Genomic DNA, 144,179 nt, shown 5'->3' with positions numbered 1-144,179 from the left:
GTTACACTCCTCTCCCTTTCCTTACCAAGGAAAATCACTTGGCCACCTTGTCACTCCGACAAGTGCCACGGTGCTCGCCTAACGCTACACCACTCCTTCATAGCGTAACCGCTATTTATCCAACACACATACTCTGACTCTAATCATAGGGAGTCTCAAGCCCATGCACTATCTCAACTAATCAAGATCGCTACCCGGGGCCAGACCTTCTAATGCTATCACACTACCACATACACAATCCATATCCTCGAACTGATCCAACAATACCTGCAGAGTCTTAAGCATGACTGGACCGCCTCACCAGGCCTTCAGCCAATCTGGATCACTCTCAGAACCTTCAGCCAATCTGGACCACTCTCAGCGCCTTCAGGTTAGCTGGACCGTTCTCCGAGCCCTCGGCCTGACTGGTACGCCCACCGGCCTTCAGTCTATCCGGACCGCTCAACTAGCATTCATCATTCCGAACTATCTATCCGGGAAATCCTCCCATGCATACCGTTCTAGCCCTCTAGGGTTAGGTTGAGAGAGTTGGTTCCCGGGATAGTGGGAAGTGTCTGAGATTTTGTAGTGTTTTTCAGTATGGATATTTCGAGGCATGCTGGTAGTGGATCCGATTCAGGACCGGGAGCAGGAGAGGGAGTTCCGGGTGGGTCTGTGCCGCCCGAGGTTATCGGTCAGATGAGCACGTGCGAGTTGGATGTGAGGATTCGTGAGATCCTGCAGGATGAGATTGCTGAGTTGTTTTGGGCCGAGTTGCTGGAACTGTTCGGGTCGATCAAGACCGCCATGGTTGAGTATTTTGATGAGCGCTATGCGGCTCTCAAAGAGACGGCTGCCGCGGCGGCTACAACGGCTGTAGCAGCGGCAGTGGGAGGAGTTAGTCAGGGTTTTCAGTATCGGGACTTCGATAATACGAAGCCTCCCACCTTTGATGGACTTCAGGACCCAATTGTTGCTATGAGATGGTTATCGAACATGGAGGGGTGTTTCTTCACGTGTTCATGCCCTGCTGATCAGAGGGTGAGGTGTGCTCTGAACCTGTTGAGGCTCGGGGCGAAGGATTGTTGGAGATTGACCACGGGGTCATATTCAGATGCACAGAGGGTTGCGGTTTCATGGGATCAGTTCAGAGAGATGTTCGGCACTCGTTATGTTCCGCGAGTTGAGAGGGAGAGATTGGCTCAAGAGTTCCTGGAACTGAAGCAGGGTTCGGAGTCGGTGACTGAGATCACCAGGATGTTTACTGAGAGGGCGATGTTCTGCCTTGAGTTCGCTTCGGAGCAAGCTCAGATGTCTCGATATCTGAGCATGCTCAAGAGGGATATCAGACAGTTTGTGTCTACGCAGAGGTGCGAGACCCTGTTGGAGTTGCAGGAGGCCGCCAGGCGGTGTGAGTTAGAGATTGAGTTGCAGTTGCGTGAGCTGAGGCAGGCTCCGGTGCAGTCGCAGCCGGCGCCGAAACGGTTCAAGACCGTTGATTCTAGGGTGGGAGATCAGATCGGCCACGCTTGTGGGAAGTGTGGGAGGGGTCACACCGGAGTTTGTAGGTCCGGTGGTGCATGCCGCAAGTGCGGAAAGGAAGGGAACAATGCAAGGGATTCTCGGCAGTCAGCGCCGATGTGGGATTTGAGGATTTGTTATCATTGTCATCAGGTTGGACATTTGAGGGTCAACTGTCCACAGCTTGCTGCAGGACCGGTGCAGGCTCATCCGGAAGGATGTTTGAGAGTGTCATCAGTGTATCGGAGTTTTCCTAACCCGAGGACACTAGAACCAGTTTGGTGCGGTTACAAGATTGCAGTCGAGAACTCATGGGAGTTGCTCTAGGGCTGAAGTTATGTCATCCTGTCAGCAAAGAAGATAAAGTTGGATGTCAGGCGGTGCAATGCGGGGAAATTCTGAAGTAGAGTTGCTGCAGGCTTCGAGGACGAAGACTAATTTAAGTGGGGGAGAATTGTAACACCCCGTTCTTTAAGTGTTTAAATATGAGTCCCTGAGATTTAAGAGGAAGGTTAATTCTGGTCCTTTTGCGAGAAATGAGTTTTTATCCGAGAAGGTTTCGGGCTGGTGTATGTGTTAGAAGCACTGGGCTTCTCGTCACCCCGTATGAATGTAAAGTTATTTGGGAGCGGGTTTAGATTAGAGGAGTGCTGGTGTTTTGAAGTTGATCTTTGTTTATAGCTCGTGGTGGTATAAGTGGAAAAGGGTCCCATGCATGCATGCATGCATGCATTTATTGGTGAAGTCTGGCTGGGTACGCCCAGCGTAAGCTGGACGTACGCCCAGCATAAGGGAGCGATAAGTTACGGGTGGCCGGGTGAGTACGCCCAGCGTACCAGGGAGGTACGCCCAACGTACTCTCAGAAACTCCAAACCCTAATTTAGGGTCATCCACTATATAAGGAACATGTTGGTTCACCCCTTAGCCTCGTTATGCTCATCCTTAACCTCAGAAAACCCTAGATCTCGTATTTCCTCCATTATTTGGGTGTGTTTGACCTTGGGAAGCTTATTTTGGCAAAAGAAAGGCTTAAAGGAGAAAAGAGAAGTTGTCAAGGAAGAAGAGGAACGATTGGAGCTTGTAGATCTGAAGAGATACCATCCTCTGGAGCTTGTTTGAGGTATAAAGCTTCTTGCTTGACCTTCATATTGTGTAGATCTATGTATTTTGAAGCTTTTTCCCCATTCTTGTCCCAAAAGTCCTCACCTTGTTGCATATTTCGATTTGGTAAAGATTATCTGTCCTTTCAGACCTTTGGGGAGGTATTGAGTGAGAAATAGGAGGTCCAAAGGGTTACGCCCCGCGTAGCCTTAGAGTACGCCCCGCATAGCGGGCCAAAGCCCCGATCCTCATTCATGTATTCATTTTTGTATGCCCAGCGTACCAAGGAGAGTACGCCCAGCGTACCAAGGAGAGTACGCCCAGCGTACTCCTCCTGTTGGACTTTCATATGTTTGCATCCTGGTAGCTAGGATGGTATATGTTAGAGACTCGATTGAGATCGGTATCCTGAGAGGTAGGGTGATGCTATGCTAGTGACCGGTTAGGTCGCTATCCTGGTTAGGATGTTGATATGCTATGTGATCTGTTTGATCGGCTTGTTGACTGTGAACTGTTATATGATTATATGTTTATGTGCACATGGTTGTTTGGACTGGAGATGGGTTGAGGCGGGTCCTGCTTTGTGTTGTACGCCAAAATACCTAGCGGACCGGTTGTTCCGAAGGCCTAGCGAGCGGTCCGGATAGGTTGCAGGCCCAAGAGGGCGGACCAGACGTGCCGAGGCTCGGAGAGTGCACCAGGCCGACTGAAGACCCGGTGCGGGCGGACCAGTCACACTGTAGACTCAGAGAGTGGACCAGGTGGATTGAAGGCCCGGTGCGGGCGGACCAATCACACTGCAGACTCGCTGTATGTGGCTAGACTCGGAGGGTGGACCAGGTGGACTGTTGGCCGGTGCGGCGAACCAGTCACACAGTAGACCCGAAGTGTATGGCTGTTCTGTGATCGGATATGTTATGGCATGTTATGCGTGTATGTTATATGTGGTTGGTATTTTGGGGATATCTCACTAAGCTTTCGGGCTTACAGTTGTGGTTTTATGTTTTTCAGGTTGTTCAGGAGACCATGGCAAGGCAAAGGCTTGATCGTACCGCTCCTCATGTTTTCGGTCGAGATGTGATTCCGGGAAAACTTTAAATAAATTGTATTGAAAACCTTTTTGTAATAATTTTAATGGAATCGGGTTGTTTTGAAAAATTTAAATTGGTTGAAATTTTTCGGTCGTTACACATGCGATTTTGCAAGGTTAATTCTCAATCTATTTAATGTGAATCTTATGTTATCCATAAAAGTTTCACATTCTCTTTATAACTTGTTGATAGAGCTCGCATGGTTAACCGACACATCAATTTGAGAGTATAGGTAGAGAATGATGTGGAACTCGCGGATCTTAAGCGTAACTTGAGTCGGGGACCGTGCAATTTTGTATGGTTGATTCACTATCTGTTCAAAGATCCGCGGAGACCTCGTCATTGAATTTGAGATGAACATAATCCGAGATTAACATGTCATTGATAGTCAACGAATCTTAATGATCTAGGAATTTCGTGGTGATCGAAATTTGCAAAGGGCTTTGCCTACCTAAATAACTTTATGATGTGTTTACGGCATCCCTTTACACATCATGGAGCCAAATAAGGATCCTAGCCTTCTAAAATAATTCAGGGTGATTAGTTTCTAAGGATAAGTAAAACAAACTATAATGGAATTTTATTGAATGATATCGAAAACCTTATCCACTAAAATCTACTGCTATAAAACCATTGAAAGGATTAGCTATGAGGATAATCAATCTTGTCAGTTTCGTAGTTAGGGAAACGAAAGGAAAGATCACGCCTTTGTTAAAGCTCTTCCTAGATTACTTCAAACATTTCATTCAAAATTGTTAGAAAGAGCAATTATAAAATGTACGTTGACATATTAAAGTAAAATAGAATTTTCTTGAGTTAGGAGTTGACTATGGTTAGTCGACTAGCTAACATGTACATATGATCAGTTCATTCTGATTTTGATGTGAACAATTTGGAATGTCCACTAAGGAGTTGTGTAGCATGTTGAGGTTTCCTTTTGGAACTAACATGGCCAATCATAGAAGACCATATTTCAAAACACTCCCATATTTTACTATCATGAATAGAAGTGTCAAGAAGAAAGCCAATTTCCCAAGGTTTAAAAGGCGATTAGTATACCTAATCTAGGCCCTAATACCTAAGACAAAGTAAGGCTTATTCCAAGACATGTTCTGATAGCAATTCGTTTCCATAAAATGAAAAAGGACTAAGAAAGCAAGCTTGCCCAAATGTATATTTGAGGTGAAAGGACTGGAACATGAAGAAGTTAAATTTGATTGTGGATCACGAGCCCGTGCTACTTTCCATAGGATCAAAAGATAACTAGTTCTCCCATGTTTGGTGTTCAATCAAATATATGGATTTATAATGCCATCAAAACATTACTTCTAAGCCTTGAGTGTTTTGCTAAGGATTAGTACTGACATTTGCAAGAATGTGTAGTTACTAAAATGAAGTAAGAAGACTAAAACATGGAGAAGGTAATTTGATCATGAATGCCAAGCCGTTGCTACATTCATAGGATCAAAAGACAACTCTTGTCAAAATGTTTAGTCTATGGTATTATAATTGAAATTGTTTATACTACGATTCATGAGATAGTTCTGACTTATTTAAATGTGGAGCATTCTAACATATTAAAATACAGTCATGAAATCTATGAAGCTATTATAGTAGCAATCGTTCAAAATTGATTCGAACATTTAAATAAGGTGTATTATTGTGAATATATGCTGATGTTAGTTCAACTAATGGTTCGTTCTGAATGACCACAATATGTACTGATTCAAATACATCCAAAGTTTTGGGTGAAATGTATTTGTGGAATCATAGTCTTGGATACATAAACGAAAAATGCATTACCAAGTATCCACTTGGATCAGATTTTGGATATCATTTGACCTCGAGTCTCATGATAAATGCAAATCTTGTTTATCAAGATAGACGATGAATGTTTCACTTGGTGATGTGAGTATCTGTTGGAATTAGATTACACTAATGAACCGTTCAGATTAACCGCAATACATGGTGAGACCAACTTCGTATGAATGTGAGTCTAGAACCTTTCAGGTGTTCAAAGCTTTATGAATGTGAGTCTAAAACCTTTCAGTTGGTCAGAGCTCTCATAAATTGAAGTTGAGAATCAATTGGGCAATAGGATGAGACACTCATAGTGAGAATCTTAGTCCAAACTTTATCGATCATCTAAGTAATTGTGAAAGAGTTTCATGATCTGTCTCCTCCCAAAACACTGCTACTAGGAAGTGTTAGTTGGATAGAGAAACAAATCGTGAATTGATTTTATCCTAGATGAGTCGCACTGTGTTTGCTAACAATTCGTGGATTGTACCATGAATAGTGTTACTAAAAGTCCTTTGGTCTTGTTCCAACTAAGTAGATTCCTGAAACACTCTATGATATGTGAAGTGGGATTCTATCCTCACTTCCATATATTTAAGTCCACGATTATGAGGCTTACGCTCGTCGTTGAAGCACTCGACAATCTGGGACATTGAATAGAGATATGTTATCTCGTTGGAGAACCCATCAAGCATTTTGGATAATTGTTTAATAATCCTTATGAGAACAAAGTGTAGGTTGCTCGAAGGGCAGTCTTCCGAGAGAGGGAGCTGATTTGCAAAAGGGCTAATGGGAGCCACATTGATCTTGATAAGATTGGAGATCCAACCAACATAGAGCCTAAAGTTATACATAACATTCAATTTGGAATTGAAAAAAGCTATTAAGGAAACTGACATATTTCCATTTTTCCTTATAGATCTGATAGAAGACGTCATGGACCTAGTTATATAAGAGTTTATATTGCTAAGGTATGTGATTCAGTGGTAGATAGCAATCAGAGTGTACCAGCTATCGGAATCTATAAAAGCGAGATTCAATCCATGTATGTTGTTATTTGGTAGATCTAGCACTTGACCTAACCCTTAGGTGAAAGTGGATCTTCAAGTAGAGACAATCATGGATAGTAACAAACACATAATTAAACCAAGATAGTTTTTGAAGGATGCGTAAACTTAACAAGATCATTTATGGACCGAAATAAGCATCTCACAAGATGGATCATTATTTCAATGAGAAATTTCAAAGTGTATGAATTTCGAGAAATAAATATGAGTCTTACATATGTCAAAGCTGGTGGGAGTAATTGGATTCTTTGTTTCAATAAGAATGTTCAAGGAGTTTGAATTTCCAGAAACATAGATCAACCGTATATATGTCAGTGCTAGTGGGAACACTATAGTCATCCTTGTATTGTACATAGATAATGTACGATTCATAGGAAATTATATTCTAACTTAGCAAGTGTAAAAGATTGGCTTGGTATGAGAATTGTTTCGCTATGATATACATGGGAGATACAGAATATGTACATTTATTAAGGTGATTCATTAGAGCCAAAGTACGTGGAATGTTGAGGAAACTCAACATGAAGAACTTGGAAAGGTTCGTGCATAATATGGCATAACATTGACAAATGCTAATGTCCTAAGGTCTGCTAGAGGTTATGAGTCGTGTCCCACATCTTTTACTATGTATTTGATCATATATGCCATGACATGTACCATATCTGATGACTCATATGCCTTGAGCATGACAAGTTGGATTAGATCTGGAAAGAATCAATGAATCAAGATCAAGAACATTCTTAAGTATCCTTTGAGGACATAAGAGATGATCTTGATAGTATGGAAGAGATAATTGTAAGAGTTACATTGATGCTAAGTTCCACACTAATAAAGGCAATTCCGTTTGCAATCGGAATTCGTGCTTTTACTGAATGGTGGTATATTAGCTTGAAAGAGTACCGGGTAATACACCATAGTGGATTTAACATACTTAAAGTATATTACAGTTGGTTAAATTGAAAAGTGGACAATGTGACTGAAAGAGATTCATTAGGGACATCTTTTTGAAATTCAATCATTAATGGTCCTTATGAAGTTTCTTGTGACTTTGGGTGAACTTACCTTGAGTATGGATCCCAAGTCACACGAGCTCACATGAAACATACTCAATAAATACCAACACATTTGATAGCGAGTCAAATATAAAGACATCATAGTCAATGATTCATATCGAAAGATAATCTTGTCAACCCATTCCATAAGCCGATGTCATTGACCATGTCTGACAGTCAGAAAAAGTCGAGAGGCATTAGATCTGCAAATGAATTGGCTTAAACACTCTTAGTTTGGTTTGTTTTAAAACCCGAGAACTTTAAGCAATATAAGTTTTAATTTGATTTGGAGATTATTAAGTGGTGATCTTAATATATGATGGATTTCGGTCATTTCAATTAGCCTATCACTACGTTCTCACTTTTGCATGTTTGGAACCCACTTCCCGAGTATTAATTTACGCAAACATCCACAGTCGGTCATAATCTTGGAAGTAAGTAGTGATTCAAGATTGTCATGAGTATTAGTGGACTGTCCATATTGATTGGAAATAGCATAGAGATTGCGCTAACACTCATGAGTGTTTAATAGAGATTTAAGTATTTGACCAACCCACGCTTAGATATTACTTCATGGTTTCAGTCACGAGTAATTCTAAGTCGATAATATCTTCTATTCTTCAAACCTAGATGCATGTGGGGTTTTACTCTATGATTCTGTTATGCATTGGTCTACTCCAACGCTAACCGTAACAGGTAGTTATAAAGGGTATGTCCATGTGTGACATGATGAAATAGACAAAATCTATGAAGTCAAAGTTTATTCGTTCCTTTTGCCTTAATAGGAGAAGCGATATCTATGGGCCCCTCGATGATTTGGTGCTGACATCTAAAGTGCTTGGCCGAGCCCTGACTGGAACTGATGTGTTCAACTTAGTAGTCAGATGTAGTCATCACAAATCTATATCGGGAAACATAATCTTGAATTCTTGAGATTGACCATTATCCATGTCTCGAATTCATCCAGATATCATAAAATGAAGGGATAGTTGATCACTTATCTAAGGGTTGAATCTTGATTAGATCAAGAGTTCGGTAGTTGCATTGGATGGCTAACTCTCTGTTGATTATTGCATAAATATTAGTCCTCGTATAGTTGATGACTTGTCCAAGTGGGAAACTGTTAGAATAGTGTCCAAGATCATTAACTATTGGTCATATTTCTAATAATAGCAAGGTCCTTTTGGGTTGCCCTCAAGACCTAAATTGAGTAGAATAAATACAGGAGAAATTAGTTTACTAATTATTATGGTTAATAATTAATAAGAAACTAATTGGAAATATATTTTGCAAATATATATTGGGAACTAATTAATAGTTTAATTAATTAAATGGTTGAATGTTCATTAATCGATAGTTGGTTAATCAGGAATGTTCCAGAATCTTATGGAATTAGGGTTGGATGAAAATCACTCCATCCCAAATGGGAAAGGAGTGAAATTTCGTGGTTAGGCCTCCATCCCACATGAGAAGGAGTACTAAACCTATAGAGGCATCCAAGGCTATAAATAGGGCCTTAGGGATTCCATTCCTCCTTGCTCCTTGGCTTGAAGTATTTGCCAACCCTTCTTCCTCCCCCTCTTAGGGACGATTTCTAACCCCTTTGGGTTTGTGAAATTGACCCTTCTCCTAGTTATTTTTATTCCACTCTTTGGTGTCATTGGGTGTGATACCATTAGAGGGATTCTGGTTAGGGTCCTTTCATCCAAGCAACTTCATGGAGGTTCAAGATCTCAACCATGGAGATCAAGGGCTACATAAGAGGTATGTTTTCTTACTTATGTTGTATGTTTTCTAGGGTTGATGTAACTAGCGTGAACCCATAGATTCATAGGATGCATGTACACTTAGGTATATCGTTGTTTCAATTTTTCCGCTACCTAGTTTTAGAGTGTATTTGATGCGTAGAAAACCCAACAGCTATGTGCCAACCATATATTGCCATAATGCCACAAGTCGTATCATGGTCTTTCCTTGCCAGGTCGGGGGCCAAAACCCTGGGTCTTATAGACAAGTGCCAGGATCCACCTCCCAGTCTTCCATGCAAGCATCACAAATATGACCAACATACAATCTACGACTAATTATCTACTTAACTACCAGGTTACGAACCCTAGCCTTGCATACTGATTTACCATAAGCCACCTTCAGGTCTTTCATACAAATGCTAAGGGCCACCCCATGGTATTCCTATATAACATAAGCCAATGGCCCGGTATTGGTCCCTTTGACGCATAGTACAGTAAGGAGACTCACCTCAGACAGCTGAAACCCTCGGATAAAGGTCTGTGTGCAGATCCGCTAAAATCCACATGCAATCAAATACCAAAATAACAACCCATTAATAACTAGATCCTGACTCACCCAAAGAGTCCAAATTAAAGTAAAAGACCTTTTCACCCTTCCTCTAACTTGGCCCAAGGCTGAGGCCAAAACCAAATGTCCAAAAGCCTACAATACAAAATAAGCATCTAAGGCCCAAATATGGCCTAATTTTCCAAATTGGGCCCATCCCTTTCATGGGCCTTTTCCTAAGAAGTCCAATGAAATCTCAACATCAAAAACCATGAATTCTGATGCCCTAAAATGGCCCAAGACAACCAAGCCCACTCAAGCCTAAAACTGAAGCCCAAACAAGAGAAACCTATCCTGTTGAGTATGTGGGGCATACTCAGCCTGTACGCTCAGCGTACTGCATAAACGGCTTGTATGTCCAGTATACAAACATGTACGCCCAGCGTACTCACCAACATGGCCAACTTTTCCATTTTAGCTCTTAACCCATTAAGACTTCGATCCAAACTCATATTTGACTTCCACAAGGTGGTTAATCACCAAGTTTCCAAGTTTATGTTCATGCACGGAAAAATGGGGCTCTAGAGCTCAAAAGAGATTAATAAATGACTTAATACATGCATGATACTCAAACCACCATAAAGTTGCACCCCAAGGAACCCTTAATATGTCTAGATCTATAAGGCTAACCTCCAAAAACGGCCTTAACTCCCAATCACCAACCGAAAAGGACCAAAATGAGTAAAAAGAAGTCCAAGAAGTAGATCTAAGAAATAAAATGGCAAGGTTTGAACTTTATACCTCACAAGCCACCAAAATAAGGTGCTTAAGTTGGATCTCAAAGCCCTCCTCCAAAGAATGAGTCTTCAAGCTTCACCTTCCGCCTCTAGATGCACAAAACCCTCCATAAAAGCTTCACAAGAGCTCAAACTCACCAAACATAGGCTAAGGAACGAATGAGGGTTTTCAAGGGTGAGGAGGCTGATTAAACAAGGCAACAAGAGGCTAACTTATGGCATAAATAGGCTACAACCCTCAAATTTAGGGTTTCTTGCCGAAGGGAGTACGCCCCGCGTACCCCTTTGTATGTTTGGCATACTAAAAAAGGATCCACGATCATTCAACCATCTACGCCCAACGTATTTGGTGAGTACACCTCGCGTACTCGACCAAGCTCCAAATCCCATGATCTTCTACTGGTCGTAACTCTTCCATCTTAAGTTCATTTCCAACGAACTTTAAATCCACGGAAAGGTGACGAGAAGCCCTACACTTCTATCAAATCAACCTTTCCTTAGAACTTCCCGAACAAAACCCAAAATTCATAAAGGACCAAGTTAACAAACTACGGTTATACCTTTGGGCTCCGAAACACAAATGAACAATCGGATTATTTAATCTATAACTCCCCCATCCAAAAAGGGCCATTACCCTCCTTCCCAAAGGTCCTAAGTCATATGATAATCGAGACACGGCCCCGGATAATGAAACGATTTGAAACCAAGTTTTACACTCCGTATTTAAGGCTTCAAATTATAATGATTATTACTTATTATACCATACGTATCTGTCCTGAAGTTGCGGGTGTTACATGTTAATAATCGCAATGGCTTTTAATATGTATATTAATATTACCTCTCCAGTTACGTAGGTACGTCGAGGCATTTAAACAACAATGATAAAGTCCATGACTTATATTCATTCTTGCATTCTCAGTATTTTTTCTATATATATATATATATATATATATATATATATATATATATATATATATATATATATATATATATATATATATATAGGAGTAGGATCAAATGATAACACCTAAAAGGTTGAGAACGCGAGAACGCATTTGGCCCATTTAAATAATTAAATCTAAGGCTATTATCAAACGAGAAATTTATGTAAAATTCTAAAAGTTATAGGTATTAAAGTGTAACTTTAAATGGTGATAAGGGTATTATAGTAATTGGACCTATACCACCGTTAGTTAATTACTATAATTCCTCAATCACTCACCTATTTCTTTCCATTTCCCGTCTCTCTCTCTCTTCATCTCTCTGTAAACCTAGGTACGCCTCCACCGTCTCCATCTGTTCATCATCATCATCTCATCCCTACGCCACCAATTTTGCACAGCCCTACATCATTGATCCACCACCATCGCTAGCATCAGGTTTAACCATCAACCTCCATCATCATCTTCAATTTTGTAACCCAAAATCCAGGTACCCTTTTATTTAGCCCTTCATCTTTAATTGTTGTCATTTTAGGTCCTTTGTGTTGGGCGAGTACATTGGGCGTACAAGGAGTACGTCGTGCGTACTCGCGCGCCTCATTTAAACACGTCATCGTTGGGTACGCTGGGCGTACCCATGGTTACGCCGGGCGTAATCGGTCCAGACCCAAAACCCTAATTTGAGTTGTTGGCTATAAAAGGAATGAGATTGCTTGGCTCCTCAGCCACCATCCCTCAGAAAGAAACCCTAAGAGAGTGTTCCTTCATTCCTAGTCCTTTTGTGAGTGTTCTAAGCTTGGTGGTGCCATTTCAAGGTAGCAAAGAAGAAGAAGAGTCCATTATGAAGGCTAGAAGCTGGTGTTCAAGTATAGATCCGGGCTTAGCAAAGGTTGGAGCTTCTTTCTAAGGTAAAATGTTTGGATCTTGACTTGTAGATCTTGTGGTATGCTTTATGGACCATTTTCTAGGGTTTTGGTCCCAAAGGTGGAGACTTTATGAGCAAGTGGTCTCCATTAGCTTAGATCCATCATATTTCTGGTCCATTTGAGTTGTACATCCATAAAAATGTAATCTTGGACGTGAATGATTAGCCATGCATGAGATCTAGATCCTTGAGTTGATATGGAAAGGTGTTAAGGAGTGTAAGAGCCTTCACAGCCATGCCAAGGCGTAAAGGTTTCGACTTTATGAGTAAGGATGCTTAAATAAGGCTGGATCTAGAAGTTGTAATAGTGGCTTAACCGATTAAGACCAGAAATGAGGTGTGTCTAGATATGACTGTTACGCTGGGCGTAACTCCCAGTACGCGCAGCGTACTGGGTGGAGACCCCGATTATTGAGTTGGCGATGTACGCCCCGCGTACATCAGTCTGTACGCCCCGCGTACTGAACATGTTGACTTTTGTTGACTTTTAGGGTTTGGGTCAACATTTGGACTTTGAGTCAAGGGAGGGTAAAAGGGTCTTTTACCCCTCTGAGGAATGTTATTAAGGGGTAAAGTCTAGTGGTAGAAGTCTATATTAATTAAAATGACATTCGTTATGATTAGGCGGGGTTGAGTTTTCGTTTGGGGATTCGAAGATAGCGAGCACGTGAGATTCTAGACTTTCCACGAGGTGAGTTTTCTCACTATACTGTACCCGGAAGGGTTTTATTGCGTGACTGGAAGGTCGGATATTTTATGAGTTATATGCCTCGTATATGATAAGTTAATCATTTATATGTGCTATGTATGTTATGCTTGTTATGGGCCGGAAGGCATCATGTTATGGGCCGGAAGGCATATAAGTTATGGGCCGGAAGGCATTGTGACGAGAACTATAAGGTAGGACTGGAAGGTTTACCGAGTCAGGAAGGAAGTCCCCTGAGACACACGGACCGGAGGGTCAGGGCCTGGAAAGGCGTATGTGCGTAACTAGTATTTTGGGGAACTCACTGAGCATTTATGGTTACAGATATTGTGTTTTGTGTTTCAAGTACTAGCGAGGACCGTGGGAAGGCACCGACGTGATCTGTACACACTGATGGAGGATTTATGATCTTGGGATTTATATGATTTGTACTATGATATGATACATTGGATCTTTATGACTTCTTTCGGGTGCACCTTCGGGCGTAACTGAACTCAAACCGAGGATTTGAGGAAATTCTTCAAAAAGAAAAGCATAAAAATTTTATAAGGGATTTTGTGATAACCAAGGATGAAGCAGTGTGTACGGTCAGCCAGCGCCTGAACGGTAAAAATCCCCAAAATACCCTTACAATATGTGTTATGAGATATGTTATGGTATGTTATGCATGCTAGAGTAGACTAGGTATTCATATTAGGACTAGAGTGGCCTGATTTGTGATGCCTTAGTCTAGGGGAAATCTGATGCTATGAGATGCTTTGAGAGCGAGTAGGTAATCAGTGCATAGCAAGAATAGAGTACTCGTGATCTGGGGTCCAAGGAGGAGGACTTGGGGTGAACGCTGATGCGGTGTAGTCAGTAGTATAGGGCCCGTACTACTGAAGACACCGGATCAGTGGGCAGTCCAAGTAAGAATCCTTTGGGTATCGGAGGTCGAGTAGGGTTGCGTTATCGAGTGCGAGTATGCTCGATTGGGTCTCTGATATTTTTATGTTGTATTTCAGAGGCATCATGGTTGGGACACGCCACAGACCTGAGACGAGCGGTGTGAGTGACGAGGAGATTCGTCAGATGATCCACGATGAGGTGGCCGCAGCAATCCGGGCCAAGATTCCGGAGATGTTTGGGTCTATCAAGACCACGCTGTTGGAGACTTTTGATGAGCGGTACGCCGCGATGACTAAGGCTGCGGCCGCTGCAGCTATAGCAGCTGTGGCTGCTGCCAGACCTCAGGGAGGTGACTCGTTGTTGTTCCGGGAGTTCAGCAACACGAAGCCACCCAAGTTTGATGGGACGCAGGACCCGATCGCTACGATGCGATGGATTGCTGACATTGAGGGATGCTTCTACACGTGTTCATGTCCGGAGCATCTGAGAGTCCGATTCGCTTTGAACCAGCTCCGCCTCGGAGCAAAGGATTGGTGGAAGTTCGTGACGGCGAACTTCACTCTTGAGGAGATTTCAGCGGTGACTTGGGAGAAATTCACCACCATGTTCCGAGATGAGTATGTTCCCCCGGTGGAGAGGGAACGATTGGTTCAGGAGTTCTTGACCCTCAAGTAGGGCAATGATTCAGTTGCTGTGGTCACCCGGAAGTTTCATGAGAGGGCGATGTTCTGCCCTGAGCAGGTGTCTTCTGAGCAGGCAAGGATGAGCCGATATTTGGGTATACTGAGGAGGGACATTCGGGAGTTCGTATCGAACTCAACATACGGGACATTTTCCGAGCTCCAGGAAAATGCCCGGAAGAGGGAGATCGAGTTGGAGACCCAGGCCAGGGAGGAGGCCGAGTCTCAGCGGGTGGATCGGTGACCGGCTCAGTCCCAGCCGGCAGCCAAGCAGACCAAGTCCACCGATTCGACGACAGGAGGTCAGAAGGGCCGCACTTGCGGGAAGTGCGGCAAGGGTCGTGAGGGGGTCTGTCGATCAGGTGCTTGCTACAAATGTGGCAACGAGGGGCACATCGCTAGGGATTGCCCCAAGGGATTTATGGCTTGCTTCCATTGCAACCAGACCGGCCATCGGAAGGCTGAGTGTCCTCAGCTTCTCCAGGGATCTGCACCTGCTGCTAGGGCTACTGAGACTCGACCAGTAAAGGCCGAGGCACCGAGGGCTCGTGGGAGAGCTTTTTAGTTGACTGCGGAGGAGGTCCGCGCGGCGCCTGATGTCTTGGCTGGTATGTATTCTTTCGTGTATTTACTTTTATGCTGAGATGTTGTGCTTATTTTAAGATATGCGTAGGTACTTTTCTTGTGAATTCTGTACCTGCCTTGGTATTATTTGACTCTGGTGTGAGTCGGTTTTTTGTATCTCTGGCTTTTAGTCAGTACCTCGGTATTGATTGAGAGGTGATGAGTCGACCTCTGAGGGTTTCCATAGCTGATGAGAAAGCGATATATGCCACAGACGTGATTCGAGGATGTGTGCTCGAGATTTTTGGTGTCGATTTCCCTATAGACCTAGTTCCTATCGCTATCGGAGATGTATGTGTCATCGTGGGCATGGACTGATTGAGTAAGTTTGGAGCGGTCATTGACTGTGGGAAACAGCTGGTTACTATGCGAGACCCTAGTAGGGGAGTGCTTACTGTGTATGGCGAGGGGACCCGGTGTGGGTCAGCGTTCTATTCGGTTGCCAGGGCGAGGCAGAGTTTGCAGCAGGGCTGCAGTGGATTCTTAGCCTATGTGATGGACACACGGGTGGCCACTGGGAGGCTATGTTTGGTGGGCGAGGTTCCGGTAGTGTGCAAATTCCCGGATTTTTTTCCCGAGGAACTGCCGGGCGTGCCTCCGGAAAGACAAGTGGAGTTCCGTATCGATTTGATTCTGGGAGCAGCACCTATCGCCAAGGCGCCTTATTGCCTCGCGCCGCTGGAGATGCAGGAGTTATCCTCGCAGCTTCAGGAGCTGTTGGGGAAGAGGTTTATTCGACCGAGTAGCTCGCCTTGGGGAGCACCGATCCTTTTTGTCAAGAAGAAAGATGGTTCACACCGGATGTGTATTGATTACTGGGAGTTGAACAAGTTGACGGTCAAGAACCGGTATCCGTTACCTAGGATCGATGATCTGTTCGATCAGCTGCAGGGGGCTTCTTGGTTCTCCAAGATAGACTTGAGGTCGGGTTATCATCAGATGAGGGTTCGGGATGAGAATATCCAGAAGACTGCATTCAGAACTCGTTATGGACATTACGAGTTTGTGGTGATGCCTTTTGGGCTCACCAATGCCCCAGCTGCGTTCATGGATCTCATGAACAGGGTGTGCAGGCCGATGCTGGATCGGTCGGTGATCGTATTCATTGATGATATTTTGGTATATTCGAGGTCTAGAGAGCAACATGAGGAGCATTTAAGGGAGATCCTTGGAGTTCTGAGATCGGAGAGGCTGTATGCCAAATTCTCCAAGTGTGAGTTCTGGTTATGAGAGGTCCAGTTCCTAGGACACCTTGTTAACCAGGAAGGGATACTGGTCGACCCGGCCAAGATTGAGGCGGTGATGAGATGGGAGGTGTCGAGATCACCCACTGAGATCAGGAGCTTTCTGGGATTGGCCGGCTATTATCGGAGGTTTATTAGGGATTTCTCCAAAATCGATGTGCCACTTACCAAGATGACCCGGAAGGGTGTTGCATTTTCTTGGGGTCCGGAGCAGCAGTCCTCATTTGAGACCCTTCGTCAGAAGTTGTGCGAGGCCCCGGTGCTCGCACTCCCGGAAGGAATGGAGGATTTTATGGTATATTGTGATGCATCCATATCTGGGCTGGGGGCAGTGCTTACGCAGAGGGGGCACGTTATAGCATATGCATCGAGGCAGCTGAAGCCTCATGAGTCGAGATATCCCACCGACGATCTGGAGTTGGGGTGTGGTGTTTGCCCTCAAGATTTGGCGACACTAGGTATATGGGGTTCGGTGTACCATATACACGGACCACAAGAGTCTGAAGTAATTGATGGATCAGCCAAACCAGAATATGCGCCAGAGGAGATGGTTGGATGTGGTGAAGGATTATGATTGTGAGATCCTGTACCATCCGGGCAAGGCTAATGTCGTAGCCGACGCTTTGAGCCGTAGGTCAGAGAGCGCCCCGATTCGAGACATTTGTATGAGGTTGACGGTGATGACTCCGGTATTGGACACCATCTGAGGTACCCAGGCTGAGGCTGCGAGACCAGAGAACCGAAAGCAGGAGCGGGTTGTTGGGCAGGTGTCGGATTTGTTACCAATAGTCGGGGACTTATGACATTTCAGGGTCGGATTTGGGTACCGTTTGTGGGTGGGACGCGTACCATTTTGATGGAGGAGGCACATCGATCGAAGTTCTCGATCCATCCCGGGGCTACTAAGATGTATTTGGACCTAAAGAAGGAGTATTGGTGGCCCTGTATGAAAAGGGATGTTGCTTGGTTCGTCGAGAGGTGCCTAACTTGTCGCCAAGTTAAGGCCGAGCACCAGCGTCCGCATGGTAAGCTGCAACCGCTGGAGATTCCTGAGTGGAAGTGGGAACATATTACCATGGATTTTATCACCAAATTGCCAAGGACTGCGAGAGGAGTCGATGCAATTTGGGTGATTGTGGACAGGTTGACGAAGAGCGCTCATTTTCTTGCTATTAGTGAGAGCTCTTCTGCTGAGAGGTTGGCAGAGTTGTATGTGAGGGAGGTGGTATCACGACATGGGGTTCCGATGTCGATTGTTTCAGATCGAGACGTGCGATTTACTTCCAGATTTTGGAAGAAGTTTCACGAGGAGTTGGTTACGAGACTGCATTTCAGTACCGCATACCGCCCACAGACGGACGGGCAGAGTGAGCGGACGATTCAGACGCTCGAAGATATGCTCCGAGCGTGCGTTTTGGATTTTGGAGGGAGTTGGGACACCTATTTACCCTTGGCAGAGTTTTCGTACAACAACAACCATCATTCGAGCATTGGTATGCCACCCTTTGAGCTGTTGTATGGGAGGAGGTGTTGGACCCCCATATGCTGGGGAGAGGTGGGGCATCGGGTAATGGGTAGTACAGAGATTGTGCTTCAGACGACAGAGCAGATACAGCAGGTCAGGTAAAGATTGTTGACCGCTCAGAGTCGCCAGAAGAGTTATGCGGACAAGAGTCGGTCCGAGCTCGAGTTTCAGTTTGGTGACCTTGTACTCTTAAAGGTCTCTCCTTGGAAGGGAGTGATTCGATTCAGGAAGAGGATCAAATTGGGACCTCGATATATTGGACCTTTCAGGGTAATTGCGAGAGTAGGCAGGGTAGCCTACCGTTTGGATCTACCTGCGGAGCTGGGTCACATTGACGACACCTTTCATGTGTCGCAGTTGAGAAAGTGTATTGCCGACGAGTCGGCTGTGGTTCCATTAGAGGATATTCAGGTGGATGCAGGCCTGAACTATATTGAGAGACCGGTGGCAATTAGGGATCGAAAGGTTAAGGTTCTGAGAATCAAGTAAGTACCCTTGGTGCATGTGTAGTGGCGGCATCCGAAGGGGTCCGAGCTGACATGGGATTCCAAGTCGGAGATGCGGGAGCAGTATCCGGATTTGTTTAAGGTTTAAGACTTCGGGGACGAAGTCTGGTTCTAGTGGGGGAGAATTGTAACAGCCTGAAATCCAGGTACCCTTTCATTTAGCCCGTCATCTTTAATTGTTGTCATTTTAGGGCCTTTGTGTTGGGCGAGTACGCGGTGCGTACTCGCGTGCCTCATTTAAACATGTCATCGTTGGGTACGCTGGGTGTACCCAAGGTTACGTCGGGCGTAATCGGTCTAGACCCAAAACCCTAATTTGAGTTGTTGGCTATAAAAGGAATGAGATGGCTTGGCTCCTCAGCCACCATCCCTCAGAAAGAAACCCTAAGAGGGTGTTCCTTCGTTCCTAGTCCTTTTGTGAGTGTTCTAAGCTTGGTAGTGCCATTTCAAGGTAGCAAAGGAGAAGAAGAGTCCATTGTGAAGGCTAGAAGCTAGTGTTCAAGTATAGATCCAGGCTTAGCAAAGGTTGGAGCTTCCTTCTAAGGTAAAAAGTTCGGATCTTGACTTGTAGATCTTGTGGTGTGCTTTATGGACCATTTTCTAGGGTTTTGGTCCCAAAGGTGGAGACTTTATGAGCAAGTGGTCTCCATTAGCTTAGATCCATCATATTTCTGGTCCATTTGAGTTGTAGATCCATAAAAATGTAATCTTGGACGTGAATGATTAGCCATGTATGACATCTAGATCCTTGAGTTGATATGGAAAGGTGTTAAGGAGTGTAAGAGCATTTACAGCCATGCCAACGCTTAAAGGTTTCGATTTTATGAGTAAGGATGCTTAAATAAGGCTGGATCTAGAAGTTGTAATAGTGGCTTAACCGATTAAGACCAGAAATGAGGTGTGTCTAGATATGACTGTTACGCTGGGCGTAACTCCCGGTACGCGCAGCGTACTGGGTGGAGACCCCGATTATTGAGTTGGCGATGTACGCCTCGCGTACATCAGTCTGTACGCCCCGCGTACTGAACATGTTGACTTTTAGGGTTTTGGTCAACATTTGGACTTTCAGTCAAGGGAGGGTAAAATGGTCTTTTACCCCTCTGAGGAATGTTATTAAGGGGTAAAGTCTAGTGGTGGAAGTCTATATTAATTAAAATGATATTCGTTATGATTAGGCGGGGTTGAGTTTTCGTTTGGGGATTCATAGATAGCGAGCACGTGAGATTCTAGACTTTCCACGAGGTGAGTTTTCTCACTATACTGTACCCGGAAGGGTTTTATTGTGTGATTGGAAGGTCGGATATGTTATGAGTTGTATGCCTCGTATAAGATAAGTTAATCGTTTATATGTGCTACGTATGCTATGCTTGTTATGGGTCGGAAGGCATCATGTTATGGGCCGGAAGCCATATATGTTATGGGCCGGAAGGCATTGTGACGAGAACCGTAAGGTAGGACCGGAAGGTTTACCGAGTCGGGACGGATGTCCCCTGAGACACACAGAGGGTCAGGGCCTGGAAAGGCGTATGTGCGTAACTAGTATTTTGGGGAACTCACTAAGCATTTATGCTTACACATGTTGTGTTATGTGTTTCAGGTACTAGCGAGGACCATGGGAAGGCGCCAGCGTGATCTGTACACACTGATGGAGGATTTATGATCTTGGGATTTATATGATTTGTACTATGATATGATACATTGGATCTTTATGACTTGTTTTAAGATGGAAACATGTTTTTAAGAAATGAAAATTTTGTTTTGAAAATTTACGTTGTTATAGATTCAAGATGAGAAGCCCATCAATGTTCAAGATATCTTCATATCTTAGCCTACCTCCACCGCACCTTTGATTTTCGGAGCCCTAATCGGACCTGGAAGTAGATTTCCAATCGGCCTCCTATAATTCGATCTCAATAGGACCTCCAATCGATTCATGGAAAACCGAGAGGGAGGTGTGTACATGGTTCAGATCGCAATCGGATATTCGTCTTGAATCACACAAGAAGATGAAATCATTCTGCCTTTCTCTTTCGAACTAGCTATTGTTTCCAGATTTGGGACTCAGATTCATCATTTCTAAAGATAGGTGAAATCCTTCCTTCTTTTGTTCGCTTATTTCATTTCAATTGTAGCATCAATTCTTGGTCGTTTGGTTTAGTTTGATGGTTGGAGTGGTTTAACCAATTAAACTTGCCTTTGGATGATTCATGGATGAATTTGGACATCCTGTACTTTTGAAAGACAATTAAATAAAGGTTGTATTAACCTTTTGTTCACTTATTTTATTGTCAAACAATCTAAAGTTCTTAAGTTATAATCTCACACCCACATTATTGTTTCCAGAACTCAGATTCATTATTTCCGAAGATGAAATCATTCCACCTTTCTCTTAAGATTGCAATCGGACATCCATCTTAAACGACACAGGAAAATGAAATTGTTCTTCCTTCAATCTGAATACATTTCAAGCTGCTCTGAGACTGATGCTTCCTTTAATTCAAAAGATGACGAGGTTTATAAGGAAGAAAGAGAGAAATGTTTTTCTGAAGATGTGAAGGGATTGTTTGATGAAAGGTTTCAAATTTAGATTTATGAAGGTTTTTGGATGTTCTGTTAAATAAGGGTATTGTACTTGTTTATGATAGAATGTGTAATTATTTATGAATAGCAATGTATTCATGTGTGAATGGTTGTATGTATTTATGAATTTTAGTGTATTCATGTGAATGACTATATTTATTTATAATTAGACGTATGCATTTTATGATAGAATGTGTATTAATTTATGAATAGCATGATGAGTTTTAGCCATAAGAACATCCTATGTGCTCATGCAAACTCTAATGCTTTGATCTAGGCTTCTCTATTGTACATGCAATTCATCCAAGACTCTAAACCCTAGTTCTATCATACAATCAATCATATTAACATGTGAAAGGGTTTTAGAACTTACCTTGATTGTTATGTAGCAATAACAATCTCAAATCCTCCTTGTAATGACTTTAGAAAGCTTAGAGTCACAAGTGTCACTCCTCTAATGGCTTACAAACACCAAGAGCATGAGGATGAAGAATGAGGAGAGAGGAGGCTGCCCAAAACCATCCAAAACCCTAAGGAGTTCCTTCCACACGTTTTTGGTTCTCTAGGGATCTGCAAATAGTGAGGCTATTAGGGTTATCAAACAAGGAAACCCTAATTTGGATGCTTAGGCCCTAAGAAACCCATGGACTCCATCCTTAAAGGCCTAGGACGATTTCTAATGGGTTTCCCCATAGAATTCTTCCACCCCTTTCATATGGAGTCCATTAGCTCAATATTCAACTATCATACAGTTGACAGTTCTAGTCCCTTAAGTTTAATTAATCTCTTTTTGCCACAAAATTAATTCCTAATTAATTATTGACTAATATTAATTGAACAATATGATTTCTCCTTTAATATATTATTCTCATAATATATTAATAAATCATAATTAATCCTTTCTCTCCATAATTCATCCTATCAAGTTGCTTTGGTGAAGGCAACCGAAAAGGACCATGCACCATCGGGTCAAGTACATATCAAAATAGTTATGGAATGAGACACTAATCCAACAGTCTCCTACTTGGATAAGTCTAATAACTATTCTGCTTATGACTTTAGATCCTGATCTGCAATCGTAGCTTTCTAAAGCCGCAATCAACTCTGATCTTATCAGATACGCGTGTCCTTTAGATAAGGGATCATATATTCCTCCATTCTAAATATCGTATAGATATGAGACATGAACTTAATCATTCCCTCTATACTATTTCCCGACTTCCGATTTATGATGACTGACAACAGACTACAATTAAAGCATCAATTTAGTCTCGCCTCGGCCAAGCGCTTAGGTGCCATCACTAAATCATCGAGGGGCCCAAAGATATCACTTTTATCCTACTTTTGATAAAAGGAACGGATAAAGTTTGACTCAATGCTCGCTTGCACTCACTTACCGAATTACACACAACAATATGCTTTATAACACCGAGTTACTGGTGCGTTTACATATTATCAATGTGCAACTGATTCGCAAGATACAACTCACACATCTCGGTTTCAAGAATATAAGATGTTATCATCTCACCAATCACTCATGATATAATTCATGAAGTGATCCAAGTGAGCGTGGGTTTAATCCAATGCTCAAATCATATTCATAAGCACTCATGAACGTTGCAGCAAACATTTGCTTATGTCTAATACACTTTTAGACAATCCACACACCAATTCACGACAGTCTTCATTCATACCTACTTCCAACATATGAACGACTGTGGCCCGTTCAAATAATTTGACTGTTCTGAACCAATTAAATTATTCAGGAAGTCAAAACATGCAAAGTGAAACACAAGAATAATACTAATCCCATATGGCCTCAAACCTTTGAGTATAAATAAAACACCTTATATTTATCACCATATCGATTACTCATTATTTGTTGTTTCGGGTAATCAACTTCTTACTTGAATTATTACTACACTTATCCCATGCTCTTAGCATGCACACAATGTTTACCTACAGTTCTTACTTTGTGAAATAGATCAAATGAACACATTTCCAATCATACTCATTTCACAACTCCTAATCCTTTTTCACAAGTGAAAGAATATCAAATTCTTACCACTTATAGAATATGCTAGATTCTAACATTTTATTCAATGATCCTTTCATAATGTCATAGTACAAAAGTCACAATGACTATTGCCAATGAAATTACAAAGTCCTCTATCTGAGATTGTTACAATACAATTCCATAGACGTGATGTCTCTCACTCAAGGTACATTCCTTGAACATCTTTTTGCATAAAATTTTCTAATCTAGACACAGACTCTCAATATCCAACCCCTAATATGGAATCATTTCCATATTTTCCATATCACAACTCATTCTTAATAGAATCTTATCTATTCATAATAATGTCGATATGGTCCATCCAATACTATACTTCCAACTACTCACAAGCGACCAATCCTCGGCAAACTTTGGATCGTCCTTTGATAGTTGTTTAATTATCTTAGTCAAAACCGATTCTTGTCCTTTTTCCTTCTAAATGCGCTATACATTTGGAAAATTTTAGAATGGTCAAATATTATAGCATCTGTAATCGATCCTTTACCCGAAGCGTATGTGTCACATTCTCACAATTCGAACTATGACGAGGGATGCCATAATCATAGTCGAAATTTTGAGAACGCACTATGTATCCTTGACTAAATCTATTAACATTCCACAACCTAAGCCTTTAGATTTGAAATGAAGCATAATATTCTCTCCCTTAATTATAGCAAAACAACTATTCAATCCTTACGACTTGGCAAAGTATAATTCTTGTTTCCTATAATTAATATTGCCAACTTGCAATACTTGCCTTAATAATCATACAAGCACAACATTTATGCTCCCACTATCATGATGATTATTATCATATAAGCATAACACTTATGCTCCCACTAGCTTTGACATGTTTTAGAAAACAACTGAACTTCCAGAAAACAATACTTATTGAATTTCTGAAGTTCATATTTCTAATACCTAATGCTTTGATAATCCTTTATCTAAGCTTCATAAACTTATACACCTTTGCCTTAGATAGCTCATATATGTGTCTTAAACAATTTAGACTAATTGCCAAATCTCACAATTCAAATCATGGAAAGGGATACCGTAACCATAATCGAATTCGAGAATCCAATTTTCACAATTACTATCTTCTTAAAATCTCTCTTAGTGAAAGCATTTCCTCACAGTCATTTTCATGAAGGAGGGAATCTTATGACACTTAGATTTTAATGGTGTATGTGTTCCTATCCATGTGAATTTTTCAAAACCAAAGCTTGCAACAAATCCAAACTCATATGGACCGAACTTTCTCAATCTTGATTTCTTGGCTTATGGTAACACGAGTGCCCACCATGTCTTCCAAGTAGTTAAGCAGCTAACCCTTTCTTATCAATGTACTTTTCATTGATCAAGGTCCTTGCCTTTTATGCATTCAAATGAGAACTCATAGAACTCACATGCATAATTAACTCAATTGGAACGACACAGAAACAAGATAGTGTCAACACGATAGGTTGTAAACCTCAAGTCGTGTGCTAGTGATGTTCGATAAGGTTTATTCTTGATTTGTTCTTGAACCCTTTCAAGACCATTAAGACTCCCACTGACTCCTTGACATATAAGATTCTCTTGTCAATAAACATTTCTTGACAAACAAATATTCAAGAGTTAGTGTAGCTTTTATCAAGATAGAACACTTCATAAAATTGGTCCTAGTTGTTCTTTGTCTTATCCAAGACATCACAACCTTCCACATTTGATGATTGTTATAAAACTTCTTAAGACTTGTCACTCAATGTCACAATCTTAACTCTAAGACTTGTTTTGTAACAAAGTATGGTTGACTTCTTGATTTAACCATTTCTTCAATTCTTGATTCCTCTTCTCAGACATACAATTGTACTAACACTCATTTAGAGGATCAATTGAGATTTGGTTCTTAATCATTAAGACCTATCATAAAACATAATAAAAGGTACTCTCCCTTCTTCTTAGAATAGAGAAACTTTTATCTTTCTGCCTACTTGATTCTTCTTATTCGTTCTGCTATTGATTTAAACTTTTTCAATCAATTCATAATTACACTTAGTCTTATAAGTATAATCATATTTACTAAACCTTTAGTAAATCATTACGAATATCTTGTTACTCTTGTGGTGGACTTGATCAACACGCAACTTTGTGTACTCGATTTCCTAGTCCTTCACTTGACACTTTGTCAATGAATTAGTCTAATTTCCAAATATGGAATTTCTCATTCATCGTGCAACCAAGTTGCATGATTCTAAGTTTCTGTCCAATTGAAACTTGGGCGATGAGAAACACTCCCTATTTGGTAAACTCTCGACATTTCCATAATAATAGAAACATTCAAACATCAATTTTTTTTCATACACGCCATTGCAAGGATAAATAAATAATATAAAATCAAAATTTATTTTATTGCGGAAAAATTTGTCCTTACAATGCAATTCATTGAAAAACTATGCTAATCAATCTTATTCTAACTCTAAGTAGTAGCTCAAGAATCTAATCTTCAAGTAATGCGATCAAAATCCATTTGTTCACGGTTAGATTCTGCTCACTTCTTCTCTTAAGCTTCCTTTCTTTTCTTCGATCCTACAAAACATCAATTGTAATCTTATCACATTATGTATTAAGAATCTAGAATAGGAGCTTAAAAGAGTTAGTCAATGGATTTTACTTAAAGCAGAGCCATACGTTTTGACTCTCCCATCTCTTAGATCTCTTAGGTAAATAGGGCAGCTTCGTCTCAAATGCCCCTTCTCTTGGCAATAAAAGGAAATCGACTCTTTTGGAACAGCATATGGAACTACTTCAGATATTGCCTTTCTCTTATGATCAAACTCTTTGATCATGGCAAGTCTTTCGTTGCCATTTCCTATATCCATAGAGGTCTGGAAGGCAGATTCACCAATCAACTTTGCTTTTCTATTGCGCCAAACCATTGCTGATTCAGCAGCAATAAGCATATAGGTGAGATCTATAAGGGTCACGCCGCAGTTCATCATATAGTACTCTCCTACGAACTCACTATATGAGTTAGGAAGTGACTGAAGAACCCAGTCAACAGCCATCTCCTCACAGACAACGGATCCCAACATTCTTAAACCTATCAATGTGTGACTTCATCCCTAGGACGTGTGCACACACCGACTTTCCGTCTTTATGTTTACTTGCCAAAAGGGCTTGAGTGAGCTTGAACTTTTCAAGCCTTCAAACTTGTGGGTTAGGGAGAATAATCGGAGGAGGTGGCGGAAGTGAAGCATGATCTCTTGTTCTTTAATCGAATCGTGGAATATCATCTTCATGTGGAATGCTTGTTCCACGGGATTTGGGAAGACCATAGTTGTTGTACTTTGACATCTACAAAACGGGAGAAAATGAATTCAAGTTAGTTGATTGATTGAGTCCTTAGTATATCACCCAAATAAGATACTAAGGCTAGGACCCAACATAATACGCTACAATCTAGAAAAGGGATGTCGTAATCTAGTTGCAGAATATTTGAAGGTAGGTAAATGACGATTTACCAATTTCCACCACGAAAAATGAAAAAGAAATTTAAGTTTTAAATCTATGAAAACTCCTAGACCCTTTGAGATTCATTGAACATTTCAATGGCATGTTTAAATCTCGATATGCCCCTCTAGTTTGTGACTGGGATGCCGAGGATCACAAAGCAAGTGTGAATAACCATGCAAACTTACATGGTGCCCCCACATGTTACAGTCACCTATTCGATGTGCCGGTAAACCACACACGCTCCACCAAACTATGACAAACATTGAGTCACCCTTTGCTACCTTTTCTTAGAACCATTTAGTGTGCCGGTAAACCACACACGCTCCACTAACGTCTTCGCAAGGGCACAAAGTGTAATTTCATGGAATTGCATCAATTCACTTTTGCCTAAGTAACTAAGATTGGGAATTTTTAAAACATTTAGTTACTTTTGTACTTCATTATACTTATAATGGAAGGTTTTGTCCTATCTTACCCGTTCGGCTAACGACCCTCCACTAGTCAAGAGTGCGGTGGGTAAGAGTGGATACCCATTCAATCGCCATTTTATAGGCAATTTCCTTAAACACCACTTATAGACCAGCTTCGTGAATGAGGCCTACTAACGGTAAGACTGACTTTTACTCATACATATATATAATGTTAGACTTTTAATGTTATATATAGTATAGGGTGTATTTTACACTTTTAAAATACTAGGAGGTCAAATTTAATAATTATACTTTTAATCCAATTAAATCGTAAACCTAAACTTTTATGGATTTATTAAACCTCTTTTAATTATACACCTTAATTAATTAATAAAACTATAAGGGTGTGATTTGAACTTTTCAAAACAATACTAGGATTTTAGAATTTAACATTCCTAATTAAACCTTTTAATCAACTATTAAATTCCAAAACTTGAGGGCAAGTTTTGAAACATTTCAAAACATTTAGGTTTAGAATTTAAATATACATCAAAATTAAACTTTTAATCAAAATTTAAATTCCAAAAGTTGAGGGCAAGTTTTGAAACCCTTTTCAAAACATTAGGGTTTCAACTATTTAAATTTCAAAACTAAACCTTTGAGTTCAAATTTAAACTATAAAACCTAAAGGGGATAATTGAAACTTTTCATAACACAAGGATCAAATAACAAATAATATAAATTAAACAATTAATTTCATTATCATCTATATTTGACCTAATTTCAATTTCTTGCAAAATAAGTTACCCAATTAATACAAATAATCAACTTTAATCATATAAGGAAGTTATTATCTAATCAAGTGGAAATTATCTTTTGTTTAATCAAGGATATACTTAAAAATATGAATAAAATCGGATTTTAATGATCTAAAACGGATAAGGCAAGTATCCATGAGAAAAACAGCAAGAAATCCCGAAATCCCCTCTTTCTGACGCTCGAACTCGCCGAGTACCCATATGGACTCGCCGAGTAGGGGCCTACTCGCCGAGTCCACAATGGGACTCGCCGAGTTCATCAGGTAGTTTCACAAAAATCGAATTTTTCAACTTTTTTGGAAAGGGAACTTCCCTAACGAGGGTTTCCAGGCCAGCTTACGCGCACCGACTAATCCCCCGCTGCAAACATGAGACTTTGCCTCATGCCCTGGAGTCACTGCAGGCGAACCTCCATGGCCACAAGGGCTGAGTACAATACAAGGCATCAATACAATAGAAACTAATCAAGGCTCTGATACCACTGATGGGTTTAGGTCAAAAGAACATCCTATGTGCTCATACAAACCCTAATGCTTGGATCTAGGTTTCTCTATTATACATGCAAGTTATCCAAGACTATAAACCCTAATTCTAGCATACAAGTAATCATATTAACATAAGAATGGGTTTAAGATATTACCTTGATTGTTATGTAGCAATAACAATCACAATTCCTTCTTGTATTGAATTTAGAAAGCTTAGAGTCACAAATGTCACTCCTCTAATGGTTCACAAACACCAAGAGCAAGAGGATGAACAGGAGAAGAGAAGGAGGCTGCCCAAAACGTGTGGAAACCCTAGAATGAAGCTTGTCCACGTTTTTGGGGCATAAGGGCTCTATATATAGTGAGGCTATTAGGGTTATCTAACAAGGAAATCCTAATTTGGATGCTTAAGCCCTAAGCAACCCATGGACTCCTTTCCTTAAAGGCCTTGGACGATTTCCAATGGGTTTCCCCATAGAATTCGTCCAACCTTATAATATAAGGCAATCCATAGCCCAATTGCAATTATCTTATAATTACAATTCCAGTCCCTTAAGTTTAATTAATCTCTTTTAGTTACAAACTTAATTCTTATTAATTCTTGACTAATATTAATTAAACAATATGATTTCTCCTTTAATATATTATTCTCATAATATATTAACAAATCATATTTAATCCTTTCTCTCTATAATTCATCCTATCAAGTTGCTTTGGTGAAGGCAACCCAAAAGGACCATGCACCATCGGGTCAAGTACATACCAAAATAGTTATGGACTTAGACACTAAGCCAACAATATTGTGGGCTAATGCTCCATATACTATCAAGTTGGGATAAAACCCATAGGATGCTCCATTGATGCTCCATGGTGTTTTTGTGTCCATGCATCATGGAAATGAAAGGCCATGACAATTAGGGTTTACATGGTGTAACCCTAATTGTGACACACTATATAAGCATCTTATTCTTCCAAAAAAATTGGGGACTATGATGACAATTAGGGTTTACATGGTCCTAGTTAGTCTTTGTCTTATCTGATACATCAAAACTTTCCATATTTGATGAATGTTATAAACCTTCTTAATACTTATCACTCAATTTCACAATCTTAACTCTAAGACTTGTTTTGGAACGAAGTATGATTGACTTCTTGATTTAACCATTTCTTCAATTCTTGATTCCTCTTCTTAGACATACAATTGTACTAGGACTCACTTAGAGGATCAATTGAGATATGGTTCTTAATCATTAAGACCTATCATAAAGCATAAAAGGTACTCTCCTTTCTTCTTAGAATGGAGAAACTTTTATCTTTCTGCCTACTTGATTCTTCTTATTCGTTCTGCTATTGATTTAAACTTTTTCAATCAATTCAGAATTACACTTAATCTTATAAGTATAATTATATTTACTAAACTTTTAGTAAATCACGACGAATATTTTTTATTACTCTTGTGGTGTACTTGATCAACACACAACTTTGTGTACTCGATCTCTTAGTCCTTCACTTGACACTTTGTCAACGAACTAGTCTAATTTCCAAATATGAAAGTTTTTTCATTCATCATACACGTTGCATGATTCCAAGTTTCTGTCCACTTGAAACTTGGACGATGAGAAACTCTCTATTTGGTAAATTCTCGACATTTCCACAAATAACATAATTAAGAATCAAATCCATTATTGCTAATAATAGAAATCTTCAAACATCAATTCTTTTTCATGTATGCCATTGTAAGGATAAATAAATAATATAAAACAAAATTTTATTTTATTATGGAAAATTTGTCCTTACAATGCAATTCATCGAAAAGCTATGTTAATACGTATTTCTTAGCAATCCTTTCTAACTCTAAGTAGTAGCTCTAGAATCCAATCTTCAAGTAATGCGATCGAAATCCATTTCTTCACGATTAGATTCCGCTCACTTCTTCCCTTAAGCTTCCTCTCCTTTTCTTTGATCCTATAAAACATCAATCGTAATCTTATCACATCATGTATTAAGAATCTAGAATAGGAACTTAAAAGAGTTAGTTAATGGATTTTACCTAAAGCAGAGCCATACGTTTTGACTCTCCCATCTCTTAGATCTCTTAGGTAAATAGGGCAGCTTCATCTCCAATGCCCCTTCTCTTGGCAATAAAAGCAAATTGACTTTTTTTTTGAAACAGCACATGGAACTACTTCAGACTTTGGTTTTCTCTTATGAGCAAACTTTTTGTCACACCCCCGAACCAGACGGCGGAAACGTCTGAGGGCTATTGTGACTTAATTGAATACCATCACAATGATTATACATGAATCATAACATCATTCATCACCATGCATTGAAATATTACCACCGATATTGTTTACATTCAGTACATTGTTTTAAAACATTACATTTCCAAAACATAAACCGTTTGATACTAATTAAACAAAACATCATGACATCTCTGGATACATTTTCTTCGATTTACCTGTTACCTGAGAATACAAGTATTTTGGTAAAACGTCAACATATGAAATGTTGGTGAGTTCATAAGTAATGTTTGAAAAGAAATGATTTGTATAATTTTGAAAACCACCAGAAAATCCGATATTTTCTGAAAAGAGTATTGTATATAAGAACAAGTGTGAAGATCCGTAAGTATGCTTGTTGATTTTTGTAAATGTGAATAATGTACATCACATAGGTGAAAGTGTTGAATTTCCCCAGGAAAACCCGATGTTTTCATAATACATCAAATTACATGTCTTACTTATTGTTATACCGATACGACGTTTGTTTTCGATAATTCGAGGTGACGTTGGATTAATTATGGGTTGTGAGTCGTTATAATCACGCATTAATGAAAATGACTAGTTTACAACTACCAAATACAAACGATCCCTTAGGCCTCGTCCGTACTGCTCACTTAATCCAACCACCCTGACTTCTCATAGCCCCACAACCGAGGAGAAAGGAGAGTACGAACCCCCGTTATTTCCCTAAGTCGTTCAAGGCTATCGTGAACGCGAAAGGCACTTGGCCCGACTCGCATTTGACTTCTCGACTTTGCTAGCAGTACCAATGGTCCCTTGGGGCCCAACAGCACGATAAAGCTATTGAAAGTCCTTTTACACGGAATTAGGTCATAGAAGACCCAATATCATGTAAGCGCGTTCCCTTCGGGCCTAAAGATCATGTCATTGGGCTAGCTAGGCCCAACAAGCACGATTTGAAACTTTCAAGCCCAAAGATTGAATATTGACTTCTCGTAAAATTTTCGCGTGTGTATTGAAGTACTATTGTTTATTGATTTTTTATTCGTTATTGATTCGAGACCGAATCAATTCGTTTGGTAACGATATTGGTGTTGAAAGTGTATTTGCTATTACGTTTTGCCGGTAGCCGTGATACCCGTATTTTATCTTAAGGGATTTATTGTTTTAAACATTAGAGTTTACCTTTTTATGCCCCTTCTTGGGTAAAATTTACACTTTTAACCCTTTATATAAAAGAATTTCCATTTTAGTCCATAAACCATTTTTCTTGACACTTTAGTATCAAAACACGTTGAAAAGACATTTTCAGCCCAAATTTACTTGATAAACAACTTAAGTCCTTCAAAAATGAAGTTTTCTCGGTTGAAGCCCTTATTTTCGCAACTTTACAGTTTTGGCCCAAAATGGAAAATTTTTGCATTTTTCGTCCCTTTTGACTTTGAAAACATTTTTCACCCTTGAATTAGTTTTCTTACACTAGTAATCCCCTATTTTACAGAAATTTGCGGTTTCAGCCCCTCTATTTCAGAATTTTCGCAATTTGGGGCTTATTGGGCCGAAAAGCCCATTTTTAGCCCATTATGTTCAAAATTTACATTTTAAGCCCCTCAAAAGTGTTGATTTTCAGGAAAATTTTATTAGAAACTGTTTGGACTCTTTCCAACCTCCATAAATTATCATTTGTCGATTTGGGCCCTTAACTTTTGTATTTTTAGCAATTTGAGCCCAAAAATGGGTTTTATGTCCAAAAATATTCATCCTAACCAAATAAATAATTTTTATTGACTTGATTCGTGTAAAATGGTATAATCTATGTTTATTTCATTCCTCATGTTGTAGATCTCGGTTTTTAGGTATTTTTAGCTAACATATTCATCACATAACAAATAAAATCATACATACAAGCATAAAATCACACAAGGCATACATGAAATCATAGATCTACACATTTGCTTGTATTCTTCGCCACAAAAACTTATAAAAACAGAAAAATAGGGGGTATGAAGCTCACCTTGGGTGTGGTTTCGGTTTTGGGAAGGAAAAATGAGAAGAAATTCGGCCTTAGCAACCTTCCTTGGAAGATTTCAAACTTGGATGCTTCTTAGGTGCTAGATCATGAGTTTGAATGAATTAAGAGGTGATTTTTGGATGAAAGGAAGTAGCTAGCTTAAGGGTGTAAGAAATTTCTTACCTTAGATGATGATTTTTATGTAAGAATCCCCTTGAACACTTCTTAGATCTCGAAAATATGGAGGAGATATGAGAGAGTTTCTTGAGAGAATGGAGAGTGAAATGTGTGTGTGTGTGCTTGGACTCGGCCTAGAGCAAGAGAGAGATGGAGAAGAAGAGATGGCTTGCATGGAAGTATGTGAATGCATGGATGTATGGGTCCTCTTGCATGGAAATCCATTGAATAACTGTGAGGTGGCACCCAACAAAGTCAACTCTCCCTCTTTATGGGCTTGGGCCGAGAATGGAGAGGGGAAAGAGGAGATTTTTGGGCTTTTTGTTCCTAAGCCCACATTATAGTTAAGTTAGATGATTTTTGGTCCTAAAAAAATATAAATGTGATTTTTATGACCTATTAGGGCTAAATTAGGTTAATTATGGCCCAAAATGGTTCTTATAATTAATTTATTTTATTCTAGGCCCAATAAGGCAAAAATATTGAAATAAATGCAAGTGGGTCTAATTAGAGCCCATTTAAGAGTTCTCTGCCCAAGATGGTCAAATTGGAAGCTTATTGGTCCATTGGGCCCAATAAGGAAGTCGTAGTCCAAAATGGACTTAAACAAGAACTCATAGGGTTTCCAATTACTTGTTGACTATTTGTAGTGCTTGTATGAAGTGTTTGATTAAAATTTTGTTGTCATAGAGTATGCATCATACATGATCTTATGTCTTTGATTCATAATTTGACTTAAGTGTTGTAGTTACAAGGCACAAAAAATTCTAGTTGTGACATCATCCCCCCGTTAGAGGGAATTTCGTCCCAAAATTCTTTTGAAAGCTAGATTTGAGAATGCTAGAATAGGTCAGGGTACTTTTGCTTTATTTGGTCTTCGTGTTCCCACGTGAATTCTGGCCCATGCTTCGCGTTCCACCGTACTTTCACGATCGGGATGCGAATTTGCTTAGTACGCTTGACCTCCCTGTCCATGATTTCAACCGGTTCTTCAATGAACAGGAGATTCTCGTTGATTTCAATCTCGTCAAGGGGAATGACGAGTGTTTCATATGATAGGCACTTCTTAAGATTGGAGACATGGAACACGGGGTGTACACTGTTTAGCTCCGCGGGTAGCTGCAGTTTGTATGCCACTGGACCTATTCGGGAAACGATCTCGAAAGGTCCAATGTATCGTGGGTTCAGTTTTCCCTGTTTTCCAAAACGAATGACCCCTTTCCAAGGTTAAACTTTTAACAGCACTCTATCCCCGACCTGAAACTCTAAGGGCTTTCGTCGTTTATCAGCGTAGCTCTTTTGTCGGTCGCGTGATGCTTGTAATCGAGCTCTAATTTGAACTATCTTTTCCGTGGTTTCACGAATGATCTCCGGTCCCGTTAACGCCTTGTCCGATGCCAGTTTATTTGCTAGCTGGGTGTCGCCCACCTCAACCCAACACAATGGTGATATACACTTATGTCCATATAGAGCTTCGAAAGGAGCGACTTTGATGCTCGAATGGTAACTGTTGTTATACGAGAATTCAACTAAGGGTAAGTGGGTGTCCCAAGACTTCCCAAAATCTATCACACATGCGCGAAGCATGTCTTCGAGCGTCTGAATGGTTCGTTCGCTTTGACCGTCCGTTTGTGGGTGATAAGCGGTGCTCATGTCGAGATGGGTTCCAAGTGCTTTCTGAAGTGATTGCCAAAAATGTGAAGTGAATCTACTGTCTCTATCCGAGATAATAGAGATTGGTACTCCATGAAGTCTCACGATTTCTCGAATGTATAATCGTGTCAGTCTCTCCATCTTGTAGGATTCTTTTATTGGCAGGAAATGAGCGGATTTCGTCAGTCGGTCAACTATTACCCATATGGTGTCTAATCCATCCGACGTCTTGGGTAGCTTGGTCACAAAATCCATAGAAATCCCTTCCCATTTCCACTCAGGGATCACCGGTTGCTATAATAACCCCGAGGGCTTCTGGCACTCTACCTTTACTTTGGCACAAGTAAGGCATTTACTGACATAGGTGGCAATTTCTGCCTTCAAGTTAGGCCACCAATAATGTTGTTTAATATCCAAATACATCTTGTCCGAACCGGGATGGATGGATTATCGCATCTTGTGAGCTTCATTCATGACTACCTCCCTAAATACTCCGAGTTTAGGGACCCAAATACGGTTCATGAAATAGTATACTCCGTCCTCTCTTACCTCTAGATTCTTCTCCATTCTACGTAATGCTTCGCTTGCTCTGTTTTTCGTCTTCATGGAATCTGAATGGGCTACCCCGATCTGAGTGGTTAGGTGAGATTGGATGGTTATTGAGAGAGTTTTTGCACGACGATTATAGTACTCCTTCCGGCTCAATGCATCAGCTACCACATTGGCCTTGCCCGGGAGATACTTGATTTCGCACTCGTAATCATTTAATAATTCAGCCCATCTTCGTTGCCTCATATTCAGCTCCTTCTGATTCAAGATGTGCTGGAGACTCTTGTGGTCTGTAAATATGGTGCACTTCATACCATAAACGTAATGCCTCCAAATCTTCAGAGCAAAGACCACGGCTCCCAATTCTAGGTCATGGGTCATATAATTCACTTCGTGTGTCTTTAGTTGGCAGGATGCGTAAGCTATCACTCTTCCACGTTGCATGAGAACGCAACCTAATCCCTGATTCGACGCGTCACAGTAAACCACAAAATCTTCCATTCCTCTGGTAGAGATATGTAGATGGCTTGCTTCAGGGTTCGGAATGCAACTTCTTGTTTGTCCGTCCGTTTGAATGGTATGCCCTTTTGTGTAAGCGAGGTAAGTGGCTTGGTGATCTTAGAGAAGTTTTGAATGAACCTCCTATAGTAGCCTGCTAGGCCTAAGAATTGACGAATTTATGTGGGTGTTGTCGGGACTGCCCATCCTTCAATGACTTTGACCTTAGAAGGATCCAAATGAATTCCTTCTTGACTAACAACATGACCTAGGAAGTTCACGCTACAGAGCCAGAACTCACACTTGGAGAGTTTTGCATATAGATTTTCCGTTCACAAGGTTTCTAGGATTTGTCGGAGATGTTGGCCATGCTCTTCCTCGCTTCGGGAATAGACGAGAATGTCGTCAATGAAGACGATGTCGAGGAATGGTCGACAGATTCGGTTCATCAGGTCCATAAATGCAGCAGGGGCATTTGTTAGACCGAAGGGCATTACGACAAATTCATAATGTCCGTAACGAGTTCGGAAAGCGGTTTTAGGAATATCCTCTTCCCGGACCTTGAGTTGATGGTACACGGACTGTAGATCTATCTTAGAGAAGTAACTAGCTCCTTGGAGCTGGTCAAATAGATCGTCGATTCGTGGGAGTGGATAGCGATTTTTTACGGTGAGTTTATTTAACTCCTGTAATCGATGCACATTCTAAAAGATCTGTCCTTCTTTTTGACAAAGAGGACTAGAGCTCCCCATGGCGAGTAGCTCGGTCGGATGAATCCCTTGCCCAGGAGTTCGCTGAGTTGGCTGGACAATTCCTGCATTTCAGCAGAAGCTAGCCGGTAGGGCGATTTAGCAAGAGGAGTTTCTCCTGGAACGAGGTCAATTCGGAACTCAACTTGTCTCGCTGGGGGTACTCCAGGAAGATTTTCAGGAAATATGTATGGGAATTCATGTGCTACTGGAATGTCTTGAATGTTAACCTCCTCCTTGGCTTTATCCACTATGTGAGCCAAGAACGTCAAATCTTTCTTTCGTAGGTGCTTCTGTGCCTGGACGCACGAGATGAGACGAAGGTTTGTGCTAGGTTTGTCTCTGTAAATAACTAGGGTTTTGTGATTGGGAAGGTGAAGGTGAACGGCCTTCTCGTGACACATAATTTCAGTATGGTGGGGGTTTAACCAGTCCATGCCAATAATCACATCGAAACTCCTAATGGAAACATGCATTAAGTCTATTCGAAAGACGTATTGATTTAAGGTTAGGGTACATCCGGTGTAGATTTCCCCAGTGGATTCGGTTTTCCCATTGGCGATTTCCACCGTACAGGTTTCATTGAGCTTCTGGGGTTGTTGTTTTAACAAATGTTTAAACTTATTGCTCACAAAACTTCGCTCTGCTCCGGTGTCAAATAGGATGCATGCATAAGTGTGGTTTAAGGGAAACGTACCGGTAACAACAGCGGGATCCTGAATCGCCTCCCCCTGACCCATGGTCAATACCCTTCCTGTTCCTCCATTTCCGGGATTGTTGTTGTTAGGGCAATCTCGACGGAAATGCCCAGTCCTTCCACACCCATAGCAGGTGTGGCTAGGTACTGCATTGTTGCCGCCGGTGTTGATGTTGTTGTTGTTGCGGTTGTTGTTGTTGTTGCTTCCCTGTTGTTGATTCTGGGGAGGGTAAGTCCTGCAATACCTTGTCGTGTGCCCCTTCCGATTGCAACTGGTGCACTGCAGCTCCTTGCATTCTCCATTGTGATGGAAACCACACTTGTTGCACTTGGGAAGATTACCGGAATAAGGTCTAGGAGCATTTGGAGCAGCTGAGGCTGGAGCATGTGGTGTGGCTGGAACTTGTGCGGTGGCAGCATTAACTGTCACAGTCTGCTGCTTCTTGGAAGTCTCAGAGCCTTGACGCCCCTTTCTCTTGTTGTTCTTCCCCTTCTTGCCATCACCTTCCTTCTTGGCTTCAGCCTCCGCTGGCTTCTCATCCTTCTTGTTGTTGTGGTCATAAAACTTCTTGGCCAATCTCTTGGCGCTGTCGAAAGTTTCGGGATTTGCAGCTATCATGTTTCCTTGGATCGGAGAGGTTAGTCCCCAGATGAATTGCTCGATCTTCTTCCCTTCTGAGGTGATCATGCCAGGACATAACAGAGATAGTTCGCTAAACCTTGATATGTAGGCATCTATATCAGCATTCCGGACAGTGAGGTTCCAGAGCTCTTGCTCCATTTTCTGAAATTCACCACGAGGGCAGTATTCGGCCATCGGCATTTCTTTCATTTCTATCCATGGCATGGAATTGGCTACGGGGAGTGTCAAGGCTTCCACGTGTCCGTTCCACCAAGTGAGCGCTTGGTCGACAAAAGTGCATGCAGCAAACTTCACCTTCATCTCTTCAGGGCAATCACATATCTCGAACACCGATTCCACCTTTTTGATCCATCGTTTCAGGGTGATCACTCCTCCAGTTCTGTTAAAGGTTCGTGGTTTGGTGTTTGTGAAGTCCTTGTAGGTACATGTTTTGGTGGGTCCTTGATTCATTCTGTTGTTCGAACTCCCGGCCCCTTGTCCGGTGCCTCCTCCGTTGTTCCCTTGGTGAATTTGTGCCATTGTTGCGGTGACCGCAGCAGATACGGCTGGCTGGAATGCAGTGGAGTCAACTTCGGGTGGGGTTGGTCCAGGGTTTCTGCGAGTAGGTCGGCGAGGCATCTTTCTGTCATGAAACGGAAAGATGTTGAGTGTATGTGGTTTCTGTGAGGTTGTGATCCTACCGACTATGTGCATGGTACGAACTTATGTACTTCTACAAATTAGCATACAATCATGGATTCGCAACACATAGCAGTTTATAATGTCATAATAAAACACATAAAAGTTCACTAATATTATCCACATTTGATACATGAAAATTTTGCTCAAAAAGAGCATACATGAGTGATATTAGTTCGACAGCATAACGGCTCTATGAGTAGTGTAGTCATTTAAACATAGTGTCGGGGTGCATAGCATAGCTCCTAATGACATAGTGCTAAAGACTGATACTGCTATTCCTAATATTCCACGGAGTATCCTAAGGGCGGGCGGGGGGGGGGGGGGGGGGGGGGTGAAATCATATGCCGAAGTGTTGAGCCAACAACTGAGCCATCTCCGCCATGTCTCCAATGACCTCATCCCTCTCATGCTCAGCTCGCACTGCACGTGCTTCCATGGCGAACAACTGTTGCTGCAGGGCGCCAATCTCAGCTTCGAGGGAGCGATTCTCCCTTGCGGGGATCACTGGTGGGGCGTGAAGAGTTTTGAGCATTCTAACACTTCCTAAGTGTACATGCAACCCTAATAACCTTGGATCTATGTTTGTCTAATTATCATGCAAAGTTGAATTCCAAGGTTATATTTCTATCTAGCATACATGGGGAACAATTTCTAACTTGAATGAAAGATAGAATAACTTACCTTGTTGTTTCTTATGTTCCTTGAAACCTTGTGAGCCTAGCACCCCAAGTGTGATGCCTCAAATGCTTCACACAACACCAAATGCTCTTGGAAAGACTTTTGAGAGAACACACACTTCTTGAAATCGGCCTAGCCCTCTAGTTTCTTATGTGTAGCCGATTTTGATGGAGAATGGGACTCTTATATAGTGTTGACACATCTAGGGTTACACCATGTAAACCCTAATGTGTCATGACTCTTCATTTCCATGACCCATGGGTTTGTAACTCCCATGGAGCATCCTATGGGTAGAACCCAACTTGATAATCCATGGAGCCTCTTAGCCCACTATACAAGATATGAATGATTTACATAATCAACCCATATATTTAATTAGTTATCTTTTGATCACTTAATTAATTCCAAATTAATTCTTTGATCAAACTAATCAAATAATATTATTAATATATTAGAACTTATAATATATTAATAATCTCCAAGTGTTATTCCTCTCATTTAGTCTATCCAATTGCATGGTGCCATGCAACCCAAATGGACCCTGCCGGGTCGGGTCAAGTACTAACCCGAAATAGTTATGAACTTAGACACCTTATCCAACAGGGCGGGGTGGTCCTGCTGCGCCTCGCTAACAAATGACGTGACGTGATCTTCGTCCGAGTCTTGTCCTTCCTCTATATCCTCATCATTCTCCTAGAACTCATAGTCGGTGTCCGTGTATTCGTCAGGTCCAATGTCGTGTGATCCCTCTTGATTCCCTTCGGGTTCATCTTCAAGCATCTCATGAGCCACTAGGACTTGATGAAACTGGATACCCTGCTGCTCTCCTTCCATGAAGATTGGGGGAAGGTATGAATTATCGTTACTCCTATGACTCTACAACTATGGTATAGACTAAACAGAGGTTCTCTTTTTGGTGATAAAGGGGTATGTTTTTAGGTTCCCTAGCTATCACGATCTCCTTAGGACGTGTGATAGCGATACCTTGGAGGGAACGTAGTTGATCAGGCTACATCCGCTCCTTGATACAACTAAGAACAGTCCTGGCTTAACCGAGATACTAGCATTATCTTGTTTGGTTCGGTGTTAGGTTCTTGTTCCTAATACAAGCAAGGGTGTTTTATTGTTATGTTTTACTTGTTTTGTTCAGAGTTGTGTTAGTCCCTCTTTTGGTTTATAGTTGCATATCAATGTGTGGTTAGATATGCTAGGTCACTATAAACCAACCGGTCACACCCCCGAACCAGACGGCGGAAACGTCCAAGGGCTATTATGACTTAATTGAATACCATCACAATGATTATACATGAATCATAACATCATTCATCACCATGCATTGAAATATTACAACCGATATTGTTTACAATCAGTACATTGTTTTAAAACATTACATTTCCAAAACATAAACCGTTCGATACTAATTAAACAAAACATCATGACATCACTGGATACATTTTCTTCGATTTACCTGTTACCTGAGAATACAAGTATTTTGGAAAAACGTCAACATATGAAATGTTGGTGAGTTCATAAGTAATGTTTGAAAAGAAATGATTTGTATAATTTTGAAAACCACCAGAAAATCCGATATTTTCTGAAAAGAGTATTGTATATAAGAAAAAGTGTGAAGATCCGTAAGTATGCTTGTTAATTTTTGTAAACATGAATAATTGTTAGACTTCGTGTACATCACATAGGTGAAAGTGTTGAATTTCCCCAGGAAAACCCGATGTTTTCCTAATACATCAAATTACGTGTCTTACTTATTGTTATACCGATACGACGTTTTTTTCCGATAATTCCAGGTGACATTGGATTAATTATGGGTTGTGAGTCGTTATAATCACGCATTAATGAAAATGACTAGTTTACAACTACCAAATACAAACGATCCCTTAGGCCTCGTCCGTACTGCTCACTTAATCCAACCACCCTGACTTCTCATAGCCCCACAACCGAGGAGAAAGGAGAGTACGAACCCCCGTTATTTCCCTAAGTCGTTCAAGGCTATCGTGAACGCGAAAGGCACTTGGCCCGACTCGCATTTGACTTCTCGACTTTGCTAGCAGTACCAATGGTCCCTTGGGGCCCAACAGCACGATAAAGCTATTGAAAGTCCTTTTACACGGAATTAGGTCATAGAAGACCCAATATCATGTAAGCGCGTTCCCTTCGGGCCTAAAGATCATGTCATTGGGCTAGCTAGGCCCAACAAGCACGATTTGAAACTTTCAAGCCCAAAGATTGAATATTGACTTCTCGTAAAATTTTCGCGTGTGTATTGAAGTACTATTGTTTATTGATTTTTTATTCGTTATTGATTCGAGACCGAATCAATTCGTTTGGTAACGATATTGGTGTTGAAAGTGTATTTGCTATTACGTTTTGCCGGTAGCCGTGATACCCGTATTTTATCTTAAGGGATTTATTGTTTTAAACATTAGAGTTTACCTTTTTATGCCCCTTCTTGGGTAAAATTTACACTTTTAACCCTTTATATAAAAGAATTTCCATTTTAGTCCATAAACCATTTTTCTTGACACTTTAGTATCAAAACACGTTGAAAAGACATTTTCAGCCCAAATTTACTTGATAAACAACTTAAGTCCTTCAAAAATGAAGTTTTCTCGGTTGAAGCCCTTATTTTCGCAACTTTACAGTTTTGGCCCAAAATGGAAAATTTTTGCATTTTTCGTCCCTTTTGACTTTGAAAACATTTTTCACCCTTGAATTAGTTTTCTTACACTAGTAATCCCCTATTTTACAGAAATTTGCGGTTTCAGCCCCTCTATTTCAGAATTTTCGCAATTTGGGGCTTATTGGGCCGAAAAGCCCATTTTTAGCCCATTATGTTCAAAATTTACATTTTAAGCCCCTCAAAAGTGTTGATTTTCAGGAAAATTTTATTAGAAACTGTTTGGACTCTTTCCAACCTCCATAAATTATCATTTGTCGATTTGGGCCCTTAACTTTTGTATTTTTAGCAATTTGAGCCCAAAAATGGGTTTTATGTCCAAAAATATTCATCCTAACCAAATAAATAATTTTTATTGACTTGATTCGTGTAAAATGGTATAATCTATGTTTATTTCATTCCTCATGTTGTAGATCTCGGTTTTTAGGTATTTTTAGCTAACATATTCATCACATAACAAATAAAATCATACATACAAGCATAAAATCACACAAGGCATACATGAAATCATAGATCTACACATTTGCTTGTATTCTTCGCCACAAAAACTTATAAAAACAGAAAAATAGGGGGTATGAAGCTCACCTTGGGTGTGGTTTCGGTTTTGGGAAGGAAAAATGAGAAGAAATTCGGCCTTAGCAACCTTCCTTGGAAGATTTCAAACTTGGATGCTTCTTAGGTGCTAGATCATGAGTTTGAATGAATTAAGAGGTGATTTTTGGATGAAAGGAAGTAGCTAGCTTAAGGGTGTAAGAAATTTCTTACCTTAGATGATGATTTTTATGTAAGAATCCCCTTGAACACTTCTTAGATCTCGAAAATATGGAGGAGATATGAGAGAGTTTCTTGAGAGAATGGAGAGTGAAATGTGTGTGTGTGTGCTTGGACTCGGCCTAGAGCAAGAGAGAGATGGAGAAGAAGAGATGGCTTGCATGGAAGTATGTGAATGCATGGATGTATGGGTCCTCTTGCATGGAAATCCATTGAATAACTGTGAGGTGGCACCCAACAAAGTCAACTCTCCCTCTTTATGGGCTTGGGCCGAGAATGGAGAGGGGAAAGAGGAGATTTTTGGGCTTTTTGTTCCTAAGCCCACATTATAGTTAAGTTAGATGATTTTTGGTCCTAAAAAAATATAAATGTGATTTTTATGACCTATTAGGGCTAAATTAGGTTAATTATGGCCCAAAATGGTTCTTATAATTAATTTATTTTATTCTAGGCCCAATAAGGCAAAAATATTGAAATAAATGCAAGTGGGTCTAATTAGAGCCCATTTAAGAGTTCTCTGCCCAAGATGGTCAAATTGGAAGCTTATTGGTCCATTGGGCCCAATAAGGAAGTCGTAGTCCAAAATGGACTTAAACAAGAACTCATAGGGTTTCCAATTACTTGTTGACTATTTGTAGTGCTTGTATGAAGTGTTTGATTAAAATTTTGTTGTCATAGAGTATGCATCATACATGATCTTATGTCTTTGATTCATAATTTGACTTAAGTGTTGTAGTTATAAGGCACAAAAATTTCTAGTTGTGACACTTTTCAATCATGGCATGTCTTCGTTGCCATTGCCTATATCCATAGAGGTCTGAAAGGCAGATTCACCAATCAACTTTGCTTTTCCAGTGCGCCAAATCATTGCTGATTCAACAACAATAAGCATGTAGGTGAGATCTATAATGGTCACGTCGTACTTTATCATATAGTACTCTTTTATGAACTCACTATATGAGTCAGGAAATGACTGAAGAACCCAGTCAACAACCAACTCCTCACAGACAACAGATCCTAACATTCTTAACCTATCAATGTGTGACTTCATCTCTAGGATGTGTGCACACACTGACTTTCCTTCTTCATGTTTACTTGCCAAAAGGGCTTGAGTGAGTTTGAACTTTTCAATCTTTTGAACTTGTGGGTTCGGGAGAATAATAGAAGGAGGTGGAGGAAGTGAAGCATGATTTCTTGTTCCTCGATCGAATCGTGGAATATCACTTCATGTGGAAAGCTTGTTCCACGGGATTTGGGAATACCATAGTTGTCATACATTGACATTTACAAAACGGGAGAAAACAAATTCAAGTTACTTGATTAGAATCCACGATGTGACACCCAAATGAAACATCGAGGCTAGGATCCAACACAATACACTACAACCTAGAAAAGGGATGTCGTAATCCAGTTGCAGAATATTTGAAGGTAGGTAAATGACGATTTACCAATTTCCACCATAAAAAACGAAAAAGAAATTTAAGTTTTAAATCTATTGAAAATTCCTAGATCTTTTGAGATTCATTGAACATTTCAATGGCATGTTTAAATCTCGATATGCCCCTCTACTTTGTGACTGGAATACCGAGGATCACAAAGCGGGTATGAATAACCATGCAAACTTACATGGTGCCCCCACATGTTACAGTCACCTATTCGGTGTGCCGGTTAACCACACACGTTCCACTGAACTATGACAAACATTGAGTCACCCTTTCCTACCTTTGCTTAGAACCATTTAGTGTGACGGTTAACCACACACGCTCCACTAACGTCTTCGCAAGGGCACAAAGTGTAATTTCATGGAATTGCATCAATTCACTTTTGCCTAAAGTAACTAAGATTGGTAATTTTATGAAAGCATTTAGTTACTTTTGTACTTCATTATACTTATAATGGAAGGTTTCTGTCCTATCCTACCCGTTCGGCTAACGACCCTCCACTAGTCAAGAGTGCGGTGGGTAAGAGTGGATACTCATTCAATCGTCATTTTATAGGCAATTTCCTTAAACACCCCTTATAGGCCAGCTTCGTGAATGAGGCCTACTAACAGTAAGACTGACTTTTTACTCATACATATATATAATGTTAGACTTTTAATGTTATATATAGTATAGGGAGTATTTTACACTTTTAATATAGTAGATGGTCAAATTTAATAATTATACTTTTAATTTAATTAAATTGTAAACCAAAACTTATGGATTTATTAAATCTCTTTTAATTATACACCTTAATTCATTAATAAAACATAAGGGTGCGATTTGAACTTTTCAAAACTATACTAGGGTTTTAGAATTTAACATTTCTAAATTAAACTTTTAATCAACTTTTAAATTCCAAAACTTGAGAGCAAGTTTTGAAACATTTCAAATCATTAGGGTTTAGAATTTAAATATTTCAAAATCAAACCTTTTTAATCAAAATTTAAATTCCAAAACTTGAGGGCAAATTTTGAAACCTTTCAAAACTATTAGATCAAAATACAAATAAGGAAATTAAACAATTAATTGGTGATTATCTAATTATGATCTAATTCAATTTCAAGCAAAATAATGATCAAATAATCCAAATAATTTAACATTTAACAAATAAGGCAACAATTATCTAATTAGATGACCAAAATCTTTTATTTTGACAAAGATAATCATAGGGAATTAATAAAATTCGAATTTTATTAATTTCAAACAATTATGGTAGTTATCCTAAGTCAAAATAGGCAAAAATCCAAAAACAGTATCCTTCTGACGCTCGAACTCGCCGAGTTCCTCTATGGACTCGTCGAGTTCCTCTATGGACTCGCCGAGTAGGAGCAACTCGCCGAGTTCATCAGGAAGGGAGCTAAAAACGATTTTTGAAGCTTGAACAAATAACCAAGGCATCAATACAATAGAAACCTATCAAGGCTCTGATACCACTGATGAGTTTTAGACATAAGAACATCCTATGTGCTCATGCAAACGCTAATGCTTGGATCTAGGCTTCACTATTGTACATGCAATTCGTCGAAGACTTTAAACCCTAGTTCTAGCATACAATCAATCATATTAACATGTGAAAGGGTTTTAGAACTTACCTTGATTGTTATGTAGCAATAACAATCTCAAATCCTCCTTGTAATGACTTTAGAAAGCTTAGAGTCACAAGTGTCACTCCTCTAATGGCTTACAAACACCAAGAGCAAGAGGATGAAGAATGAGGAGAGAGGAGGCTGCCCAAAACCGTCCAAAACCCTAAGGAGTTCCTTCCACACGTTTTTGGTGCTCTAGAGATCTTTAAATAGTGAGGCTATTAGGGTTATCAAACAAGGAAACCCTAATTTGGATGCTTAGGCCCTAAACAACCCATGGACTCCTTCCTTAAAGGCCTAGGACGATTTCTAATGGGTTTCCCCATAGAATTCGTCCTCCCCTTTAATATGGAGTCCATTAGCTCAATATTCAACTATCATACAATTGACAGTTCTAGTCCCTTAACTTTAATTAATGTGTTTTAGCTACAAAATTAATTCCTAATTAATTATTGATTAATATTAATTAAACAATATGATTTCTCCTTTAATATATTATTCTCAGAATATATTAATAAATCATAATTAATCCTTTCTCTCCATAATTCATCCTATCAAGTTGCTTTGGTGAAGGCAACCCAAAAGGACCATGCACCATCGGGTCAAATACATATCAAAATAGTTATGGACTTAGACACTAATCCAACATAGCAGTGTATTCATTTGTGAATAGAAGTGTATTAATGTATTTATTTCAATTGATGAAAAAGACATTGAATTATTTGTAATTTGATGTGTATTCATTTGTGATTGGTGTAGTATTTGGTTTTTTGAAGAAACATTTCGTTTGTGAATACAAGTGTATTGATTTCAAATTGGATTTCTATTCATTTTTTTGAAAAACAAAAACGTGAAATAGGAGAATAAAATGATTTTTAAAGATTTTTTTTAAAGATTTTAAATAAATTTAACTAAAAATGTTTTTTTATATTCCATTAATAAAAAATAAAAAATTGAATATTTCTTTGTTTTTGGTAACCGATCCTAAATTTAAGGGAATTTGATTGAATTTGATTTAATTAAAATATACAGTTATTAATATGCCCTTATATATTGATTGGTCCAGAACTGTTCTCGCGTTCTCAACCTTTTAGGTGTTCTCATTTGATCATCTCTCTCTCTCTCTCTGTATATATATATATATATATATATATATATATATATATATATATATATATATATATATATATATATATATATATATAAAAGATGGATTTAATATAGGGTGTTGTTAGTTTTTGGAAACAGACATTAATAAATTCTAAGACCACCTCTTCAGCAGAAGAGGTGAACCAAGCAGATGCAACATGTAATAAGAAATTCATTTTTTTTTTAACATAAGTTGTTACAATAAACTGAAATTTAAATAAATTGATTTTTAAAATTGAAAATAGTTTATCAACTTCAAAATTTTAATAACTCTAGTCATAAACATTGAAAAGAAATTACTAAAAAGCATGTAATAAAACAAATATACAAAATTCTAAAAAAAATGTTAATAAGGCGATAAGGTTTTTTTTGGAAAAACTATTTTAAAAAAAGAAACTCAAAAGTTTTTTTATAAAGACATCAAATTATAAAAATTATGGAAAATATAAAAACAAATTGTATCAAATTCGGAAATCAGAAAAAAAAAAGTTAAAAAATAAATCAAGTTTAAAAAATCAAATTATATAAAATTTCTAAAAAAAAATCATTTAGAAAAAATAAAAGTTGAACAGGTTTGAAGAGATAAGTCAAATGTTGTTTGGAGCATAATATATACATAAATTTTATAATCTGAAACCGTTCGGAAAATAAACTGTTGCGAGATGTCAAATGTTACGGGTGTGGTGCACTGTGCAACAAAAAATAGTGATGCACTCATTTTCTCTATATCTTTTTGTATTTATCCCAAAATACGACATGTGTTGACTTGTTGTATAATGTATACATACGTAGGAAAGTGGTATGGTATTTGAATTATATATTCTAAGACATGTGAACACGAAAAATGGGAGAAGAAAATAACAATTAACACACATGGACAGCAGCACTACCGAGGTACGTGCCTGCTTTTTTCAGGTTTTAGTTTACCAAGGTTCTCTCACCTCATACTCATCATACTAATACTAATACGATCATATCCATTTCACATGCCTACCACACATGATCCTTTATTTACTTTTTTTCTAATCAAAATATGATCACTCTTCGTTTTTCATATTTTAAAATTATGTTGGAAACAGTCTACAAGAATCATACAGAGAATGTAGATGATAACGCAAAAACACAACACTTACAACATACGGGACCAAAACTATTTTAATCTAGAGTAAATTATAATTTTGGTCCATGTGGTTTGGTTAAATATGCATATTCAGTTCAACTTTTAAAAATTTGATAAAATACATCCTTATGATTTAAAAAAATTACACTACACATCCTTTATTCATTTAAAATAAGGATCATTTTACCTTTACTTTTATATATTTCTTTTTCTTTTGACAAAAGTGCAAGATTAGTTCTATTGTATTTAATAAATTTTGGATATTGTCCAAAACATTTTTCATTTGCATAGAAGGTCTATAATCAAGGGTTTTTCTGTGTTTTTGTTCAAAAAAAAAATATTGAAAAGACAGTTATACCTTTTACTTTTTTTTTATATTTTTTTTTTTATTTTTCAAATACTATTTTAATTTAAAAATAAAAAGAAAAGAAAATAATTATCCCTCAACACCACCTATCTCTCTCTCTAGAACTTGAATCATAGAAAAAAAAAATTTAATATATTTAAAACATGAATCAGTTACATTCAAACTACTGAATTGTGTTATACAACCTTGGTGGTTGACTTGTGATTAGTTTCTGATGGAGGTCAACTCCTTATATGTTCACCACTTTTGAAGATGAACTTCCAATACAAATTATTATTGATTTGAAGGAGGTGTAACAATGGCTTTTCGTGTTTTTGGTTGTGAAGGGCGCCGAAATTAACAACTACTTCATCAGATAGCTCATAGAGGTATCATTCAGTTCCTATGGAATTCGAAAGTTAAAATTGGACGAATCGGAGGCTAAATTGGACAACTAGAAGGCACAATCGAACATCTAGAGGAGTAGAAGATTCAATTGGCATCCCATGTCTATTCATATTCTGTATTTAGCCAAATTGGAGAGCAAATAAGGAAAATCGAAGGCAAAATCAATGATGTAACTTCATCTCCTTCATCACGCCTCTCTCGTCTCCGACCTCCACCAACGCCCAAATTGATCATACATCATCACCGATGCCGTATATGTTATAACCGTATCCAAATACACAGTGCGTGTAACCACTTCGGCGTGGCTTGTTGTTGGTGTTAATTAATGGCGGATCTATACGGATCCAACAACGATCACTCTTTTTCCTCTTCTTCTCCACTTGAATCCGAAGATATGTCGTCTTTCCTCAACAATCCGTTAACTAAGGGAAAGTATGGATAGTTGCTCCCTTCGCTGCCCTCGATTCCTACTGCTTTTCCAGATTCTAACAATCAAATTTCTGACCTCAACTCTTTTCATTCAATGGAGGCTAATCAGGTAAACTTCCCTCCCACAAATGATGTGGCTAGATTTGATTTACGATGTCAGGAAGGATTTTCATTTTCATTTGTAATCGGTAGTGAATTGTAGCCTTAATGATCCTTGTGTTACTAATATACGAACGATATACTTCTTGCATAAATACGTTCAAAAATCAAATAGATGTGTGTGTCTGTTCTTGCAACATGCTTTAGAAATGAGGAACAAGTTTTCGGAGATGAACAGGCTTTACGAGAGAGAGAGAGAGAGAGAGAGAGAGAAAGAGAATTATTATCTTTTCTTTTTTATTTTTAATTTAAAATAGTATTTGAATTTTTATAAAATATAAAAAAGAAAGTAAAAGTTTATAACCATTATTTCAAGTTTTTTGTACGTAGAACATAGAAAAACCTTGATTTTAGACCTTTAATGCTAGTAACATACTTTCTGAAATCTGTCCAAAATATTTTAAATACCACAAGGACAAATCTTGCACTTTTGTCTTTTCTTATATATATATATATATATATATATATATATATATATATATATATATATATATATATATATATATATATATATATATATATATATATATATATATATATATATATATATAGGTTCTATAGAAAACAAAAAACCCTAAAAAAACCCTAAAATTCATAAAAACGCATAAAAAATACATAGAGATTACAAATCTTTTTTTGACTTTATATTCTTAAAAATCACAACTTTTATTTAATTTAGCTGAACTTTTTTTAGATAAACCAAAAAAAAAACAAAAATAAAAATAAAATCGATTTTTTTAATATATATATATATATATATATATATATATATATATATATATAATTGTTTAATTTTTTATATTTTGCCGTTTATATTTTATTTTTAATGTTTTGCTTATTCTGTTCGTTTATATTTTTCTTGACATTTTATTTGAATAATTTTTCTAGTTCTTTTATCGAATATATCTTTTAATGTTTTTTTGATCTTTTGTTTTTTTTTTTATATACTTGTAAAGCTTTTTATAAATATTTTTTGTATAAAATAAATATAAAAATTGTAGTTAAATGAGAATATGATTAGCACATATTAGGTATATAATTATTTATTTAAATAGGGTTATCGTATAGCTAACCGAAATTCAAAACGAGTATCGATGACTTCGAGTTTAATTTGTTTAGTTTTATAATTTTTTTTATATTTCGTTCTAAATGAAAAATGCTAATCAGAATTCATAATACAAACACATGTGTCGAGTTTATTTTTTATTTTTAGAAATTTTGTTTGTTTTTGAACTATATGGTAATCCAATTAGCATTTATATAACTTGAACCCCTTTTTGAATTTCAGTTGGTCTATCTATTAATCTTATTAAAAATATAATTTTATACCTAATCTAAATCAATAATATTCACATTTAACAAACTTTTTTTTTACATTTTTTTACAATAAGTATAAACAAACAAAACGTCAAAAAAATTAAAATGTATCCAAACAACACGCCAAAAAACTAAAAAAAAATTATTCAAAAACATCATAAAAATATAAACGAAAAAAATATAAATTTTTTTAGGTTTGTTGCTTGAATATATTGTTTAATGTTTATTATATTTTTTTCGTTGCTATTTTTTTGATGCTTTTTGAATATTTTTTTAAGTTTTTTGGCATGTTTTTTGAATATATTTTATTTTTTTTGACGTTTTGTTTATTTATACTTCTGTAAAAAATTTAAAAAAAAAAAAGATTGTTAAATATAAATATTATTAACTTAGATTAGGTATAAAATTATATTTTTAAGAAGATTAATAGATAAAGTAACTGAAATACATAAAAGAATTTCAACTTATATAAAGGTTAATTGGACAACCATATAACACGAAAACGAACAAAATTTCTAAAAAAAAAAAAGATAAACTCGAAAAAATTGACACATGTGTTGGAGTTATATGAATTATGATTAGTATTTTCCATTATGAACGAAATGTAAAAAAATTATAAAACTAAAAAAACTAAATTCAAAGCCATTATGAAACGACCCAAAATACGACCCAAAATTTTTTGTTTTAATATTACTAAAAATCACATCATCAAATGTCATATATAATAAGTGATGGGTTTTGAGCATTCTAACAGTTCCTAAGTGTACATGCAACCCTAATAAACCTTGGATCTATGTTTGTCTAAGATACATGCAAATAATTATTTTTCCAAGGTTCATATCCTAACTAGCGTGGCATGGGGAACATGAATCAAATAAAGCTAGTAGAAATACTTACCTTGTAGTAGTAGTTGATTGCTTGGAGTTTTAGAGCCTAGCAACAATAGTGTGAATGCCTCAAATGGAAATCACAAATCACCACAAACTTGGAACTTTGAGAGAATAGTCACCACTATCTTGAAATCGGCCCTCTTGCTTTACTCACCTCAACTAGTGTGATTTCAAGAACCAAAGCCTCCTTTATATAGTGTGGTGGATTAGGGTTGCATCCATGTAAACCCTAATACCTATGTCTCTTCATTTCCATGAGATCCATGGGTTAAAGCTCCATGGAGTATCCATGGACTTTCCATGCAATCCTAGCCCATTCCAAATAAACATTAGCCCACACTATATAAATACAGAAGCCCATATTTAATTAGTAATATCTTTGATCTCTAAATTAATCCCAGATTAGATCAAAACTAATTAAATAATATGATCTTATATTAATATATTAGAACTTATAATATATTAATAAATCATAACTTGTACTATCCTCAAAAGATTATCCATAAATTGTTCAGGTGAAGTGCAACCCAAATGGACCATGTCGGGTCGGGTCAAGTATATACCAAATATAGTTATGGACTTAGACACTATATCCAACAGTCTCCCACTTGGATAAGTCTAATAACTATAGTTGCAAGTATGACTTTAGGAACCGATCATCAATCGTAGCTCTTTAAACTCTGTTGAACTAGAACGCGCCATTTTAGATAAGTAATCATATAATGCTCTATTCTAGATATCAGCCGGACAAATACATGGAACATGGTCTTACTTATTGTCCAACATTTGTTTCCCGATTTCAGATTTGTTTGACATAGAACTTAACTGAACACATCAATTTAGTTCAGATCGGGCCCGGTACATAGGTTAAAACAAAATCATCGAGGGGCCCAGATATCGCTTCTAATCCTAGAAGGAACAGATAAACTTCGACTCATATGTTTGTTCTACCACTCATTGAATTATACACAAAAGCACGTTTTATAACATCGAGTTACCAATGCGTTTTCGTACAATCAATGCATAACCAACTCGTAAATAACAAATCATATCTCTAGGTTTGAAGACTTATATGATATTACGGTCTCACGATCACTCGAGACGGAGCGGAAATTATCCTTGTCAGTCTGAAAGCTAGCATCACTATACCCTACAACTCTCAAGCTATCACTCCCACCAAGGGAAAGGACCCAGTCCTTAGTCCTTCGCAGGTACTTGAGGATATTCTTTACCGCAGTCCAGTGTGCCTTGCCAGGGTTCCCCTGATACCTGCTCACCATGCTCAAAGCAAAAGCTACATCAGGTCGAGTACACGTCATAGCATATATGATCGATCCTACAGCTGAAGCATAAGGTAGTCGACTCATTTCTGCTATCTCAGCCTCAGTACTAGGGCTTTGTGTCTTACTCAATCTGGCGTTACTCTGAATGGGTAACTCACCTTTCTTGGAGTTATGCACGTTGAATCTTTTCAACACTTTGTCCACATAGGTGCTTTGACTAAGTCTAATTAGTCTTTTACTCCTGTTTCTCAAAATCCTTATCCCTAGGATATAGGCAGCTTCACCAAGGTCCTTCATAGCGAAACACTTCCCAAGCCAGGAATTTACTTCCTGCAGGTTTGGGATGTCATTTCCTATGAGTAGTATGTCATCCACATACAGTACCAAAAAACTGACTATGCTCCCACTAGCCTTGATATAGACACAAGATTCATCTTCACTCCTTGAAAATCCAAATTCCTTGACTTTCTGATCAAAGCAAAGATTCCATCTGCGAGGTGCATGTTTCAATCCATAAATGGATTTCTCGAGTTTACACACTCTATTGGGGTACTCTGTACTGACAAAACCCTCTGGCTGAACTATGTAAACATCTTCAGCCAACTTTCCATTAAGGAAAGCGGTTTTGACATCCATTTTCCATATTTCATAGTCATGAAATGCAGCAATGGCTAACAGAACCCTAATAGACTTTATCTTGGCCACTGGTGAAAAGGTTTCACCATAATCAACTCCCAGAGTTTGAGAATAACCCTTTGCAACCAGTCGTGCCTTATAAGTGTGTACATTACCATCCATGTCGGTCTTCTTCTTGAAGATCCATTTTCACCCTACAGTCTTACAACCTGGTACATTCTCAACCAAGTTCCAAACTTGATTGTCATACATGGATTGTATCTCGCTATCCATAGCCTCTTTCCATTTAGCAGCCTCAGGGCCTGCCATGGCTTCCGTGTAGCTGTTAGGCTCATCCAGACCTACTAGTGTCTCAATACTAATAAGTGTCTCACCTTCTGCAGTAATATGGAAACCATAGTAATGCTCAGGTGCAGTCCTAACTCTCGTGGAACGTCTCAGAGGTACAAACTCGTCAATTGGCTCAACATGAGTTTCCTCCTCAAGTTGAGGGCTAGGGTTTGAAGTTCCTTCACCACTTGACTCTTGAATTTCTTCAAGATCAATTTGCCTCCCACTGTCTCCTTGGCTTATAAACTCTCTCTCTCTCTCTCTCTCTCTCTCTCTCAAGACTCATCTTCTTGCTACAAAGACCACATTATCACTAGGTCTTTAGAAGAGGTAACCAAAGGATCTTTGTGGGTAGCCGATGAAAATACACCTTTCGCTTCGGGGTTCTAGCTTGTCATGAGTCTCGCGCCTCACAAAAGCCTCGCAACCCCAAATCTTTATGTGGTCTAGGTTGGGTACTTTACCAGTCCACATCTCGTGAGGAGTTTTGGCAACTTTCTTTGTAGGGACTAGATTAAGGATATGGGCGGCAGTCTCTAAGGCATACCCCCGAAATGAGATTGGTAGCGAAGCTCGACTCATTATGGAACGAACCATATCCAACAAGGTTCGATTACGCCTCTCAGCTAGACCATTCAACTGTGGTGTCCTGGGAGGTGTCAATTGTGAGACAATCCCACATTCCCTAAGATAGTCGAGGAACTCTAAACTAAGATACTCACCACCTCGATCGGATCGAAGCATCTTAATGTTGCTGCCCAATTGATTCTCGACTTCCTGTTTAAATTCCTTAAACCTTTCGAAAGTCTCTGACTTATGCTTAATTAAGTAGACATATCCATATCTACTGTAATCATCAGTAAAAGTCAGATAATAACGATTAGCATCCCTTGTGGCATGTTTGAATGGTCCACACACATCCGTGTGTACAAGGTCCAACAAACCTTCACCCCTCTCACAAGAGCCTGTGAAGGGTGACTTTGTCATTTTTCCAAGTAAGCATGATTCGCAACTATCATCTGAATTTAGGTCAAACGACTCCAAGACTCCATCCTTTTGGAGTTGGCCTATGCGTTTCTTGCTTATATGTCCAAGACGACAATGCTATAATGATGCTTTATCCAAGTTATTATTAATAGAATCAATACACATCACATTATTTCCTAAGTTGTCTACAACAGACACAACTTCATACACACCATCACAAGCTAATGCTTTAAAATAAAGAACATTATTAAAGAAAGCATCAATAGAACCAACTTCATTATTAAATGAAAAGGTAAACCATTGTTTATACAATGCATGAAAGGAAATAATATTTCTTGCCATTTCTGGCGAGTAACATCATTTATTCAAATCTAAATTTAACCTACTACTTAGCGACAAAGTATAAACTCCAATCTTGTTGACAGGTGTAACTTTCCTATTCCCCATGATTAAGTTTATCCTTCCTTGCTCCACATTCTCATTTCTTCTTAGTCTCTACAAGTCACAACAAATATGAATACCACAACCGGTATCAAGGACCCAAGAGTTAGAATTGGGTGAGTTATTAGAAATGATAGTGTAAATACCTGCATGGTTGGGTTTAACTTTCCCATCCTTCACATCTTGCTGGTACTTTGGGCAGTTCCGCTTCCAATGTGCCTTTTCATGACAATAGAAGCATTCAGCCTCTTTTAGGTCAGAAGAAGGAGTGATGAAACCTTTCTTGGTTCCACTTGAAGAAGATCCATCAAGGGTCCTAACCTTGGTACCCTTTGAAGAACTCTTTCTCTTCTTCCCTCGTCCTTTCCCGATTGCCAAGGCAGGGGCGGTGTTGGTAGGAGTAGGAGTAACAATCGCCTTACCCTTAAGACCACTTTCCATGGTCTTTAAGAGTCCTTGAAGTTTGCTGAGTGTGACCTCTTCCTTGTTCATGTGGTATGTCATGCGGGATTGATCATAACATGAAGGTAAGGAGTGCAAAATGACATCTATGGCAAGCTCCTCGGGGAAGTTCACATTTAGCTTCAGCAAACGGTCCACAAATCTTTGCATTTTCTGCATGTGGCCCGTGATGGGTTCACCATCCTTCTTGCGAGTTGTTGTCATGGAGGAGATGATTTCATACCTCTCTTGATGAGCACTTTGATGGTATCTTTCCATCAAGTCTTGGTGCATCTCATAGGGGTAGAAATCTTCATAGGATTTTTGGAGATCCGTGGTCATAGTGGCCATCATGATGCATGCCACTTTGGTGGCATCCCTTTCATGTGTCCTAAACTCAGCGATCTCTTGAGGAGTAGCAACTGTCTCATCAATCTCCTTAAGCTCCTTATCGAGTACATATTCCTTGTCCTCGTAGCGAGTAATCATTCTGATGTTTCTGATCCATTCATTAAAATTGGATCCATCAAAAGTGACTTTCCCACACAAGTTCATAAGAGAAAAGGAGCCATTAGGATTAGAGCTAGAAGCAGCAGTGTTTGTAGACATCTGAAAAGAAGAAAAGTTTAGTTTAGAAATAGAGATAGTCCTTAATAAAGCACCCAAATGTAGTATTAAGGCTAGGACCCAATCACAATATATTATACTTAGAAGAGGTATGTCGTAATCTAAGTAATAATATACTTGAAAGGTAGGTGAATGACGATTCACCAATTTCCACCAAAGTCGAAATATTAAAATATTTAATTTGGTTCTTAGAAACTCCTAGATTCTTTTGAGATTCAATGAAATTTTCAAAGGCATATTTCAATCTCGAGTGTGCCCTCCAAGTTTTGTGACTGGGATGCCAAGGATCACAAAACGAGGTGTGAAGTAACCATGCAAATTACTTGGTACCCTTAATAAAGTACCCCTCAATCGATGTGCCGGTTAACCACACACGCTCCATCGATACTATGATAAATATTAAGTCACCCTTTACCTACCTTGTTAAGTCCAAGTTAGTGTGCCGGTTAACCACACACGCTCCACTAACAACCTAGACAAAGTGTAAAGTGTAATTTCATGGATTAGAACCTTATTCACATTTTTCCTAAAGTAACTAAGATTGGGAATTTAATAAAACATTTAGTTACTTTATAATATTCATCATACTTTTAATGAGAATTTATAAGTCCTTGTCTTCCCCGTTCGGCTAACGACCCTCCACCAGTCAAGCAAGCGGTGGGTGAGAGTGGACATCCATTCAGTTGCCATTTTATAGGCAACAACCTTATACCCACCTTATAGACTAGCTTCGTGAATGAGGCGTACTAGCGGTAAGACGACTTTGATCTTATACACACACACACACACACATATATATATATATATATATATATATATATATAATTAAATTATAATATTATAAGTATAAGGGTTAAATTTTAACTTTTAAAAATTCAAAGGGTTGGAACTAAAGTTTTTAATATGGCTTTACTTGTTCCAAAACTTGAGGGCAAGTTTTGTAAACTTTCAAAACTTTTCATTTCTTGTAACTTATGAGTTAAATAGAGTAATAAAAATGAAGACTCTTCATTTTTCTAACTCTTGTGTTCTTTTAATTGTTTTAAATCAAGTGTGACTCTTGGTTTTCCATAACTTGAGGACAAGTTATGGACTCCATTAAAACACATTATGATCAAGAATTAAACTACCAAGTAGGTTACAAGTAATTCCTATGATCATCTAACTTCATAAGATCAAGAACATGAATATCCATATCAATGTTTCAAGACCATATGGACACATATAATCATGAAAAATTGATATTAGCCATTGTAAATGGATTAGAACAAACATTACACCAACTAAAACAAGTTTGATAACACCGAAACAGTTTGGGGTAATGTTTCTAGTCCATTTCTAGCAGCAAAAGTCGAAAATCTGCACTATGTGGCTCCTACTCGCTGAGTGCACGAACCTACTCGCCGAGTAGGATGAAGATACACATGAACTCGGCGAGTCCCCCCATGGACTCGGCGAGTTCATCAGGCAGACAACAAGTTTTTCGACTTTTCCAATATTTTGCATCAAGTATCAAACAAACAAGCCTAGGCTCTGATACCACTGATGGGTTTTGAGCATTCTAACACTTCCTAAGTGTACATGCAACCCTAATAAACCTTGGATCTACGTTTGTCTAAGATACATGCAAATAATTATTTTTCCAAGGTTCATATCCTAACTAGCATGGCATGGGAAACATGAATCAAATAAAGCTAGTAGAAATACTTACCTTGTAGTAGTAGTTGATTGCTTGGAGTTTTAGAGCCTAGCACCAATAGTGTGAATGCCTCAAATGGAAATCACAAATCACCACAAACTTGGAACTTTGAGAGAATAGTCACTAATATCTTGAAATCGGCCCTCTTGCTTTACTCACCTCAACTAGTGTGATTTCAAGAACCAAAGCCTCCTTTATATAGTGTGGTGGATTAGGGTTATATCCATGTAAACCCTAATACCTATGTCTCTTCATTTTCATGAGATCCATGGGTTAAAGCTCCATGGAGTATCCATGGACTTTCCATGCAAGCCTAGCCCATTTCAAATAAGCATTAGCCCACACTATATAAATACAGAAGCCCATATTTAATTAGTAATATCTTTGATCTCTAAATTAATCCTAGATTAATTATAGATCAAAACTAATTAAATAATATGATCTTATATTAATATATTAGAACTTATAATATATTAATAAATCATAACTTGTACTATCCTCAAAAGATTATCCATAAATTGTTCGGGTGAAGTGCAACCCAAATGGACCATGCCGGGTCGGGTCAAGGACATACCAAATATAGTTATGGACTTAGACACTATATCCAACAATAAGAACCATGGAATGGGTAACTCAAAAGTCATAGTAACTGAATAAAACTCCCAGGATAAAAATGAAGCTGTGGTGGGTGTGATATGTGTATTTATATATCTATATATTTTTATGCACTTTATCTTAATATTTTGGCCTTATTTATTCTTTTATAGTACTAAAAAGTACTCATAATGCTTTGAATTATGTTTTGCAGCTATTCGTTGTCGATAAAGCATAAAAGGCAAGACTAAATGCGGAAACCGGACTTAGAAGCTAAAAGAAATTAAATATGTTGGATTAGATGATTACGCCCCGCGTCTATAGAAATTACACCTCGCGTAACGACCAAAGTGACGTACGCCCCGCGTAACTTAAGGGTACGCGCTGCGTACTAGTTGGCCTCGGATATGTTCAATCGCGTAGTGATCCTTAGTACGCCCCGCGTAATCCGACTTACGCACAGCGTACGTAAGTCGCCTACAAAGGTTATAAAAGTCGATTTTCAGTTAACCAGGAGGGGGGATTCGACTTCCAACTTAGTTTAGTCGATATTTAACTTCTGTTAAGCTGTTTTGAGGGTTTAGAAGGCGGCCGGAAGGCCGTTAAGCTAACGGGAGCGGAGATCGGAAGGGTTGGAGAGCGGATACATGTCGGTAATCATATGGGCTGCTAATGCGACTATGTTTAGCATTCCATTGTGGTACTTTTCTGTATTCAGTTTCTGATTTGGGTGTAAAAACCTTTTACTTTGTGTTTATGATTGAATGAAGCTTTGATTATTAGACTAATTGCTATATTGAATTGTTTATTTATGTTTAATTTATCTTGCCAAGCTTTTTAAAAGACCCTTATGTGTTAATGATGATTATTTTATGTTAATTGTTAAGTGAATTAAGTTGCATGAACATCTGCTTGATTTGCTTGTCTCTTATGATTTTTGATGACCATCGAGATTATAAGTCTAGAAATAACGAATGTGAAACTAGGATTAACTTGAGAATAATTAAGTTAATGTGTGAGCCTTGTTTGATGACCAACAACAAGAGGTTAAATTGAATTAATAATTCGATTAACTATATTTACAAGTCTTGCTTGATACGAACTGAACACTAGGAAGCATGTTAGTTTAATCAACTGATCACTGTTTAAATTGACTTGTTTGCTAAATGATTAGTTATAGTGAACACGAATCTAATCATTTTAGGAATCGGTGAACACGAATAAATGAATTTATGTATGCAATTGTCTATGTTTTTAAGGTGTAATTTATCTAAATCAAAGTACCTAAAGAGATTTGTTTTCCTATTAGTTTATCGAAAGTTGTTAATTAATTGTTAGTTTGAGATTTATTAAACTATTTCTTTATTCTTTCATGTGACCTGTAACCTATAATCAAATATTTTAAATTAATTCACCACCGTTCCCTATGGTCGACACCCGACTTACCTAAGCTATACTGTAATCTGACTAGGTACACTGCCTATAAGTGCATAGTTAGTCTAAGTTTGTTAGGTCATAAATATTAAAATTAGTGGGTACTTTTGTGCACATCAAGTTTTTGGCGCCGTTTCCAGGGAACGGCTTGTCATTAATTTAGTTTATTTGATTATTCGTTATTTGTTTTTAGTTAGTTTTTATTTTTAGTTTGATTTTCGATGATATCATTTCACTTGTCGGGAAGGTTCTTGTTTTTATTTGCAGGAATTTGGGATTGTACACATTGCTTGACTTTACTTTTTGCATGGGTTTCGAGGATAAAAGCGATTAGGGAATTCTTGACCTGCTTAGCCTACTACTTTGTTGATTTGTCCAACTCAATCCATGAGGTGTAGTATAGCAAGGTGTATTGTGGTGGTTAAGTGGAAGACCGAGCTCTTGCTGTTCTTGACTAGTTAGGTCACTTCTTGTTCCGCTTTTAGTTAAAGGTGCAAGGAAAACAAAGGAAATATTCTAACGGGTCCCGAAAGTGGGTATTTTCGCAAACCAATTCTTGCATGCAGAGGTTTTTGATCAACCATTGTTGTTTGATCTTGACAAAGATAAGTGATTATGACATCTCAGTTTTTTTATCACTCATCGTGAAGTCATCATTAGCTAAAGAAATTAAAAAGAAAAAAAATAATTAAGTTTTAAGTCCCTTAATTAAATAATTATAAGAAAAGGAAGTTAAATTAAAGGAAAAAGGAAAAGTTTCATTTAAACTTACGCCCTGCGTAAGTTTACTTACGCTAAGCGTAATGAACCCCGGATCGCGTATGAATTTTCAAGGGGATGGGGTTACGCCCCGCGTAACTTCGCGTTACGCCCAGCATAGTACGACGACCAGGTATATCTCTTGACCCTTTGACTGCTTTGTTATTCTTTTCACAACCCCCTACTGTGACGGACGAAGTCTTTCCAAGATCTCTAATTCTTCTTCTTTTCTTGTAAAATTCGACATTAAGGTATGCTATTCGGAAGCCATATCACGTTAATTTGTGTTTAAATTAATGGTATTAGCTGCATTTAGCCTTTGTTCGAAATCTAGGGTCCATAATGTTCTTGAATTAGGGCCGATTTCGCAATTTTTTGTTCTGATTACCACTTGAATGGATTGATTTCTGTCAAATAACTAAACCCTAGGACCTAATTTGGTCTTAATCTCGTCCCACACCCATCGATTTGACCTCAGGGACGAATGGCAAGCGTACCCCTGTTGACTTTGATTCTTGACTGCTATGCATGTTCCCTGTTAAGTGTTTTCTAATAGAACAAAGAGATTACAGGGATTGATTCATATTTTTGGGAGGTCCCGTTTTTTTTAATTGTGTTGGACCAAGCGAACCTTATGCTCGATATACCCCATATATATGCCATGCTGTGTTTATTTCTTACAGTTGGTTAATTTGTAAATTGTGATATGGTTTATGATTTTAGCACAAGCAAGCGAACCAGGACACATGACTCGTGAACCTGGACGTACGCCCAGCGTACTGCCCCTATCCAGCTCCATTTTTTTTTGGGTTTAAAAATCTATTAATGCTGTTATATTTTGTTTGGTTTTGTGTTTGTGTTAATATGTGCAGATTATGGCCCGAAGGACGCAAAGGACCAACCCACCCGAGGATGTGACCGATCATCGTTTTTTACAATTTCCGCAAACGCTGAACGATGCAACCCGGGCATGTTTTGTCACCAACTTGAGCTTGCTTCTCACCAAAGAGATGGATATAGAACCATCATTCAACTGGGAATTGGCTACCAGGACTGGACTTGCTGCATTGATCCAGGAATTTTTGCAATACACACACTCAGACGCGAGTGGTGTGGATTTGTTCGTGTTTCAGGGATGGGCACGTTTGTTCAGGATCCAGGAGCCTGTTTGTCGGGAGTGTTTGTTGGAGTTCTACGCTACAGTTTCCTATGATCCTAGGAAGGCACTCGATGACAGGACAACCTTTGCTTTCAGACTGAGAGGAGTGAGCCGGGAATGCAACGTGATCGAGCTTGCGACTCGGGTGGGTATTTACACAGCCGATGAGACGAGGAGTGTCCACTTTCCGGCATTCCTTGCTGATTGTCTCACGGACCGGCCAGAAGACTATAACGAGAAAACTTTTTGGGCCGAGATTACGGGAGGAGTTTATACACCATCTACCGCACGAGGGGGATGATTCGGTCTACTACATACCGAATGTTGCACCGGTTGATTTCTATGTCTCTCACGCATCACAAGAATAGTGAGAGAGTGCCTTCGACGAACTTGTATTTCCTATGGGCACTAGTTACTCCAGGGAGGCACCTGAACCTTCCAGTTGCGTTAGCTGCATATTTGGGACGGAGGGCCAGGGGACTTCGGGGGGATAGCCCGATTTGCGGAGGGCATTTTGTCACGCGGTTAGCTCGATCATATTAGTTGCTGACACGTGAGATCACGAGATCGATGGTGTTTCATGACATGAGGCCGATGAGTCTTCAGCTGTTAGAGTCGATGCGTGTATTAGAGCGGGGTGGAGATGGTGTCTTGAGGGTTCGGGCAGATGATGTGGCGGATGAGGAGGGTGCCGCCAAGCCACAGCCGAGACGGGTCCAGTGGCGTAGACCTGTTCCTCGGGGAGCGCAGCAGGGACCTCAGCCGGAGATTGATATGCGCTACCTAGCTCAGGGCATTGACCGTCTTAGTGAGTATGTTGCACATGTGGACAGGCAACAACGGTGGTATGGGGATGCGTTGAACGCATTCTTTGCCCACCAGGGGTTTCAGTATTCGGTTCCCTACCCACCACCATTCCAGCCACGACATGATGGGGCCGGTACTTCTGGGACACAGCCACATGATGATGGAGATGATGAGAGATCATTTTTATTTTGTTTATTTTGTGTTATTTTTAGTTTAGTTTAGTTTTTTTTAGTATTTGGTATGTAATTAAACTTGGATTTAGTTTGTTTTACTTTTGTTTTCCATGTTGATGCTCTTTGGTTGTTTAGATTTCTGCAGAATTTTCGCCCTTAGAAAGCTGGCAGTAAGTTCAGCAGCTAGGTACGACTGTTGCTAGAGAGTGCAGTTTGAGAGTTAAAGATTATAATCAAGACCCACAATTTTTCATAAGTGTGGGGTGCATATTTATTTCGTGAGCGATCGTTTTGAAGATTGGCATTTTTACGATGTTTTGACTCTTATGATATGGATGAGCAGTTCCCACACCATAGAGTTTTATTTTGACGCGAGGAAGACGTATCATCCCGACTGCCATGACATGGTTGACATTTTCATATGTTGTGGGGGATTTTTCATTGCGAGAAGAGGATGTCATTCTTGATGAGACGACGTGATCGACACTTTCCCACCTCATGGCTATTACACATTGCATTTGTTTGCAATCTTTTGCACCACATTTTTGAAGATGGCGGTCTTGATTTTATTTTTCGGCAAATTCAGAAGCAGCAGTTCCAGTTTTCAGTCTTCCAGTAATACTTGGAGCAACTTGTAGCAGCCCCATTCGATCTCGCCACAACTACCTAGGGGAGTCTGTTCCTTTTTCTCCCTTTTTATGTTCTTAATTTGTTTTAGCATACAATGAGGGCATTGTATGAAATAAGTGTGGGGTAGGGGGTCGGTAAAAGTAAATTAAATTTAAAAATTTAAAAATTTAAAAAAACTTGAAATAATAGTTTAATTTAGAAAATCTAGTGAATTTAAAATTTTGCTAATATTGTATGAAATGATCCGATGAGAACTCAAATGTTTAGTTGAGCCAATACACGTTATAGTGCATTTGTGGCTTCCCTTATTTTAGTGAAATCATGGAACAAAAACATAACCCCGCTTGGTTTGAGGGATGCAATATGTTTAGCAGCCTAAACCTGAAATGTATCCAGGAAAATTATTATCATTAACAAATAAAGGTTGAGGTTGAGCGCCTCTGATTAAGCATGTAGGTTTTGAGTGAAAAAAAGTGAGGTACATGTAATATAAAAAAAAAGAATTACGAAAAAAGTTTGAAGAATTTTGGAGCAAATAAACTGAAGATCAAAAGATCAAAATTCTGAAGAAATCCAAAAAGTTGAAGATACCAGAAATCAAATCAACCAAAGGTGATGAATTCACAGAAATTAAAGATCAAATGTCAAAGAATTGAAGAATTCCAAAAGAGCTCCATAGTGGTATCGAGAAGTTATAATTCTAGATTATGTATGCTTAGGTTTCTCAACTAAAAATACCTTGAGGTTAGGAGGTTTTCTGCGGATGGATTCGGAGGGTTGCATAAAATGAGCATTGTTCGGAAAAAGTGGGCGAGTGTTTATGAAGATTGTGAGTATTTAAAATATGGGGGGGTACTTTAGGAAAATTTTAGACACAAAAGCATGCGTTGAGGTCTTGGCATAATGGCTGAGTTTTAAATGGATTGTTTAATGTGATATTGGTAAAAATTAAAAGTAAATTTGCTTGAGGGCAAGCAAAGGCTAAGTGTGGGGTATTTTGATATGTGTATATATATATATATATATATATATATATATATATATATATATATATATATATATATATTATGCACTTTATCTTAATATTTTGGCCTTATTTATTCTTTTATAGTACTAAAAAGTACTCATAATGCTTTGAATTATGTTTTGCAGCTATTCGTTGTCGATAAAGCATAAAAGGAAAGACTGAATGCGGAAACCGGACTTAGAAGCTAAAAGAAATTAAAAATGCTGGATTAGATGATTACGCCCCGCGTCTATAGAAATTATGCCGCGCGTAACGACCAAAGTGACGTACGCCCCGCGTAACTTAAGGGTACGCGCCGCGTACTAGTTGGCCTCAGATATGTTCAATCGCGTAGTGATCCTTAGTACGCCCCGCGTAATCCGACTTACGCACAGCGTACGTAAGTCGCCTACAAAGGTTATAAAAGTCGATTTTCAATTAACCAGGAGGGGGGATTCGACTTCCAACTTAGTTTAGTCGATATTTAACTTCTGTTAAGCCGTTTTGAGGGTTTAGAAGGCGGCCGGAAGGCCGTTAAGCTAACGGGAGCAGAGATCGGAAGGGTTGGAGAGCGGATACATGTCGGTAATCATATGGGCTGCTAACGCGACCATGTTTAGCATTCCATTGTGGTACTTTTCTGTATTCAGTTTCTGATTTGGGTGTAAAAACCTTTTACTTTGTGTTTATGATTGAATGAAGCTTTGATTATTAGACTAATTGCTATATTGAATTGTTTATTTATGTTTAATTTATCTTGCCAAGCTTTTTAAAAGACCCTTATGTGTTAATGATGATTATTTTATGTTAATTGTTAAGTGAATTAAGTTGCATGAACATCTGCTTGATTTGCTTGTCTCTTATGATTTTTGATGACCATCGAGATTATAAGTCTAGAAATAACGAATGTGAAACTAGGATTAACTTGAGAATAATTAAGTTAATGTGTGAGCCTTTTTTGATGACCATCAACAAGAGGTTAAATTGAATTAATAATTCGATTAACTATATTTACAAGTCTTGCTTGATACGAACTGAACACTAGGAAGCATGTTAGTTTAATCAACTGATCACTGTTTAAATTGACTTGTTTGCTAAAGGATTAGTTATAGTGAACGCGAATCTAATCATTTTAGGAATCGGTGAACATGAATAAATGAATTTATGTATGCAATTGTCTATGTTTTTAAGGTGTAATTTATCTAAATCAAAGTACCTGAAGAGATTTGTTTTCCTGTTAGTTTATCGAACGTTGTTAATTAATTGTTAGTTTGAGATTTATTAAACTTTTTCTTTATTCTTTCATGTGACCTGTAACCTATAATCAAATATTTTAAATTAATTCACCACCGTTCCCTGTGATCGACACCCGACTTACCTAAGCTATATTGTAATCTGACTAGGTACACTGCCTATAAGTGCATAGTTAGTCTAAGTTTGTTAGGTCATAAATATTAAAATTAGTGGGTACTTTTTGTTGGAATAGTGTCTAAGGCTATAACTATATTAGGCAAGTATTTGATCCGGTTGTGCATGGTCCTTTTGGGTTGTCTTCACCATAGCAACTTGATAGGATGATTTAATAAGAGAGAGTAAATATTATTAATATATTATGGGAATAATATAATGAATAATATATTGTTATTTGATTAATATAAGTCATAGAATTAATTAGAATTAATTTGGTGACTTAAAGAGATTAATTAAATAAAGGGGTATAAACTGTCAATTGTTTGATAGTTAAACTTTAGACTGTAAATCCTTATTGATATAGGATTGGACGACTTCTAGGGCTATGATAAGCCAAAATCGTCCAAAGGGTTATCAAGGAAAGGATATGGATTAACTTAAAGTCTAAGTTATCCAATTAGGGTTTAGGTTGTAACCCTTAAGGAGTCTACAAGTATAAATAGACCCCATGGCATAGGGAATTCGTGACTTAACCTAAAAGTAAGGAACCTCTGGTCGAAATTCCTCCCCTCTCCTCTCTCCTAAATCATCTTCTTGCTATTGGTGTTTGAAAGCCATTAGAGGAGTGACATTTGTGACTCTAGAAGCTCCAAGATCTCAAGATCAACAAGGAACTCAAAGGTATGATTCTAGATCTGTTTCAATGTTGCTATTTAACCTAATTAGTCATTAGAAGACTTGGATTCAAAGCATGTTTATTAGAAAGCCTAGATCCAAGCATTAGGGTTTTGCATGCGCACATAGGAAAGTTCTTATGGCTAAAACCCATCACTTTTGTGCACATCAGGGTACGATGCCAACAACCCGAGCTCTTCCCTTTGCTAGCAGAAGTAGCTGAAACCAAAACTGAAACTGTAAGCACGAAGCTTAGTGAGCTCCCCCAAACTACTACATACCATACAACAACATATAAACACATATTGGGCCTTACCCACTTCATTGGACCGAAGTCCAGAAACTGCATCGGACCGGAGTCCGAAAGTAACTAGGGCATTGCCCTCTGCATCGGACCGAAGTCCGGAACTAACCAGGGCCTTACCCTCTGCATCGGACCGAAGTCCGGAAACTGCGTCGGACCGATGTCCAGAACTAACTAGGGCCTTGCCCTCTGCATCGGACCGAAATCCGGAAACTGACTGAACATAGCATATCATAATCATAACTGCTAGCATAAACACATATATTGCATACTGCATCGGACCAAAGTCCGAAACACATAACACAAAGAAATGCTTGAATCACAAATACATCAAGCACACTGAACTACTACATCAGACCGAAGTTTGGAACTACTGCTAACTAGACGGGCCGACATTGTGGTCGTAGTCCCGTTCCTACTGGAAGGAAACTCACCTCGTAACGCTCGCTATTGAGATATTGGCTCTAAAACTGGCTGACTGGTCCGGAACTCCTCGACTACAAATCCCATAAACACTAAATCAAATACTGATAACACATCTCAGGGTAAAATGAGTATTTACCCCTGGACAAGTCAGCCTCCAGGTCAAAGTCAACTTTTAGTTGACCAGACTCGCCGAGTTAGACCGCCAACTCGCCGAGTCCCTGTCATCCATTCTAATCCTCTACTCGCTTCTACTCGTCGAGTTTGGCAAAGACTCGACGGGTTCTTCTTCGATACTAATATTGAATCTAATCTTCATCCGACTCGCCCAGTTGTATGAACAACTCGTTGAGTCCCCTTTCAACAGAAGAACACACCCAGTCTTTGACTCGCCGAGTCACATGAACAACTCATCGAGTCCGACTACTTCCAAATCCAAGTCTTAACTCACTGAGTCCTTACTCTACTCACTGATTCACCCTGAACTCTTAAATCGGGGAAAACTGAGGACTCACGACTCGACTCGCCGAATCTGAAGAACAACTCGCCGAGTCTGAAGCATGCCATTACTATACAGTCGATTTTTCTCAATTCCAATGCGTCCAATTCATAGATCTGGGTTCCTAGGACTGATTTCACATGTAAAGTTTCTAACTTTACGTTCATGCATGCTCAAGATAAGCTAAAATGCCCAATAAGAAGCTAAAAGACGAGATCTAGGTTTAGAATGGGTGTTTAGCTCAATAAAGGTGGTAACCTTGAGCTCAAGGAGTCCAGAAATGCTTAGATTTGAACCCATTTATCTTAACTTCCCATAAATCGACCTTAATGTCTAGAAAATGGCTCAAAAGCAACACTAGCGAACTTTTAACAAGATCTACATGATGATAAGTCAAAATTCGAGGTTTATACCTTAATGGTGGCTGGAATGACACAAGAAACTCAAATCTCCTTTGCTCCTCCTGAAAACCTCTCTTCTCTCCTTTTCTTCTAACTTCAAAAATGCACCAAAAATCCTTCACAAGATGAGAAATACTCCACAAAGCTTAAAGTGAGGCTAGGGTTAGTAAGGGACGCTCTAAGGGTGATGAAGGCTGGTTTGGGGCGCATAAATGTGTCTAAATAGGGTGCAAACCCTTGAAATTAGGGCTTCATCCATACAGGAAGACTCGCCGAGTCCCAACAAATGGACTCACTGAGTAGCCAACTTAAATTGCGTGATCATCCCGTTCCTACTTAACGAGTCGGGCTACAGACTCGTCGAGTACCCCTTAAGAAATGTAGATAATTAAATTACATACCAGGAATGGGGCGTTACAACTCTCCCCCACTTATCTTAGACTTCGTCCTCGAAGTCTGCTGCTGCTGAATCCGTAAATAACTCAAGATAATGCTCCCTCATCTCCCCCTCGGTCTCCCACGTCCACTCTGAACCCTTTCGGTATTGCCACTGCACCTTCACTAACTGAACCACCTTGTTCCTCAAGGTCTTCGTCTTTAGATCTAAGATCGCAACTGGTCTCTCGATATAATTTAGACTGCTATCAACCTGAATATCCTCTAAGGGTACAACTGCTGACTCGTCCACCAAACACATCCTCAACTGAGAATCATGGAAAGTGTTGTGGATCTGGCTAAGCTCTGTTGGATGGTCCAACCGATAAGCAACCCGAACCACCTGGGACAAAACCCTAAAAGGACCAATGAACCTGGGGCGCAACTTGCCCCTATTCCGGAACCTGATAACACCCTTCTAGGGTGATACCTTCAGGAGGACCATATCGCCTGTAACATCCAAGTTCCCAGGTATTCTATGTTGTTCATTATTTTTGAGTTAGAGAGAAGGACTTAACAAGTTGGCGCCTAGACTCGTCGAGTAGGATCGCAATTTGATGACTGGATTATTGATTGGACTTGACGAGTCGGCTTGGTGACTCGACGAGTCTGCGCTGGTGATGGAAACCCTAAATCTTAGGGTATGTGCCCTATTTAAAGGCCTTTATGGCCTTCATTTGTGGCCATTCAACCCCTGAGAAACCCTAGAGAGCAGAGAGAACATTTGTAGTGCAAGAGGAGGGCTAATTCATCATTATTTGGTGTGTTTTAGCAAAGGGAAGCGAGGATTTCGAGCTAAGCAGTCTTGTGGGATTCAAATCTTCCATCATTTTGTGCAGAGCTGCTGTGGGAGGTAAGGATTGATGTCCAAACAGGTTAATCAGAAAAATACTAACAGAAAGATTAAACACAAGAATGAATCAAAATATGTCGAATGCTTCAATAGATTCACGCCTCAGTAGAGCTCGACTAAGAACTTCCACTGTAGAGGCTATTTCGGGTTACAATAAAAAAAAAAAGTATCGCTGATAATAATTGACTCTCCAAATCTTCCATACTAAGATGCATGCAAGCATCTATCTAAACTAAACCCTAGAATATAAAATCACGGATGGACAGGCCCAATCTGGATACAAAACTGGACTAAAGAACGAGCCCAAGACGCAACACCCAACGGACCCTACAATCTCCCCCTTTGCGTCAATTGGAGCGAGACTCTACTTCGGTTTGCTGGGTCCAACTGCAGGAACTTTCTTTGTGGTTTCGAACAGACGAGGAATGAGAGCTAGGATGGTTTGTCTGAACCGAATGTACCACTGGATCATGTCATCAAAATATTTCTTGTCATCTGCAGAGTTCTACTTGCATCGATTGATGATTCCCAGAACATGTTCCAAGCATGCAGTGGTATACAGATGCTTATCTGCCAAGGTGAACAAGTATTTTTGGCCTTCGTTCCTTGTGAACATGACAGAGTTCCGCTTCGGGTCAATTCTTCCCATCTGCATCATATTTAAATCACTTGCAGAACCAACATGAGAGATGGTAGGCTTTTTCTTGAAAATACTTGCGATCTCCTGATCCATCTTGGCAACCACCATGATGTAGCAAACCAGTATCCTTTTGAAGTGATCTATGATTGGCCCATACTCAACTTCGTTGGTGAGGAAGATGTTGTGCAGAATGATCCAATCATGTGGATTCAGGTTAGGAAGAACGGCAAGTGAAATAGCATGTTTTGTTTTGGCAGGTCCCCTCAGCACTTTGAACCGAACATTCATGAAGTTACCCTCCCGAAAGGATTTTAGGACCCGAACGTTTATGATCTTCTGTGCACTCCATGTCTGATACTGAGGCTGAGCAGATCTCAGATAGAATTCAACAAGCTCCCTATCAACCTTCGGGTGAGGATGAGGGACATCAACAATATGAGAGAAAGCATGAAAAATGATGGCCTTTCGGGTCAAGGGCATGTCAAACTGAGAGTCGACAGAATTGACCCTGTCCAAGGAAATCACCGGTTCGAGCCATAAGATGCTGGGAGTATCAATGGCTTCTTTGATAAGCTTCTCGAGAGTCCACGGAGGGAATAGAGTTTTGCGACTCTCAAGGAGATCATGATCCTCCTTCATTTTTCTTTCGTTTGCCTCTGCCTCTCTAGCGACACGAGCACTCATATATGAGTCCTATTCCCTGCCTTGTTTCTTCAAGAAATCAACAATGGTATCTTTGTCATCATCATCATCACTGTCTTCAAGAATCTTCTTCCCTTTATCTTTAGCACCCGAACCTGAAGCTTGACCTATTGTTGGAGGTTCGGTTGCTTTAGTTGATGTAGAAGTAGGAGGCGGTTGAGATTGATTGGCATTTGACACCCCTTCTCCCCCTTGTTTCGGATGGGCCACGAATTCAGGAAGCCCTTCAATTTTGCTGAGCAGGTCCAGGGCGGGAGCAAGCTTCTCTGCTAGAGTACGCCTCACTGAGTAATTCAGGATAGGATCATGTGCTTCAATGATGTTGGTGAGGGCGGCATGGACATCCGAAACACACGTGGAAATGACCACATGCTCAGATCGGAGAGACACAATCTCCTTTTCAGATTGGAAAAGTTGAAGTCCTTTGACCTTTAGAGCAGTGGTTTTACGAGCAAGTGCATCCATGACAGAGTTCTCCGAGGCAAGATCTTCCTGGAGCTTTGTCAAGCGCTCCTCAACAGTTGCCTGGAAAGTTTTATTGTCATCGTCGAGAGACTGACGAAGACTGGAAAAGGATTGCAGTTCGGATGCGAATGAAGTGGCCAGCTTCTCGACAACGGAATCAATCTTCGTTGCATTGGATGCAGCAACCCCCTGTAAAGACTGTAAAATACTGTTAGCATCAAGAAATAGTTTTTCGACTTTTTCGGTCGCTACAACACAGGCCTTGGTAGATGCGTCGACAGCAGCAGCGACAGAGTTGATTGAGGCTTCGTGTGCCTTGGTGAACGAATCAACTAGCCCCTGAATGACATCCTCAGAGATATTGGACCGAGAGGATGAGGAGGAGGAAGCGATGAGACTATCGATTTTCTCATGAAGTTCCTTGAGATGCTTTTTGGTGATAGGAGCATTATCGTCATCATCACTTTGAACTTGGTACGGACTATAGTAGATAGAGTCAAAAGTCATGTCTTCTCCTCCAAGAAAAGTTTCATCATCTGCTGAGCAGTTGGGAGATGAAGGCGAGGGTGGAGGTTCGGTTGTGGTAGTATGATCTGTAGTGGGTGTGGGTTCGGGTGCTGAAGTAGGAGCCCCCGTATCAGATACGTTGGTTCGAACTTTAGTGGTGGTTTTTGTCGTAGCTTCTGAGAAAATAGGGGGTGGTACCGGAATAGAGGTGGGTGGAATATGAGTAGTGGAGGTTATGGGAGGAATGGAAATAGAGATAGAGATTGGGGGAGGAGATACTGGTGTAGTTGAAATAGGTACCTCAGGTGAAGGCGAACGAGGAGGAGTGTCACCTCGAAGCGACTCCTCAGAGTCTGAATTGTCATCGTCTGATTCACTGGACGAAGAGGCAAGAATGAGTTTGCGCCTGGGCTGGGTTTTCCTCTTCTTCAGTGGAGGTGATTGGGCTGCCTTCGAAGGTTTTTGCTTCTTTGGAGAAGGACCTTTCGCTCCTTTGACAAACTTCTTGTCTTTCCCCTTGTCTGGTTTCTTACCCCTGGGAGCAGGCTTGTCAGCGTCATTGATAGATTGATCCATCTTTGGAGTGAGCTCTCTGGGGACTGAGTGACGAAACTCATTGTAGGTCTTGATGATAAGACTATCCCGTGATACACATGCATACATTGACTCGGGAATTGAGCCAACAAACTGAAACTTGGAAGCATCAGTTACGATAATCTTCGTTGTGTGGAGAACTCTGATTGAGGAGAGTGGAGAATTAGCTACAACATGGACATGATATTTGTCCATTGCCCACTTGGTAACCAGTGTCCAGAATCTGGCATAAGATATTTCCGAATGGCGAGAAGTATAAGCGAGGCTTTGAATCAACTGCTGCCATAAAACCGAGCCATAGTCGAGATTGACGCCGTGGTACAGCCCGTAGAGAATTGTCATAAACAGTCGGCTAGCACCATCAGAACCTGCACTTCGTTCTAATAAACCCTTGAACAACACAGTGAAGAAGCCATTCCACTGAGGAGGAAGACATGATTTCTTGAACTTGGTAACAGTGGTTAGAATATCTGTGTAACCCATGTTGTAAAACATGGAGAACAACTGTCCCACAGGGATAGACTCAGGGTTAACCCTTGACTCATCATGTTTGAACCCTAGAAGCGAGTAGAATCGCTGTTTGGAGATGGAGGTTTTGGTATCAAGAATGCCGAAGAATATGCGAACGACAGACTAGTCATAGTGGGCAGTTGACAAGATCTGCGACAAGCATTCCATTGGAACGATTTCAACCTTGGTTAATGCTGGAACCAGTGGAGAGTGTTTAAGACACTCCACATGTCACACCCTCAAACCAAGGATGGCGGAAACGTTCGAGGGTGGAGGACTTCATGTAGAGTATCACAACAACGAGTATAATAGTGCTCAAAGTAAATACAACCATCATAAATATAACTGAAAAAGTTACACCAATGTATATTTTTACATGATTCGAATCAATTACATTATGAAACAAAATGAACTGTTTGACGATTTATCGTCCCATCCTCAAAACGTTGTTGGTTTCCTGTTTTCACTGAATTCCTGAGAATACAAGTAGTTTTGAAAAGTGTCAACACAAAGGTTGGTGAGTTCATAAGAGATTTTATTGGAGAAATAGACCGTTTTCCTTGTAAAAATGATATGATATGTATTCAGAAAATCCGATATTTTCTTTATAAAGTTTATGTAATGTAGTCTCCTAACCGACGACCAAAATGTACAAGTAACCTTTCTTATTAAAGGAAAATAAGATGTGCTTGAATTGTCATAAACGCGCTTGAATTAAATGAAGTTCCCGCAAAGTCTTATGTTTATTAATACTTTATGTATATGTAGTCCTAAGTGTCAGGACCCAGAAAATAACAAGTATTGTCTATACTTAACGTTATAAATGTGGTTTCAAATGATGTGTAGTCATAAATACCAAATACCGAATGTAGACAGTAATATCGGTACTTATTGAGATAAAAGGTGATTTTAAAATCGTCATAAAACCCATTTAAGTTTTATAAAAATCCCGTAAACTTTATGTATTGTTATATCCTTATGTGAGCCGCTATAATCATACTTAAGACTAAATGAACCTGCCACGACGTTTCTCAGGCGTCGAAAAACTGAAATGACAATTATCACCCGTAGACCTGCAGGTCCAACTGTAGCTAGCAGCAAGGTGTGGGGTGTCAAACCCAATGTAGATCTATATACAACTATTACGTTCTCCCTCCGGGAGACTCTGATTATAACGTATAGGATTTTATATTCCGCACTCGGACGTACGGAAAGAGAATGTCTCACAATTTAGGTTTACAAGTTGTATGCGGGAGTGTAAAACCTTTCTGTATGAATGTACCCTTTTCGTACGTGTGTGTTATGTGATGTATTGAAAACTATACCTATTATAGTTTTATCCAAAACGTTTGTAATATATAAGAACTCTTTTATGAAAAAGCGTTAGGATTATAAAATCCATTAAACTATGCTTATTATAGTTTATATATATATATATATATATATATATATATATATATATATATATATATATATATATATACGTGTTCTAAATGAATGAATAATCTTATCATGAATGACTTATTTTCAGTTTATGATGATAAAATTTACAACATATCACATTCAATACTTAGAACTTGACATTATACACTTTGCTCAACATAATACAAAGTGTTGTAAAAATTACAAGCTGTTAACAAATTTTCAGCCTTTCTACACTGTTTTTGAAAATTCATAGAAAAATCATACGAAGTCGAAAACTAAATCCGTAAATTCTGGGAGTTCCCAAAATGTGTCTAGTTTACTCATAATTTTTATCATGATTTTTAATGACCTGTAACTTAGGTGAAAAAGTCCATAATCACAGACTTGTCCGGATTGGTGTTTGAAATGATAGGTAGTTTTGTAAAAATCACCATAATTTGTAGAAAAATCGTATGGAGATGTGCAAGTAGTCATTTTAAAGCTAAGAAGTGGAACTACATGCACCTAAAACAGTTTTGAAAACTAAAATGTTTAAGGTGTCCAAAACAGTCCGTGAATGGAGTCCAACTTTTTTGATGAAAGCTGTTAGAAAATTTTAGTTATGTTCTTGGTGTTTTAACTTGTATTCCCCCCCTAAAAACTTAAGAAAACATGAAAATGTAGGGGTATGAACTCACCTTGTGTGATTTCAGTAGATAAGTGTTGAAGAAGAGAAGTGTTCAACCCAAGAACACTTGAAGAATCGCTTGAAGATTCGAAGCTCTAACACAAATATAATGGAGTTTGTGTAAGATATCCATGATTTGAGTGGAAATGATTGAGATAATCATAAAGGAAATGGATTATGCTTACCAAATGTGGAGGAAAACTCAAGATCAGCCCTTGAATCTCAGATTTCTAGAGAGAGAAAGTGAGAGAGAAAGGAGTTTGATCTTCTTGTGAAATGAGAACAAATGAGAGAAAATGAGGAGAGAGGATGAATATCCAGCTCTCAAAACGTGGATATGGCTTGTGAGGGAGGTAAAAACTATAAGGAAGTGACAAGGTATGGTGGGGAGAAGTGTGGGTTAATCATGGAGTGAGTATGGGGTTGCTTGTGTCATAAAATAAGGTAAAGTCAACACTCTACCTTTGTACTTTACCTAATCTTATTTAGATAAGATTTTACCCTTAAAATATGATTAAATCATTAATTTAGGGGTCTTATATTTTAAAATAAAGTTTTGGTGAAAATCCCATGTTAAAACAATTAAAAACGGGCCTTAAACGCAAAATTACGTGAAAACGGGGTGAAAAATGAGTTTTCCAGCGAGATTCTTCGGACCTAGGCCGAGGTTCGGTCCCTAGGCCGAAGTTCGGTCAGGTGGTGCACGTTTCGGAGGCGAGAGGCGCGAGCCAGAAGGAAGAAGCGAAGCGAGGGCTGGTCCGAGGCTCGGTCCGAAGTCGGGTGGTTCGGTCCGAAGGGAAGCCAGAACCGAAGGAACTGTAGTGAACAGTAATGAACAGTAACTTCGGTTCGGACCTTCCTTCTATGTGAGGTTCGGCTCGGATGAACAGTTGTCTCGGTTTGGCTCATAAGTCAACAGCTCGGTTCGGATTTATGAACAGTACTCTCGGTTCGGACCTTCATGAATAGTACTTTCGGTTCGGTTCATGAATAGTACTTTCGGTTCGGAGGGTTCGTTTCCTTAAGTCCGTTTTTCACGTAGAGTTCCGTTTTTGGGCTATTTTCGCCAAATTCGGGGGTCGGAATGTCCCGAGTGATTATAGAAAGTCGGGGAGAGATTTCGAGAGAGATTTGGGAGAGATTTCACATACTTAGGGAGATTTGGGAGAGATTTGACATACTTAGAGAGATTTGGGAGAGATTTGACATACTTGGAGAGATTTCACATATAGAGAGATATTTGGGAGAGATTTCACATACTTAGGGAGATTTGGGAGAGATTTGACATACTTAGAGAGATTTGGGAGAGATTTGACATACTTGGAGAGAATTCACATACAGAGAGATATTTGGGAGAGATTTCACATACTTAGAGAGATTTGGGAGAGATTTGACATACTTAGAGAGATTTGGGAGAGGTTTGACATACTTGGAGAGATTTCACATACAGAGAGATATTTGGGAGAGATTTCACATACTTAGAGAGATTTGGGAGAGATTCGACATACTTAGAGAGATTTGGGAGAGGTTTGACATACTTGGAGAGATTTCTCATACAAAGAGATATGTGGGAGAGATTTCACATACTTAGAGATATGTGGGAGAGGTTTCACATACTTAGAGATATGTGGGAGAGATTTCATTGATGACCTTTTTTGAGTGTCCGGCTACGCACTGCAACGTCCTTAAACCCCGTTAAGCCTTGATTTGGGATCTTGCATACTCCCGATGAGTATGTAACATTGTTTTATCGGTTTGGCTCTCCACGTACCACCATTTTAGGTTAAGGAGATCTAGGTGAACGCACTTTTCGATTTATGATCTCTCATTAGAATAGAGAGTTGTTTAGAAGTTACGTAACGTAAACTCTAGTACTCACGGCAAATTGAGTTGACCGGTTTGACTTGTTGACTTTAGTTGACTTTGACTTGACCGAAAATTGACGGTTGTCACATCATCCCCCTCGTTAGAGGGAATTTCGTCCCGAAATTCGAATTTAGGCAAGGAGTTGGTAAATGACTAAGGTCGGCTCTACATTATTTTGATTCTGACTAAGAGATGAGTTATTATACACGAAATTTTAGCTCATACACATTATGATATAACCAATACTGGGCGGATAGTAAAATGTGTGATTCTACTTCAGTTTCACATCCCAACGAGGAAAAGAAACTAAGTTAGAATTCTCACATGCTATTATCTACCAGGTATTCGTTATATATAACTGGGGAATGTATAAGTGAGGAAATCATAACAAATAACTTAGTAATTCTTCTTACTACGAGGGTAGATAAGCAAGTCACTTACAACGACAACGATGAAATGATCCTAGTAAGAATGGCACACCCTATGAATACTGCGAACGGGTTGGTCCTATCCGAGGGGTATGACTACAGACTTGCAGCGTCCGCATCGAATTTAGAGGGTTGTCCTCGGACATCCTTATCCAATACTCGCGACTGGTGATATTCAGATCTCAGGTCTGATTCCTAAAGGGTACCTCATTCCTGGTGGTTGGTCGGCCTATTCGTTTATGTGAGGCAGATAGTAAAGGTTTCTACTGGAGATATCGTCAGGTCCTCTGAAGTTAATGGAACTATGAGCAATTTGCCTTTCTATTTGAAGAATAAGAACAGAGCCTTCCAGGGTGAAATGCTTGGTTCTTCAATTTTATTGTTGAGTAGTTCGACAGGTTTGACCTAAGAGTTCTTGTAGCTCGGTAGGAAGCATGTGGGTTTGGTTTACACGATTAGGCCTTCTTAGATGGTAGGACATTTACTCGTCCTCCTGGGCTACCTTGGCCCGAAGTTCATGGCAGAACTCGTATCATGTCTTTCCCAAGCTTCTGTGCTTGGACCTTGTCTGCTACATGCGTGACATTCCCAAGGGTCTCCTGTAAGCACTTGTGATAAGGTTTCGGAAGTATGACACTCCTCTGATGCGTGTTTTGGGGTTCCATAGCAAAAGATAATCCGTAGGTTCGAGCTGGATGTTTATGAGAGGCGAAGGTATCGATGTTTGGAGGGGTTAGGTGAAAGGTCCTTTTGTAGATGTTAAATTGGGAAGATGAGGGCTATATCAATGAAGATTGGATGACGACAGCAATATCTTTTTAGATAAAACTAGCTAAGTTGTATTCGTAAGAAGAGATTACTGGAGTGATAAAGTATCTTGTGTTTCTTTTTAGGGTGATGAACTTTGTTTGATGTTATCATTATCGTAGATGATTTATACCACAGTGTCTAGCACTGGCGGTGGGCGTGTTTCGAGAATTAGTAATGATATTTGACATCATGACCCATGACAGGTCTCCCTATGATCGAATGGTATATGAACGTCGTATGTGATCTGATGTTGGGGAATCCTCGAGTGGGTGGCCCCACTCGGTTCTTACTACTAGACACGGCTTAGGAGTCGGGATGAAATTATTTGTTTCAAGACTTCAGTATTTCGATTATAATTAACCCCGATGTATGTACAAAGTCATCACATCTTAGAGGTAATGATCTTTAGATCATATATGAATGTATTTGGCTTGATTTAAACGAGAGAGTAATTTAACTACTTTTAGAGAGACGGTGACTTTAGCAAGCATAACAATTTCATTACAAACATATGGTACTTAAACGTTTTTTTTTTTGATGTTGGAAACATTACAAAAGTCCCAATATGGTTTCCTACTGATCCTGCCGGTTCGTTTGTTACATTCCTCCGGCTCCTCCGTTATTCTTCTTGGTTGGACACTCTCTCTTGAAGTGTCCCATTTCACCGCATGAGTAGCATACTGGGTCCGCCCTGATGCTGGTGGTTGAAGGGAGATACTGGGTCGGGACTTTACAGAAACGGGTGGTATGTCCTTTCCTGTTGCAGTTATCACATTTTAAGATTCGGCAAGCTCCTGTGTGATGGAAACTGCACTTGACACACTTTGGGAGAGATCCCTCATATGGTCTGGCCGACGTTTGGGTGGTAGATCCTGTGGCTAGTATTGGGGCATGCGTCGTGACTGCTGTTGTGATGGTGGGGGTGGCCATAGGTTGTTGTCTTTTAATGGATTTTTGAGATTGGTGGCGCTCTTTCATTTTCCAAAACTTTCTCTTCTTGTACGTAGGTTTGAGACCGGAGGTATTTTTGCTGGCGGACACCCGCTAGTGTTCCTGAATATTACCATTATCTGTATTGTCAGCACCGCTTCCATTTCTGCTAGCGTTGTTAGCATTGAACTGTGCCATGACGGCTGCCGTGACTGCAGCCTGAAAAGTAGCAGCGTCTATCTGCAGAGTTGGCACCTTGCTAGTTGGTTGGTTCCCTCTTGGTGAAGACATAGTTCCGTTTCACGATGAAAAACATCTTCGTTAGTGGAAATGGTTATCTTAAGTGCATCCTTACAATTTATATTAACGCATATAAATTTTTGCACATTACTGTACTACTCCTAGTGTTTCCTCTAACATTCTTGAAATAGGGTTACAGCAGTGGGTAGGGGTAGGTTTCATACGGGCGTCAAGCTTTACCCATCTTAGAATCATGTGTGTCCAAACACGCTTGGCTGGGGAGTTTTGATGGGATCCGGTGCATTAGTGTTGGTATGATCGCACCCGTGAGTCTATGATGAAGGAACTTCTCAACAAAATGATTAAGGGTGAGATGATAATGAGTTTTTAGAATGGCTACACGTCGTGAGTTTCTAACTAAGCTTTATCTTATATTGATTTGTAACGTAATTTGGTCGTTAAGGGCGTTCTGAAAACAATTCATAACGGGAGTCTTTTTATGGAAACCCATGAATTTTTAGTAGTTCTGCACCCAAGTGGTGCCTTATAGCTGACCCAGGCTAGGTCCTTATTATGACCAATTGGAGCATGTTCTCGAAGATTTGACCTGCATCCCTATGACGCAGTCCTAATACAGAGTAGAAGTAAGTTCAGGTAGTGATCCTTTGATGTTTGTTGTTTGAAACCGGGTTCCATTGGTTGGTGAATGACATGATCCAACCTTGGAGAGAAGATCAGGAATGATTACGGAGCTAGATTACTCTAGTCTTACAACTTGAATAGAGTGGGTTGTACGCAGGCTCCTATCGCAGCATGATGGGAGTGTTTGAACAAAAAGGTGACATAGAACTCGGCTGATTGATACGTCATTGATGTTTAAGATGTAACAAATTAGGGAAAAATTGACCTTGTAGAGGGCCTTATATCATATCAAAGCAGGAGTGTCTTGGCCGCCTAAAGGCCTCACTAAAGGTACCTACAGTACAAGATAGTTTCATAGGAAATACCACATAGGGCATGGATAGGGATAACGATTCCTTTTTAACATGAAATGAAGTAAGGCGTTTACTACTGGCGGCGGTCATTTTTCTTGTGATCTCTCAGTTCAGCTAGTTGACGCTCCATAACAGGCATGTGCCTTTCGTACACCCTCTGGCGTACTCGGAGTTTTATGACATCGGTTCATGATTCATCCCGTGCTTGCAGCAGGGTTTCATAGTCTTTCGCAGACTTTTCACGAGTGTGATCAAGGCGATTGGTGCAGATTGTATGTATTCTTGCATTTGCATCAACCTCTGCGATACTATGGAGAGTTGTTCTGCCCCGAATCTCGTCTCGAGCAACTCTACGGACCCGGATTGGAAAAATTCTATCTGCTGGGGTTCCTTCGTTTATGTTGCAGAAGTTTCGATCTCCATCGAATGACATAGGTTGGTCATGCTCTTCGCTCCAGATTTCCAAGCACTCTACCCAAGGAGGCATCGGGCCTTGAAAAGCCGGTCGAGGATTGGGATTGGGAACACGGGTCATCGAGGATAGGTTCACCATTTCAGGTTCGGAGTCGAAACCGTCAGCGAGGCCTTCAACTTGGTGACCATCCACAGGGATTGGGTGATCATTCTCTGGCTCCTCTCCGAGCCATTCAGTATTGTTGTGGCTAGGGTAGTATGGGTCGTCGTGGGGATGAAATCCAGCCATGATATCTTCGCGAGAAATGGGGATATAAGAAGTAACTAAGTAGATGTACTAATTAGATAATTATAAGATGATCTTTATCAGGTACTTCAATACATTGTTTAGTGCATACTAGTCATATGTATTTGGGACAGGATAGACCTTCGAATAAGCGACCCTAACTCTAAATCCCCAATCCAACGAGAACAGGAAGTAAAGCAAAGATCCATAGATTCTAAGTCTATGACGTCCTGGATACATATAATTTTAATGTATCCACTAAGCAATTATTGACCTATTGATAAAAATCTATTTAGTTCTCAGATAAGTAATTATAATAACACCAAATACCCCTATGGTATTTCATTGTGGTAGTGTTGGTAAGTTTTTAGACTTGTTGCCATATCACAACCATTCTTGGGCATGTGCTAATCACTCCTCGGACGAGCATAGTTGATCAGGCTATGCCACTCCCAAGACTGACCATACATCCCCGAGCTTACCTGTGATATCCGACAATCATTACTTTTGTTTTGTTCTAGAATGATGTTGACCCTAGTATGTATGCATGCATGTATACTTTTAATAAGAAACTACTTATTTCTAAAAGTATAGTTGTTTTGAAAACATAAAATCAGAGACTCTAGTCCCAATGCATTTATAGTTTGTATATCCTATGTGGTTCGATATACTGAGTTCACTATAAACAATGCTCTGATACCAATCTGTCACACCCTCAAACCAAGGATGGCGGAAACGTTCGACGGTGGAGGACTTCATGTAGAGTATCACAACAACGAGTATAATAGTTCTCAAAGTAAATACAACCATCATAAATATAACTGAAAAAGTTACACCAATGTATATTTTTACATGATTCGAATCAATTACATTATGAAACAAAATGAACTGTTTGACGATTTATCGTCCCATCCTCAAAACGTTGTTGGTTTCCTGTTTTCACTGAATTCCTGAGAATACAAGTAGTTTTGAAAAGTGTCAACACAAAGGTTGGTGAGTTCATAAGAGATTTTATTGGAGAAATAGACCGTTTTCCTTGTAAAAATGATATGATATGTATTCAGAAAATCCGATATTTTCTTTATAAAGTTTATGTAATGTAGTCTCATAACCGACGACCAAAATGTACAAGTAACCTTTCTTATTAAAGGAAAATAAGATGTGCTTGAATTGTCATAAACGCGCTTGAATTAAATGAAGTTCCCGCAAAGTCTTATGTTTATTAATACTTTATGTATATGTAGTCCTAAGTGTCAGGACCGAGAAAATAACAAGTATTGTCTATACTTAACGTTATAAATGTGGTTTCAAATGATGTGTAGTCATAAATACCAAATACCGAATGTAGACAGTAATATCGGTACTTATTGAGATAAAAGGTGATTTTAAAATCGTCATAAAACCCATTTAAGTTTTATAAAAATCCCGTAAACTTTATGTATTGTTATATCCTTATGTGAGCCGCTATAATCATACTTAAGACTAAATGAACCTGCCACGACGTTTCTCAGGCGTCGAAAAACTGAAATGACAATTATCACCCATAGACCTGCAAGTCCAACTGTAGCTAGCAGCAAGGTGTGGGGTGTCAAACCCAATATAGATCTATATACAACTATTACGTTCTCCCTCCGGGAGACTCTGATTATAACGTATAGGATTTTATATTCCGCACTCGGATGTACGGAAAGAGAATGTCTCACAATTTAGGTTTACAAGTTGTATGCGGGAGTGTAAAACCTTTCTGTATGAATGTACCCTTTTCGTACGTGTGTGTTATGTGATGTATTGAAAACTATACCTATTATAGTTTTATCCAAAACGTTTGTAATATATAAGAACTCTTTTATGAAAAAGCGTTAGGATTATAAAATCCATTAAACTATGCTTATTATAGTTTATATATATATATATATATATATATATATACGTGTTCTAAATGAATGAATAATCTTATCATGAATGACTTATTTTCAGTTTATGATGATAAAATTTACAACATATCACATTCAATACTTAGAACTTGACATTATACACTTTGCTCAACATAATACAAAGTGTTGTAAAAATTACAAGCTGTTAACAAATTTTCAGCCTTTCTACACTGTTTTTGAAAATTCATAGAAAAATCATACGAAGTCGAAAACTAAATCCGTAAATTCTGGGAGTTCCCAAAATGTGTCTAGTTTACTCATAATTTTTATCATGATTTTTAATGACCTGTAACTTAGGTGAAAAAGTCCATAATCACAGACTGGTCCGGATTGGTGTTTGAAATGATAGGCAGTTTTGTAAAAATCACCATAATTTGTAGAAAAATCGTATGGAGATGTGCAAGTAGTCATTTTAAAGCTAAGAAGTGGAACTACATGCACCTAAAACAGTTTTGAAAACTAAAATGTTTAAGGTGTCCAAAACAGTCCGTGAATGGAGTCCAACTTTTCTGATGAAAGCTGTTAGAAAATTTTAGTTATGTTCTTGGTGTTTTAACTTTTATTCCCCCCCCCCCCCCCCCCCCCCCCCTTAAAAACTTAAGAAAACATGAAAATGTAGGGGTATGAACTCACCTTGTGTGATTTCAGTAGATAAGTGTTGAAGAGAAGTGTTCAACCCAAGAACACTTGAAGAATCGCTTGAAGATTCGAAGCTCTAACACAAATATAATGGAGTTTGTGTAAGATATCCATGATTTGAGTGGAAATGATTGAGATAATCATAAAGGAAATGGATTATGCTTACCAAATGTGGAGGAAAACTCAAGATCAGCCCTTGAATCTCAGATTTCTAGAGAGAGAAAGTGAGAGAGAAAGGAGTTTGATCTTCTTGTGAAATGAGAACAAATGAGAGAAAATGAGGAGAGAGGATGAATATCCAGCTCTCAAAACGTGGATATGGTTTGTGAGGGAGGTAAAAAGTACAAGGAAGTGACAAGGTATGGTGGGGAGAAGTGTGGGTTAATCATGGAGTGGGTATAGGGTTGCTTGTGTCATAAAATAAGGTAAAGTCAACACTCTACCTTTGTACTTTACCTAATCTTATTTAGATAAGATTTTACCCTTAAAATATGATTAAATCATTAATTTAGGGGTCTTATATTTTAAAATAAAGTTTTGGTGAAAATCCCATGTTAAAACAATTAAAAACGGGCGTTAAACGCAAAATTACGCGAAAACGGGGTAAAAAATGAGTTTTCCAGCGAGATTCTTCGGACCTAGGCCGAGGTTCGGTCCCTAGGCCGAAGTTCGGTCAGGTGGTGCACGTTTCGGAGGCGAGAGGCGCGAGCCAGAAGGAAGAAGCGAAGCGAGGGCTGGTCCGAGGCTCGGTCCGAAGTCGGGTGGTTCGGTCCGAAGGGAAGACAGAACCAAAGGAACTGTAGTGAACAGTAATGAACAGTAACTTCGGTTCGGACCTTCCTTCTATGTGAGGTTCGGCTCGGATGAACAGTAGTCTCGGTTCGGCTCATAAGTCAACAGCTCGGTTCGGATTTATGAACAGTACTCTCGGTTCGGACCTTCATGAATAGTACTTTCGGTTCGGTTCATGAATAGTACTTTCGGTTCGGAGGGTTCGTTTCCTTAAGTCCGTTTTTCGCGTAGAGTTCCGTTTTTGGGCTATTTTCGCCAAATTCAGGGGTCGGAATGTCCCGAGTGATTATAGAAAGTCGGGGAGAGATTTCGAGAGAGATTTGGGAGAGATTTCACATACTTAGGGAGATTTGGGAGAGATTTGACATACTTAGAGAGATTTGGGAGAGATTTGACATACTTGGAGAGATTTCACATACAGAGAGATATTTGGGAGAGATTTCACATACTTAGGGAGATTTGGGAGAGATTTGACATACTTAGAGAGATTTGGGAGAGATTTGACATACTTGGAGAGATTTCACATACAGAGAGATATTTGGGAGAGATTTCACATACTTAGAGAGATTTGACATACTTAGAGAGATTTGGGAGAGGTTTGACATACTTGGAGAGATTTCACATACAGAGAGATATTTGGGAGAGATTTCACATACTTAGAGAGATTTGGGAGAGATTCGACATACTTAGAGAGATTTGGGAGAGGTTTGACATACTTGGAGAGATTTCTCATACAAAGAGATATGTGGGAGAGATTTCACATACTTAGAGATATGTGGGAGAGGTTTCACATACTTAGAGATATGTGGGAGAGGTTTCACATACTTAGGGATATGTGGGAGATATTTCACATACTTAGAGATATGTGGGAGAGGTTTCACATACTTAGAGATACATGGGAGAGGTTTTACATACTTAGAGATATGTGGGAGAGATTTCACATACATAGAGATATGTGGGAGAGGTTTCACATACTTAGGGATATGTGGGAGAGGTTTCACATACTTAGAGATATGTGGGAGAGGTTTCACATACTTAGAGATATGTGGGAGAGGTTTCACATACTTAGAGATATGTGGGAGAGGTTTCACATACTTAGAGATATGTGGGAGAGGTTTCACATACTTAGAGATATGTGGGAGAGATTTCATTGGTGACCTTTTTTGAGTGTCCGGCTACGCACTGCAAGGTCCTTAAACCCCGTTAAGCCTTGATTTGGGATCTTGCATACTCCCGATGAGTATGTAACATTGTTTTATCGGTTTGGCTCTCCACATACCACCGTTTTAGGTTAAGGAGATCTAGGTGAACGCACTTTTCGATTTATGATCTCTCATTAGAATAGAGAGTTGTTTAGAAGTTACGTAACGTAAACTCTAGTACTCACGGCAAATTGAGTTGACCGGTTTGACTTGTTGACTTTAGTTGACTTTGACTTGACCGAAAATTGACGGTTGTCACACCACAATTGGGAACATGAAGGCGTCGTAGGCATGTGGGGTGAGATCAATGATCAGGCTTTGCTGAGGTCGGATAGGGAGAATGTGGGAGGTTTCATGAATAGAAGAAGAATCCGCCATTGAAGAGTGTCTCGAAGAAGAAGATGAACAGTGGGAGAAAATAATCGTTTCTTGCTCTTTGAATTTTGGATGCAGTAAAGAGGTAAAAGGACTTAGGGTTTACCCTTTATACTGTGTGTAGAGGAGAGAGAAGAATCTGCCCCCAAATCTTCTTGAAAATCGAAGCGTTTCCTGAGTTGATTGATGCGTGACAGTTAGCAACCCCTATGATCACGCATGAGAGATAAAAACTCTTCTGTTTGGCACGCCTTCCCATCAAGCGCCATTTTGAATACCAAAACATTTAGACTTTCGGCTGAGTCAACAACTTATCCTTTTAAAATGAGCTGTCTTCATAGATAAAAGTGAACACGTGTAGTATTAGCCATAACATCCCGTTGAGAATATTGCATTAAAACTGGAGCCATAAAAATAACTTATAATGAACGAAACCAAATTTTTGGAAAATCAAAAAGATTTTCGTGCATAGAGTGTCAAAGATAAAGAAATAAAGCAACATATATGTGGGAATTTGTGATGTCAATAAAGACACGAAACTGTGGATCCCAGGCACGAATCTCTTTCTTCAGAGTCAAGAGAGACTTTAAAGTGTTTGTATGGTTTCCCGTTGAATTACGATCAATCACTTGTTAAGAAGTGTTGAAAGGCATCTTTTAATGAGGCTGATACGGGTGGCTTTCGCTTTAGTTCAGAGTTCCTGATCTTGAAATAAGAGAGAAACCGAATGAAGTACTTGTGAGACCAATGTGGTCTATTGAACAAGTAGGTTTGGATAATATTTAAGTGACATGTTGGAAATACTTGGTGTGAAATCTCAAAAAAAATTAAAATTGGATTCTAAGGGAAGAAATGTTATGGTATGTAACAATTTCATAAGAATCACACAAAAAGAAAAATTAGAGATTTCATGGTACAACCACTTGGGTGTATTCGTTAATTCATAAGTGAAAGGTAGAGCAAATTTAATTTGTTTACCGTCAATGCATAGTAGGTAATGAATATTGGGTTTCACTTAGCACGTAGTGACATGAAGCTAAGATCACAAACACAGAGATTATGTAACCATAAACCTCAGTGGTAATTTCTGAGAGTCTCAAGGGTTACATGTATGAGGCGAATATGATGAAGAAAAATGTTTGAGATGGTGTAAGAGAACCAAAGTACCTCTGCTAAAATTATAGTGAAAAAGCAGAAAACTCCTAACTCATATGAGAAAAGATTAAGGTAGCTCATGATTAGAATAAATGTAGCAGCCTGATTGGGAAGACAAGGTTTGTATATACCAAGTCAATACTGCTTTTATTCAGAATCAGTTGAGGCTTTGGACGACATGCAACATCATGCTTCTAGGGACACTTAACTAGTAGAAAGTGTGAAAATGATACCTGCCCCATCGTTAATCTGTAAACTGTTAATATAAACAAAAGAAGAGACAAAAGGAAAAAGAAAATATTTTTGGAACTTTTGATATTTTTGTAAAGAGAAAAACAAAATAAACCAAACAAAAATTTTTTTTGGAACCGAAACCAAAATAGACCGAACGCTCGGTTCATTTCGGTTCCTAAAAAAATGTTTTTGGAATTTTTGGAAAAACTATTGTACAAACGGGTACAACGAAAAATATCACCTTGTTTAGATAAGCGAAAAAAGTGCAATGGGACCGAACCCGAAATAGACCGAGCGTTCGGTACATTTCGGTTCCCATGTGAACCGAGCCCGAAATAGACCAAGCGTTCGGTTCATTTCGCTTCCAACATTTGGTTCTGAGAATGTATTTTTGGTACTGACTCCGATTCCATCATACCTAGGCCTTGTAGGATTTTATTAAAACTTGCTTCAGTAAGGGCGTTGGTAAAGATGTCTGCCAGTTGATTAGTTGTTCGAACAAAGTGAATTTCGACATTTACTTCTTCAACATGATCCTTAATAAAGTGATACCTCAGTGCTATATGCTTCGTCTTGGAATGTTGCACTGGGTTATGATAGATCCTAATTGCACTTTCAGAGTCACAATATAGTGGGATTATTTTCATATTGAGTCCATAATCCTGAAGTTGGCTTTGGATGCAAATCACTTGAGATGTGCATGAGGCGGCTACAATGTACTCTGCTTCGGCTGTAGACAGAGAAACACGCGTTTGTTTCTTAGATTGCCAGCCCACCAACTTCCCGTCGAGGAATTGACAGTCTCCTGTAGTGCTTTTCCGATCTAGACCACATCCTCCAAGATCTGCGTCTGAGTAGGATTGAACAAAGAAACCCGAGTTTGAGGGATACCAGAGACCGAGAGAGGTCGTTCGCTTCATATACTGGAATATGTTCTTCACTGCCAACATGTGTGGTTCAGGCGGATTTGCTTGAAACCTGGCACAATAACAAACTGAAAACATTATATCAGGCCTGCTAGCTGTGAGGTACATCAGGGAATCAATCATTTGGCGATAAAGTGTTATGTCGACTGCCGGTTTTTCCAAAGATGGTGTGAGCTTGGTACCGAACGCCATAGGGACTTTGACCTTTGAGTCTCCCACCATTCCAAAATTAGCAAGAAGAGTCTTGGTATATGCTTCCTGGTTGATAAAGATGCCTTCGGGTCCCTGTCTAATATTTAAACCAAGGAAAAAGTTAATTGGACCCATTGAGCTCATTTCAAATTTAGTCTCCATCAACTTTCTGAATTCAGTTGTTAGGCTGGGATTCGTTGAGCCAAAGATGATATCATCGACATAGATTTGAACGAACATTAGGTGGTTACCTTCCTTTTTACGAAAGAAGGTTGGGTCAACCGAACCTTGTTTGAATTTAGACATCTTTAAAAACTTAGTTAGAGTTTCATACCATGCTCTAGGTGCTTGTTTCAGACCATAAACAGCTTTATCCAAGATGTAGCAGTGATCTAGATGCTTTTCATTCATGAAGCTAGGAGGTTGCTCCACGTACACAGTTTCTTCAAGTTCCCCATTCAGAAAATCGCACTTCACATCCATCTGGTAGACCTCGAAATTCTTGTGTGCAGCGTAGGCGAGAAATATACGAATAGATTCCAGTCGTGCCACTGGAGCGAACGTCTCTTCGTAATCGATTCCTTCTTCCTAGCAGTAACCTTTCACCACTAGCCGAGCCTTATTTCGAATCACATTACCCTCCTTATCCATTTTGTTTCTGAATACCCATTTGAGACCTACGAATGAGGCATCTTTCGGTGTTGGAATGAGACGCCAGACCTTATTTCTTTCGAGCTCATTGAGTTCACCTTACATTGCCTGAACCCAATCAGAATGATCGAGAGCAATATTGACGGTCTTCGGCTCTATTTTAGAGATGAAAGAGTTGAACATACAGAATTCTACTTTGGAGAATAGGGAAGTTTGCTTTGCCTTCACTTGAGATCGGGTTAGAACCTTTTCAGATACATCACCCACTATTTGAGATACAGGATGATCTCTGGTCCATTTGGTGAGAGGAGGATAGTTTGGATCATAGGATGGATCCAATTCAGCATTTACCATTTCTTCCAACTCTGATTGAATATCATCGTCATAGATCATATCGGAATTCTCCCCCTCGACTGACGATGAGCCAAGAAATCTTTCTTCAACAGGGCTTTCGGGTTGATCCAGACTTTCGTTTGTCACTGGACTTTCGGGTGTTACTGGACTTTCGGGTGCAAAGGGGCTTTCAGGTGCAACAGGACTTTCGGGTGCAGAGGGGCTTTCGGGTGCAACAGGACTTTCAAGTGTAGAGGGGCTTTCGGGTGCGTTAAAAATTGGATGCTCCCCTTGAATATGCGAGTCCTGCTCATTTGAAGAGGATAGATTCTCCCCCTCGACCGAAGTACCGCTCTGGGGAGGTTCTTTTCGAACTGGTTCTTCCACTCCCATTCGTTTGGCTGCATCTTCGACGATCTTCTTAAGGTGATCAATCTTGTTGTCTGCTGCCGTGGCTTCAGAGTGAGATGCTTTCTCAGGTTCATCAAATAGATCCATGAACTCGTCAAATAGATTGGCGATAGAGGCTGTGACTTGACCTGTTTGAGAGAAAATCTCTCATATTGCTTCTTCACTGGACTTCAACTTCTTGACGTAATTGTCATCGAATGTCACATAATAGGTTTCTTCAATTCTTTTAGAACGCTTATTCAAAACCCTGTAAGCCTTTGAAGTAAGAATATCCCAGAAAGATACCTTCATCATCTTTGACATCAAAATTGTTGCGATGTTCTTTGTAGTTGAAGATGATGCACCTGGAACCGAAAACGTGAAAGAATTTGACATTCAGCTTCCTGTTGTTGAGTATCTCATAAGGAGTGAGAGAGAAACGCTTGTTGAGATAAGACTTGTTCTGAGTAAAACACGCTGCAGCAATGGCGTCAGCCCAGAAATATAAAGGCAGGGAAGCAAAAATTAGCATGGTTCAGGCCGCCTCACATAGGGATCAGTTTCGCCTTTCGACAATTCCATTCTGTTGAGGTGTATAAGGGGCTGAGAAGTTGTGACTGGTGCCCTTTTCTGCTAGGAAGTCTTCGAATTCTTTGTTCTTAAATTCCAATCCATTGTCGCTTCTAATGTTTCGAACGACTTTTCTTAGCTGCACTTCAACCTGTTTGATAAAGATCCTTAGTTTGGGAGTCGCCTCAGATTTGTGCTTTAGAAAGAACACCCATGTAAAACGTGAGAATTCATCAACAATAACAAGAATGTACTTGTTACTGCCAATGCTCTCGATTGATGATGGACCACATAAGTCGATGTGAATCAACCCAAGTGGTTCAACAACTTTTGTGTTTATAATCGTTGGGTGACTTTGGTGACTATGTTTTCCCATTTCACATGTAGCGCACAAGTGTTCACGATCGAACTTGAACAATGGAAGTCCCCGAACATGACCACCGGTAACTAGTTTGTTTATGTCTTTGAAGTTGAGATGTGAGAGCCTTCGGTGCCATAACCAACTTTTGTCTGAATGAGCTTTAGATAAAAGACATATTGCTAGATTCCCTTTGATTGGTCTGAGATTCAGAGGGAACATTTCACCTTTTCGTTCAGACTTGAGAATGACTTTGTTGGATTTCTTCTCTATTATTTCTGATCCTTCGTCATCGAATGAGACTTTGAGACCTGTTCCTCCCACCAGTTGAGACACACTGATGAGGTTATGTTGCAACCCCTCTACATATGCCACCTTTCTGATTGTAAAATCTCTATTGGTTATCATCCCATAACCCTTTATCGTTCCATAAGAGTTGTTACCAAACATGACATTGCCACCGTTTTGAAGTGACCGAAACTCCCTTAGCTCTTCCTTCCGTCCTGTCATGTGACGTGAGCAGCCACTGTCTATGTACCATTCTTCGTCAAACTGCTCGTCACTAATAACCTGCAAAAGTTAAGCAGATTTAGGAACCCAAAGTTTCTTGGGTCCTCATGATCCTTTTACAGAAACAAGGATAGTAAGGGAAACATCAACCAGATATGTTCGTTTTATTAAGGTTGTTTCATCTTTCCTCTTAATGGTAAATACTTGGATTTTATTGGAGTTAGATGCAGGTATTTTGGATTCAGGTTCGGGTGTTTGAACTTTAGCTTGCTTTCGGTCTTCATTAGCTAAGGAAATCTTCCTTTTTCCTTTCAAATCCTTTGATGATTGAGAATTTTATGTATGACGAGAATTAGTCTTAGAAGAAGAATTAGAACGAGAAGAACTAGAAGAAAAGAAATTTGAATGAGAATCTTTCTTGACTTGAGGTTCGAAGTGACCCTTTCGGTTGGGATCATTTGAGGGACCGAACCTGCTCCTTCGGTTGCCGTTTGATGATGGACCGAAACCGTTTTTCCGGTTGTTGTTAGTAGCTGGACCGAAGTTGGGTCTTCTACTATAAAAGCTTGAAGGGTTGAAATCAGGTCTTTGACGGTTGATGTTTGATGATCCGAAACCTGCCTTTCAGTTGTTGTTGCTTTCGGGACCGAACCTATCCTTTCGGTTTTTTTCTTCCTGTGGCCCGAAAGTCTTCCTCTGGTTCTTTTGGATTGATGGATTGAAGCACCTTTTACTATTGTCGTCTTCTCCTTTTGGCTTGGAGTCTCTGTCAAAGTGAGTATAGTGAGGATTTTAGGAACGCCAAAACTGCTTTCGCTCTGAGAGATTTTTCTTGTATCTCAAGTTCCTCTGCTGCTTTTGATTTTTCACATGTTTTGGTTGTCGGTGAATATTTGCCTTCTGTTTCTGCTTCTTAGAAACAGATTCACTCTTCATAGAGGAGGTTTCGCTAGTTGATGTGACATCTTCCACTGGAATTTCTTTTGTACCACTGGAGCTTGGAGCGTCAAAGTTGGTAGGTTTATTCAATGGTTTTGCCACGTATCTTCCTTTGGCTTTCCATGATGTTCGCTCAGACAAACCAACTGCTTCATCTGCATTGTCTATTGGCGCTGACTAGAAAAATTCATCACAGCCATCTGCATTATCTTCATTCACTATGGCAATGAGTTCGGCTGTCTGATGTTCGGTTACTCCTGTGACCTTATAGACTTGATTAGGAGTGGTTCGAACCTTTTGGTATACAACGACCTTTTATTTAAGGATTGGGGACTTATGTTTGGACAAACGAGCGAATTCCACAGAATTTTCAGAATTTTCAGAAATCATGTTTTTGTGGTTTTCAGTTTCGCTCCTAATAAACTCGGAATAGTCAACCTCATCCTCTACATAAATTTCATGCATGTCATCGTCCTCATTAAGTTTAGATGCATTTTCAACATCTATTTTATTTTCTGAACTTAATTTGGTACTCAAAGAATCAATTTTTTGTATAGTTTTTGCCCTGAGTTTCAACTTATCATTTTCATCCAAAAGATTCTTAAGCATGTCCTTATGATCTTTGGACTTTAGAAAAGATTCAGTTTTGTCCAGACCATACATATAGGTGGGATTAACCTCATCTGAAGATACAACACGTTCGCAATTGTATGCTTCGACATCGATTTCATCTTCCTTTAACTCAAGGAAGGGCAAAATCATGCGATGTATCTTTTGGCCTATTTCACAGTTTAAATGCAACTGAGTAATGTTTGTATAAAGTCTTTTTGCAATGAAACAAAAAACATTCCTCTGTTTTAATAACTTAAGATTGTCTCTTTGCAAATAAATGTTCTCATCCCTAGACTTAACCAGCTCCGACTCCTTCTGTTCAATCCATATCCTTCGCTCCTCACTCTTGGATGACACCCTGCTTATTTGGTCAGTTAGATTAGAATTCGTGATACGCGTTTGAGTTAAACAACTATCTAGATTTGAAATTCTTGAATTCAAGTTATTTATTCCTTTTCATATGAAGTTTGTGGAATTTTAAAAGAAATGAAAATAGATTGTACCTTCTTGATCAGTTCATCTAGCTCACTGATCTGCACACTAAGGGGCTTCGCTGTAAAGCATACGTCCTCTCTCTCCTTAGATTCTTCGTTTCCACCATCAGTGTTGTATCCTCTCATCTGGGATACATCTAACACCATCAGACATCTTCCACTCAGATCACTATTCTTTGCCACATATGCCTTTCCATGAGAAGGATTTCTCACTTCATCATCGTCTGAGTCGGTTGACCACACCTGTATGCCGCTGAACTCATCATCATCTACCGAACCCTGCACAATAAGAGCATTCATAGAGGGATTAGTAGCAGCTTTCTTCCTCTTTATCTCTTCCAGTCTTTTCATAAGACTTGCTTCTTCATCTTTCTCCTCATCTTTCTCTGCCATCTGCTTCAACACGCAATCTTTTGCGTAATGATTTTTCCCACCACAGTAGAAGCAACTGACACTAGAGTCAGATTCACCTTTCGCTTCCTTCTTTGATTCTTCAACTTTCGGCTCCTCTTTCACTTTCTCAGAACTGTAGCTTCCCTGCCAATTTCGGTTCCTGTTGGTAGGGAACTTCTTCTTAATGAACCTTCTGGGATTTGATACCATCATAGCATAGTCTTCAGATGTTAAATCGTAATCTCCCAGATCCAAATCTTCTTCTTCTTCTACATTCTTACCTTTGGACAAAAGGGCCAAAGACCCCAAGTTTGAAACCACGCTTTTCTCTTGCAACACAATCTTTTCTTGGGATTTCAGAATCCCCACCAGTTTTGCCAAGGAATATGATTTAAACTGCTCATGCGCTTTAACCGTCGACACAAAAGCCCTCTATTCGGGTCTCAAACCATTTAAGAATGTGACCTTCTGTTCGATAAGCTTTCTTTCAATGTCATGCTTGATCATCTTGCTGAGAAGATGATTGAACCGATCAAATGTTTGTGTAACAACCTCATCCGGCATCTGCTTGAATTCTCCAAATTAAGAGAGAAGTAGGGTCTGAATCGAATGCTCTAGATCTTCATCTGTGGAGTACAGCTCTCGCAGCTGATCCCAAATTTCTTTTGCTATACTGCAAGAACTAACTAATCGAAATGTGTCGGACTGAAGAGCGAATCGAATTAGTCTTAATGCCTTAATGTTGCATTGGAACTTCTCATTTTCATCCTGAGTGACGTCTTTCACATCTTTGAATAGATCATTATACTCCTTTTGAGTTTTAATGATCCTAGACGTGCTTGAATGAGCCAAAGGGCAAGAAGTGATAGCTTCCCATATCAGATACCCGTTATCTTCAAATCCAATAACGTAATCTTCAAAGTGGTGCGTCCATACTTCATAGTCTTGAGTATAGAGAATTGGAATCTTGGTGGTTGATCCGATGCTATTAGAGATGTTGATGGGATTGGATTGAGAATCGTCCATGCTTGACCGTGTAACCTGTTATAAGATCAGACTTTGTAATACGTAATATTAGGGCAAGATGAATAATTAATGAGATACGTCAATTATGAGTGACGAGTCAATAAATATCAATTAATGTGGAATGAACCCTAATCACTTCTTTCACAGAAGAGATGTGTATGAATTACATAGCCTCCTGCTCTGATACCAATTGAAGAGTTGAAAAACTCTTTGATCGTTTAGATCTTCAAACAGGTTAATCAGAAAAATACTAACAGAAAGGTTAAACACAAGAATGAATCAAAATATGTTGAATGCTTAAATAGATTCACGCCTCAGCAGGGCTCAACTATGAACTTCCACTATAGAGGCTATTTAGGGTTACAATCAAAAACAAAAGTATCGCTGATAATAACTGACTCTCCAAATCTTCCGTACTAAGATGCATGCAAGTATCTATATAAACTAAACCCTAGAATATAAAATCCCGGATGGACAGGCCCAATCCGGATACAAAATTGGACTAAAGAACAAGCCCAAGATGCAACACCCAACGGACCCTACAGGGTCAAAGTTTGAACGTTGACTTCTGTTGACCTTAGGGTTTTGGTCAAGACTGATTCAAGAGAATTCAGGGAAGGGTAGAATGGTCTTCTACCTAATCCTTAGGGATGAGACTATGAGAGAGTATTGATCTGGAATGTTATTTGAATGATAAGAGGAGGCTAGGTCAGGACGTTGAGCACGAGAGTTTATCCGACTTCATTCGAGGTGAGTCTTTTCACTATACTGTACCTGGAAGGGTACCTATGTGTGACCGGAAGGTCTTATATGCTATGAGATGTACGTGTTGTATCCTGTTATGTGATATGTATGTGTTATGTATGTTATGTATGATAAGGAACGGAAGGTCACGGTAATATGGACCGGAAGGTCAAGAGGTTACGGACCGAAAGGTCGATACGGGTAGGACCGGAAGGTCTACCTGGATTCGGGGCGGAAGTCCCTTGAGACACTTGGACCAGAAGGTCCCACAGAGTTATGGCCTGGAAAGGCACATGTGTTGTAAGTGGTATTTTGGGGAGCTCACTAAGCATTTATGCTCATAGTTGTTGTGATATGTGTTTCAGGTACTAGCGAGGATCTTAGGAAGGCGCCGGCATGATCCGTACACACTCATAGAGTTTACGTTTGAGATTCTGGGAATTGTTTTGTTATGATGATATCGGATACGTTATGTTTTGATATTGTTTTTGATGATTATAAGTATGGTTTAAAAATGAAAAATTGTTTTGGACATTTACGTTGTTACAAGTTGGTATCAGAGCCTTGGTTTGAGGGATTCGGATGCGCCTTCGGGTGTATCTGAACTCAAACAGGGGATTTGAGAAAGTTTTTCATAAAATAAACTATTTTTCTAAAGAGGTAAAAGGATTTGAGAAAAGCAAAGGAAGCAGTGTGTACGATCAACCAGCGCCCGAACAGTGATTTCCCAAAATACCATTACATTATATGTTATGAGATATGTTATGATATGTTGTGCTAAAAGTAGGCTAGGTATTCGTATTCGGACTAGAGTGGCCTGATTTGTGATGCCTTAGCCTAGGAAAATTTCTACGGCTATGTGATGCTTGAGAGTAAGTAGGTAGCAGTGAGGAGCTTATGAGAGGCCTACCGAAGGGTAGCCTATGCTAGCGAGATGTAGAGTACTTGTGATCTAGGATCCAAGGAGGAGGACTTGGGGTGAATACTGATGTGGTTTGGATGGTAGTATAGGGCCCGTACTACTGAAGACACCGGATCAGTGCGTAGTCCAAGTAAGAATCCTTAGGATACTAGGGAACAAGTAGGGTTGAGTTATCGAGTGTGAGTATGCTCGAGCGAGTCTATGATATTTTTATGATGTATTACAGTGACATCATGGTTGGGACATGCCATAGACCTGATACGAGCAGCGTGAGTGACGAGGATCTTCGTCATATGATCCACAATGAGGTGGTAGCGGCGATTCAAGCCAAGATTCCGGAGATGTTTCGGCTGTTAGGCCTCATGAAGGTGACTCATTGTTGTTTCAGGAGTTTAGCAACAGAAAGCCACCAGAGTTTGATGGGACGCAGGATCCGATCGCTGCTATGAGATGGATGTCTGATATCGAGGGATGCTTCTACACCTTTTCATGTTCGGAGCATTTGAGGGTACGGTTCGCGCTGAACCAGCTTCGCTTGGGAGCGAAGGACTAGCGGAAGTTCGTGAGAGCGAGCTTCACTCTTGTAGAGGTTTCATAGGTGACCTAGGAGACGTTCACCACCATGTTCAGAGACGAGTATGTTCCCCCGGTGGAGAGGGAACGATTGGCTCAGAAGTTCTTTTCCCTCAAGCAGGGCACTGATTCTGTTATTGTGATCAGCAGGAAGTTCCATGAGAGGCGATGTTCTGCCCTGAGCAGGTATCTACCGAGCCGGTATTTGAGCATTCTGAGGAGGGATATTCGGGAGTTAGTGTGACAACCCGATATTTCGAGTCAATGTAATGTAAAACCGATCAAATTTAGGTCAAAATGTAACCTTCCTAAAATCTTGTTCGGATTAAAGAAAGTAGTAGGAATCATATCAAGGTTTGCGTACATGAAAAGAACGTCCAAATCTGACCTCGGATGAGGAAGTTATGAAATTTTGAAGAAATTCCTTAATCACGTCATTTTAATAAATAAATAATAAAAATAATTTCGGAATTAGCCAACGGAATCTAAACGAAAGTCGTAGATCATGGTCTCACCTTCGCGTGAATATAAAGAACGTCAAAAACGGAGTTCGTATGAGAGAGATATGAATTTTTGAAGATTATTTAAAATAAATAAGAATTTAATTATAAATTCCCGGTAATATCCGAAGGGGAGTCATCGGATTGGACCGAAGTACGCCCTGCGTACCTTCGTACGCCCCGCGTACTGAGATCGAGGGTCTCGGATCGTCCACGTCGCGCTATCCGAAGAATCTAACCCGTCCGACCCGTCCGAAGCTCCGACCCGTCCGACCCGCTGTCCCGTCCGACCCGCCGTCCCATCCGACCCGCGTACCCAGCAACCCGTCCCATCCGAACCGAGGCAGTCGAGGCTTCGGTCATGCATGACGTACGCGTACGCGCTGCGTACGAGCGTACGCCCCGCGTTCGGAGGCGGTTCAGCCTTCCTATAAATAGGATGCGAGGCTTTCCGAAAATGTTGCTCATTTCTCTCCTCTCTCTCACAACTTTGTCTCGTTTTCCGTGCCCGTTATAACCCGAAGCTCTGGTCTTTTTGCTCAAGTCCCGAGGGTCGATTTTACTCCCGAGATTCCCGAGAATCCCGAGAAAAATCCGTTTTCTGAGACGAGACTCTGCCCGGTTTTCCATCTCGCTTTCTTCAATCAATCAAGTGAGTTTCATACCCCTTAGTCAACCTGTTAAATATTCTAAATGCTTTTATGCTTTTATATGCTTTCAAAAGGGGGGAATACAAGTTAAATACTTTTAGTTATTGTTTCAACCACATGTGATTGTACTAATCACATGTGATTAATAACTAGGGAAATCAGTGGTTTTATCACTATTTAAACTATCTATCAAACTGTTTTACTTCTAAATGTTTTTCCAAACCCATTTACTTTTCGAATTTACACTGCAACTGTGATTTAAGCAAATGTTCCTTATACTTAAACTGTTTTAATCAAATCTACACCTTCAAATGGTTTTATAGATTGACATCAAGTCAATCTTTCTTTAAAAATAATACTTATGTTTCAAATGCCTTATAAATACTTATTTATGCTTTTATATTACAAATTGCATGCCCATATATGTATAGACGTATAAATAATGTTTAAAGGACTTAGGAAGGCTATCCACCTTGTTTCCTTTTCCTCGATTTGGATGTGGTCTGATAGGATTTTGGGTGACCATCCGAAGGTCGTTTCCATATTAATTATATATCAAATATACATATATAGACATGAAAGTACTTCCATAATCATATGTACTAAACGCACTGTTAACAAGTTACCATCGGGGTAACACAGAATCAAACTATTACAACTGCTAGATCAATGAGTCAGTTCATTCATGAGTCTATACTAGGAAGAGAATATATACAACTATACTACGAGAACATATACAACTATACTAGAACAAGAAACATTTCATCACACATGCAAGAATACGATAACAAATGTGATCCACTGTATCGGAGCATGCCTTAAATGTCATGGCCCGAGTTGTAGCCAGAATTCTCTTGGAGGGAGAGCGTTGAGTTTGCGTATAGATCTATACTGGATTGACTATCCTACACCTTGCTGCTAGCTACAGCCGGACCTGCAGGTCTGCGGGTGCCAAACGTCATTCCGTTATTACGACCGTTCTTTATGTCGTTGTTATCAGTCGATAGTATGGTGCAATTATCACATTATACCTTAATATAAATCCGGTTTAAGGTAGTAGTAATCAGTACAACAGTAGTTCTTATTATACAAAACTACAGTACTACAATGATTTACCCATTACATATGTTGGTGATAATCTCACTTAAGCATTAATGTACAAACTATATTTTATCAAATGATAGTTATACTTGGGTAATCACACACTTTTACAACAGACGAGTTTACAAAACAGATAAGCCTTGGTAGAAGGTTACTATTATAGAAAATATAGGATTTTCTGAGAGATTCAAACTTTTGCAAATACTTTTAAACATTTATTTACATTTTTACAAACTTATACATTGGGACAAGTTCAAACGTTTTTGACAATGAACATTGACACTAAAATACTTATGAACTCACCAGCTTAATGCTGATAAACTCTTTCAAAATAACTTGTATTCTCAGGTCATCAGTAGACAGGTACCGATGCCAGCTTTTGAGATGATGGAGCGTACTCAAGACTCATCATTTTGTTATTTTGATTTACGTTATATTTTTGGTGTCTAAAATTTTACAGAACACACATGTATTAAATTTATATATTTAATGCAATGGATGATGTTGTTTGCCTATTTACATTTACTGTGTTGTGATTACCTTACATGACGTCCTCCGCCCCAGAACGTTTCCGCCGTTCTTGGTTTTGGGGTGTGACAGTTAGTGTCAAACTTAACTTACCGGACATTTGCTAAGCTCTAGGAAAATGCCTGAAAGAGGGAGATTGAGTTGGAGACTCAGGCCAGGGAGGAGGTCGAGTCTCAGGGGATGGATCAGTAGCCGGCACAGTCTCAGCCGGCAGCCAAGCGGCCAAAGTCTGCCGATTCGAGATCTGGAGGCCAGAAGGGCTGCACTTGAGGGAAGTACGGCAAGGGACATGACGGGATTTGTTGATCGGGTGCCTGCTACAAATGTGGCAAGGAGGGGCATATATCCAAGGATTGCCCCAAGGGGTTCATGGTTTGCTATCATTGCAAGCAGACGGGCCATTAGAAGTCTGAGTGTCCGCAACTGCGGGGGACAGCACAGGGAGCACCGCAGGGATCTGCCCCTGTCTCCGTGCGAGCTACGGATGTTCGGCCGGTGAAGGTCGAGGCATCGAAAGCTCGCGGGAGAGCATTCCAGTTGACAGAGGAGGAGGTCCGCCCAATGCCCGATGTCGTGGCTGGTACGTATTCTTTCATTTATTTATTTATGCTGAGTTATGATATGATGCTTACTTTATGATACGCGTAGGTACTTTTCTTGTGAATTTTGTACCTGCTTTGGTGTTATTTGAAATGGATGCGAGTCAGTCATTTGTTTCTTTAGCGTTTAGTCAGCACATCAGTATCCAACGAAAGGCATTGAGTCGACCTCTACGAGTTTCTATAGCTGACGAGTGAGCGGTGTATGCTGTAGATGTGATTCGAGGATGTGCACTCTAGATCTTCGGTGTTGAGTTCCCGATAGATCTGGTCCCGATCGCGATGCGGGATGTGTGTGTCATAGTGGGCATGGATTAGTTGAGCCGATTTGGGGATGTTATAGACGACGAGCGACAGTTGGTGACGCTACGAGATCCTAGTGGGGTAGTACTTATGGTGTACGACGAGGGTACTCGATGTGGGTTAGCATTTTGTTCGGCTGCCAGAGTGAGATAGAGTTTACATTAGGGCTGCAGCGGGTTTGTAGCCTATGTGATGGACACATGAGTCGCCGCTTGGAGGCCAAGTTCGATTGATGATGTTCTGATAGTGTGCGAGTTCCCGGATGTTTTTCCTGAGGAGTTTCCGAGTGTGCCTCCCGAGAGGCAAGTAGAGTTCCGCATCGATTTGGTTCCAGGGGCAGCGCCTATCGCCAAGGCGCGTTATCGCCTTGCACCGCCAGAGATGCAGGAGTTATCCTCGCAGCTTCAGGAGCTACTGGGGAAGGGGTTGATTAGACCAAGTAGTTCCCATGGGGAGCACCGATCCTTTTTGTCAAGAAAAAGGATGGTTCACACCGGATGTGCAATGATTACCGGGAGTTGAACAAGTTTACGGTCAAGAACCTTCATCCATTACCGAGGATCGATGATCTGTTCGATCAGTTGCAGGGAGCGTCTTGGTTCTCGAAGATAGACTTGAGGTCGAGATATCATCAGATGAGAGTGTGGGATGAAGATATCCAAAAGACGGCGTTCAGAACTCGTTATGGGCATTACGAGTTCGTGGTGATGCCTTTGAGCTCACCAATGCACTGGCAGCGTTCATGGATCTCATGAACAGGGTGTGCAGGCCGATGCTGGATCGGTCGGTGATCGTTTTCATCGACAATATTATGTTATATTCAAGATCTAGAGAGCAGCATGAGGAGCATCTAAGAGAGATTCTCGGGGTATTAAGGACGGAGAGGCTTTTCGCCAAATTCTCAAAGTGTGATTTTTGTTTACGAGAGGTCCAGTTCTTGGGACACCTCGTCAACCAGAATGGGATATTGGTTGACCCGGCCAAAATTGAGGCGATTATCAGGTCGGAGGTGCCGAGATCACACACCAAGATCAGGAGTTTTCTAGGATTGGCTGGCTACTATCGGAGATTTATCAAGGATTTCTCCAAGATCTTCGTGCCTCTCACCAGGTTGACCCGGAAGGGTGTTTCTTTTTCGTGGGGTCCGGAGTAGCAGACCTCGTTTGAGACACTTCGCTAGAGATTTGATGGGTTTTGAGCATTCTAACAATCCTAAGTGTACATGCAACCCTAAATACCTTGGATCTATGTTTTCTCTAATATACATGCAAATATGAACTTTCCAAGGTATTCATCCTAACTAGCTTAATAACATTGATTCATATGAATATATCAAGTTAGAATTACATACCTCTTTGATGTAGAATGTCTTCATGAAGCTTGAGTGCCTAGTGCCCCAAGTGTGACACCTCAAATGGTTCACACAACACCAAATGCACATGGAATGACTTGAGAGAAAATGGAGAACTTCATAAAATCGGTTAGCCCTTATTTCTCACACATAGTCGGCCCATTTTCTCCAAGAATAACATCATTATATAGTTAGGGTTACACCATGTAAACCCTAATTGTTATAACCTTTCATTTCCATGATCCATGGGTACAAATACACCATGGAGCATCAATGGAGCATCTTATGGGTTTTAGCCCAACATGACAATCCATGGAGCATTAGCCCACTATATAAGTATGGATGATTTACACAATCAACCCATATATTTAATTAGTCTTCTTTTGATCAGTTAATTAATTCTAGATTAATTATTGATCAATACTAATTAAATAATCTTATTATTATATTAGAACTTATAATATATTAACAAACCTTAAGTGTTATTTCTCTCATTTTAGTCTATCCAAATGCATGATGCCATGCAACCCAAATGGACCATGCCGGGTCGGGTCAAGTCTGACCAAATATAGTTATGGACTTTGTAACATCCGGATTTCCAGGTATTATATTTTGTTCTTTTATTTTTGGGTGTTGTGGGGAGACTCGGCGAGTTGGCGTCTAAGCTCGCTGAGTATGGTCGCGGATTCGTATGCGAGTTCACAGCTGGACTCAGCGAGTTCATGAGTGGACTCGGCGAGTCCACGCTGTTTAATGAAACCCTAATTTCCAGGGTTTGAGACCTATTTAAAGGGTCTTAGGGCCGTCATTTTCGGCCACCAACCCCCCAGAGAGAAACCCTAAGAGATTTAGAGCGTTTGTGAGGAAAGAGAGGCCATTCTTGCTCCTTTGTTGGCGTTTTTGCAAGAAGGTGGTGACCAAGGCAAGAGGAGGCTGAAGGAGGTGCGATTTTGAGGATTCCTGAGCTCATAGAGACCATATTGTGGTAGTTTTCTCAGACCTTCTTCAATTTTGGTGTTGATTCTTAGTGTTAGGGTTTTCTAACCCTTTTTGAGGTTGAATAAGTGGAGCATTTGGTCCATTCTCGAGTCTATGTTCTGATGCGTTAACCCTTGGAGCTTTATGAGTCATTTTGGGAGCCATGAGCTTGGGATGTCATTTTTGGGGCTAAATCACCAATTTGGACCATTTAGATGTTATATGAGTGTCAAGGTCTGAACTTTACATGATTATCATGCTTGGGAAGGCCAAATCTATGAATGTATGGAACATATCTGACCTCAGGAGTTGTATGGAGTTTGTGCATGGCACGAACTCGCCGAGTCCGAAGAACAGACCTGACGAGTAGTATGAAGGTTTCCCGTAAATCACTCAGTGAGTGGACTTGCCGAGTTGGGGAATAACTCGGTGAGTCAGGGAGAGTCAGGGGGGACTGAGTTCAAGGTGGAACTCGCTGAGTTATTCTTGAGACTCGGCGAGTTGAGTCAGGGTGGCCCCGCGATTCTTGCCAGGTGGAACTCGTCGAGTCAGGGGAAGTACTCGACGTGCCAAGAGAGGGACTAAGAGAGTCAGTGGACACGTGTAGACTTGCCGAGTCGCCCTAGTGCACTCGACGAGTCGGGTCAAAGTTTGACCGTTGAGCTTGTTGACTTTTAGGGTTGAGTACAGTTGTATTTATGAGAGTATTTACTTTATGTGATTAGGTAGAGGCTAGATCACATTTCTACCAAGTCAGATATTTACCGAGACACCGAGGTGAGTCTTCTCACTATACGTTACCTAGAGTGGTATATTGTGTGGACCAGAGGGTCTTATGTGTTATGTATGAGATTATGTGCTATGTGTTTTATGTATGTTGTATGATGTTATAGACCGGACCGAAGGGTCCAACGATACAGATCGGGCCGGAGGGCCCAACGAGCTATGACCGGACCAGAGGGTCCAATGAGCTACGAGATTGGTGGGTCCCGCTGAGACACATCAACGGAAGGTCGAAATGTAGCCTCGAGTGGCGTATGTGTTGTATGCGGTATTTTGGGGAACTGACTAAGCATTTGTGCTTACAGTTGTTGTGTTATGTGTTTCAGGTACCAGTGATGAGCCCGGGAAGGCGCCGACATGATTTGTACACACACACACACATTGGAGTTTATATATATTCTGATCTTGGGGTTTTCTACTGATACAATGTTGATACAATGTTTTTAAAATGAATGTGAATAATATTTTATGGTTTTCAAAAGTGAAAAATTGTTTCAAATTTTTACAATGTTACAGACTTAGACATTAATCCAACAGTCTCCCACTTGTCGATGATCTCTGACCTTTTTCAATGACTTGTCCATTAGATAAATGATCATATATTCCTCCATTCTAGATATCATATGGACTAAGACATGGATTATAATCACTCTCTCTGTCCATCTGTTGTTTCCCGATTTCCGATTCATGATGACTGACTGATTAAACAAATCAAATCAGTCCTGGCTTGGCCAAGCACTCACATGTATCATCATTAAATCATCGAGGGGCCCACAGATATCAGTTTTATCCCAAAGGTAAAAGGAATGGATAAACTTCGACTCATATGGCTTGTTTTACTACTTGTTGAATCATACACAAAGGCACGTTTTATAACATTGAGTTACCAATGCGTTTTCGTGCAATCAATGTACAACCAACTCATAGTAACAACTCATATCTCTAGGTTTGAAGAATATAAGATATTATCGTCTCATGATCACTCGTGATAAAATCCATGAAGTGATTCTAATGAGCGCGGGTTGAATCGAATACTCAGAACTTATGAGCACTCATGAGTATAGTAGCACCACCTTGTCCAACATCTTAGACCTTTACAAGCCTAACCCTTGATAGTCTTGATTCATATCTACTTCCAACATATGACCGACTGTGGATGGTTTGAATAACTTAGCCATTCAGGAAAATGAAACATGCAAAATGAAACACCTTTTATTTATCACCTTTATTCATTGCATATTGTTTAAGCTATCAACTTTATTCTTGAATTAAAACACTAGTTGTCCCATGCTCCGAGCATGTACACTATGTTTTCTAAAGACTAGTCATGCCATACACAAAGTATGCACACTATGTTTGTCTATGATCTTTACATTGTGAAATAAACCAATCAAACCATGATTTTAATTTCACACTCCTAAATCCTTATTGTAAATGTAAGAATTCCAAATCCTTATCATTTATCGAAATCTGTTAGATTTTAAACTTATATGAATTGGTCCTCTTGTAACAATTATGCACAAAGTCACAAAGACTTGTCAACAAACATTACAGAGTATTCCAATGGAGATCAACTCCATGGAACCGAAGTCTCATATTCAAATTTCATTGCCTTTTAAAATTCTTCTTGCATTAAGTTTCCTAATCCTACACAGATAACTTCCACCTTCCTATATTCCCATTTTGACTATCACTTTTGAACAAGAGTTGCCTCTTTGCAGAATATGTCCATATGGTCCTTCCAAAATTAACACCATACTTCCAATTGTCCCTGACCAACAAATCTTTGGTAAACCTTAGATTGTCCTCAACAATTGCTTAATCCTTTTAGTCATATCCAGTTCTACACCTTTTCCCTTCTTAATGCCCCAAACATTTGGAAAATTTTAGAAAGGATGAATATAGCACATGTAATCGATCCTATATCCGAATCATATGGGACACGATTCATGATGTCTCACATAAAGACTAAACCAGTCTTTTGCTATACTATTTCCATTTCAATTTGCCAAGTTCTCATAATTCAGATTATGAAAAGGGATGTCGTAATCATAATCGAATTTTAGAACGCAAATAATGGACCCATATATATACTTTTCTTATGTTGATCCATTCCAACATAACATTCATATATATATATTTGACTAAATTTGATTAAAATCTCACGATCTAAGCTTATAGATTTGAGATGAAGTATAATTTCCTCTCCCTTAATTATAGAAAAACAACTTTTTCCCAATTGAAAACTTTTGTTTTCTATAATTAACATTGCTAAATTGCAACCTTTATCATAATTATCATGCTCCCACTAACATGATGATTATTAGTATAAAACTTATGCTCCCACTAGCTTTGACATGTACTCAGAAATCAGCTGAACTTCTTGAAAAAACAATACGTTATTGACTTTCTTACCAAAGTTCAGATTTCTGATACTAGATTGCTTTGATAAAACTTTATCAATATCATAGACCTTATCTTGGATAGCTCACAGGTGTGTCTAAATTTTTTTAAGAAACTATGAAAAGGGATGACATAATCATAGTCTCGATTGTTTAGACCTTTGCCACTTCTCACAAGTCCATGTTAATGTGCCGGTTAACCACACACGCTCCACTAACGACTTTGAGAATGCAAATATCACAATTGCTATCTAGCTAAAGTGTACATAGTGAAAGTGTTTCCTTACCATCATTTTAATGAATTGGAGAGAAACTTTATGACACTTAGATTTAATGGTGTATGTGTTCTTATCCATGTGAGTTGTCAAAACCATAGTCACAATACAAGGATAATGACAAATCCAAACTCATATGGACTGAACTCAATCTTAATTTCTTGCCATCTAGTAGCTCAAGAGCCTGCCATTGTGTCCAAGTTGTTGTACAACCAATTAAGAGCTCTGAGAACTCATATGCAAAGCCAACTTTAATTGGGATGGGCACATAATATGTCAACATGATAGGTTATAAACCTTAAGTCGTGTGCTAGTGAAGAACTTCAAGTTTTATTCTTGATTAGTTCTTGAGACTTTCAAGACCTTTAAGACTCCCACTAACCTCTTGACATATAAGACTCCCTTATCAAATATCCAACAGATAGTGCAGATTCTAATCAAGACAAACACTTCACACAATTGGCCTTAGTTGGTCTTTGTTTTATCCAAAACATCACAACTTACCAATTTCAAATGTACAAGAGTAGAAAACTTTTACTCTTACATTTGACAAGTGTTTTAAACCTTCTTTAAGACATGTCACTCAAGTTACAATCTTGGAGTATGACTCTAAGAATTGTTTTTGGGAATGAAGTATGAATCATCCTCTTGATTTAACCATTTCAACAACTCGTAACTCCTCTTCTTAACTATCAGAATGTACTTAAAGGATGAATTGTGATAAGGTCTGAAAATCATTAAGATGATCTTAAAACATGATACTAAAGTACTCTCCCATCTATTCAGATTTGAGAAACTTTTATCCTTCTGCCTAATTTGATTCTTCTTATTCGTTCTGTCATACATTGAAAATTTTTCAATGCTTCAGAATTATACTTAAGCTTGTAAGTATAATCATATTTACTAAACCTTAGTAAATCATGACGAATAGTCTTACCCATCTTTTGTGGTGGAGTTTGACAAGTGCACAAGAAAGTGTACTTGATCCCTTAGTCCTTCTCTTGATTCACACATCCATGTGAACAAGCAGTTAGTCTTAATTTTCCAATGCTCGAAAGTTCTCATTCATCATACTATACAACTTGCATGATTCCAAGTTTCTATCCAATTGAAACATGGGTGATGAGAATTTTTCCTTATTTGGTAAATTTAGACATTACCACAAATGAAAGAATCAATTTCATATTTCCACTCTTGCTATTAATGGAATCATATAAGCAACAATTTTTCCTCAAATGCCATTGTAAGGATATTTTAAAATAAATAAAATCAAAAAATTTCTTTTATTTTAAATCTTTGCGGAAAAAACTTATCCTTACAATCCATATGAAAACTTGTTGTTATCTATTCCTAAGCAATATCTCATAACTCCTAAGAAGTAGCTCAAGAATCCAATCTTCAAACAACACGATAGAAATCCATCTATGCGATCAGATTCATCATATTCTTTCTTTAAGTTTCTTCACTTTTCTTTGATTCTTAAAACATCACCATGTGACCCAGTCACATCATGTATCAAGAATCTCATAGTACAAACTTAGCAGAGTTAGATGGTGGACTTTACCTGAAATAAAGTCAAACTTATTGACTTTATCATCCTTAGGTAAGTTTGGCAGCTTCATAACCAAAGCCCCTTCCTTTGGCAATAGAAACATATGGACCCTTAGGTAATAGTACATGGGACTATCTCAGACTCAGCCTTTCTCTTTACCATTTGGTCAACCAAGTTGACTATGGCCAATCCCTTTCCATTGGGAAGAGAATGCATTTCTGGATTTCCTGTGTCACTATTGTCCTTGTCCATAAAGTTTTGGGAAGTTGATCTTCTAATCAAATTTGCTTTACTAGTACACTAAATCATTTCTGATTTAGCAGCACCAAGCAAATAGATAAGATCATTAAGGGTCTTGTCATAGTCTATTTCATAGGAGTCCTAAAGGAACTCACTATGTGACTTAGAAAGTGATTGAACCACTAACTTTCTCAAGACTTTGACACCCAACTCTCCCGGCTTGTCAGCATGTGACTTCATCTCCAAGATGTGATCACACCTAGACCTTGCCTTGCCAATAAGGCTTGAGTGACCTTGAACTTGTGGGTTAAGGAGAATAGTTGGAGGAGGTGCAGGAAGTGAAGTTACAAGATATTTGGGAAGATCATAGATGTCTGAACTTGACATCTTTTGGGAGATATTCAAGATAGTTGATTTAAAGTCCTTAATATAACACCTAATATGAAATATTAAGGCTAGGACCCAACAAACTATTTTATAACTTGGAAGAGGGATGCCGTAATCCAAGCTATAGAATATTTGAAGGTAGGTGAATGACGATTCACCAATTTCCACCATGAAAAACGAAATAATTAATTAGGTTTTAATTGGATTTGAAATTCCTAGATCTTTGAGATTCATTGAACTTTCAATGGCATGTTTCAATCTCGAGTGTGCCCTTCAGGTTTTGTGACTGGGATGCCAAGGATCACAAAACAAGGTGTGAAGTAACCATGCAAATTACTTGGTACCCTTAAGTGTTTACCCCTCAATCGATGTGTCGGTTAACCACACATGCTCCATCGATACTATGATAAAAATTAAGTTACCCTTTTCCTACCTTGTTAAATACGAGTTAGTGTGCCGGTTAACCACACACGCTCCACTAACCGACTTAAACAAAGTGCAAAGTGTAATTTCATGGATTAGCACCTTATTCACATTTTCCTAAGTAACTAAGATTGGGTATTATTAAGAGTTTAGTTACTTAGTATTTATCATTAATACCTTTAATGAAGGGAGAATTATAGTCCTGTCAAACCCGTTTGGCTAACGACCCTCCACCAGTCAAGGAAGCGGTGGGTCAGAGTGGACACCCATTAAACTGCCATTTTATAGGCAGTAACCTTATACCCACTTATAGACCGGCTTCGTGAATGAGGCCTACTAACGGTAAGACTGACTTTACTCTTATACATATATATATATAAATATTGTTAACTTATAATTTTATAAAGTATAAGGGTTGAAGTTTAAGCTTTCTCTCTTTTCTTTGATTCTTATAACATCATCATGTGACTCAGTCACATTATGTAATAAGAATCTCCAAATAGGAGCTTAACAGAGTTAGATAATGGACTTTACATGAAGTAGAGTCAAAAATATTGACTTTAACATCCTTAGGTAAATTTGGCAGCTTCGTAATCAATGCCCCTCCTTTGGCAATTTAACATTGGACCCTTTGGTAATGGTACATGGGACTATCACAGACTTTGATTTTCTCTTTACCATTTGGTCAACCGAGTTGACTATGGCCGATCCCTTTCCATTGGGAAGAGAATGCTTTTTTTTGGATTTCCAGTGTCACCATTGTCAATATCCATAAAGTTTTAGGAAGTTGATCTTAGCAAATAGATAAGATCATTAAGGGTCTTGTCATAGTCTGTTTCATTGGAGTCCTAAATGAACTCACTATGTGACTTAGAAAGTGATTGAACCACCAACTTTCTCAAGACTTTGACACCCAAATCTCCTGGCTTGTCAATATGTGACTTCATATCTAAGATGTGATAACACCTAGACCTTGCCTTGCCAATAGGGATTGAGTGACCTTGAACTTGGGGAGAATAATTGGACGAGGCGGAGGAAGGGAAGTTCCAAGAGATTTGGAAAGATCATAGATGTCTGAACTAGATATCTTTTGGGAGATATTCAAGATAGTTGATTAAAAGTCCTTAATATAACACCCAATATGAAATATTAAGGATAGGACCCTACAAATTATTTTATAACTCGGAAGAGGGATGTCGTAATCCAAGTTATACAATATTTGAAGGTAGGTGAATGACGGTTCACCAATTTCCACCAAGAGAAACAAAATGTATTATTTGGTTTTAATTGGTTTTTGAAACACCTAGATTCTTTTGAGATTCATTGAACTGTTCAATGGCATGTTTCAATCTCGAGTGTGCCCTTAAGGTTTTGTGACTGGGATGCCGAGGATCACAAAACAAGGTGTGAAGTAACCATGCAAATTACTTGGTACCCTTAATATTTACCCCTTAATCAATGAATCGGTTAACCACACACGCTCCACCGATACTATGATAAACATTAAGTTACCGTTTGCCTACCTTGTTAAATACGAGTTAGTGTGCCGGTTAACCACACACGCTCCACTAACCGATTTAAACAAAGTGCAAAGTGTAATTTCATGGATTAACACCTTATTCACATTTTCCCAAGTAACTAAGATTGGGTATTTATAAAAGGTTTAGTTACTTAGTATTTATCATTAATACTTTTAATGAAGGGAGAATTATAGTCTTTGTCCTACCCGTGCGGCTAACGACCCTCCACCAGTCAAGGAAGCGGTGGGTGAGAGTGGACATCCATTAAACTGCCGTTTTTTAGGAAGTAACCTGATACCACCTTATAGACCGGCTTCGTGAATGAGGCCTACTAATGGTAAGAATGACTTGCTTTTATACATATATATATATATATATATATATATATATATATATATATATATATATATTATTAATTTATAATACTATAAAGTATAAGGGTTTAATTTTAACTTTTAAAATTCTAAGGGCTTAACTTGGAATTACAGTATTCATAAAAGAAAACTTTTCAAATTAAAACTTGAGGGCAAGTTTTGAAAATATTCAAAACTAATTAATTCCATAACTTGTGTGTTTAAAGTAGTTTTAGTTAAAAAACTCTTCAAGTTCCATAACTTGAGGACAAGTTATGGAAGACTTTAAACTATTAAAGAATGTAACTTTTTTTCTTTTGTAACTTATGGAACTAATTAAGGCTACACATTCTTATTATTTAATGAAGTGACTCTTGAACCTCCATAACTTGAGGACAAGTTATGGAGTCATAAAACTATTTAATAAGAACAAGACTCTTCATTTTGTAACCTTTGCCAACTTTTATGAGTTTTAAGAAACTTAAATGTGACCTTTCATGTAACTTTAGGACAAGTTACACAAACACATTTTAGAATCATCTCTTAGAATAAAATGGATCAAAGACACATAATCAATCAACCTTTCTATTAATCTAAGCAACTCATATGAACAAAGATAATTCACATCAAACTTTTTCATGTAATTAGCATAACTCTTAAAATAATACAAAACATGAATCTATTGAAAATTATCTTTGAAATTGATTTAGCATGAACATTACCACATCAAAAACAAGTTTATAAGTTCAAAAACCGCTTATGGTAATGTTCCTAGTCCAATTCCAGCCAAAAACATGAAGATATGTTGTCTGGAGGCCAAAGTCATCGATTTCTTCAAGGAACTCGTCGAGTTCATGCGCTAATACATGAACTCGTCGAGTTTTCTACCAAAACTCGTCGAGTTTTAGGCCCTGACAGATTCTTGGCTTCGAAAAATCTATTTGCATCAAGTATAAGAGAAAGCAAGCCTAGGCTCTGATACCACTGATGGGTTTTGAGAATTCTAACACTCCTAAGTGTACATGAAACCCTAAATACCTTAGATCTATGTTTTCTCTAATATACATGCAAATATGAACTTTCCAAGGTATTCATCCTAACTAGCATAATAACATTGATTCATATGAATATATCAAGTTAGAATTACATACCGCCTTGATGTAGAATGTCTTCATGAAGCTTGAGTGCCTAGTGCCCCAAGTGTGACACCTCAAATGGTTCACACAACACCAAATGCACATGGAATGACTTGAGAGAAAATGGAACACTTCATAAAATCGGTTAGCCCTTATTTCTCACACATAGCCGACCCATTTTCTCCAAGAATAACATCATTACATAGTTAGGGTTACACCATGTAAACCCTAATTGTCATGGCCTTTCATTTCCATGATCCATGGGTAAAAATACACCATGGAGCATCCATGGAGCATCTTATGGGTTTAGCCCAACTTGACAATCCATGGAGGATTAGCCCACTATATAAGTATGGATGATTTACACAATCAACCCATATATTTAATTAGTCTTCTTTTGATCACTTAATAAATTCTAGATTAATTCTTGATCAATACTAATTAAATAATCTTATTAATATATTAGAACTTATAATATCTTAATAAACCTTAAGTGTTATTTCTCTCATTTTAGTCTATCCAAATGCATGATGCCATGCAACCCAAATGGACCATGCCGGGTCGGGTCAAGTCTTAACAATTATAGTTATGGACTTAGACATTAATCCAACAATATTATGCGAGGCCCCGGTGTTAGCCCTCCTGGAAGGGATGGAGGATTTTGTGGTGTATTGTGACGCATCGATATCGGGGTTGGGTGCAATGCTTATGCAGAGGGGGCATGTGATAGCGTATGCATCGAGGCAGCTGAAGCCTCATGAGATAAGGTATCCTACCCACGATCTGGAGTTGGGGGCAGTGGTGTTCACCCTCAAGATCTGGCGTCACTATCTATATGGGGTTCAGTGTACCATATACACGAACCACAAGAGTTTGAAGTATTTGATGGATCAGCCTAACCTGAATATGCGCCAGAGGAGATGGTTGGACGTGGTAAAGTATTACGATTGTGAGATTATGTACCACCCGGGAAAATCTAATGTTTTAGCTGATGCCCTGCACCGTAGGGAGGTGAGTGCCCCGATTCGAGACTTTTATATGCGGTTGTCAGTGATGACTCTGGTGTTGGACACCATTCGGGAGGCCCAAGCAGAGGCCATGATACCGGAGAACCGGAAGAGGGAGTAGGTGATCGGGCAGGTGTTTTGAGTTCGTTACCGATAACCAAGGGCTAATGAACTTTGAAGGTTAGATTTAGGTGTCGTATGCAGGCGGGGCATATACCATTTTGATGGAGGAGGCGCACAGATCGAGGTTCTCGATCCATTTCGTGGCCACTAAGATGTATTTGGATATGAAGAAAGATTATTGGTGGCCCTGTATGAAGAGTGATGTTGCATGGTATGCTAAGAGGTGCTTGACCTGTCGTAGGGTTAAGGCCGAGCACCAGCGTGTGGATGGCAAGTTGCAGCCACTTAAGGTTCCCCATTGGAAGTGGGAACAAATTTCCATGGATTTTAACACCAAATTGTCAAGGACCACGAGGGGTGGCGATACAATTTGGGTGATTCTCGATCGGCTGACAAAGAGCGCTCACTTCCTTGCTATCAGTGAGAGCTCTTCTACAGAGATACTAGCAGAATTATATGTAAGGGAGGTGGTATCGCAGCATGGAGTACCGATCTCGATTATGTCAGATCGAGATGTACGTTTCACTTCTAGGTTTTGGAAGAAGTTCCATGAGGAGTTAGGTACGAGGCTACATTTCATCACCGCTTACCAACCACAGACGGACGGACAGAGTGAGCGGACGATTCAGGCGCTCGAGGACATGTTCCGAGCATGTGTGTTGGACTTTGGGGGAAGTTGGGACATGTATTTGGCGTTGGCTGAGTTCTCCTATAAAAATATCCACCATTCGAGTATTGGTATGCCTCCCTTCAAGTTGTTGTACGGGAGGAGATGTCGGACTCCCATTTGCTGGGGAGAGATAGGGCAGTGCATGATGGGCAACACTGAGATAGTGCTTCAGATGACCGAGCAGATACAACAGGTTAGATAGAGGTTGTTGGCGGCTCAGACGCCAGAAGAGTTATGCGGATAGGCGACGATCCGAGCTTGAGTTCCAGGTAGGATACTTCGTCCTCTTGAAGGTGTCTCCTTGGAAAGGAGTGACTCAATTCAGGAAGAGGGGCAAGCTGGGGCCCCAGTACATTCGTCCGTTCAGGGTAACCGCAAGGGTGGGCAGGGTAGCATATCGGTTGGAGCTACCAACGGAGTTGAGCCAGATTCATGATACCTTCCACTTGTCTCAGTTAAGATAGTGTATAGACGATGAGTTGGTGGTGGTGCCGCTGGAGGATATCTAGGTGGATGCGAGCTTGAGTTATGCTGAGAGAACAATCGCGATCCGGGATAAGAAGATAAAGGTTCTGAGGAACAAGGAGGTGTCCCTGGTTCAGGTCTAGTGGCAACATCGGAGAGGGTCTGAGCTGACTTGGGAGCCAGAGTTGGAGATGCGGAAGCAGCACCCCGAGTTGTTTGTTGAGCGAGACTTCAAGGACGAAGTCTGATTCTAGTGGGGGAGAATTGTAACATTCGGGTTCCCAGGTACTGTATGTTGTTCTTTATTTTTGAGTTAGAGAGAAGGAATCGACGACTTGGCGCCTAGACTGGATTAATGATTGGACTCGACGAGTCGGCTTGGTTACTCGACGAGTCTACGATGGTGACGGAAACCCTAAATTTCGGGGTCTGTGCCCTATTTAAAAGCCTTTATGGCCTTCATTTGCGGCCACTGCACCCCTGAGAAACCATAGAGAGCAGAGAGAACGTTTGTAGTGCAAGAGGAGGGCTAATTCATCATTATTTGGTGTGTTTTAGAAAAGGGAAGGGAGGATTTCGAGCTAAGCAGTCTTGTGGGAATCAAATCTTCCATCATTTCGCGCAGAGTTGCTGTAGGAGGTAAGGATTCATGTCCATTTTCATTGAGTAATAGATTTCATGAATCTAGGGCTTTTCGTCTTCTTTTTAATAAGAGATCTAGTGTATGTGATGTCCCCGTGTGCCAATATCATCAGATCTAGACCATGAGAGGTCCAGAGAGTCCCTATTTTCTAGCTTTATGCAGTCCTTTATGTGTTTGGGGCTTAGGTTATCATATTAAGGGTTATTTTGGCATACAGAGGTGATAGTGCGATGCATGGGCCTAAAGTTCGAACCTTTATGTGATTATCATGCTTGGTAATGTCTGATCTATAGGTTAGAGAAGCAGATCTGACCTCAGAAGGTCATTTGAGTATGATCATGGAAGCAACTCGCCCAGTTCATAAGGGGACTCGACAAGTCGAGTCGAGGTTGGCCTACGATTCGTAATAGGAGGAACCTATCGAGTGGAGGGATGACTCGACGTGCCATGAGAGGCTAGAAGGATTCAGAGGACCCACATGAACGTTGACTTCTGTTGACCTTAGGGTTTTGGTCAAGACTGATTCAAGAGAATTCAGGGAAGGGTTGAATGGTCTTCTACCCAATCCTTAGGGATGAGACTATGAGAGAGTATTGATCGGGAATGTTATTTGAATGATAGGAGGAGGCAAGGTCGGGAAGTTGATCACGAGAGTTTATCCGACTTCATTCGAGGTGAGTCTTCTCACTATGTTGTACCTGGAAGGGTACATATGTGTGACCGGAAGGTCTTATATGCTATGATATGTATGCGCTGTATGTTGTTATGTGATATGTATGTGTTATGTTTTTTATGTATGATAAGGACCGGAAGGTCAAGATGATATGGGCCGGAAGGTCAAGAGGTTACAGACCGGAAGGTCGATACGGGTAGGACCAGAAGGTCTACCAGGATTTAGGGCGGAAGTCCTGTGAGACGCTTGGACCGGAAGGTCCCACAGAGTTATGGCCTAGAAAGGCGTATGTGTTGTATGTGGTATTTTGGGGAACTTACTAAGCATTTATGCTTACAGTTGTTGTGATATGTGATTCAGGTACCAACGAGGATCGCGGGAAGGCGCCGACATGATCCGTACACACTCATACAGTTTACGTTTTAGATTCTGGGAATTGTTTTGTTATGATGACATCGGATACATTATGTTTTGATATTGTTTTTGATTATTAAAAGTATGGTTAAAAAATGAAAAATTGTTTTGGAAATTTATGTTGTTACAATGCCCAAATGAAACTCCTAGTCTGAACGCCTCCTATCGACGTAACTCTTCTGTCGACTCTGCGCAGTCTGCAATCTGCTACGGACCTGTTGGATCAATTCTGTGGTCTTGAGAACTACCTCGGTACTCCCGATGACTCGCTGACCGACCTCTCCCCAACAAATCGGGGTCCTACACTTTCTCCCGTAGAGCATCTCAAAAGGAGGGCGGTCAATACTAGCGTGGTAACTGTTATTATACAAAACTTCCGCTAAAGGAAGATACGTATCCTAACTGCTACCAAAATCTAGGACACATGCCTGAAGCATGTCCTCGAGAGTCTGAATTGTCCTCTCGCTCTGCCCATCCGTCTGGGGGTGGCAAGCGGTTCTAAAACGAAGACGAGTCCCCATCTCGTCATCAAACCGCTTCCAAAACCTAGAAGTAAAACGAACGTCTTGGTCTGGTACTACTGATACAGGCACCCCATGCCGTGGCACTACCTCACGCACATAGATATCGGCTAGCTTCTTTGCCGATATGCTGTCCTGAATCGGTATCTAATGGGCGCTCTTGGTCAGCCGATCCACTACGACCCAAATAGAGTCAACTCCACGTGCGGTTCTGGGAAGCTTAGTGATGAAATCCATTGTGATATCCTCCCATTTCCACACAGGAATTTCTAACGGCTGCATCTTGCCGTGGGGTCTCTGGTGTTCTGCCTTGACTTTCTTGCAGGTCAGGCGTCTCTCTACGTAGCAGGCCACGCCCCGCTTCATGTAGGGCCACTAATAATCGGGGCGAAGATCTTTATACATATTCGTCACCCCTGGATGGATTGAAAACCGGGACTTGTGGGCCTCATCCATCAACACCTGCGGTACTCCTCCCTATTACGGCACCCAGACTCTCCCATGAAGGGTCAACAATCCTCAACTGTCATAATCGAAAGAAGCTACTCATCCCATAATCCTCTCACACTTCTGCCTCTCCTCCTTCAGGCCCTCGATTTGTGCCTCTGTAATCTGCTCCAACAATGGAGCAATCACCGTCATCCTCAGACATATATCTATGATCGATGCCGCCATCGCCTTGCAGCTCAGGGCGTCGACCACAATGTTGGCCTTGCCCGGATGATAAAGGATCTCAAAATGGTAGTCCTTTACCACATCTAACCATCAACGTTGCCTCAAGTTCAAATTAGGCTGGTCCATGAGGTACCTCAGACTCTCGTGATCCGTGTAAATGGTACAGTGGGCCCCATATAGGTAATGTCTCCAAATCTTGAGGGAAAACACCACTGACCCCAGCTCTAAATCATGCGTTGGATAGTTAGCCTCGTGAGGCTTCAACTGTCTAGAGACATAAGCTATGACATGCCCTCGCTGCATCAACACTACTCCCATCCCTATGATCTAACCATCACAATAGACTACAAAAGTCATTTACTCCTTCTAGCAGGGTAAGAATCGGTGCCTCGCACAATCGCTGTCCGGGGTCTCAAATGCTGCCTCCTGCTCAGGTCCCCAGCAAAACACCACCGACTTCCTAGTCCGTCGGGTGAGTGGAACTGCTATCTTGGAGAATCCTGGATGAATTTCCTGTAGTACCCTGCCAACCTAGGAATCTCCGAATCTTAGATGGACACCTCGGGATCTCCCACTGCATGACGACCTCTATCTTGGTTGGATCCACTAGTATCCCCTTCTAGTTGACGAGGTGTCCAAGGAACTGCACCTCGCGCAACCAGAACTTGCACTTGGAGAACTTCACGAAAAGTCACTCCCTCCTCAAAGTCTCTAGCACCTCCCTCAGGTGCTTGTCATGCTGCTCCTGAGTCTTGGAATAAATGAAGATATCGTCAATGAACACTATCACAGACCAATCCAACATCGGTCTGCATACGCGGTTCATGAGATCCATGAACACGGCTGGAGCGTTGGTGAGCCCAAACAGCATCACCACAAACTCAAAATGACCATAATGGATCCTAAAAACTGTTTTCTGAACATCCTCACCTCTGACCCGCATCTGATGATAATCGAAGCGCAGATCAATCCTGTAAAACCAAGATGCTCCCTGAAGCTGATCAAACAAGTCATCTATCCTCGAGAGTAGGTATCGGTTGTTCGCCGTTACCTTGTTCAAATCCCGGTAATCTATACACATACGGTGTGACCCATCCTTCTTCTTCACAAACAGGATCATGGCTCACCATGGTGAACTACTCAGTCTAATGAAACCCTTGTGTAGCAGCTCCTGCATCTGCGTAGACAACTCCTGCATCTATGTAGGAGCCAACCGATACGACGCCTTGGCTATCGGAGCCGCACCCGGAACCAGGTCAGTTCGAAACTCACCCTGTCTCTCCGGAGGTATCCCAGGCAGATCCTGTGGAAATACATCCAAGTACTCACGTACCACCTGTACATCATCAACAGTTGCCTTGCCCTTCTCCTGGACATCTGAAACATAGACGACATACCACGCACAACCTTACTGGAAGAAGCATGGAGCTCTCGTTGCCGAACAAAGAATCAGTCCGCGCTGTGGCCTCTCGCCCTGAATCACTAACTCTCCCCCACCAGGGGTGCAGACCCTCACTAACTGTAGCACACAATCAATCACTGCCCCATTGGGGCTCAGCCAATCCATACCCACTATAACCTTATTTCCTCGCAGGGAAATGGGAATCAAGTCCACTGAAAAATGCTCATCAAATAATTGCAGTGAACAAGCCCTATGTACTCTCGCAACCCTGACGATCCTGTCATCAGCTATCTTAACCTCAAGGGGACAATCCAGCTCCCGCGGAGCTCTGCTGAACCTCTTGCTAAGCGCAAGTGAAACAAATGATCGGGTAACCCCCGAATCAAACAATATTGTAGCTAATATGCCGTTCACTAAGAACGACCCTATATAAAAACATATATCCATAAGAAACAATCAAAATTAATAAAGAGTTGAAGGGAAGATATATATCCATCACCACATCAGGAGTCGCTTGCACCTCCTCTGCTGTCATCTGAAAAGCTCTACTCTTCGCCACTAGCGCCTCACTTCGGCCCTGACGGTCGTCTGTAATCCTCAATGTTGTAGGGGCAGGTACTACCACCTTCCCTACTGCTGTCAAACACGAACACTGAACTCTTTATGTTCCCTCTGATTGCAATGGAAGCAAATCAGATCAAATTTCGTGGTAACGGTGGGAGTAGTTGTACAATCTCTGCTCATATACCCGGTCCGGCTGCACTTAAAGCAACCGAGACTCCCTCCCTTGCACGCCCCATCGTGCAATCTCCCATACTTGCCACACCAACCGTGGCTCTGCTGACCTCTGGATCTGTGATCTGATACCATGGGCTTTTTGTCCGAACTCCCTGTTCCAGATACCGCCTTTGGCCTCCTTTTGTCTTCCATCTCTAAATCAATCTCTCTCTCACGAGCCCTAGCAATCATGTCATACAACATTTTACAGTTGGGCCTGTTTACATTCTGGTGGATATCACTCCGCAACATCTCATGATAACAGGCCTTCTTCATTTCCTCATCAGTTGTGTACTGAGGAACGAGAAGAGCCCTCTCCTTAAACTTGGCAGTAATCTCCGCCACTGTCTCTGTAGTCTGGGTGAGATCCTGAAACTCCCTGGCTAACTGTTGCACCTCGATAATTGGGGAAAACTCGGCTTTGAACCTGGTAGTAAAATCAGCCCAAGTTATCGCATCAAGTGCTGTGTCATCCTCGATGACATGCCCGATCTCCTCCCACGAATCTTGTGCCCTGTCCTTCAGAAGACAGGATGCTAATCTGACCTTGTCCCCCTCAGGACATATGCTGGTGCGGAAAGCGTTGGCAACATCTACCAACCACCTATTACTCACTATGAGGTCCCGCGCCCAATGATAGTCAGGAGCTTCATAGGCTCTGAACTCCGTGAAAGTGAGCGTGTGCGACCCCATCATGGTCGCCACCTCAGCACGAAAGGTGCTCAACCTCTCATCTATCAGCTCCAAAATACCATCTTTGATCGAACCAAAGATCACAGGAGTCTGGTCAAGTATTATGCGAGTAATCACTGAAGAGAGAAACTCCCTAGACTGATTATCCAAATGCTTGGCTCCCGAGCCTGGTCCTGATCCCTCACCGGCACCTGAACTGCCGACTGCTGGTCTAGGGCGTAAAACCACCATTTTGAAACACATAGCAAAAAATGTCAGAAATACTGATATATCTCGAGGGATCACTATTACTACAAGTTTCCTGGTTTTGCCTATGCCTTCCTTGATTCAAGTATAGATCCTCTACTTTCAGTAGTGTGGGCCCCTACTACCTTCCACATCTATCCGTACTTTCCTCAACTGCCTCGACTCCACCAAGACACTACTACTGCTATTGATCTCTGCTACTCTCATCCTAGGCTTGCCCTAATGAAATCCCTGACTCAATCAAATCCAGTGCTCAGCTGCTGAAGGCCTCTTTATAATGCCAATTAATCATCACCCGAATACCCTCGAATGTGATGAAGCTTAGATAATCCTTCGAGTAAAATACTCGTCCCTATAACGGTTAGACTCAAACAAGAGCTGCACATTAGGGCCAAATCCAGCACTCTGAGATTATTTATCCCTGATCACATGTGATGTGTCGTATTCACCTAATGGCTAACTCCCATCACTTAGAGTCCAGCAGAGCACAAAGCAAGAAAAATTTGGACACTGAAGACTACTCAAGCAAATCTATCCTCACAACGAGAAACTCTACCAGCATACAGTGCTAAGCTCATACTATCAGGCATAACCTAAACAGGCTATCCTACTACTGTCTACTCAATACTAGCATGTATTTCTCATAAAGCTGAAACACATATAGCAGGCACATAAGGCATCCTCCTAGATCCTTAGTCCTATTCTAGCATACTGTTCTAATGAAACCGAACTGATAATCATAACATAAGCTTGTATGGGTAATTTGGGAGTACTTACTTGAGCTCGGCCGATCGCATGCACCGCACCCCTTTTTAAGAAAACTCTTTTTCTTTCTAAGTTCTTTTCAAAAATTCTTTTCGAAAATGTTTCTCTTTTAAAAATCTTTTACCATTTCCTTAGTTTTAGTTCAGACAGACTCGAAAGTATGCCTGAATCCCTCAAACCAAGGCTCTGATACCAACTTGAAACGACTCAAAATACGACCCAAAATTTTTTGTTTTAATATTACTAAAAATCACATTATCAAATGTCATATATAATAAGAGCCATGGAAGGAGTAACTCAAAATTCATAGTAACTGCGTCACAACAAAACTGTATCAATCATAACAAAATATCTGAATGAAACTCCCAGGATAAAATTGAAGCTGTGGTGGGTGCGATGCCATCAACCCGAGCTCTTCCCTTTGCTAGCGGAAGTACCTGAAACCAAAACTGAAACTATAAGCACGAAGCTTAGTGAGCTCCCCCAAACTACCACATACCATACAAAAACATATAAACACATATTGGGCCTTGCCCACTGCATCGGACCGAAGTCCGGAAACTGCATCGGACTGGAGTCCGGAACTAACTAGGGCCGTGCCCTCTGCATCCGACCGAAGTCCAGAACTAATCAGGGCCTTGCACTCTGCATCAGACCGGAGTCCGGAACTAACCAGGGCCTTGCCCTCTGCATCGGACCGAAGTCCGGAAACTGACTGAACATACCATAACATAATCATAACTACTAGCATAAACACATATACTACATATTGCATCTGACCAATGTACAGAACACATAACACAAAGACATGCTTGAATCACAAAGACATCAATCACATAGAAATACTGCATCGGACCGAAGTCCGAAACTACTGCTAACTAGACAGGTCGGCATTGTGGCCGTAGACCCGTTCCTACTGATAGGAAACTCACCTCGTAACGCTGGCTGCTGAGATACTGGCTCTAAAACTGGCTGACTGGTGCTCCGGATCTTAGGGTAAGATGACTATTTACCCCTAGACAAGTCAAACTCCATGTAAAAGTCAACTTTCAGTTGACCAAACTCGCCGAGTTGGACCGCCAACTCATCGAGTCCCCATCATCCATTCTAATCCTCCACTCGCTTCTACTCGTCGAGTTTGGCAAAGACTCGATGGGTTCTTCTTCGATACTAATATCGAATCTAATCTTCATCCGACTTGTCGAGTTGTATGAACAACTCGTTGAGTCCCCTTTCAACAGAAGAACACACCGAATCTTTTACTTGTCGAGTCGTATGAACAACTCGTTGAGTCCGACTACTTCTAAATCCAAGTCTTAACTCACTGAGTCCTTACTCAACTCACTGATTCACCTAAACTCTCAAATCGGGGAAAAACCGAGGACTCGCGACTCGACTCGCCGAGTCTGAAGAACAACTCACCGAGTCCCAAGCATGCCATTACTATACAGTCGATTTTTCTCAACTTCAATGCGTCCAATTCATAGATCTGGGTTCCTAGGACTGATTTCACACGTAAAGTTTCTAACTTTACGTTCATGCATGCTCAAGATAAGCTAAAATGCCCAATAAGAAGCTAAAATGGGAGATCTCGGTTTGGAATGGGTGTTTAGCTCAATAAAGGTGGTAACCTTGAGCTCAAGGAGTCTAGAAATGCTTAGATCTGAACCCATTCATCTTAACTTCCCATAAATTGACCTCAATGTCTAGAAAATGCCTCAAAAGCAACACTAGCAAACTTTTAAGAAGATTTACATGATGACAAGTCAAAATTCGAGCTTTATACCTTAATGGAGGCCGGAATGACAAAAGAAACTCAGATCTCCTTTGCTCTCCTTGAAAACATCTCTTCTCTCTTCTTCTTCTAACTTCAAAAATGCACCAACAATCCTTCACAAGATGAGAAATACTCCAAAATGCTTAAAGGGAGACTAGGGTTTAGTAAGGGACGCTCTAAGGGTGATGGAGGCTGGTTTGGGGTGCATAAATGTGTTTAAATAGGGTGCAAACCATTGAAATTAGGGCTTCATCCAGACAGGCAGACTCTCCGAGTCCCAGCATATGGACTCGCCGAGTAGCCAACTTAAAATGCGTGATCATCCCGTTCCTACTCGACGAGTCGAGCTACAGACTCATCGAGTACCCCTTAGGAAATGAAGATACTTAATTAAATTACATACCAGGAATGGGGCGTTACACATTGACACTTGTTTTGAATTTCGGTTAGCCTATACAATAACCCTATTAAAATAAATAATTATATAACTAATATGCTTAAATCATATTCTCATTTAACTAACCTTTCTATATTTGTGTTAGAAAAAATACATAAAAAAAGTTTTACAAATATATGAAAAATAAAAGATCAAAAAACATTAAAAATATATTCAAATAAAAATTTAAAAATATAGACATCGTAAAAAATATAAATAAATAAAATAAAGAGTAAATTACTGAAATCGTCCCTATGGTTTGGTAAAAATTACACATTTGGTCCCTAACTTTTTTCTTGCACTGGGATCGTCCTTATGGTTTGATTTTGTTGCGTTTTTCGTCCCTATGGTTTGGTCAAAATTGCACGTTTTGTCCCTAACTTTGTGTATGTAAGGGACCAAAACGCAACAAAATCGAACCACATGGACGAAAAACGCAAGAAAATCAAACAACAGGGACGATCCGAATGCAAAAAAAAAGTTAGGGACCAAACGTGCAATTTTGACCAAACCATAAGGATGAATTCAGTAATTTACTCTAAAATAAAATTTAACCGAAAAAATATAAAAAAATTAAACAAATATATATATATATATATATATATATATATATATATATATATATATATATATATATATATAAGAAAAAAGATAATTAAAAGTAAGGGTAAAGTGGTCTTTTAAGTGGATTAAGTATGTGCAGTGCAATTTATTTGAACCACATGGATATATCATGTCAAATTTTCAATGATTGGACCGAATATGAACCAAAACGATAATTTACTCTTTATACTATGCTTTGAAAGGAAAACAATTATAATATTACTTAGTTGTTTCGAAAATATTATATGGACTTTTATCTACTTGTAAAATTGGAACTTTTTCACAAAATAACACGATTGGTACATGTGATTGCAGGGTCGTTCCAAACCCATTTTGGGTCGTCCGGATGTGAAAGAAAAAAAACCCTTAAAATATACAAATTTCATCAAGTCTTTATAATAACTTAATAATCAAAAGAAAATTATTTCTCCTGGCATTTAAATATAACATCTTATATTATATATATATATATATATATATATATATATATATAATAATAAACTTCATAAAAATATTGGATCACTTTAAACAATAGGCCCTGGAAGGCCGTCACTATCGTTATCGCCCACTTTGTGGGGCGGGCCTGTTTGGTTGATAAAAACTCATATGTATGGTAAGGACAAATGTCAAAAACTTCTACACACTTAGTCCTAGTGGTTTGTAAACATTACCTGGGTTTATCACTTAACATCAGAGGGGCTGGCGAATCATGGAAAGTTGACTGGATTAGGCAACTGAAATTTAAATAAAAAATTGATTTTATTGGTTTTTGAAGAAACTTGGGTCTCAGATTCCTCCTCCATGGACATTGAAGGTTTTTGGGGGTCCCTTAATTTCGAATGGGATTTTGTTAATCATGTTGGCAGATCAGGTAGTCTCATTTGCATATGGGATCCCATTGTATTTCACAAATCACACATTGTGTCTACTAGACATTTTCTTGCAATCTCTTCCCTACACCAACACGTTGGTCAATGTCTACAGGTCTCAATCGATCTCAGGGAAGAGAGCTTTGTAGAATAAATTAATTAATATTAAGCAAAATACTGATGGGTTTTGAGCATTCTAACACTTCCTAAGTGTACATGCAACCCTAATATATTTGAATCTATGTTTTCTCTATATACATGCAAGTTTCTTTTTCAAGGTTATTTCCTAACTAGCATGGCATGGGGATTACATAAAACATAAAAACTAGTAGAAATACATACCTTGTTGTTGCTTGGATTCCTTCAAGACTTTGTGAGCCTAGCACCCCAAATGTTGTGCCTCAAATGCTTCACACAACACTACAACCTTGGAATAACTAGAGAGAATACTTCTACACTTCAAAATCGGCTATGACCTCACAAGAATAGTCTTAGTGCCGATTTTGCATGCTATAGGGTTTCTTTTATAGTGTGTCATAATTAGGAGTTACAAATGTAAACCCTAATTGTCATGACTCTTCATTTCTCATGACCCATGGGTTTGTAACTCCCATGGACTATCCATGGAGCTCCATATGGTTATAACCAAACCCATAAATCATGGATCATTAATCCACCATAAAAGAATTGCTGATTGTCATAATTAACCCTGTATATTTAATTAGTCTCACTTTGATCACCAAATTAATACTAGATTAATACTTGATCAACACTAATTAAATAATACTATTATTAATATATTAGAACTTATAATATATTAATAATCACAAGTGTACTTTCTCTCATTTTGTCTATCCAAGTATTGCAATGCCATGCAACCCAAATGGACCATGCCGGGTCGGGTCAAGTACATACCAAATAAAGTTATGGACTTAGACACTATATCCAACAAATACAACATGCATTTTGGTCTTATTTAGAGATTTCAATGCAGTTACATATCCAGATGAGCGTCTCAACTCCAATTTTTGTCATTTCAGTTACTTTATAACACCAGCTAACCTTCAAGAGTTTTAAATGGGATGGAGAAAATCCATTAACATGTGTGATGAATGCTTGAAATTTAGAAAATTAGACCATTTTCTTGTATGTTCTAACTTCATCTCTACACAACCAATGTCCTCTATAACCGTCATATAAAGGGAATATACCGACCACGCACCAGTCATTTTAAAACATTCCACTATTGATTGCTCCCCCACCCCCTCATTCTGCTTCATCAGTTCATGGTTGATTAAATGTGGTTTCAATGTCATATTTGATAACACTTGGGACTCTTTTTATGGGTTCGGTACCATGGAGTTGCAATTATCCGCCAAACTTAAACACATCAATATCATCCTAAAAAAAATGGAGAGTTGCTGAGCAACAACATGAATCTGGATATATCATAAAGCTCAAAGCCAAGATTGTTGAGTTCGAAATACTTTTGGAATCTAGGGCACTTATATACATAGAACTCAACGCCTATAAGGATTGTCAAATCAAAGTTGGAGAAATGGAATATTTTTCAAACTTGATTCGCAACAAAAGGAAAAAAGTCAAATGGTTATAATATGATGATGAGAATAGTGGATTCTTTCATGGCTCCTTGAAAAATAAGCATTGAAAAAATAGGATTCATGGTTTAAATATCAATGGGGTATGGAAAAAGTATCTAAAAAAGATAAAGAACGAGGTTCACAGATTCTTTGCTGCAAAATTCCATGACCCCTGGCTTGACAGAACGAAATTACGTGGCCCCTTTTTTCAGAAAATTATCACCAATTCAATAGCAAAATCTAGAAGCGTAAATTTCCATCAAAGAAATAAAAACAATAATCTGGGACTATGGGATTGTGGGAGTGAGAAATACCTTGGACCAGATGGTTTCACTCTCAAGCTATATAAACACAAATGGTAGACCATGAAGAGCGAGATCATCAGATACGTTGAACAATTCAAAGAGAAAGGTGCCCTCTCACACAGCCGCAATTCATCTTTCATCACACTCATCCCAAAAGTGAATTACCCATTCACAGTTAGTGATAACAAACCCATTTGTCTCATAGGAAACCTTTACATGATACTCACAAAGAAACTTGTGAATGGAATAATAATGTTATCAACTCAATATTCGATGAAGTCCAGTATGCATACATTGTGGAAAAAAATATTCTAGATGGTCCTATGATCATAAATGAATTACAAACATGGACCAAGAATCTAAAGCAACCAAACTTTCTATTTAAAGTATACTTTGAGAAAGCGTTCGACTTCGTCAACTGGGGTTACCTCGACTCAGTGTTTGAACAAATGTCTTTTGGGCACAAATGGAGAACATGGATCCGGGGTTGTTTATCTTTGTCGCCGGCTTCGGTCATAGTGAATCGGGCATCAACTAATAAGTTTCTCAGTTGTAGCGGGTGTGAATAGGTGATCCACTCTCGCGATTCCTCTTCATTATAGCGATGGAAGGGCTTCACGTTGCTCTCACAAGCACAAAGGCAAAATCTATGTACAAGGGAATAACCTTCCCCGTTCTAATACAAGCATTTCTCATTTATTTTATGCAGATGACATCATCTTCATAGGTGTTTGGGATAGACTCGACATACAAGACCAATCCATAATTCTTACGTGTTCTCACATCTCTTTTGGCCTCAAGGTGGACTTCCACATGTCAAGTTTATTTGGCACTGATATAATGAACACAGAACTACAAAGTATATCACAAAATTTAAGCTATTTGAATGGGACATTTCCATTCACTTATCTTGGCGTTCCAGTCGATGCCAACATGTCACTCACGAAGCAATGGTAACCAATTTTTGAAACGTTTCAAACACATTTATCTACCTGGAAATCTAAGTCATTATCCTTTAGAGGTCACGTGACCCTAACTAAATTTGTGCTTGGTAGCTTGCCAACTTACTACTTCTCTTTGTTTAAATCTCCGGTCAAAATCATAGAAATCCATGAAAAATTAAGGTGTAATTTTCAATGGGGGAGGTAGCGAGCATAAGAAAAAAAATCCATTAGGTTAGATGGGAGAAAGTGACCGCCTCGAAAAATAAAGAAGGTTTAGGTATTGGGTCGCTTAAAGCACAAAATATTGTACTATTAATTAAATGCTGGTGGAGACTTAAGAATGAATTTGGACGTCTACGGGCATAACTGATAAACAACATACACAACCTCCACAAGAAACCTTCCAATTATCTGGCAGAAAAAAACCTTTACTGGTTTTTGGTGTAGTATTTCTAAAACAATTCATAATCTTGAGGCCCTAGGGATAAATCCTGTCAACTGCTTCTCTCATGTCCATGGAGCCAACATTAGCATTATCTTATGGAAAGACATTTAGTCTGGAGATTACACACTATAAACTTAACTCCATCATCTTTATAATCTAGAATTGTTAAAGAAATGCCCATTGGTGGAAATGCTCTTACACACAGGCTTTGGATGGAGGTGATGAGCACATATTATAGATTAAATGGTGGTGGAGACTGAAGAATGAATATAGACGTCTATGGACGGAAGTGACAATTTTATTACACAACATTCACAAGAAACCCACCAGTTATCTGACATGAAAAACATCTACTGGTTTTTGGTATAGTATTTCTGAAGTGTTTCATAATCATAAGGCCCTTGGGATAAATCATGTCAACTGATTCTCTCTTTTCTCCAGAGCCAACAACAATATTCTCTTCTAGAAAGACATTTGGTGTGGATATTTCACACTACAATGTCGATTCCCTCATCTTTATAATCTCGAAACGGTAAAGAAAAGCACATTGATAGACAAGCTGTCAAGCACAAGATTTACATGGGGATGGCGAGCACCTATTACAAAATAAATGGTAGTCGAGACTGAAGAATGAATTTGGATATCTATGGAAATAAGTGGTAAACCACATACATAACCTCCATAAGAAACCTGCCAATTATCTGGCACGATAAATCTCTACGGTTTTCGCATAGTATTTCTAAAGTGATTCATAATCTTGAGGCCCTTGGGATAAATCCTTACAATTGCTTTTCTCTTATCCCCGAAGCCAACATCAATATTATCTTCTGCAAATACATTTGATGTGGAGATTACACACTACATTTTTGATTCCCTCATCCTTATATATTCTGGAATCGGTAAAGAAATGCACGTTGATGGATACGTTGTCATGAACAAGCTTTGCATGGAGGCGATGACTGAAAATTTCGATAATTAGCCCATTCTTCTTCATTCTAGCATGCGGCGAAGCCCTGCAACACCCTAAAGTGCTCATCTTTCCATAATCTTCATGTAGGATGGACCGAAGTTAGTATTATGCCCATTTGGATCCCGATTGTCATCTATTGTAGTCGGTAAGTGAGATATACTTACTTTTCCCCTGTGTAATTTATAATTATAGTTGTAAGTCGTTACTGGGATCTTATAATAAAGATTTATCAACAATTCCAAGTTCTCATGTTGATTGATCTGCTATAGGAGAGGTGTCTAGAATGGTTATGTTGGCTGGGTTGTTAGATTTTAGAAAGACTATATGTCGAAATGATCCTGCCTCTTGACTATCCTGCCTGGATGATCCTTACTTTTTTGATCTTGAAATAGACTTTGGAATTATTGAGGAATCTAAATGCTTAAGATAATAGTTCCATATAGTATGAAACTAGACTAAGACGTTACATTATATACACCTAGGTCTTTCGAAAAACGTGTAAGGCGATGCTCTGCTCGATTCACCAATCATCAGACACTTTGTCAGGTGAGTGCGTAGTTATTATCATGAACATAATCTTAACTTAAAAATATACATATAATAAATGTTGCTTGTATTATCTGTGTTATCTGCTATTTGTAACGATAAGATAGTAACATTTGGATTAGGAATTGTTGTAGAAATCAATTTCCTTTAGCTATAGGTCTTGCCTTAGATTAGGAAGAAGACTTATAAATGATTGCTTAGTGTCGAATAGGCTTGAAATCGATTAGGTCTCATAGTTGGGTTAGTGTGTGGGACCAGATCAGAGTGTAATCCTTCCCGTCTTGGGATGAACAGCAATGGTGGGTCCCGATCAGACAACTGGATGACATGTTTGGGTCATCGACCAGAGTAGATAACTAATACTTGACAATTCTAGTCGGTTTTGTGAATTACGTTTCTAGCATGTCTTTATAGAACATGGATGTAGATGAAATGGAAAGCCATATTCATCAAAATCTCTGAACATTGGTTGCCTTATATGAATTACACTAGCCAAGGACTCCCCTATCAAGTGTAGTGAAATAGTTGCTTAGATAATTCATCTGGTAAGGTGATTCTTCCATATGATTGTCAAACTAGGATTTATGAGGATCGATTGGGATGAGTAGATGATCTTAGGACATGTTATATATTCATAGATAATATATGTCTTCTAGGAATGATATTTTATCATTAGAATGTTATAGGATTGAAAACCCTGTGTATCTCACCAAGTTTCCTAAACCTGACCACTCATTTTATTACATCACATGTAATGGAGTCAAAGTTGAAATTGCCTAATTAGGATGTTGAGTAGAATAAAGGATAAGCTTGCATTAGTTATTTCAGTACCTTTTTATTTAAGTTGTAAAGTATGTTTGGATATAAGCGAATGACATCCCGAAGGTTTTAATAAAATAACTTTTCAAAAATGTTTATTTAACCGTGAACTTCCGCATTTCAATACTTAAAAGCATAAAGAAAATTTTTAAATTGGTTCTAAAAAATGGGGTATGTGAAAATTGCTATTAGGGCATTAGCTTAAGCGAACTAGGAAATTAGGAAAATTCTAGACTTAAACGTAGATACTAAGTATGACCAGTAATATGTGCAATAGATGTCGTAGTAGCTTTAGACACTTGCCTTAGGACACTATAGGAAGATGCCTTAACTATATGCTAAATATATGTGTTAGATAGTCTATCTTCTTCATCTAAAAATTCTCGTATCTACAAATTTAGCATTCAAACGCCATGACCATCACGAGGAGCGGTAGAATCATCACGAACAAAGGCGTTCCAACACCTCAAAATGTCGGAGCAGCTGTTGTGCAAATCCCAATGAATGAAGCTCGGGTGATGCAAGAAATGCTTAATTAGTAGCAACATTAGTTTAGGTAGTCATTAGCTCAGGATCTAGCTAATATTAGAAGAAGAGCACCAGTAGTCAACTAGTTGGTAGTTGTTGAACAAGTCAACAACGAACCAATTCCTTCACATGCTACGACGGTCCAAGAAGGAAATAATGATGACTCAAAGAGGTATCAGGGACCGGAGCAACTTGAAGTTCAGAGAAAAGATGAATCCAAAGGCTACTACAAGTATAAGGATTTTATGAATTTCAAGCCAACATCATTTAATAGGAAGGAAGATCCCATACGAGTCACGGATTAGATATCAGAGATGGAGTCAACTTTCCTGAAGTGTGGATGCACAGGAAAGCTACAAACCATCTATGTTGTGAGGCAGTTCAAGGGTATGGCGATGCATTTGTAGAACATGTTAGGGAAGATTTTGAGCCCTAATAAGTCGTTACAGTTGAATTGGGACGAATTCTTAACCCATTTCAAGAGGAAGTTTTTTTCGGCTGAGAAGATGCTGGAATTGGATAACCATTTCCTGGCTTTGAAAAAAGGAAGCATGTCAGTGGATGAGTACACCAAATCCTTCACTATTAAAATGGAGTTTGCCCTATGAATCATTCTAGACGAACTGACCAAGATTGATCGGTACGCCAAGGGGCTACCGTGGGAGTACACTATGCCAGTAAAGCAGACACCTACTTTTGAAGCGGCCGTCTGGGATGCAAAGTCTGTTGAAGGAATGATGAAGAAGAGAGACACTAATAGAACTAAGTTCAATGAGATGAGAAAGGTTGGGGGATGTAACAACAACAATAACAAGAAGAAGAAGAAGAAGTTTACGAAAACGAACAACAAATCTGGAAGCAACCAAGAAGGGAAGTGGTGTGACCAGTGTAACAACGTAAATTTTTCAAAATAATTTTTCCTTTTCAAAACATTCATTTACTCACAAAATAACATTAAAGATATTGTATCAAATGTATTTGTCACAAAACATCTCCCTAGAATCCACAACATAAACTCCCTAAGTGTGTACGAATCATGTCGGCGCCTTCCCGCGCTCATCGCTAGTACCGGAAACACATACACAAAAACGGTAAGAATAAATGCTTAGTGAGTTCCCCAAAATACCACATACAGCACATACGCCACTCGAGGCTAATATACGACCCCCCGGTCATTGGTCTCAGAGGGACCCTCCAGTCCCGTAGCTCGTTGGACCCTCTGGTCCGGTCATAGCTCGTTGGGCCCTCCGGCCCGGTCTGTATCGTTGGACCCTCCGGTCCGGTCTATAACATCATGCAACATACAAATATCACATAGCACATTATCTCATACATAACACATAAGACCCTCTGGTCAACGCATAGTACCACTCCAGGTAACGTATAGTGAGAAGACTCACCTCGATGTCTCGGTAACTCGCAAATCTCGGAAATCTCGGATTCCGTGGGATAAGACCTAGCCGCTCCTAATCATATGAAATAAGTACTTGATAGCAACACATTTCCCAAGTCTAGACCAACTCTTCTCTTAATACTCTTGTGAGGGTAAAAGACCATTTTACCCTCCACTTGGCTCAAATACCCTAAAGTTGACCAAACCCTAAAAGTCAACAATAGTCAACCTTTCGGGTTATGCTGCGCGTACCAAACATGTATGATGGGCGTAACCTTAGACAATGGATCACCTTATACTCATAAAGTCTCCACCTTTGGGGTTTTTAACCCTAGAAATGGCACATGCAACCACAACCAAAAAGAAGAGGAAAGTTTTGAACTTTATACCTCTAAATGCAGCTTCTTTCTCTGTAGATCTCAGATCCAAGCTTACACTTCAAGCTTTTAGTCTCCACAAGCTCCTTTGTTCCTTCTTTAATAACACACCAAGGCACTATTAGCTCCAAGAACACACACACACTCATTAAGGACGATGGAAGGCTCTCTCTTAGGGTTTACTCACAGATATGGAGGCTAAGAAATGAGCCTTCGCATCCTTTAAATAGTGCACAAGTCTTATTAGGGTTTTTGCATTTGGGCGGGGTACGCCCGGCGTAACTATGGGTACGCCCAGCGTACCTAGCGACTCCGCATCCAAAATAAGCGCATGAGTACGCGCAACATACCCCTATGGTACGCCCAACGTACTCACTTGCAAGGTTTCCTCCACTCAAGGACCAATCATGCCCAAATGACAAAGAATAACGGTGACATAAATGTACCTGGACCTCGGGGTGTTACAATTCTCCCCCACTAGAACCAGACTTCGCCTCCGAAGTCTCATTCCTCAAAAAACTCTGGATGCTTCCCTCGCCTCTCCGACTCTGACTCCCAAGTCATCTCGGACCCCTTCCGATGTTGCCACTGAACCAGAACCAGAGGCACTTCCTTGTCCCTCAAAACCTTGATCTTCCGATCCCTGATCGCCATTGGTCTCTCAACATAATTTAGGCTCGTATCCACCTGGATATATTCTAATGGCACCACTGCCGACTCATCGGCTATACACTTTTGCAACTGCGACACATGGAAAGTGTCATGAATCTGCCCCAACTCTTTTGGCAACTCCAGACGATAGGCTACCCTGCCTACCCTAGCGATCACTCTGAAAGGACCAATATATCAGGGGCCCAACTTGCCCCTCTTCCTGAATCCGATCACTCCTTTCCAAGGAGAGACCTTCAGGAGCACGAAGTCGCCGACCTGAAACTCGAGCTTGGACCGGCGTCTGTCCGCGTAACTCTTCTGACGACTCTGAGCGGTCAGCAACCTTTGTCTGACCTGCTGGATCTGTTCTGTCGTCTGAAGCACAATCTCGGTGCTACCCATCACGCGTTGCCCTACTTCTCCCCAGCAAATAGGGGTTCGACACCTCCTCCAATACAACAGCTCATATGGCGGCATGCCAATGCTCGAATGATGGTTGTTGTTATAAGAAAACTCTACCAAGGGCAAATACGTATCCCAAATCCCGCCGAAATCCAACACACGTGCCCGGAGCATGTCTTCGAGCGTCTGAATCGTCCGCTCACTCTGCCCATCAGTCTGTGGGTGGTATGCAGTACTGAAATGCAACCTCGTACCTAAATCCTCGTGAAACTTCTTCCAGAATCTGGAAGTGAAACGTACATCTCGATCTGATACAATAAAGATCGGCACTCCATGCCGCGATACCACCTCTCTCACGTACATCTCCGCTAACTTCTTCGCTAAAAAGCTCTCATTGATGCCCAGGAAGTGAGCACTCTTCGTCAACCTGTCCACAAACACCCAAATTGCATCGACGCCCCTCACCGTCCTCGGTAATTTGGTGATGAAGTCCATTGTAACCTGTTCCCATTTCCAATCGGGAATCTCTAATGGTTGCGGCTTACCATGTGGACGCTGATGCTCGGCCTTAACCCTACGACAGGTCAAGCATCTCTCTACAAACCATGTGACATCCCTCTTCATACAGGGCCACCAATAATCCTTTTTCAGGTCCAAATACATCTTAGTGGCCCCGAGATGGATCGAGAATCTCGATCGATGGGCCTCCTCCATCAAAATGGTATGCGTGCCGCCCACGGACGGTACCCAAATCCGACCCTGAAATGTCATAAGCCCTCGGCTATCGGTAACGAACTCCGATACCAGCCCGACCACTCGCTCTCTCTTCTGGCTCTCGGGCTGCACAGCCTCAACCTGGGCCCCATGAATAGCATCCAATACCGGGGTCATCACCGTCAATCTCAAGCAAACATCTCGCATTGGGGCGCTCTCCGCCCTACGACCCAGTGTATCGGATACATCATTAGCCTTGCCCAGGTGGTACAGGATCTCACAATCATAATCCTTGACCACGTCCAACCACCTCCTCTGGCGCATATTCAGGTTGGGCTGATCCATCAGCTACTTCAAGCTCTTGTGGTCCGTGTATATCGTACACCGAACCCCGTACAGATAATGTCGCCAGATCTTGAGAGCGAACACTACCGCTCCCAGCTCCAAATCATGAGTGGGATATCTCGACTCATGAGGCTTAAGCTGCCTCGATGCATATGTTATCACATGCCCTCTCTGCATAAGCACCGCTCCTAATCCGGATATAGATGCATCACAATATACCACAAAATCCTCCATCCCTTCCGGAAGGGCTAACACCGGGGCTTCGCATAACTTCCTGCGAAGTGTCTCGAACGAGGTCTGCTGCTCCGGATCCCAAGAAAACACAACACCCTTTCGGGTCAACTTGGTGTGGGCCACGACAATCTTGGAGAAATCCTTAATAAATCTCCGATAATAGCCGGCCAAACCCAAAAAACACCTGATCTCGGTGGGTGACCTCGGCACCTCCCACCTCATAACCGCGTCAATCTTGGCCGGGTCGACCAATATCCCTTTCTGGTTAACGAGATGCCCCAAAAACAGAACCTCTCGCAGCCAGAACTCACATTTGGAGAACTTGGCATAAAGCCTCTCCGATCTCAGAATTCTGAGGATCTCCCTCAAATGCCCCTCATGCTGCTCTCTGGATTTCGAATACACCAATATGTCGTCGATGAACACGATCACCGAGCGATCCAACGTCGGCCTGCATACCTTGTTCATGAGATCCGTGAACACTGCCGGTGCATTGGTGAGTCCGAAAGGCATCACCACGAACTCATAATGCCCATAACGAGTCCGGAATGCTATCTTCGGGACGTCCTCCTCCCGCACCCTCACCTGATGATATACAGACCTCAAATCGATCTTGGAGAACCAAGATGCTCCCTGCAACTGATCGAACAGATCATCGATCCTCGGCAATGGGTAACGGTTCTTGACCGTTTGCTTATTCAATTCACGATAATCAATGCACATCCGGTGCGAACCGTCCTTCTTTTTGACAAATTCACACATAATAGGGGTAAAGTAAAATTTTCACACAGAATAGGGGTAAAGTAAAATTTTCACAGATTCTAAGTCTATAACATCCTAATTACATATAGCCTTAGTATATCCACTTAGCAACTATCAACTTAGTAATTAAAATCCCGTTTTAGTTCTCAAGTATAAAGTACTTATAGTAACACAAAATACCCCTATAGTATTTTAAGTTTAATGTTATGTTCTACTGTTCTCATTGTGGTATTGTTGGTAAGATTTTAGACTTGTTGCAACCACACAACTACACTCAGGCACATGCTATTCAACCCTCAGATAATACAGTTGATCAAGCTATATCTTCCCAGATTTGACTATATGTCTCTAAGTCCACCTGTGTTGCTCAACAATCGTAATTCTTTTGTACTGTCCTAGTGACACTGATTTTAGTATGAATGCAGGCACGTATACTAAATTAAATATTTTACTATTTAATGTATAAACTCTTGGTCAGAGTATTTTTAATCCCTATGTATTTATAGTTAGTATATCTTTTATGGGTTGATATACTTAATTCACTATAAACAATGCTCTGATACCAATCTGTCACACCCCAAAACCATGAACGGCGGAAACGTTCTGGGGCGGAGGACGTCATGTACAGTATCACAACAATGAAAAGTGGTAAACAAGCAACAACATCATCCATTGCATTAATAATATAATTTTAATACAAGTGTGTTCTGTCAAATTATAATAGACACTAAAGAATAAATCAAAATGAAAGATGCATCTTGAACGAGCACCATCTTACCTGAACCTTGCATCGGTACCTGTCTATGGTTGACCTGAGGATACAAGTTATTTTGAAAGAGAGTATCAGCTTTAAAGCTGGTGAGATCATAAGTATTTTAGTGTCTTAATTTGTATGTAAGTATTAGTATGCATATGAACTGTAAGTATTGAAAATGTATATGAACTGTAAGTATTGAAAATGTATATGAACTGTAAGTGTTGAAAATGTATATGAACTGTAAGTACGAAAATGTTTTGTATAATCCTAGGAAGCCCTATGTTTCCTACTAATCGTATCCTTCTACCAAGGCATCTAGTGTCTGGGTGTGTGGCTCTTGTAAGAGTGTGTATTTTCCCAAATATGACTATCATTAACCAAAATATAGTTTCTACATTACTGTGCATCATGTGAATGTTCATGAAGTGAATGTAATGGGAAAATGAAATAGTACTATGGTGTAGTGTCAAACTACAACCGTACTAATTACCTTAAGTCTAGGGTAATTCTTATAAGTACTGTAGTATTTGTGATAAGTGACTACTTCTGTACTCCTATTGCCTTATTTGAGGGATAAGGCATAATGTGATGGCTAGATCCCAGGCTGGACGCTCCCCTGTCAAAGGGATTTTGAGACCATTACACGGCCCCTTCCTGTATGCAAGCCGTGAACATCCACATTACTATCATCATGTATACCCGATATAACTATCATAATGCGTTGTAATTCATCGGTATAGTTAGATCCGGAACGTGTTCCATGCTATAGCACCTAGTGATGTCTGTCCTATTATCGTATATGTAGACGTACTCATGTAAGTGTAATCATGTAATTGTAATCATGTAAATGTACTCATGTAGATGTACTCATGTAGATGTATCTATATAGATGTACTCATGTAACTGTATATATGTAAACGTATTCATGTAAATGTACTCATGTAGATGTATCTATGTAATAGTATTGTAATTTACTGTGTGCACTAGCTATAATGTGTTCTCTATCTATCTAGAAAGTATTGACTCATGAATGAACTGACTCGTTTTATGATATCGTGTTCTAGTAATAGTTCTAGTATCTTCCTAAACTACCCATATGGTAGCTTACTAGTAATGTAACTGGTACGTATGAACATGGAAGTATACCCTTGCTACCTAAGGGTACTGAATGGACTGGAAGAACCTTCATGACTATATATGTACACATGATATATAACTAATATTTAAACGACCTTCGGACGGGTACCCGATATCCCACCAGACCACATCTTAAGCACGAAAAGGAAATAGGGTGGATAGCCTTCCTAAGTGTTTTAAACATTTCTTATATAACTATACATATATAGGCATGCAATTGATAATATAAAAGAATAAAATAATTTTTGTAAAACCTTTCAACATAATTATTATCTACGAAAAGATCGACTTGATGACAATCTATAAAACGGTTCGAAAGCATGGGTTTGATAAAACAGTTTAAGTATAAAGAAACATATGTTTGAAACACAACTGTAAATGAGTTTGAAACGAAACATATAGAGTAAAATGTATAGTTTAATAAGGAGTTTTAAACATATAAAGTGTTTATGAAAATCATTTGAAGGAAACTGTTTGGTAAAACGGCTAATGAATAGTAAATCATTTGAATGCTGCTTATTAATCACATGTGATTGATATAATAAGTAGCATGATTCTACTTGTATCCCCCCATAAAGCATCTAAAAACATTTAAAACATTGATGAAGGGGTATGAACTCACCTGTAGCAAGTGGATCGGAAGGGAGTGTCAGATAAGTGCTTGGTGTCAAGTGAAGACTTAGACATGCACAAAGATCCTAATAACATATAAAGACATATGTAGATAAACAAATAGTCTTTAAACAACTAATAAACAAGTCAAGACACTCTAGGAAATGACAAACACTTTGTATAAGTGTTATAAATGCTAAGGAGTGCATATAAGTGTTGTAGGGAAAGGCTAGTGTGTTTGGGGTTCAAGGAACACTCCTAAAATGAGTTTACTCCCTAAAGACCATCACCCCTTGAGTATAAGGTCGTAAACTCTTGAGTTTACGGTCGTAAACTCCTAACCTTTTGACCATTTGTTGTTTTGAAGTCTTCTAAGCCATTCCAAGCATTCCTACTTCATGATTTAGCCTTAGGAAGTGTTGTGTGGCATCAAAACACTCCTAAATGGGGTTTACGGTCTAAGGACCATTTCTCCATGAGTTTACTACCTTAAACTCATGAGTTTACTACCTTAAACTCATGAGTTTACTACCTTAAACCCATAAGTTTGGTATTTGGGGGGTTTTCAAGTCCTTAGCTCAATCATGGCAATAGTTTAGGTTAGATTTAGACATAAGGAACAACAATGGGACTTTTATAGGGCTTTTACACACTTTTTGGGGTGTTTACGGTTTTGGGAGCTCCCCAAACTGTAAACACATAAAAATGTAAGTTTTTGGTGCTTTTTTTGTGATAAACTCAACAAGGATGAATCTAGACAAGTCCCTAAGGCATGGTGAAGCATCTAGGCACCCTAAGGCACCACTTTTCAACATATTTGGTGTTTACGATTTTGGGAGCCTCCCAAAACCGTGAACACCTTGATCTTGGTGTTCTTGGGACTTTTCCTTGGTATAAACATGTATAGAAAGCTTTGAATGACTCTAGGATGGAAGTACTTACTTTGTGGAAGCTTGAAATGAACTTAATGTCCAAGAACACTAGTGTGTGTTCTTGGTGTTTTTGGAAAACTAATCAAAACACAAAAATGGATGGATTAAAGGATGTACAATCACTAGATTAAGTGATATACCAACTTGAAAGGGCTAGAAACACTTACTAGTTTGATGATCTTGAATAAATTCTGGGATGATACTTGAGAGGATTTTTGGAGTTTAATCTTTTGGTAATTGGGGAGTAAACATAATATGACTAGTTTGGGGAGTAAACGCATACTTAATGCATGAGTTCATGGTTTTTGGATGATTTTTCGACCCAAACATAAAAGTTTGTCCGTGAACTTCTAAGACACGAGGTGTTTGCGGTTGTTAAATTTCAAAACCCGAGACGACACTTTCTTTCACCCGTTCGTTTAAAGAATAATATTAAAATAATCAAAAGAACTTTAAATTTGCTAAATATAAGTAATAATGTAATTGACCTATAAATCAAAGTGATTGAATTTTAGGGTTTGTCCGAATGAAAATTTCGAGTTGTCACATCATCCCCCTGTTAAAGGGAATTTCGTCCCGAAATTAGAATTTAGGTAAGGAAGTAGGCATGAATTATCAGGTCATGAGGTGGGAAATCATCCTAATCGATTGGTTCACGCGCTCATAAGTGAATTCGGGTCCTCGGTTGTTAGGACCGAAGGGCAGGTCAGACACCCCAGATATGTCTGATGATATGTTTATATGCTGGCATGATATCTTATATGTGATAGCAATAGTAGGAGGGGAATAGTCCCGAAGTTCGGTTGTTAGGACCGACGGGTAGGTCAGCACCCAGAATGGCTTGACATGGGTAGGAAGACACCCTAGAACGGCCGCAAGGGTAGGACGGCACCCTAGAATGGCTGCATGGGTAGGTCGGCACCCCAGAATGGTCGTACGGGTAGGACAGCACCCCAGAATGGCCGTACCGGGTAGGTCGGGCACCCCAGAATTGCTCGGTAGTATGTATGCTATGTGATTGTGTGGTATGTAGTATGTTGGGGGAACTCACTTAGCTTCGTGCTTACAGTTTATAGTTTTGGTTTCAGGTACCTCTTCAGCGAAGGGGAAGGAGCTGGCGCGGTAGCGACATATCACACACAAATGTTGGTTTTCCGCACTGGAGTTTCTTGGGATTGTACTCTGACATTATTCTTACTTTCGCGAATGGTTTTAGACATGAGTTGTGGGTTTTATGAAAAGTTATGTTTAGATGGTGTTTCCTTATAAATAATTTTGCTTGTCGAATAATTAAAAACAAAATTTTCGGACTTGAAATTTGGGTTGTGACAAAGGGGACCTGGCTAAAATTAACTAATTAGTGAGCGGATATGTAACAATATTTGCAAGCTAGTTAGGGAAGGGAAGCAGGGACTCCTAGTGTTGCTGATGGCGGAGAGTAGGTCGGAGGGTGCCCTAGGAAAGCCTAGTACGAGATTGGTGGAAAAGGATATCGGTAAAGGGACTTGTTGAAGTTGAAGAAATCTTTGAGGAAAGTACGGATAGATGTGGAAGGTAGTATGGGCCCGTGCTACTGGAAGTAGAGGATCCGTACTCGAGTCAAGGAGGGCCGAGATGGAACAAGGGAGAGTGTGTGAGACCTCTCGAGAGCATGTATGATGCTGACGTTTATGTGTTTATTTTCAGTATGGTGACCACACAACATGGAGCGGAAGGTTCAGGATCAGGATCAGGACAGGCTAGGGTGCTGGATCCAAGAAGGTTAATGACGGGCTACACTAGTTCATCGCATCTGAGATCACGAGAGGTATCCTTGAGTCGACCCCGGTTATTTTTGGGTCGATCAAGGAGGGGATTGTCGAGCTGATGGAGGATCCCCTCCAATCATTCAGGAGGGATTTGGCGTCTGGCCAGGTGGGTACGCGCACACTGTCTTTCAAGGACTTCAGAGGGAGTGGTGCGCCTGATTTACACGGGATGAAGGACCCCATTGCTGCCAGGAGATAGATTGCAGACATTGAGTCTGCGCAGTTAACGAGCTTCTGCCCGGAAGGGCCGAAGGTACGCTTTGTTGTGGGTTGTCCGAGGGATAGAGCAACCTCATCTCTTCATTAAAAGTATAATATGAAATACAAAGTAACTACATGTTTTTCAAAATTTACCAATCTTAGTTACTTTAGGAAAAGTGAATTGATGCCATCCCATGAAATTACACTTTGCACCCTTGCAAAGAAGTTATTGGGGCGTGTGTGGTTTACCGGCACACTAATTTGTTCTAAGAAAGGTGGAAAAGGGTGATTCATTGTTTATCATAGTTCGATGGAGCGTGTGTGGTTTACCGGCACATCGAATAGGTGATCGTTACAATGAAGGCGCCATGTGAATTTGCATGGTAATTCACACCCACTTTGTGATCCTCGGTATCCCAGTCACAAACGAGAGGGGCATATCGAGATTTAAACATGCCATTGAAAAGTTTCAATGAATCTCATCCAAACCTAGGAATTCTCAATACATTTAGAACTTAAAGTTATGTTTTCTTGGTGGAGAATTAGTGAATCGTCATTCACTTACCTTCAAATTGTTTGCATGTTAGATTACAGTATCCCTTTTCTAATATGTAAATATTGTTGTTGGATCCTAGCCCTAATTTTTCTTATTGGGTGATAATTAGGGATTCAAATTCTAATCTATCTTTGTCCTTTCTATTTGTAGACGTCGAACGCAAACAACGTTGCTGCTTCCTCGTTCACATTGATGAGCCTTTGTCAAAAGGAGACTTTCGATGGAACGAACTTTAGCGAATGGATAAGATACATTCGCACGATTGCTCGATATGAGGATAAGGAGTATGTCCTCGATGAGAAGCTCGAGAAGATCAACCCAGAAATCGTAACTCCGGCTGAAATGACTACTTTTGAGACTCATGAACGTGATGCAACGAAGGTTCATTGTATCATGATAGCCACAATGAATGCTGAATTCCAAAAGTCCTATGAGGACATGTATCCGTACGAAATGCACCAACACTTGTTGGAGAGATACCACCAAAATGCGAGGCAGGAGCGTTACGAGATTTTCAATAACATGATTTCTGCCAAAATGGGTCATGGAGAATCTCTAACCGTGTACCTGCAAAAGATGAAAAGATATGTCGATCGTCTTCGCAAGTTGAATGTTGACTTTGGGGAAGACTTGGCGATCGACATGGTGCTTCACTCTTTGCCTCCGTGTTACAATCAATTTAGGATGACCTACCACATGAACAAGGAAGAGGTCACCCTAAGTAAGCTCCAAGGTCTCCTTAGGGTTGCTGAAAGCAACCTCAAGGACAAGTCTGTTGCACCCACTCCCAATCCACCCAGTGCTCCTGTTTTGGCCATTGGGCAAGGAAGAGGCAAGAAGAGGAAGGCTCTATCTAAGAGCCACCGCAAGGGAAAGTCCCGAGATCGTTCCTCGTCTAGTGCGACCAAAGTTGATCCCGCTAAGCCTAACCCTAACCCAAAGGAGGCAGAGTGCCATCATTGCCATAAAATAGGGCATTGGAAGAGAAGCTGCCCAGACTACCTGCAAGCCATCAGGGAAGGAAAGATCAAGCCGTCTTTCGCAGGTATATAGACAATTAAATCTAATGAATCATCTCATGCTATTTTTTGGGTCCTTGATACCGGTTGTGGTTACCACATTTGTTCTGAATTGCAGTGACTAAGAAGAAATAGGGATGTGGAGCATGGAAGAATAAATCTAATCATGGGGAACAGAAATTTCGTCGCCTGTGACCAAGATTGGAGTGTATTCTTTAGTGCTTAGGAATGGTTTATGTTTAGATTTGAACAATTGTTGCTATTCGCCAGAAATGGCAAGAAACATCATTTCATTTCATGGTTTGTTTAGACAAGGTTTTAGATTTTCTTTTAATAATGAGAATGGTTCTATTCTTGCCTATCTAAATGGTGTCTTATATTTTGAAGCAATACCATGTAATGGAATTTATGAAACTGTTATGATTGTAGATAACTTAGGAAATGATGTTTTATGCATGGATTCTTCCAATGGTGTGGATAGAGCATCCTTGTGGCATTGTCGTCTTGCACATGTCAACAAGAAGCGCATAGCCCAACTCTAAAAGGATGGAGTGTTGGAGTCATTCGACCTTATGGAAGATGACACATGCGAGTCTTGTTTGCTTGGAAAGATGACTAAGTCACCTTTCACTAGTACATGTGAAAGGGGTGAGGGTCTATTGGACCTAATACATACCGATGTATGTGGACCGTTTAGATCAACCACGAAGGATTGGAACCGCTTCTATATGACTTTTACCGATGACTATAGTAGATATGGGTATATCTACTTAATCAAGCAAAAGTTAGAAACATTTGAAAAGTTCAAAGAGTTCAAGAATGAAGTGGAGAATCAATTGGGTAGGAAAATCAAGATACTTTGATTCGATCGAGGAGGAGAGTACCTAAGTCTTGAATTCCACGACTATCTCAAGGAGTGTCGAATAGTTTCACAATTGACGCCACCTAGGACACCGCAGTTGAATGGTGTGGCAGAAAGGCATAATCGAACCTTGTTGGACATGGTTCGCTCTATGATGAGTCGTGCTTCACTACCTATCTCTTTTGGGGGTATGCCTTAGAGACTATCGCCCATATCCTTAACCGAGTCCCTACTAAGAAGGTTGCCAAAACACCACACGAGATGTGGACAGGGAAAGCTCCCTCGTTAGCACATATCAAGCTTTGGGGTTGTGAGGCTTTCATCAGACGAGATACTCACGACAAGCTCGAACCTCGTAGTGAGCGATGTATTTTCATCGGCTAGCCGCAGAAATCCTTTGGATATCTCTTCTATAGACCGAAGGATAATGTTGTCTTTGTTGCGAGG

Source organism: Lactuca serriola, chromosome 8 (assembly GCF_051521515.1).
Source record: "Lactuca serriola cultivar US96UC23 chromosome 8, Lser_US96UC23_V15, whole genome shotgun sequence".
NCBI lineage: Eukaryota > Viridiplantae > Streptophyta > Magnoliopsida > Asterales > Asteraceae > Lactuca > Lactuca serriola.
Note: the sequence above shows the minus strand (reverse complement) of the source record.